Source organism: Salvelinus fontinalis, chromosome 30, assembly GCF_029448725.1.
Source record: "Salvelinus fontinalis isolate EN_2023a chromosome 30, ASM2944872v1, whole genome shotgun sequence".
Taxonomy (NCBI): domain Eukaryota; kingdom Metazoa; phylum Chordata; class Actinopteri; order Salmoniformes; family Salmonidae; genus Salvelinus; species Salvelinus fontinalis.
The window spans coordinates 20,145,565-20,281,855 of record NC_074694.1 but is presented as its reverse complement, the minus strand read 5'-3'; the positions used below and the strand labels follow the sequence as shown (position 1 = coordinate 20,281,855).

Sequence of the window (136,291 nt, the reverse complement as noted above, 5' to 3'; positions counted from 1 at the left end):
TATGACATTTTCTAAAAACAATTTTTCACATGATTTAACATGTGAAATAATGTGTTTTTTCTGTGAGGTAGGTCTCACTGCTAGCAGCGTGTCATTTTCCCTTCACAACGACAGCACAACAGCATCTAGCAGCAACATCTAGCGGCAATATCTAGCAGCAACAGCATCTAGCACCAACAGCATCTAGCACCAACATCTAGCAGCAACAGCATCTAGCACCAACAGCATCTAGCACCAACATCTAGCAGCAACAGCATCTAGCAGCAACATCTAGCAGCAACAGCATCTAGCACCAACAGCATCTAGCAGCAACAGCATCTAGCAGCAACAGCATCTAGCAGCAATATCTAGCACCAACAGCATCTAGCACCAACAGCCACTAGCAGCAACATCTAGCACCAACAGAATCTAGCACCAACAGCATCTAGCAGCAACACCTCGCACCAACAGAATCTAGCACCAACAGCATCTAGCACCAACAGCATCTAGCACCAACAGCATCTAGCACCAACAGCATCTAGCACCAACATCTAGCACCAACAGCATCTAGCACCAACAGCATCTAGCAGCAACATCTAGCACCAACAACATCTAGCACCAACAGCATCTAGCAGCAACATCTAGCACCAACAGAATCTAGCACCAACAGCATCTAGCACCAACAGCATCTAGCATCAACAGCATCCAGCAGGAACACCTAGCACCAACAGCATCTAGCACCAACAGCATCTAGCACCAACAGCATCTAGCACCAACAGCATCTATCACCAACAGCATCTAGCACCAACAGCATCTAGCACCAATAGTATCTAGCAGCAACATCTAGCAGCAACAGCATCTAGCAGCAACAGCATCTAGCACCAACAGCATCTAGCACCAACAACATCTAGCACCAATAGCATCTAGCACCAACAGCATCTAGCAGCAACATCTAGCAGCAACAACTAGCAGCAACAACTAGCACCAATAGCATCTAGCAGCAACATTTAGCAGCAACATCTAGCAGCAACAATATCTAGCACCAACAGCATTTAGCAGCAACATCTGGCACCAGCAGCCTCTAGCACCAATAGTATCTAGCAGAAACATCTAGCAGCAACATCTAGCAGCAACAGCATCTAGCAGCAACATCTAGCACCGATAGTATCTAGCAGCAACATCTAGCAGCAACATCTAGCAGCAATAGCAATTAGCACCAACATTATCTAGCACCAACATCTGACACCAACAGCATCTAGCACCAATAGTATCTAGCAGCAACAGTAACTAGCAGTAGTAGCTCTTTCAGCCCAGCCAATCAACCAAAGATGGAGTTGGTCTCCTCTCCTCTCCTGTGCATACACACACAAACACACACACGCTTGCACGCACACATGTGCGCACTTACACACTCCCATCCGTCTCCAGCAGGTCTCATCCAGGATGCGATGCAGTGAAGGCAATGACCTGTCAAGTATATGAGGAGGGGGAGGGTGGTATATGTGGAGGGGGGATATATGTGGAGGCGGAGGGGGGTATTTGTGGAGGGGGGGGTATAATATGTGGAGGGGGAGGAGGGGTATATGTGGAGCGGGGGGGGTATGTGGAGGGGAAGGGAAGGGGGTATATGTGGAGTGGGGGTATGTGTGGAGGAGGAAGTCAGGGTATATGTGGAGTAGGAGGACAGGGTATATGTGGAGGGGGAGGACAGGTTATATGTGGAGGGGGAGGACAGGGTATATGTGGAGCGGGAGGACAGGGTATATGTGGAGGGGGAGAACAGGGTATATGTGGAGCGGGAGGACAGGGTATATGTGGAGGGGGAGTACAGGTTATACAGTATGTGGAGGGGGAGGACAGGGTATATGTGGAGGGGGAGGACAGGCTATATGTGGAGCGGGAGGACAGGGTATATGTGGAGTGGAAGGACATGGTATATGTGGAGCGGGAGGACAGGGTATATGTGGAGGGGGAGGACAGGGTATATGTGGAGGGGGAGGACAGGGTATATGTGGAGGGGGAGGACAGGGTATATGTGGAGGGGGAGGACAGGGTATATGTGGAGCGGGAGGACATGGTATATGTGGAGCGGGAGGACAAGGTATATGTGGAGGGGGAGGACAGGGTATATGTGGAGGGGGAGGACAGGGTATATGTGGAGCGGGAGGACAGGGTATATGTGGAGCGGGAGGACAGGGTACATGTCGAGGGGGAGGACAGGGTATATGTGGAGAGGGACTACAGGGTATATGTGGAATGGGAGGACAGGGTATATGTGGAGCAGGAGGACAGGGTATATGTGGAGCGGAAGGACAGGGTATATGTGGAGGGGGAGGACAGGTTTTATGTGGAGGGGGAGGACAGGGTATATGTGGAGGGGGAGGACAGGGTATATGTGGAGCGGGAGGACAGGGTATATGTGGAGCGGAAGGACAGGGTATATGTGGAGCGGGAGGACAGGGTACATGTCGAGGGGGAGGACAGGGTATATGTGGAGGGGGAGGACAGGGTATATGTGGAGCGGAAGGACAGGGTATATGTGGAGGGGGAGGACAGGTTTTATGTGGAGGGGGAGGACAGGGTATATGTGGAGGGGGAGGACAGGGTATATGTGGAGCGGGAGGACAGGGTATATGTGGAGCGGGAGGACAGGGTATATGTGGAGCGGGAGGACAGGGTATATATGGAGCGGGAGGACAGGGTATATGTGGAGCGGGAGGACAGGGTATATGTGGAGCGGGAGGACAGGGTATATGTGGAGAAGGACTACAGGCTATATGTGGAGGGGGAGGACAGGGTATATGTGGAGAAGGACTACAGGCTATATGTGGAGGGGGAGGACAGGGTATATGTGGAGGGGGAGGACAGGGTATAAGTGGAGCGGGAAGACAGGGTATATGTGGAGCGGGAGGACAGGGTATATGTGGAGCGGGAGGACATGTATATGTGGAGAGGGACTACAGGGTATATGTGGAACGGGAGGATAGGGTATATGTGGAGCGGGAGGAGAGTGTATATGTGGAGGGGGAGGACAGGGTATATGTGGAGGGGGAGGACAGGGTATATGTGGAGGGGGAGGACAGGGTATATGTGGAGCGGGAGGACAGGGTATATGTGGAGCGGAAGGACAGGGTATATGTGGAGCGGGAGGACAGGGTACATGTCGAGGGGGAGGACAGGGTATATGTGGAGGGGGAGGACAGGGTATATGTGGAGCGGAAGGACAGGGTATATGTGGAGGGGGAGGACAGGTTTTATGTGGAGGGGGAGGACAGGGTATATGTGGAGGGGGAGGACAGGGTATATGTGGAGCGGGAGGACAGGGTATATGTGGAGCGGGAGGACAGGGTATATGTGGAGCGGGAGGACAGGGTATATGTGGAGCGGGAGGACAGGGTATATGTGGAGAAGGACTACGGGGTATATGTGGAACGGGAGGACAGGGTATATGTGGAGCGGGAGGACAGGGTATATGTGGAGCGGGAGGACAGGGTATATGTGGAGAAGGACTACAGGGTATATGTGGAACGGGAGGACAGGGTATATGTGGAGCGGGAGGACAGGGTATATGTGGAGCGGGAGGACATTGTATATGTGGAGCGGGAGGACAGGGTATATGTGGAGCGGGAGGACAGGGTATATGTGGAGCGGGAGGACAGGGTATATGTGGAGAAGGACTACAGGTATATGTGGAACGGGAGGACAGGGTATATATGGAGCGGGAGGACAGGGTATATGTGGAGCGGGAGGACAGGGTATATGTGGAGCGGGAGGACAGGGTATATGTGGAGAAGGACTACAGGCTATATGTGGAGGGGGAGGACAGGGTATATGTGGAGAAGGACTACAGGCTATATGTGGAGGGGGAGGACAGGGTATATGTGGAGGGGGAGGACAGGGTATAAGTGGAGCGGGAAGACAGGGTATATGTGGAGCGGGAGGACAGGGTATATGTGGAGCGGGAGGACATGTATATGTGGAGAGGGACTACAGGGTATATGTGGAACGGGAGGATAGGGTATATGTGGAGCGGGAGGAGAGTGTATATGTGGAGCGGGAGGACAGGGTATATGTGGAGGGGGAGGACAGGGTATATGTGGAGGGGGAGGACAGGGTATATGTGGAGGGGGAGGACAGGGTATAAGTGGAGCGGGAGGACAGGGTACATGTCGAGGGGGAGGACAGGGTATATGTGAAGGGGGAGGACAGGGTATATGTGGAGGTGGAGGACAGGGTATATGTGGAGGTGGAGGACAGGGTATATGTGGAGGGGGAGGGTGGTATATGTGGAGGGGGTATATGTGGAGGGGGAGGGGGTATATGTGGATGGGGAGGACAGGGTATATGTGGAGGGGGAGGGGGTATATGTGGAGGGGGAGGGGGGTATATGTGGAGGGGGAGGGGATATATGTGGAGGGGGAGGGGGTATATGTGGAGGGGGAGGGGGTATATGTGGAGGGAGAGGGGGGTATATGTGGAGGGGGAGGGGGTATATGTGGATGGGGAGGGGGGGTATATGTGGAGGGGGAGGGGGTATATGTGGATGGGGATGGGGTATATGTTGCCAGGGGATACATGTGCTCACACACATGTGGATTTAACTAACAAGGAATACATGTGCCCACACCGCTACACTGAGTGTACAAAACATTAAGAACACCTGCTCTTTCCATGACATAGATTGACCAGGTGAATCCAAGTGAAAGCTATGATCCCTTGATATCACTTAAATCCACTTCAATCAGTGAAGATGAAGGGAGATTGATAAATTAAGGATTTTTAAGCCTTGAGACAACTGAGACATGGATTGTGTATGTGTTCCATTCATAAGGTTACACTGGGTGTGGTAGTAGGTGACAGGCACACTGGTTTGTGTCAAGAACTGCAACGCTGCTGGGTTTTTCACGCTCAACAGTTTCCTGTGTGTATCAAGAATGATCCACCACCCAAAGGACATCCAGCCAGCTTGACACAACTGTGGGAAGCATTGGAGTCAACATGGACCAGCATCCCTGTGGAACGCTTTCTACACCTTGTAGGGTCCATGGCCTGATGAGTTGAGGCTATTCTGAGGGCATACAGAACCTTTTCGTCTGTAAACATACAGTACCCTTTCTTTTCGTAATGCCCTGAGTGCAGTTTCCGGGATGCCTTCATCCATGGTTGCTTGATTAAATTATGTCCCTGGCTTGTTCCCAGAGAAAATTGTCTGTCTAATACTTAGAAATATAAACACTTTTCATTTCAAGCATGTTGGCTGCATTTACACAGGCAGCACAATTCTGATCTTTTGCCCAATTATTGGCAAAAGAGCTGATCTGATTGGTCAAAATAGCAATTAGTGGAAAAAAATCTGAATTGGGTTGCCTGTGACAATTAGGCTACCACATTGCATAATTATGTATACTTTTACAGCAGAGAGAGATATTTTATTTAATGAATCATTGTTCAATGGAGGTGATGAGGCTGACTCATCACTAGGGCCAGTTGTTTTGGTTGTTTTTTCTTTGACTGTGTCACGCCCTGGCCTTAGTATTATTTGTTTTCTTTATTATTTTAGTTAGGTCAGGGTGTGACATGGGGTATGTGTGTGTTTGGGGGTGTTTATATGGTAGAGGTGGTGTTGGTGGTAGTGTATGGGTTTGTGTTGAGTGTATGTATCTAGCTGTGTCTATGGGTGTGTAGTTTTCTAGGAAAGTCTATGGTTGCCTGAATGGGTTCTCAATTAGAGACAGCTGGTTTCGGTTGTCTCTAATTGGGAACCATATTTAAGGCTGCCATAGGCTTTAGCTGTTTGTGGGTCATTGTATATGTATATGTCGACGTAAGTAGTTTGTGTGTGCACTTGCGTTTGAAGTTTCACGATCGTTTGTTGTTTTTGTTAGTGTGGTTTAAGTGTTTCGTGTTCATCTTCGTCGTTGTAATTAAAGAAGATGTATTCATATCATGTTGCGCCTTGGTCCTCTCATTCATGTCAACACGATCGTGACAGACTGATAGTTCCAGCATTATCCACTAGGTTTGCTGCTGGTTGAAAATCCTATTGAAAATGTTATTTAATTGACACAAGCTGTCTCCAATCAATCAATTAACCAATGTCTGCTTGTGCATGAGTGTTTGGTGGGGGGATTGCCTGGGGAGGCGTAGCTTTAGGGGAGGCGTAGCTTTACCAATATTAATTGCACAAAGTCTATCATTCGGCAGGGAAAACTTTTTTCAAGCTGATCCTCTCCAACGGATGAAACCAACCATGGAAGTATGTTGTAGCTAACTCGGGGGTAGCCCTGACCCGGAATCAAACTCTGGTCGAGTGATTTTCAAGCCAACACCTTAAAACCTCTAACGCCTCACAAACCCGGATCCGGGATCCCCCCCCCATCAAAAAAGCTGACTAGCATAGCCTAGCCTAAAGCCACAGGGATATCATATAATAAAATGTTCATGATATCACAAGTCCAAGACACCAAATGAAAGATACACATCTTGTGAATCCAGCCATCATTTCTGATTTTTAAAATGTTTTACAGGGAAGACACAATATGTAAATCTATTAGCTAACCACGTTAGCAAAAGACAGCACTTCTTTACTCCACCATTTTTTTACTCCATCAGTAGCTATCACAAATTCGACCAAATAAAGATATAAATAGCCACTAACCAAGAAACAACTTCATCAGATGACAGTCTGATAACATATTTATTGTATAGCATATGTTTTGTTAGAAAAATGTGCATATTTCAGGTATAAATCAGAGTTTTACATTGCAGCCACCATCACAACTCTCACCAAAGGGACTAGAATAACTACAGAGACCATTGTGTATTATCTAATTACTCATCATAATACATTTCTTAAAAATACACAGCGTACAGCAGATGAAAGACACAGATCTTGTGAATCCAGCCAATATTTCAGATTTTCTAAGTGTTTTACAGCGAAAACACAATATAGCGTTATATTAGCTTACCACAATAGCAAACATCACAACAGCATTGATTCAAGGCAAAAATAGCGATAACGTATAAACCACCAAAATATATTAATTTTTTCACTAACCTTCTCAGAATTCTTCAGATGACAGTCCTATAACATCATATTACACAATGCATATAGAGTTTGTTCGAAAATGTGCATATTTAGCGGCACAATTCGTGGTTATACAATGTGATTAGTGGCCAAAACTTCAAGCAATATGTCCGGCGCCATCTTGGAGAGGCACCTATTCTAATCGAAAACTGTTCATAAACTTGACTAAAAAATACAAGTTGGACAGCAAATGAAAGACAAATTAGTTCTTAATGCAATCGCTGGGTTACATTTTTAAAATTAACGTTACTTCAAGCATACAGCGTGCGCTAAAGCGAGACGCACCGAAATTCATGGCGGAATTATTATTTGACATTTGTCAACATAAATACGAATTAACAACATAAAGATTGCTTACTATTTGCCGAGCTTCCATCAGAATCTTGGGCAAGGTGTCCTTTCTCCAGAACAATCGTCTTTTGGTTGAAAGATGTCCTCTTCTCATGTTGAAAAAGCAGCTAATGATAGCCACCCACTGGAGAGGTGCCCAACTAGTGAAAGCGAGTCACAAAGAAATCCAGGAAAATCGCAATAAACTGATATAAACTGCTATAAGTCGGTTTAAATTAACTACCTTATGATGTCTTTAACACCTATAACGAATAAAAACATGACCGGAGATATAGAACTACTAAAACGAAAGCGTTTGCAGGACGCCATTGTGATGTCTTCTTGCTCCAGATGCCCAGTTGAAAAGAATGGTACGTCCGGGGTAGGGAGGGTTTGGCCGGTAGGGATATCCTTGTCTCATCGCGCTCCAGCGGCTCCTGTGGCGGGCCGGGCGCAGTGCGCGCCAACCAAGGGGGCCAGGTACACGGTGTTTCCTCCGACACATTGGTGCGGCTGGCTTCCGGGTTGGAGGCGCGCTGTGTTAAACTGCCCCTAATTTATCTATTTTTAGCAACAACTTCCGAGTATGTTGGATAGGATTAGCTTGAGAAAAGTGAGGTATAGAATCACTGATCTACAAAAAGTATTCCCTGTCAAACAATAGGCTTGGTGCAATTAAGATTTGTAGAGCTTCACATCCCCTGGCTCAGGCAATCCATCCACCAAACACTCACGCACAACCAGACATTGATTGATTGATTTCAGATAGTTTGTGTCCATTAAATAACATTTTCTAGGATTTTCTACCTGCAGCAAACCTAGTGGATAATGCTGGAAGTCAAAGAAAAAACAACCAAAAAACTGACCCTACTCATCACATACTGTAGGCTGTGTTTACACAAGCAGCCCAAATCTGATCTTTTTACCTCTCATTGGTATTTTGACCAATCACATCAGATCTTTTTCAAAATACCAATTAGTAAAAAAAGAAGAAGATTTGGGCTGCCTGTGTGACGCAGTGCCAGGTGTGTGGAGTTTGAACTTTTGAGGCTTTTCTATTGGTTTCATTGCAACAGGCAAGCTCAATCAAGCTCAAATATTTCAAATAGTATTTGAACCCAGATCTGATATTATGCACTGTGTTTTACAATGTTAATTTGAGATGACACAGATGTGTGAACACTGAACAGCTAACACGGAACCCAAACCGGCTGCGTGCGTACGCCATCGTGCGCTATCGTGCATAAATGTATTTTGTCCCCCTACACCAAACGTGATCACGACACAAAACAAACTGACATTAATTTGGGGACAGGTCGAAAAGCATTAAAAAGCATTTTTCCTATTTAGCTAGCTTGCTGTTGCTAGCTAATTTGTCCTGGGATATAAACATTGAGTTGTTATTTTACTTGAAATGCACAAGGTCCTCTACACCGTCAATTAATCCACACATAAAATGGCCAACTGAATCGTTTCTAGTTTCTAGTCTCTCCTCCTTCCAGGCTTTTTCATCTTTGAATTTATATGGTGATTGGCATCTACACTTTCATAGTATTACCACGACAACCGGCAAAACATTTCGTCTTTCAATCACCAACGTGCGTAAAACCAATGAGGAGATGGCACATGGGTACCTGCTTCTATAAACCAATGAGGAGATGGGGGAGGCAGGACGTGCAGCGCGATCTGCGTCAGAAATAGGAATGACTTCTATTTTAGCCCTTGGCAACGCAGACGCTCATTGGCGCCGCAAGCAGTGTGGGTGCAATAATTGAATAACATGGATTTCTAAAATGATTTTGTGACACTCGCGCACGCGATGTGTCCGGTCTGGTCAGCAGGTTGGCTCCAGGGACAAGGGAGCTGCTATCCATGTGTTCAGGCTTTGGTTGGATCTAAAACAATTAATTACATAATTGGACGAGTTAATAGGTGTAATTTGGTGTAATTATCCAAAATAACTATTAGTTCAGAGTGTTATGAGCAAGGATGCCCTCAAACAGAGATGTTCATTGTTAGAAATAGTGAGCATTATTTTGGTCTGAGGCTGCATCCTAATTGGCACTCAATTCTCTATACAATGCACTAATTTTGATCAAAGTCCTGGTCAAAAGTAGTGCACTGTATAGGGAATAGGGTGCCATTTGGGATGCAGTTTTTGGTCTGAGTGTAAAGATGGATCATGTTCAAGGGGACATCATAATAGTCGTAATAATATAGGAATGGTCTAGACTATGACTTTGACTAGGAGTGTAGAGGGCATTACATAGTAGTAGGCTACTACTACTACAACCCACACGCGCACACACACACACACACACACACACACACACACACACACACACACACACACACACACACGTAACAGTATATATTTACGTCGTCCCCCTCGCCCCGACCCGGGCGCGAACCAGGGACCCTCTGCACACATCAACAACAGTCACCCACGAAGCATCGTTACCTATCGCTCCACAAAAGCCGCGGCCCTTGCAGAGCAAGGGGCAACCCTACTTAAAGTCTCAGAGCAAGTGACGTAACTGATTGAAATGCTACTAGCGCGTACCCGCTAACTAGCTAGCCATTTCACATCCGTTACACTAACCCCCCTTTCAACCTCCTCCTTTTCCGCAGCAACCAGTGATCCGGGTCAACAGCATCAATGTAACAGTATAACTTTACGTCGTCCCCTCGCCCCGACACGGGCGCGAACCAGGGACCCTCTGCACACATCAACAACGGTCGCCCACGAAGCATTGTTACCCATCGCTCCACAAAGGCCACGGCTCTTGCAGAGCAAGGGGCAACCCTACTTAAAGTCTCAGAGCAAGTGACGTAACTGATTGAAATGCTACTAGCGCGTACCCGCTAACTAGCTAGCCATTTCACATCCGTTACACACACACACACACACACACACACACACACACACACACACACACACACACACACACACACACACACACACACACACACACACACACACAGACCACACTCTGCAATGGTGTTCTTCTAACCTCTACCTTCATACTGGATACTCTCAAATCATCAATATTCACCCCAAAGAGGCAACACTTTCTGTGAGGAAAAACCAAAGTACAAGACTATTGCACCATAGTGAGACAGAAATATCAGCAGAGGAGAGTTGAGAGAGAAGGGCTAGAACTGTCACGTTCCTGACCTTATTTCCTTTGTTTAGTCTTTGTTTAGTTGGTCAGGACGTGAGCTGGGTGGGTGTAGTCTATGTTATGTGTTTCGTTGTTTAGGTTTGTCTAATTGGCCTGATAGGGTTCTCAATCAGAGGCAGGTGTTTTACGTTGTCTCTGATTGGGAACCATATTAAGGTAGAATGTTTGCACTGTTGGTTTGTGGGTGATTGTTTCCTGTGTCTGTGTTCATGCCACACGGGACTGTTTCGGTTAGGTTACTTTGTTATTTTGTATTTCTTGTCGTGTTCAGTGGATTATATTAAAACATGGACACTTACCACTCTGCGTCTTGGTCCGATCCCTGCTACACCTCCTCTTCAGACGAAGAGGAGGAAACCTGCCGTTACAGAATCACCCACCAAACTCGGACCAAGCAGCGTGGTAACAGGCAGCAGCGGCAGCAGCAGCAGCGAAGTCAGGAATTATGGACATGGGAGCAGAATCTGGACTACACTACTTGGGAGGAGATAGACAGGTGGGCGATCGACCCAGGGAGAATGCCGGAGCCCGCCTGGGATTCTCTGGGGCAGTGTGAGGAGGGATACCGGCGAATGGAGGCAGCACGGCGACGCGGTAGGAAGCCGGAGAGACAGCCCCAAAAAATTATTGGGGGGGGGGGTAAGGGGAGTGTGGCGAAGTCAGGTAGGAGACCTGCGCCAACTTCCCGGGCTTACCGTGGAGAGCGAGAGTACGAGCAGAAACCGTGGTATGCGGAAGAACGCACGGTGTCTCCTGTACGTGTGCTTAGCCCGGTGCAGTACATCCCAGCTCCACGTATCGGCCGGGCTAGAGTGGGCATCGAGCCAGGTGCCATGAAGCCGCTCAACGCATCTGGTCTCCAGTGCGTCTCCTCGGGCCGGTGTACATGGCACCAGCCTTACGCATGGTGTCCCCGGTTCGTCAGCACAGCCCAGTGCGGGCTATTCCACCTCACCGCACTGGCCTGGCTACAGGGAGCATTCAACCAGGTAAGGTTGGGCAGGCTCGGTGCTTAAGAGCTCCAGTACGCCTTCACGGTCCGGTCTATCCGGTGCCACCTCCTCGCCCCAGTCTAGTAGCACCAGTGCTAACACCACGCACCAGGCTTCCTGTGCGTCTCCAGAGCCCTGTTCCTCCTGCCCGTCTGCCCAGCGCCGCCTGCACTGCCCGTCTGCCCAGCGCCGTCTGAGCTGTCCGTCTGCCCAGCGCCGCCTGCGCTGCCCGTCTGTCCAGCACCGTCTGAGCTGCTCGTCTGTCCTGAGCCTTCAAAGCCGCCCATCTGTCCTGAGCCTTCAAAGCCGCCCGTCTGTCCTGAGCCTTCAGAGCCACCCGTCAGTCAGGAGCCGCTAGAGCTGTCCGTCAGTCAGGAGCCGCCCGCCAGTTAGGAGCCGCCGGAGTCACCCGCCAGTCAGGAGCCGCCAGAGCCGCCCGCCAGTCAGGAGCCGCCAGAGCCGCCCGCGAGTCAGGACCTGCCAGAGCAGTCAGTCTGCCAGGAGCTGTCAGAGCCGTCAGCCAGCCAGGAGCTGCCAGAGCCGTCAGTCAGCCAGGACCGGCCAGAGTCGCCAGCCAGCCAAGACCGGCTAGAGCCGTCAGTTAGCCAGGAGCTGCAAGAGCCGTCAGTCAGCCAGGAGGTGCCAGAGCCGCCAGCCAGCCAGGAGCTGCCAGAGCCGTCAGTCAGTCAGGACCTGTCATAGCCGTCAGTCAGCAAGGAGCTGCCAGAGTCGCCAGCTAGCCAGAGCTGCCTGTCACGCCGGCGATGCCGGAATTGCTCCTCAGTCCGGAGCTGCCCCTCAGTCCGGAGCTGCCCCTCAGTCCGGAACTGCCCCTCAGTCCAGAGGCACCCATCAGTACAGTGGGGTTATTTTGGAGGGTCGCCATTCTGAGGAGGCCACGGAAGCGGGGATTAACTATGGTGGGGTGGGGGCCACGTCCAGCGCCAGAGCCGGTGGGGGGGGGTACTGCCACGTTCCTGATCTTATTTCCTTTGTTTAGTCTTTGTTTAGTTGGTCAGGACGTGAGCTGGGTGGGTGTAGTCTATGTTATGTGTTTCGTTGTTTAGGTTTGTCTAATTGGCCTGATATGGTTCTCAGAGGCAGGTGTTTTACGTTGTCTCTGATTGGGAACCATATGAAGGTAGTCTGTTTGCACTGTTGGTTTGTGGGTGATTGTTTTCTGTATTTGTGTTCTGCACCAGATAGGACTGTTTTCGGTTTTCACATTTATTGTTTTGTAGCTTGTAGTTTCACGTTATTATTCTTTATTAAACATGTTGAACACTAGCCGTGCTGCGTTTTGGTCCTCTCCTTCATCCCAGGAAGAAAGCCGTTACAAGAACGTGTCAAATGTAGATGTTAGGGGAAAAGCTCTCTCTCTCTCTCTGACACCAGATTCTTAGTTTCCAAAGACACCACAGACAGCAAGCATGGGGTTTTGCAAATGAAACCATTTTTATTATAATTAAATTAATAAACACAGTACAGTTCATAGAGTGGGACTTACAGGTTGATACAGGCAATCTAGCAACCTAAGTCCTTTTTCCCCCCACAGAATATCACTACAAACGTGCTCAAATTTTAATCGTTTCAAATTCCACAGCAAACGGTAGCCTATACATCCCTCCCAGGTATAGGGGTTTAAAGCACATCTCAAATACTTTCCACTTAATTATTATGCATGCGTAGCAGAGCTTCAATAATCATGCATTTGGTAGGCGCTTCAAAAAGCATGTAATACACAGTCAAGCTAAACACACATGCTCTATGGAGCAGCCAAAGAAATGAAACAGTGCTACGTGCACTAACTCAAAATACAATATCCCATAAACACAAGTGGGAAAAACAGCTGCTTAAATATGATCCCCAATTAGAGACAACGATTACCAGCTGCCTCAAATTGGGAATCATACAAATCACCAACAGAAAACAAACTAGAACATCACATAGAAATAAACAAACTAGATCACCCCCAGTCACGCCCTGACCCACTTCACCATAGAGAAACAATGGCTCTCTATGGTCAGGGCGTGACAAAGACAGGGTCCTCAAAAGGGATGTTTCTTTTTTGCTGAGTTTATTTACAGAAATAAAATGTGTTTTATGCCTGCATTTTCAGCTGGAAGTCATTCATGTTAGCAGTCAATGTTAACTAGGAATATCATGTCACATTGTCACTTCTCTGGAGTCCAGAGCAAGCAGGATCCTGTGGCTGGGGTGTTGCAGTATCAGATGGAAAGCATGATTTGTCTGTAGACTTTTTTTCTTCCTCACAAATATCCTAGTTAATTCGCCAGAATGTTACATCTTCATCCCATGAGTATTGCAGGTAGTGCGATGTTACAGCTATCTTTAGACATATGCAGTACCACCACTGAGTTATATAATTATAACACACCCAAACTAGGCCTATCTGAAATATGAAAATGGTCAATGAAATCACCAGTTAGCCTATTGTGGAAAAGATGCATCCATAGTGGGTTGCAAAACGTTACTTTATATGGAAAGTATTGACGTAGGTAAACTACTCTCTTTTTGCCATGCAAAGCGCTTTCTGGTCATTAATCTGGATACGACTGCCTTTGCGCGCCAATGGTGATTCGCGTCACTGGTCAACAATCAACTTTTTGGTTTTGAAGCACCGATTTATAGATGTCTTTGAAACAATAATTTGGTGCATTTCCGTAGGCCTATGTTAGTGACCTGATCAAATAAGCAAAGGTATACATATAAAATAGAAATGGTAGGCTATATGTAACCTATTCAAATACATATTTAGTTTCATGCTTGCAAGTCCAAATCAAATTTGTGACTCGAGTGGTTTGACCTGATGATTAAATCACCATGGGAACATACCAGACTTGTGGACGTTCCTTTTTTTTTTTTTACCTGCTTCTGTTCTGCACCTGTTAAATTGGATGTGTACATTTTTATATTTTTTTATATTCTGCCTTAAAAATTCATATGCTCATATATATATAGGGATAGAGAAGAGGGTTGAGATGTTAGATGTCTCTCCTCATCACTTCTAAAACCAAAGTTGTGCCCTGGTAAGATATGAGATGTTTTACAAATCTGTGCTGTTTAGCTTGATGGGAGGGCACTCTCAATAAAACATATCACCAGATATTTTTGGGTGTGTGGTTAGTTTACACCAGTTTGTCTCCAACAACCAGGTAGAAAAATGAGGGTCCCGGTCCTCATATTGGGGAAGAGTAGAGTGAAAGTGTAGTGATGAAAATATTTTTTGGACTGTTCATAATGGTAAATCAAAATATAAGGGAAACTCACAGATTGTGAAATGGGACGAACAATTCACAGGGTGAATTCCAAAGTTATCTATGATAAATGATTTACACACGTCTCCCATAATCTGCAATCAATTATACAAATACCACTACTGCACTCTGCTGGTGATGTGTGGCTATCGCATAACAAAGTCGGTCTGTATCATGATGAAATGTAACTCCTAAATAAATACAAATATGTATTAACTTATTCTTACTCGGGAAGAGAAAATACATGTTTTAATTGTTTGACATGAACCAGTATGAACCCAAAAATATTTGATTAATAAATACCAAGAATAAAGATGGTTTGCCATTGGCTGAATTCCCTTGTAGCCACTCCCACATGACCTTTTACCTTCTGAGAATTTCCCGCGAACAGTGCACGAGCACTGATGCCTGCAGACCAGACAGAGAGTTAGCAGATTCTAAACATTTGATGAACTAAATCACTTTATTATACATTTTTCCATAAACAGGCTTTATGGCGAAGCAAAGCAGCATTTTCAATTTTTTCAATAAGTCTCCACCACCGGTTCTGAAGGCGAAACCGAGTCCCTCACCTGCAGAAGCCGACTTGCCATCCTCAGTTCGAAAAAAGAACAGCTCTCCAAAAGAAAAAGCTAAGCATGCATCTCAAAATCCCACCACCAAAAAGACTCCTGCAAAACCCCTTAATGCAAAAGCGAGCAAAGGCGGGATCGGCGAACTCTTTGGGAATAAGACACTAACAGTAAAGGAGAGGTAAGACAGATGGCTCAAATTAGTTAGCTAGCACAAACAACAACGAGTTGCTTTGTTGTGGCTAGTGGTTTTAGCGGTAGCTAGCTACAGTAGCTAATTATAACTCATGCAGAAATGCTAATTGATTTGTGAAATGTCTCGTCTACACAGGACAGACGTTATGTAATGCAATACGTTTTCGACAGATTAGTGGCTGGATAAAACTGGCTAGCCAGTCAGCTGATTACTTAACTAGTAACGTTAATGTTATTTGTGTGTCTCAACCCTTCAACACACTTCCGTGTGTTTCCGTTGTCTGAGAGTGTTGCTGTTGGAGTAATGATACATTTTGATCAAGCATGTCAAAGTGCACAGTAACATGCATGCGTCCTCATTTGGCGGGAGAACGTGTCATGGAATTCAACACTTTCGTGACTGGCATGATGCGGGTGGACAGGAACCAATTATATTCAAAGGGGCAAGGCATCATACCATAGCTTCAGGTCTATGTGAAACTAGGTTTATTAAGCCTCGATCAGTGTCATTGCATTTTGGAACACCAGAAGTACCAATGATTGTTTTTATAACTGAACCAAGATAGACAACAGCCTGCCGTTTCCAATGGGAACAAATTAGTTATGTGGGCAGAACAAGCAAGGAGGTGGACAGAGCCAAGCACGAGTTAGAGAGCGCCTATTGCCACGTTCTAACATGCATCTGCATATTTCCGTTAGGGAAGGCCTACTCTATCAAGTGCCGTGTGCAATACCTGAATTCGCCTTTGCAATCCTACTAAACAACGCGATTGGCAAAGGGTAGTCTTCAACATGTAGTCCACTCTGTAAATAACATATTTTAGTTTTGGAAACAGAACTGTTGAGATCAACTATTTCATTGATGAGAAAGTCCGTCAAAATCCGTCTTCTCACACTGCCAGCCACTGGGCTTCCTCTCACTACCAGTGAGTGGCAACGCCATGCAGATGCCTCACATTTATACATCCGGTGAAACGTCTGGCTCATTGTTCTGTCTGTGGAAGTACATTCATTTCCAATGGAACGCTGCGTTTTCCCTGCAGGATTGCGTTGGATTTATCGAATGTATTTGTCAAACTGTATGCATAGATGGCTTGACAGAAATGGTAGCGGAAGGTGATTGTTGAACCTTTGCACACACATCCAGATGATGCTGCGTACCATTTTGCGCAAATATGCATTAGCTGAGTTGACAACAACCGGATGCATCCGGTTTTAAGGGATACAGCCAAAGATGGGCAGAAGCTGCTTCAATATAAATCCCCGATCACACTTGTAGGCGATCATTATACACGATGCGCAGAAACACGTCATCATGTCTAATGGTCAACCCGTGGTGAATTGCACCTGTGCAGGCCATCAAATCAAAGGCGCTCCTTTGACAAAGTTGTTTTTGACAAAAATGTAAACGTGTCAGTTTCACAAGGTTGGAGTAATATGTTGAACTACTTAAGACATTTGCTTGACTCTAGGTTGTGCCTTTTTAGATTTCGAGAAAATTAACAAGGAAGGGAGATTTTTTTTTTTTACTTCTCAAACCCCAAAACCCGGCCTGGTCTGTTTCACAAGCATTCTCGTAAGTCTCATGATCTTGCGCCTCTGGGTTTAGAAACTCTGTGATACAGCTTATTCAACCTAGCTTAATTTTCAGCTGAAAACTGGATATGGAAACTCCGCTCATGTGTTTTCTTTTACACCTGCTGCCTTAGGTCAATGTAAAACAAATGAATGGGACGGATCCATATTTCCCTCAACCCCTTTCCTCTTACAGTGTGCACTCGTTCACTGCTCCCCACATGTAAAAAATAATTGGATTGGAGTAGGCATTGGCTAGAGTAGACAAGGGAGTTACTATACTAGTGATTTCCTTTGAAATCCATAAAGGGAAGTGCAACAAGTAGACACTTGGGTAGACAGGAGAGATTGTTACTAGATAACCTGTTGTCTGATATTTTAATTCTCCACCTTATTTTCTTCCAGTCCAGAACCATGTCCATTCAGTGCCGGAGCCTTGGTGTGGGCCAAGCTAGAGGGGCACCCCTGGTGGCCGTGTATGGTAGTTCCCCATCCTATCGGCGGGGAGCAGATGAGGGGCAGGGGTAAAAGCCAGCGCCTGCATGTCCACTTCTTCGACGAGCCACCGACCAGGGGCTGGGTCAGCACCAAATATATCCACGAATATCAAGGTGAGAAAGTTATGATTTACCTGTCCAAAACTCCCTTCCTTTACTATCTACAGCGTGCTGCGTCAGTCACCTAGCCTGTGCAGGTGGACATCTATTGTCTATCTATTCTTGGTTAGCCTGGCCCCAGATCTGTTTGTTCTGTCTTTCCAACTCCAATGTTTGTTGTCATGGAAGACAATGACCATAGGAGTTTGCAAGACGGCACAAGAAAATCTGATATCAGGCTAATTCTAGCTATGCTACGGCTAGTGATGTAAGATGTCAGTTAAGAGGTAAGCTATATTACTACATCAATAGCTTCTCCAAAAAATGGTATTATTGATTCTAAAGCAATGTTTTCGGCAAACTTGAATGTTGTGAAAATTCAGTGCAACTTCTTACTGTGAACACTGAGGCTGTACCTGCTTTCGGTTACAGTGTTAAGTGGCCATGTAGGCTACTGGGGCTATTTGATCATAATGTAGGCCTACCAGAGTGGTCTACCATCAAAAACAATGGCGAAAATGTATCCCATAACATTTTAACATGGAAATCGCTGTTCTATCATTCAGCCTACAGTAGCAGCCAATGTGTGGTGTTCAATGTAGGGCTGCATTCCATGCGACTTGTGAAAAAAAGAATGCAGGTAAAAATTCTGTCGTTCGTCGTTCTGCCCCTGAACAAGGCAGTTAACCCACTGTTCCTAGGCCGTCATTGTAAATAAGAATTTGTTCTTAACTGACTTGCCTAGTTAAATAAAGGTAAAATATATTTATTTTACCTGTTTATCCACTTGTCCTTCAGACAAAGTGACTGAAAATGTTGTCATGTTTGATGCAGAAAACCACTTTACAAAATAAAATGCATTATTATTCCCATACCATTATTACAGAAAATCAGAAAAATTATGTTACCCTCTGCCTATTGGATACCAATCTTATTCAAGCCTGTCAAAATACAACACTGCCCCTTTAAGACAAAAAAAAGCTCTTTACCTGACTTGCATTTCAAAGATATCTAGAAATGTTCATGTTTTGTGCTCTTGTAGGAAGCAATCACTCCCCTATTGCTGACTACAAATGATCTGTAACCTGGCTAATAACTCACTAACTAGCAAAGTATATGACCAAAATGTGCACATGTGGCTACATGCAGCTTTTTCTTTGATCTAAAAACAAGCACATCTACTCAACCGTTTATGCTGTAAACACAGTCCAGTTCAAAGTAAGTGGCACAGTATGTGGCAATGGTCTGTTTGCGTATAGACCTACTGCAGCTCTGATTGTTTATGCCGCACCAGTCTGTGTAGCATGCAGGCTGAGTAGTGCGTGTCAATGCAATAGAATCTTACTCCGTGTTCTGCCTATAACAAAATCTCTTGCATAGTTTGTTTTGGTATGTTGCATTGAAAGTGACTAATATTGCGTTGATTCGATCACAATTGATAGTGTTAACAGGGAAAACTCTAGAAGGGTGGTCGCCAACCTTTTTTGTGAGTAAAAATCCAATCAGCGCATATTATGCGAGAGCTCGCAATTTTGACATATCCCTGCACTTTTAGCGCATAAAAGGGTCCAATCAAAAGCGGGTTTGTAATTTGGACTAATTACTGCACTGTTACTATGGAAAATCATCCAGTCCAAACACACATCAATATTTTTTCCCCTTGGCCTGTCAGTGTATTCACGTGCGAGGGTGATTGTTGATGGCTGACGGGCAGAACAAGGAACAGAAATCAATCTCATTTGCCAACAAACGACCCCTGCGAAACCTTTTCCAAGTGTTTTTGGAAACTAGAGAAATTCAACAAACACTTAGAATCAGCAAAGCATATGAGAATGTCAGAACAGTTCCCACAGCAGCGGCAGATCACCATGACTGAAGTGTTAGCAGGGAAGACTGTGGCAAGCGCTGAAAGAATCAAGGTGAGTGGCGTTTTACTCAAACTTGTACTCCGCTAACCTTGGCTTTAGTAGGGTGGTCGGCACTCTGCTCTCCCCAGTCCGTCTATGGAGAGCGCTGCTCAAAGCACCAAGTGCAATTTGTCAGCTTTGCCGTTTTAAACTCTGTAAAACTTGATACTGATCACTAAAGCACAATCTTTCTGGATTTTTTTAGAAATGGTAACGCTGTTTCAAAAGTATATACCAACCACAATACTCTATTTTTACGTTTTCTGTTCTTTATCTCCCTAACAACCGTTACAGAAAAAAATCACAATCAAGTATTTTGAAGACAACTTGTTAGAAAGAAATATTGATCCTTAAATTGAAAGCGATTGATCAGCTTTGAATCAACTTTTTTTTGAGAGAGAGAGAGCTAGCGTGAGTAGGAATGTGAGATTCATCTCGTGTTGATAGCAAGCCCAAAATCTGATGGAGAGGTGAATGTGTAAGTAGATTATGACAGAGCTGTGTTCTCAGGAAAATAAACAATCGAAAACATCTAAAGTGCTCGTTGTTTTTGTATTATGTATTCTGTTTAAAATTGTCCTGAAACTGAGCACATTACTTTTTATTGCTTTATATGAAATTAATGTGGGCAAAAAAAGGATCATGGCTTTATCGTTGTTTTTTTTTACAGAAATGTTGGTGATCCACTATTAATGACCACTGCTCTAGAAAGTTGAGTGAAGTTCAATCTCGTGCTTCTCTCTGTCGGCTAATATTTCTGCCGGGCAGTCCAGTGGAGCTGCTCGGCAGTCTCGAAGCTACTGCGCGCGCAGCTTAGACGGAACATTGTTTTAGAGCCATATACACTTTGGAGTGTACTAAAAATAATGCCCCTTCTCACTTGTACTCCATCCCAGGCTCGGACAGCAGAGATGCTAAAACAGGAGGGGTGTTCTTCAGTGGTAAGCCTGTGATCTGCAGGGCCAAGGAGCTGGCTGATGCTGTTATGCCAGACAGCCCAGAGACCAGACTGAAGATGCCTGTCTGTATGGCCCCATCTGATGCTGAGGAAGACGAGGAGGAGGATATGGAGGTGAGAACTTTTCCGTTTGTATGTACTGCTGCTAACATTGCATTTCCAGTTGATTGATACTTTATTAATCCACAATCTATTTGTCTATCTAGTAGTGGTGCGACGGATCACAAAACTCACGGTTTTGAGTCATGGATCGGATAATTTTGCAGCTCTGCAAAAAAAGGGAGACAAATAACTTTGCTTTCCATTTATTACTTAAAGAACACTTAAAGCAAGGAACTTTGCAATCTTTAAATAAAATCTTTAAATAAAATATTCAATACTCAATTGTTAAATTAAAGTGCAATATGCAGCATTATACCTTCTTCCTTTGAACAATAGTGAATGAAAAAAAATAGCCTGTGTCAACATAAAAAAAAAAAATGTTAAAAAGAAAGCAAAGCAAACCTGAACTTATAACTTCAACTTCTTTTTCAGAAAGATGAGGATGTCTACATTGTCTGGGGAGAGGGTTGACCTGTTAACTTCTTATGGCTGGGGGGCAGTATTGAGTAGCTTGGATGAATACGGTGCCCAGAGTAAACTGCCTGCTACTCAGGCCCAGAAGCTAAGATATGCATACTATTAGTATTATGCATATTATTTATTATGAGTATTTCTGTAAATTGATGTGACTCTCTGCAAAATCATCGGATGTTTTGGAAGCAAAACATTACTGAACGTAACGCGCCAATGTAAACTGAGATTTTTGGATATAAATATGAACTTATCGAACAAAACATACATGTATTGTGTAACATGAAGTCCAATGAGTGTCATCTGATGAAGATCATCAAAGGTTAGTGATTCATTTTATCTCTATTTCTGGTTTTTGTGACTCCTCTCTTTGGCTGGAAAAATGGCTGTGTTTTTCTGTGACTAGGTACTGACCTAACATAATCAGATGGTGTGCTTTCATCGTAAAGCCTTTTTGAAATCGGACACTGGTGGGATTAACAACAAGTTTACCGCAAAGCAATACAGAGGATAGTGCGTACGGCCCAGTACATCACCGGGGCCAAGCTCCCTGCCATCCAGGACCTCTATACCAGGCGGTGTCAGAGGAAGGCCCTAAAAATTGTCAATGACTCCAGCCATCCTAGTCATAGACTGTTCTCTCTGATACCGCAGGGCAAGCGGTACTGGGGCGCCAAGTCTAGGTCCAAGAGTCTTAACCTGTTAGGGTTGCAGCCCGACACCGGTACACTTATGACAACATCCAGCTCAAAGTGCAGGGCGCGAAATTCAAAAGATGTTTTTTTTTAAATATTTAACTTTCACACATTAACAAGTCCAAGACACCAGATGAAAGGTGCACATCTTGTGAATCAAGCCAACATGTCCGATTTTTAAAATGTTTTACAGGGAAGACACAATATGTAAATCTATTAGCTAATCACGTTAGCAAAAGACACCAATATTCTTACTCCATCAGTTTATGACTCCATCAGTAGCTATCACAAATTCGGCCAAATAAAGATAAAAATAGCCACTAACCAAGAAACAACCTCATCAGATGACAATCTGATAACATATTTATTGTATAGCATATGTTTTTTCCCCAAAATTTGCATATTTCAGGTATAATTCATAGTTTACATTTCAGCTACAATCAGAAATTGCACCGAAAGCAGCCATAATATTTACAGACACCAACGTCAAATACCTAATTACTCATCATAAAACATTTCTGAAAAATACATAGTGTACAGCAATTGAAAGACAGGCATCTTGTGATTCTAGACAATATTTCCGATTTATTAAATGTTTTACAGCGCAAACAAAATGTAGCGTGATATTAGCATAGCAGCAATAGCAAGAAAAACTTGGGCGCCCACGACCAGTCAACATGCACGACAGATATATGAAATAACATCATAAATTGGCTCTTACTTTTGCTGATCTTTCATCAGAATGTTGAACAAGGTGTCCTCTGTCCAGATGAGTCGTTGTTTGGATTCAGAATGGCAAATTTCCCTCTTCGCTTAGCATTGGCACTTGCCAAGTGACACGGATTACTCAAGTCAACAAAGTTAGAAAACGGAACACGGCAAAACTCCCGAAAAAGTTTAAATAATCTGATTAAACTATATTGAAAAAACATACGTTACGATGATATGGTGACATGTATCAAATCTAATACAGAGATGTTCGTCTTTCATAACCACAGCTAAACATAAGCCATATCCGTGTCCTCTTTCGCGCGCTCCAGAAACAGGATATGGATGGTCACGTCAAACAAAGATCTTTTATTCCACCTCAGACCAAGGTAGACGCGAAATTTCTTCTCTCACCGCATCTAGACAACCAGGGGAAGGCGTAGGAAGTGTTTGTAGACTCCTATGTCACACGCCCATGTATAGGCATGAGGTTGAACAGAGGATAGATTTCTGACATTTCACTTCCTGGTCAGGAAAAGTGCTGCAGAAGGATTTCTGTTTCACTCAGAGAAATAATTCAAACATTTTTAGAAACTAGAGTGTTTTCTATCCAATATTAATAATAATATCCATATTGTACGAGCAAGAATTGAGTAGGAGGCCGTTTGAAATGGGCACGATTTCACTGGCTACTCAACACTTTGCCTTGCAGCCATAATAAGTTAACAGCTTCTACCTCCAAGCTATAAGACTCCTGAACAGCTAATCAAATGGCTACCCATACTATTTGCCCCCCACGCTGCTCCTACTCTCTGTTATTATCTATGCATAGCCACTTTAACAACCCTACCTGCATGTACATAGTTATCTCAATTACGTCGACACTGGTGCCCCCGCTCATTGACTCTGTACCGGTACCCTCTGTATATAGCCCCGCTGTTATTTTACTGCTGCTCTTTAAATATTTATTCTTATCTCTTTAGTTTTTTAAAGGTATTTTCTTAAGTGCATCGTTGGTTAAGTGTTGTGACAAATAACATTTGATTTGACTTGAACTTTGGATCCAGTGTAGTAGATCTATGAAGGTAGTCCTGTACATTAGGGGGGTATCTGGGGTTCAGGTCCTCTAATGGCAGCCTTGACATCTAGTGATGGTAATGTCTTCCTATCTTGGGGCCATGGATTGTAGAATCCTTGTTTTCAGAGGTAGGATCATGGACACAGACGGTGCAGTTTCAGTGCTCAATAAGGTTTTGAGGGGTTTGAGCACCTGGAGGACCTCCTCCTGCCACTTACACAGCTGCCTGCTGCTCAAGATCGAGCTCCAACATGTCATAAGTGGAGTTCTATCTTGTTGTGACATGGTGTATGAGCTTGCGGGTCGGTAGCTGTAGCATTTCTTGCTTGTTCTTAAGCACATGAGCGGCTGTTGTGCTCCGGTGGAAAAAGGAAACCTTCCTGATCCTCCCAAGAAGGCGGTCCATCTGGTTCGCTGAGATTCCCGTTTGAGATGCTAAATTGATCACATGTGCAATGCAAGCTATCTGTGTCCCCAGTCCAGCCTCTATCACTGCATTTACTTGGTTCTTGGCATTGTCTGTGGTGGTTGGGATATTGCTATTGGGCCTCTCTAGCTTCCACTCTGCTACTGTTCCTAGCAGTACCTGCGCCAGATTTGTGTTTCTCATAGAGGGCGTGTCTATAGCACCGGACTTCACATCTCCCACTCCTCTGATGTAGTGAACAGTCACATAGCTTTCCGTTACCCTGGAGGTCCACCCGTCTGGGGTGATGGCTTTAGCCCGGTCTGATTCTACAGCAAAGTGCTGCTTTAATGTCACGGTGAGAAGTTGTCTTTTGGCTGAGTTGGCTCCCGTCAGACACACCAGGGTGATGAAGGCCATGCTCAATGTATTTCCATGATCATACGGCTTTCTTGTGGCACAATGCCTACACACCGTAATGGTGTTGTCCACCACCCTTCTTCCGTCATCATATTTGACAGGGAAGCCAAAATTCTCCCATCCATGAGACATAAATGAAGCGGGAGGCTTTCCCAGTTCTTCAGCTCCTCCGCCAGTCATATCTGTCACTGCTCTTTTTTTCTTTGCTTTTTGCAACGCGAGCATCCAGGATTGATTCGTTGGGATTCAACATGTCCCATTCACGTGAACAGTAAACACAACTGCTTTTAAAAAATTATTAAAATCAGACTTCAGAGCAAAACACAGCACGCATCTATCTCGTCTTGTCTTATCATTTCACTGCAACTTTGCGTCGAGATTTAGGGAATTATTACTTTAAAAAGTAACAGCGGCAGTAAAACTGTATTTCACACTGATGGTTAAACTTTGCAATTGATCCTCGGTTCACACGCGTGCCGAACCATGGGGGGTTGATCCGTGAGGATCAACTACTATCCTACTATCTAGACACATTTGCATCAAAATGTAAGCCAGTATCAAAACTTTTATTTTCAACATTGAACTTACCACTCAATAATGATAAATACTGTATCATTTTATATATATACACTGCTCAAAAAAATAAAGGGAACACTTAAACAACACAATGTAACTCCAAGTCAATCACACTTCTGTGAAATCAAACTGTCCACTTAGGAAGCAACACTGATTGAAAATAAATTTCACATGCTGTTGTGCAAATGGAATAGACAAAAGGTGGAAATTATAGGCAATTAGCAAGACACCCCCCAAAACAGGAGTGATTCTGCAGGTGGTGACCACAGACCACTTCTCAGTTCCTATGCTTCCTGGCTGATGTTTTGGTCACCTTTGAATGCTGGCGGTGCTCTCACTCTAGTGGTAGCATGAGACGGAGTCTACAACCCACACAAGTGGCTCAGGTAGTGCAGTTCATCCAGGATGGCACATCAATGCGAACTGTGGCAAAAAGGTTTGCTGTGTCTGTCAGCGTAGCGTCCAGAGCATGCAGGCGCTACCAGGAGACAGGCCAGTACATCAGGAGACGTGGAGGAGGCCGTAGGAGGGCAACAACCCAGCAGCAGGACCGGTACCTCCGCCTTAGTGCAAGGAGGTGCACTGCCAGAGCCCTGCAAAATGACCTCCAGCAGGCCACAAATGTGCATGTGTCAGCATATGGTCTCACAAGGGGTCTGAGGATCTCATCTCGGTACCTAATGGCAGTCAGGCTACCTCTGGCGAGCACATGGAGGGCTGTGCGGCCCCACAAAGAAATGCCACCCCACACCATGACTGACCCATCGCCAAACCGGTCATGCTGGAGGATGTTGCAGGCAGCAGAACGTTCTCCACGGCGTCTCCAGACTCTGTCACGTCTGTCACATGTGCTCAGTGTGAACCTGCTTTCATCTGTGAAGAGCACAGGGCGCCAGTGGCGAATTTGCCAATCTTGGTGTTCTCTGGCAAATGCCAAACGTCCTGCACGGTGTTGGGCTGTAAGCACAACCCCCAACTGTGGACGTCGGGCCCTCATACCACCCTCATTGAGTCTGTTTCTGACCGTTTGAGCAGACACATGCACATTTGTGGCCTGCTGGAGGTCATTTTGCAGGGCGCTGGCAGTGCACCTCCTTGCACTAAGGCGGAGGTAGCGGTCCTGCTGCTGGGTTGTTGCCCTCCTACGGCCTCCTCCACGTCTCCTGATGTACTGGCCTGTCTCCTGGTAGCGCCTGCATGCTCTGGACGCTACGCTGACAGACACAGCAAACCTTTTTGCCACAGTTCGCATTGATGTGCCATCCTGGATGAACTGCACTACCTGAGCCACTTGTGTGGGTTGTAGACTCCGTCTCATGCTACCACTAGAGTGAGAGCACCGCCAGCATTCAAAAGTGACCAAAACATCCGCCAGGAAGAATAGGAACTGAGAAGTGGTCTGTGGTCACCACCAGCAGAACCACTCCTTTATTGGTGGTGTCTTGCTAATTGCCTATAATTTCCACCTTTTGTCTATTCCATTTGCACAACAGCATGTGAAATTTATTGTCAGTGTTGCTTCCTAAGTGGACAGTTTGATTTCACAGAAGTGTGATTGACTTGGAGTTACATTGTGTTTTTTTAAGTGTTCCCTTTATTTTTTTGAGCAGTGTATATTACTCTTTGTCTTGTGTGCAAACGGGCATGTGTAAAGCAAATGTGTTGAATATAAAATTTTTAAATAAAAACTTTTTTTTAAACGGACGACACTGGGCCAAATGTGCGCCACCCTATGGGACTTCCAATCACGGCTGGTTGTGATACAGCCTGGATTTGAACCAGGGTGTCTGTAGTGACGCCTCAAGCAGTGAGATGCAGTGTCTTAAACCACTTCACCACTCGGGAGCCCATATAATTTTTTTCTCCCTTAAAATAATGTATTTTCATTTGCCTTTCCTCCTACAGCTTGATAAGTCAACATTGACCGACGAAGATTTGACTGAAGAGGAAGATGAGACAGTGAAGTCAAAGCCTAGTCGCTGTTCCTCCCGTGCCACAGCAGAACAGAGCAGCAAGTCCAAGCGTCGCCGCATCGTTGTCGCCTGCGACAGTGAAGGCTCGGGTGAGGAATTCAAACCAGAACAGGCCGTATGGAGCAGTGAGGAAGATGAGGAAGAGGTAGTGAACAGTGCATCGGAGGAAGATGTAGAAAGTGAATGTGAGACTGAACCCGACAGCCCAGTTAAACCGGTGAAACGCAAACGACCCGCAGAGAAGCCATCCAGTGCCAAACCAAAACCCAAGACTCCCGCTCTTCCAGAAACCGCCAAGAGAGCCCCCTTATCTAGCACCATCACAGCCGACACCAAGTCTCGACTCTCAGGCTTTTCGGCCCCGGAGAGCTTCGACAGCCAGACGAATGGCTCAGGTGCCGGCGGGCAAGGTGGGGCTACGGTATGGGACCATGAGAAGCTTGATTGGCTACAGGAAGGCCGGAGGAAAGACGCCAAGAGACGGAGACAGTCTGAGGAAGACTACGACCCCACGACTCTGTATGTCCCAGAAGACTTCTTGAACAAAACGACCCCAGGCATGCGGCGCTGGTGGCAGCTCAAGTCGGAGACGTTCGATGCCGTACTCTTCTTCAAGGTACTATAAATCATTAAAATGCTGTATTTTGGTGGAGATGCAATGCTGCTCTGTTTAACATTGACTCCCTGGCCAGTTTATTAGGCACCCCCATCTTGTACAGGGTCGGACCCCCCCCTTGCCTCCAGAACAGCCTGAGATCTTGGAGATTCACCTTTGAACATGCTTTTTAGTATAGGACTAGGCAGAATTTGTGGCTGTGAATCTGGCCTTTAGTGTCATCTATCTTGAAAGGTGCAAATAAAATGTATTATTACTCAGGTGGGTAAGTTCTATGAGCTGTACCACATGGATGCTGTGATTGGTGTCAACGAGCTGGGTCTGACCTTCATGAAGGGGGCCTGGGCCCACTCTGGCTTCCCCGAGATAGGCTTTGGACGCTTCTCAGACGGACTGGTGCAGAGGGGATACAAGGTGGGGAGCCATTTTGTTTTTAAAAGAAAGCTAAGACTCATCCTTTTTAAAAGGCTTAATGTTATCCAAAATAATATTGCGGTATGTAACTATTTCCCCCCCATCACTACTGTTTTGCTGGCAAACCAATTTCTCAGTCATTAATAAAGTATTTCTTATGTTAGGTGGCACGTGTGGAGCAGACGGAGACTCCAGACATGATGGAGGCTCGCTGTAAGACCATGCTGAAGCCCACCAAGTTTGACCGGGTGGTACAGCGTGAGGTGTGCCGAATCATCACACGGGGAACGCAGACCTACAGCGTGTTGGACGGAGCCCCTTCTGAGACACACAGCAAATACCTCCTCAGCATCAAGGAGAAGGTAGGATGTGTTTTGTGATGCGTTGTACAGTATATTCATTTTGTTACCTTACAGCCTTATTCTAAAATGGATTAAATAATTTATACTCCATAATGACAGAGCAAAAACAGGTTTGTAGACATTTTTGCAAATGTATTAAACAAAAATAACTATCACATTTACATAAGTATTCAGACCCTTTACTCAGTACTTTGTTGAAGCACTTTTGGCAGTGATTACAGCATTGAGTCTTCTTGGCTATGACGCTACAAGCTTGGCACACTTGTATTTAGGGAGTTTATTCCATTCTTCTCTGCAGATGCTCTCAAGCTCTGTCAGGTTGGATGGGGAGCGTTGCTGCACAGCTATGCTATTTTCAGGTCTGTCCAGAGATGTTCAATCGGGTTCAAGTCTGGGCTCTGGCTGGGCCACTGAAGGACATTCAGAGACTTGTCCCGAAACCACTCCTGCATTGTCTTGTCTGTGTGCTTAGGGTTGTTGTCTTGTTGGAAGGTGAACCTTCGCCCCAGTCTGAGGTCCTCATCGCTCTGGAGCAGGTTTTCATCAAGGATCTCTCTCTACTTTGCTCCATTCATCTTTGCCTCAATCCTGACTAGTCTCCCAGTCTCTGCTGCTGAAAAAAATCTCAGCTGCATGCTACACCGTCTCATGAAACCAAGAGTCTTTAGATTACTTTTGGCAAACTCCAAGCGGGTTGTCATGTGCTTTTTACTGAGGAGTGGTTTCCGTCTGGCCACTCTACCACAAAGGCCTGATTGGTGGAGTGCTGCAGAGATGGTTGACCTTATGGAAGGTTCTCCCATCTCCACAGATGAACTCTGGAGCGCTGTCAGTGACCATCGGGTTCTTGGTCACCTCCCTGACCAAGGCCCTTCTCCCCCAATTGCTCAGGGCAGCCAGCTCTAGGAAGAGTCTTGGTGGTTTCAAACTTCTTCCATTTAAGACTGATCGAATCAAATTTATGCGCTGAATACAATAGACCTTACTAGAGGTCGACCGATTTATGATTTTTCAATGCCGATACGGATTACTGGAGGACCAAAAAAAGCCGATACCGATTAATCGGCCAATTTTTTAAATATTTTTTTTATATATATATATATATATATATATATATATATACACACTGCTCAAAAAAATAAAGGGAACACTAAAATAACACATCCTAGATCTGAATGAATGAAATATTCTTATTAAATACTTTTTTCTTTACATAGTTGAATGTGCTGACAACAAAATCACACAAAAATGATCAGTGGAAATCAAATTTATCAACCCATGGAGGTCTGGATTTGGAGTCACTCAAAATTAAAGTGAAAAACCACACTACAGGCTGATCCAACTTTGATGTAATGTCCTTAAAACAAGTGAAAATGAGGCTCAGTAGTGTGTGTGGCCTCCACGTGCCTGTATGACCTCCCTACAACGCCTGGGCATGCTCCTAATGAGGTGGCGGATGGTCTCCTGAGGGATCTCCTCCCAGACCTGGACTAAAGCATCCGCCAACTCCTGGACAGTCTGTGGTGCAACGTGGCGTTGGTGGATGGAGCGAGACATGATGTCCCAGATGTGCTCAATTGGATTCAGGTCTGGGGAACGGGCGGGCCAGTCCATAGCATCAATGCCTTCCTCTTGCAAGAACTGCTGACACACTCCAGCCACATGAGGTCTAGCATTGTCTTGCATTAGGAGGTTTAAATAATGCAAAAACAAATTGTTGGGAGAAGAAAGTAAAAGTGCTGTATGTGCCATGTAAAAATTTTTTTGCTAAAGTTTAAGTTCCTTGCTCAAAACATGAGAACATATGAAAGCTGCTGGTTCAATATTCCCAGTTAAGAAGTTTTAGGTTGTAGTTTTTATAGGGATTATGACGCGTCGACTATTTCTCTCTATACCATTTGTATTTAAATACCTTTTGACTATTGGATGTTCTAATAGGCACTTTAGTATTTCCAGCCTAATCTCAGGAGTTGATAGGCTTGAAGTCATAAACAGCGCTGTGAAGCAAGCATTGCTAAGAGCTGCTGGCAAACGCAATAAAGTTTGAATTAATGCTTACGAGCCTGTTGCCACCTACCACCGCTCAGTCAGATAGCGCTATCAAATCACACTTAATTATAATATAATAAACACAGAAATAGAAGCCGTTGATCATTGATATGGTCAAAGCCGGACACTATCATTTTGAAAACAAAACATTTATTCTTTCAGTGAGATAAGGAACCGTTCTGTATTTTATCGATCGGGCGGCAACCCTAAGTCTAAATATTGCTGTTACATTGCCTTCAATGTTATGTCATAATTACGTAAAATAGGTACATTCATTGCAACAATTGTGCTTTTTTTCACGAATGCGCTTTTGTTAAATCATCCCCCGTTTGGCAAAGTAGGCTGTGATTCAACCATGTGTAGTTCACTAGTGATTATGCGAAGATTGATTGTTTTTTATAAGATACGTTTAATGCTAGCTAGCAACTTACCTTGGCTCTTTGTTGCACTCGCCTAACCGGTGGTCAGCTTGCCACGCAGTTTCCTCATGGAATGCAATGTAATCGGCCATAATCGGCGTCCAAAAATGCATATTACCGATTTTATTGAAACTTGAAATCGGCCCTAATTAATCGGCCATGGCGATTTTAGCCGGTCGACTTCTAATTCAGCGTTTTTCTTGGAATGTTTCACACAGGGCGCCATTCCTTTGCCGGGTGGGCCGCTTGGGGAAATTCTGGGTAAAATTAGATTACCCACTTTTCCAGCTACCAACATACCATTGAGTTCAACTACCACCAAGCTACTGCAAAATGTAGTTAAATTACTAGTTGAACTACATGTATTTTACTACTCCCCAACACTGTCCTTTTTACAGGGTTAGTTCATCTAATAATTATGTTTGGGTCAAATTCCTCTAAATTCCTCTGGCGGAATAGGCCACAATCCCAGAATGTTAGCAAAGCTGCATATACAAGCCTGAACTTTGTAATAAAAATAATAATTAAGTAACCCTTTACACTTTTTTATATTGTGTGACATGGAGGTTGTGCAGGAATGTGTTTTGCATCACAAAGTATAACCTCTCATCTCAAGGCAGAGGAGGAGAGTTCAGGGCACTGCAGGACCTATGGGGTCAGCTTCGTGGACACATCTGTAGGGTACTTCCATGTGGGCCAATTCCAGGATGACCGACACTGCTCCCGGCTCCGCACCCTGTTGTCTCACTACGCCCCTGCACAGGTCAGTCACTACTTCTACAGCAAAGGAGGTTGGTGGCACCTTAATTGGGTAGGATGGCTCATGGTAATGGTTGTCGCTGAGTAAGTGGAATGATATCCAATACATCAAACACATGCTTTCCATTCGCTCCGTTCCAGCCATTATGAGCCGTCCTCCCCTCAGCATCCTCCACTGTTCTACAGCCTGAATTGTTCAACACTAACAATTTAAACTTGTTAACTTCATTCACTACCATAAAAATATGTTGGGACAGCTGAAGCAAGTCACACAATTATTATTTATGGAAATGACCCTTTCTAGTTTTCACAACACTTACAGCATATCACAATCACCCAACAACAAGACACACTACATTGATCTGCCCCATCCTAGTCGAAAATGTTTTTTAGACATAAAGGAAAATGTATATAAAATGGTCCTTTATTTTCTTTCTGTTCACACAGGTGCTCTTTGAGAAGGGGAACCCTTCAGCCGAAACACGTAAAATCTTCAAGGCTTCTTTGTCCTCGGCTATGCAGGAGGGGCTGACTGCAGGTTCACAGTTCTTTTTCAATACTTTTTTTATTGTGTTTGTCTGTATACATCAATATTTAACTTGATCCACTTTTTCAGTACTTTATTTACAATGATAATGATTACAGCTTTACTTTACAGCTGTAATCAGTATCATTGTAAATAAAATAAAAAGTGGATGAAGTGACCCCTTCCTCTCCCGTATTTCCAGTCTGTAACGTCCGTCTTTATGTTTATGAAAATTGGTTGGGTGTCTGAACTTTACTTTACCAACGTTGTTGTTGACTTGCTCTCTCTCTCGCTCAACTAGTGCATAATTAAAACATGGAATGGAATATTGTTTATCGGTTATCAATATAATGAAAGCATGGACTGGAATAACAGTAATGTTCACTACATTACACCCTCCTCCCTCTCAACAGGCTCCCAGTTCTGGGATGCACAGAAGACCCTGAAGACCCTAGCTGAAGAAGACTACTTTAAGGAGAGTGTGAGGAAGGATGAGGAGTCTGGGAGCAGTGTTCTCCCCTCTGTCCTCAAATCCATGACGTCTGAGAGCGATTCGTTGGGTCTGACCCCTAAGGAGGGGTATGAGTTGGCCCTGTCGGCCCTGGGAGGCTGTATGTTCTACCTAAAGAAATGTCTGGTAGACCAGGAGCTGCTGTCCATGACCAACTTCCAGGTAGGGATGTCAATGGTTAACCGATTAGCCCACCATAATAATTAAGCCAATTAAGTTATTGGTTTAATGCTTAATTTGTATTATGAACATTTGCTAGCTATAAATTAGTGAATGTTGTAGGAAAATAAGTAGTTTGGTTAGTTTGAGCCTTTCAGGTGAAGCCCGGTCCCAGATCTGTCAATGCTTTTGCCTACTCTTTTGTCACTGTAAAAACAAACATGGCAGGACGATTCCATATGGAGTTGTCAAGAGAGCAGAAACAGCCTGGCACCTAGGCAAGAGGTTCCAGGGGTGCAGTAAGTTATGATTTTATCCCAAATTTTAGGAATATATCCCAGTGGACGTGGAGATGGAGAAGGCAGCCGGGCCGACCAGTTTCTTCTCCCAGACCCGTCAGCGTATGGTCCTGGATGGGGTGACCCTAGCCAACCTAGAGATCCTGCAGAATGTGTCGGGGGGTACAGAGGGGACCTTGTTGGAACGCCTGGATACCTGTAGTACTCCATTTGGTAAAAGGTTGCTGAAGCAGTGGCTCTGTTCCCCGCTCTGTAACCCCACATCCATAGGTGAGGGGAACACGAAAATACACAAATGCAGAAACCTATTGTTTTGAACCCTGTTCTTGTTTTCATTGGTTGGTCTGCTATTGTCTTATTTCTTTTGATTTGCTCGGTCATTGAAATGCGCTATATAAACCCCATGTATTATAATGATTATAGGGGAACGTCTGGATGCTCTGGATGACCTGATGGGAGTGCAGGCCCAGGCTACGGAGGTCTCAGACCTGCTCAAGAAGCTCCCTGATCTGGAGAGGCTCCTTAGTAAGATCCACAGCATCGGTACTCCGAAGGGTCAGGACCACCCGGACAGCAGGGCTGTTCTGTATGAAGAGGTCACCTACAGTAAGAAAAAGATTGCGGACTTCCTCTCTGCTCTGGAGGGCTTCAAGACCATGCAGGAGATTGTGACCATACTAGGACCGGTCGCGGTCGACTTCCGGTCCAGGCTGCTGCGCCAGGTTTGTACACTACACACCACAGCACTACCCGTCACTATAATTGTGCTTTTTACTTGACTAATTCTGTACTTTTTAAATGTTCTGTATTTATTGGTGTTGTCTTGTGATTGTTTTAAATGTTGAGTATTTGTGTTTGTTTTTACTAGGGTTGTAACGAAGTATGACACTGTTTTCTTCTTGGTGATTTAATAAAGTACAATTTCATGTAATCTCATCAGGTGGTCAACCTGAAGGATGACGGTCAGGAGGGCCTCTTCCCTGACCTGTCGGCCGAGCTGAAACGCTGGGACACAGCCTTCGACCACCAGAAGGCCCGCACCACCGGAGTCATCACCCCTAAGGCTGGCTTTGACCCAGAGTTTGACCAGGCTCTCAGTGGCATCAAGGCCTGTGAGAGGGACCTACAGGACTACCTGGACAGGTACCTTCATCTCTTGAGAAACACATTTAGGACACCTTCCCAGGGTCACATTACACCTAGTCCTGAACTAAAAAGCATGCCCAATGGAGAATTGAAGTTAGCTTTTTTGCTATATTTTTCTTGGACAAATGTGTATGTAAAATGCAGTTAACAAACTTGAATGTTGCCAGGCAGAAGAAGAGGCTGGGCTGCAGGAACCTGACCTACTGGGGGACGGGACGGAACCGCTTTCAGATGGAAGTACCAGACAGTGTCTCGGAGAGGAACATTCCTGAGGAGTACAAGGTCAGAGTGGCTGCTAGCAATGCCATTTTCAGGTGTTTGATTCCCGCTGGGGCCAAAAAAGAAGCGTCTGCCAAATTAGAAATACTGAGTGTTACACAATGTGATTTTTAATCTGTAGTATGTCTTGTAAAATATTGTGGAGTGACAGTTTAGCAAACTTTTCTGAACTCTATTATATCAGGTGAAGTCCACTAAGAAGGGCTGGAAACGCTACTGGACCAGGGAGATAGAGCGTCTGTTCTCAGAGCTCCAGAGTCTTGAGGAGAAGAGAGACGCAGCTCTGAAGGACTGCATGAGAAGACTCTTCTACAACTTTGACAAGAACTACAGGGACTGGCAGACTGGGGTGGAGTGCATGGCTGTGCTAGGTAAGCTTTGATTTATTAGGTTTATTTAACTGGCTCAATGAGTCTTCTGAGTATCCTGGGCAATTGTTGGTATATATATGTTGCCTGGTGTAACATTTGTATGTATTTTAAATAGTCAAATCAAATGCACAGTGATCAACATCTTCTCATGATCATGTAGGTCTAGTTGAATTCAAAAGAATCAACGATTCCATAAACCTACAGCTTGCTGTTTTGAGGTGCATTATACTTAATATTGAGTTGCTGCTGGTTGCCATAGATACAGTTCATGCACCTGGTGAGCCACAGACATTGGTTTGTTGACAATGCCTAAACACGTTTGTAAACTGATATTTTACATCCATTATAAACAGTCGGCTTTATAATCATATTTGGCAGGGGTTTGAACCAAACCAAAAACTGGAAAAGGGCAATTTGTTTCTGCATTGGAACGAAAGTGATCTCTACTGTTCTGGAATAGAACTGTTATTTTAAAAGCATGGGAACTGGTTTATAATTGTATTTTATTTTGCTGTTATTTTAAAAAAAAAAAAAAAAAAAAAACACCTATGCAAAGCCCTCGCTCTGTCACTCAAACGTATTCCAGTGTCTGCCTGCCGCTGAAAATCTTTGCTAGTGTGTAAGCTACCTTCCCCCCCCCTGCGAAGCATAGACTACTGTAGCCTACTGACTATACAAGCATGATTCAGAAGATGGGGACAGATTTTACAGTAGAATGGATTAACTTTTTCAATGCTAGTTAACTTCTCTGGGATATGTGGGACGGTAGCGTCCCACTTGGCCAAAAGCCAGAAAAAAATGTATCGAGCCAAATACAAATATATTACTATAAAATCAATCTTTCATGAAATCACACATGAAAGACACCAAATTAAAGCTACACATGTTGTGAATCCAGCCAGCATGTCTGATTTTCAAAAAGGATTTACGGCAAAAGCACACCAAACAATTATGTTAGCTCAGTACATAGCCACAGAAAAACACAGCCATTTTCCCAGCAAAAGATAATAGTCACAAAAAGCAGAAATAGAGATACAATTAATCACTAACCTTTGATGATCTTCATCAGATGACACTTATAGGACATCATGTTACACAATACATTTATGTTTTGTTCGATAATGTGCATATTTATATCCACAAATCTCTGTTTACATTGGCGCCATGTTCAGAAATGCCTCCAAAATATCCGGAGAAATTGCAGAGAGCCACGTCAAATAACAGAAATACTCATCATAAACTTTGATGAAAGATGCATGTTTTACATATAATTAAAGATACACTTGTTCTTAATGCAACCGCTGTGTCAGATTTAAAAAAAAAAACTTTACGTAAAAAGCACACCATGCAATAATCTGAGACAGCGCTCAAAAATAACAATATTTCTCCGCCATGTTGGAGTCAACAGAAATACGAAATTACATCATAAATATTCCCTTTGATCATCTTCATCATAATGCACTCCCAGGAATCCTAGTTCCACAATAAATTGTTTTGTTCGATAATGTCCATTACTTATGTCTAAGTAGCTACTTTTGCTAGCATGTTTAGTACACATGTCCAAACGCTCGCGCAAATGCAGGCGAACTCGGACAAACTTCAAAAGGTTATATAACAGGTAGAATAAACTGGTCAAACTAAGTAGAGAATCAATCTTCAGGATGTTATCATATATCCAATAACGTTCCAACCGGAGCATTCCTTCATGTCTGTAGAAGTTATGGAACGCAAGGCGATATCATGAGGAAAGCGCATTACCAGGAACTGGCATTCTGCCAGACCAATGACTGAAACGCCTCCCATCCGGCCCCACATCACACTAGAGGCTTCATTCCATGTTTTACAGACTGACATCTAGTGGAAGGCGTAGGAAGTGGAAACAGATCCATATCTTTACAGGGAATTGAATCGGCGATGGTCAATGTTCAACTCAGTCTCAGAATTCTCACTTCCTGTTTGTATTGTAGTTGGTGTACTTTGTTTGCTAGCCGGGAAATGGGCCTAGCTCGAGGATAGCTGGTGCATGCTTCTGGACAAGGGCGTTAGCCACAATAGCCTTTCGGTAGCAACTAGCTAGCTGCAAAGATCCGGCGTAATGGTCCAGAGCTTGCGGCAGGAATCCAGTGATGTAGTGGAGAGAAAAAAGCAGTCCGATATGCTCAGGGCTGATATCGTGCTGTGCAGACTGGCAGGTATTTATCTGGGCTATCCGGGCTAAAGCAGCTGGAGTCCGACCTAAAGGTGAAGACCACTAGCAGTGGCTAACAATGACTGAAAAGCTAGTAGCTAATTAGCTGGCTAGCCTCTGATGGAGGTTCCAGTTATAAGGTCTAATAAATAGCAGATCCGTACCACATTGGGTGAGGCAGGTTGCAGGAAGGCATGTTTAATTTGAAAATGTAAAAAAGAGATTGAAATGTATACAAAAGAAAAAGACAATATTTACATGGGACAAAAACAAACATGTCTTACTGCGCCGCTATCTTGGTCTATTGGGTCAAACGTAGTGCACTATGTAGGGAATAGGGTGCCATTTGGGACACTTCCAGTGTGTGTAGGTCACTCCAGAGAGCTACGCTGCTAAAAACAACCCTATAAGATATTGATGAACCTAATGAGGACAGAACACTCTGCCAGTGTTGGTCTAAAGGAGAGGATGGTGTGGATGGGGATTTACTGGGCTTGGATGGTTGCCTTGAAGCCAATGTGGTCAATAAGAGGCTATCACAATTAGGGTTGAAAGCTTTCCAGGAAAATTTCTAAAATTTAAGCCTGGGAATTTTGCTTAAATTCATCAAAAAGTTAGCTTATAACAGTTAACCTTTTTTTTGTGGGATACACAAGGCAATTCTAGGTCTTGTGGCATATTTTGGTTAAACTATCCCCAATTCAATGGAATTGCAACCCTCTGCATACACAGTGCATTCTTCCATCACGTGCAGTGCAGTGCACTCTTCCATCATGTACAGCTGTTTCTCAAGATCTTGCACACTGAGATGCTATTGAACCCACAGTACTACACTGACTGAGCCAAGGACTACATGCTTTCTGGTAAGTTTTGATTACAATACTGGGTGGGGTGAATATATTTTGACACCATTTTTTTTGGTAACTAGTAAATAGTAGCCTACAGCAAAGAAATGATTTAAACACCCTAACTTAACAATTTCTGCTAGTTAGTTTTTGCTGCCATGTGGGTTTTAGCTTGCTTGAGCCTGCTAACTTAGTGTTAATTCACCTGTTTCCATACATGTTTCATATTATAACATTTATCTTACAAAAATAGTTGTTTAATCTAACTGCTTAACTATTTATCTGTACATGAAATTTTATTTTTATTTTTTCAAATCTTTACAGGAAAATGCTATCTGATGTGTGGAGACATTTCACTGCAGCTAATGTAGAAGGAAAAGCTGTGTACATCTGCAAATACTGTGCCAAATCATATGTGAAGAATGCAACAAAGATGCAGAATTATCTGGCCAAGTGCATAAAGTTCCCTCAGAGCTCACAACAAGCAACTTCTGACAAAAGTCCCTATACTTCTATTCGAGGTGAAAATGATGAATCAGACACCTTATCGATAGAAACAGCTCATGGTTCTCCTCAAATCAGTTTTTTTTGACTAAATGGAAGAAACGTAGTCACAGAAATGCTGATGAATGTCTTGCTCGAGCTGTGTATGCAACTGGTTCAGCTCTAATGCTCACAGGCAATGTGTATTGAAGAGATTTCTGAATGTTCTACACCCAGCATACACCCCTCCAACCAGACATGCTTTATCTACTCAATTGCTGGATGCAGAGTTCAACAGAGTTCAAATGAAGGTCAAGCAAATCATAGAGAAAGAAGACTATTGTAATCATCTCTGGTGGGTGGTCGAATGTTCGTGGGCAAGGAAAAATTAACTACATCATCTCCACCCCTCAACCAGTATTCTACAAGAGCACAGACACAAGGGACAACAGACACACCGGTCTCTACATTGCAGATGAGCTGAAGGCAGTCATCATTGACCTTGGGTCACAGAAGGTATTTGCACTGGTGACAGACAATGCTGCGAACATGAAGGCTGCTTGGTCTAAAGTGGAGGAGTCCTACCCTCACATCACACCCATTGGCTTTGCTGCTCATGCATTGAATCTGCTCCTCTAGGACATCATGGCACTGAAAACAATGGATACACTACAAGATTGTCAAGGAAATGGTTAGGTATGTGAAGGGTCATCAAGTTATAGTAGCAATCTACCTCACCAAGCAAAGTGAGAAGAACAAGAGCACCACAATTGAAACTGCCCAGCAACACCCGTTGGGGTGGTGTTGTCATCATGTTTGACAGTCTCCTGGAGGGGAAGGAGTCTCCCCCAAGAAATGGCCATATCACAGTCTGCCGATATGGACAGCCCCGTCAAGAGGATCCTCCTGGATGATGTATTTTGGGAGAGAGCGGTAAGCAGCCTGAAACCTATAGCAGTAGCCGTTGCACGGATTGAGGGAGACAATGCCATTCTGTCTGATGTTCAGACTCTGCTTGCAGATGTAAGAGAATAAATCCGTGCTGCCCTCCCCACTTCACGGTTGCTCCAAGCAGAGGAAACTGCAGTTCTGAAATGCATCAAAAAGCTTGAAGACTTCTGCCTGAAGCCCATACACACCGCAGCGTACATGTTGGACCCCAAGTATGCTGGCAAGAGTATCCTGTCTGGTGCAGAGATCAACAAGGCCTATGGTGTCATCACTACCGTTTCTCGCCACCTTGGCCTGGATGAGGGCAAGGTTCTTGGCAGTCTGCCGAAGTACACTTCCAAGCAAGGGCTTTGGGATGGAGATGCAATATGGCAGTCGTGCCAACATATCAACATATCATCAGCCACCTGGTGGAAGGGACTTTGTGGATTGGAGGCTCTTTCCCCTGTTGCCTCCATCATCCTCTAAATCCCACCAACATCAGCCGCCTCAGAGCGCAACTGGTCCTTGTTTGGGAAGACACACACCAAAGCACGCAACAGGCTGACCAATACAAGGGTTGAAAAATTGGTGGCCATCTGAGCAAATTTTTGACTTTTTGAGCCTGACAACGAGCCATCTTCAACAAGGATGGGAAGTGACAGTGAAGATGAGGCCTCAGTCTGATGTTCAAGAGATGGACATTAAGGAGGTCCAGGTACAGAGAGAAGCCTGAGGAAGACAACCAAAGCTTTAGTTTCTAGACTATCATTTTACAGATGTATGTTGAAAACGTTTTTGGGAGATGCGATGGATCATTCAATATTCACTTTTGTTGTTCAGTGAAATCATCCCATGTGAAGAGTCATCTCATTTAATTACATTTTTTATTTTTTTTCTATTTTAAGGATTTAATCATTTGCAATTGACTACTTATGATAAGATAAAATGTTTGTTTCTGTCTCCATATGTTATGGTAAATATATCCAACGCAAAAAACATCTACATTTAAATGGTATTAAGGTATTAATTTGCATATTTCTGTTAATTCCCGTTAATTCCCACAGAAAGTTTCCATCTCTGAATATTCCCCAAAATGTGCAACCCCAATCACAATATTAGGTGCATTTGACGTTTGGTCTATATTTTATGTCATCGTTATGTGTGTTTTTAAATACTATTTTGTAGGACGTAACTAACTTCAGACATGCATCATTTATACACAAGAAACAACACATCTACATATCTCCAAAAACAAAATGCATGTTTATATACTAAGTTAGGATCTGCTTTTACCTGTGTAGATGTGTTACTGAGTCTGACACGGTACAGCCAGGGAGGAGATGGAGGACCAATGGCACGGCCTCAAGTACTAATTCCTGGTGACATCAGCCAATCAGCAGCCTTCCTGGACCTGAGGGGCTCCCGCCACCCCTGTGTCACCAAAACCTTCTTCGGTGATGACTTCATCCCTAATGACATTGCTATTGGCTGCCCTGGCGGTGAGGAGGAGGGCCAGGAGGATAAAGGACATGCACCCTGCGTGCTGGTCACTGGGCCTAACATGGGAGGAAAGTCGACTCTTATGAGACAGGTATGGGTTTTTCTTTCAACTTCCACTTTCAACTTTATTTGTCCCAGAGAGAAAGTGGTTATGCTGCAAGATCACACATTAAAGACACCAAATAAACAGGAATGGCAGTTGATCTTGAACATCACCTTGGTCCTGTGTGTACTTTTGCTTCCCCCCGTAGTTGTTGGCTAGACGTTGTTAGATTTCCATCTGTGGTGGTTCTGTGTTCCTGGCACAGTCTGGACTAATGATTCTGGATTTCCTTGGTCCTGATGTGTATTTTTTCCTGTGCTTGGTCACTCCTCCCGCAGTGTGGTCTGGTGGTGGTCTTGGCCCAGTTGGGTTGCTATGTTCCTGCTGAGAGCCTGTCCTTTACCCCTGTGGACAGAGTCTTCACACGCTTGGGAGCATCGGACCGTATCATGGCTGGTAAGGACTCATACCCCACTCCGCAAGAAGTGAATGGGTGTGTCCCAATTCTTCTGAAGTGTGGACTTGTGCACTGCTCCCTGTGCATTTTAAAAGTATTTGATTGGTGTAAGCATGGGCAACTGGGAGTTTTGACCATATTTATTCAACCTTTCCTATTAAGTGTGAAGTGAACAAGTGCACAAGGGTTGAGAATTGGGATACATAAGTGTTTTCCCAGAGTCTCAGGAGTTCCTAAAGGTGTCCTCCTGAACTAAGTGAATGTAACCCAGGCATGTGTTCCTTAAGGTGTCCTCCTGAACTAAGTGAATATAACCCAGGCCTGTGTTCCTTAAGGTGTCCTCTTGAACTAAGTGAATATAACCCAGGCCTGTGTTCCTTAAGGTGTCCTCCTGAACTAAGTGAATATAACCCAGGCCTGTGTTCCTTAAGGTGTCCTCCTGAACTAAGTGAATATAACCCAGGCCTGTGTTCCTTAAGGTGTCCTCCTGAACTAAGTGAATATAACCCAGGCATGTGTTCCTTAAGATGTCCTTCTGAACTAAGTGAATGTAACCCTGGCATGTGTTCCTTAAGATGTCCTTCTGAACTAAGTGAATGTAACCCAGGCCTGTGTGTTCCAGGGGAGAGCACCTTCTTTGTAGAGCTCAGTGAGACTGCTAGTATCCTCCACCATGGGACCAAGCACTCCCTGGTGCTGCTGGATGAACTGGGTAAACAACACATCTCTTATCTATTTGTCTGTCTTAAGTCTTTGTGTTGAATTCAACATGGTGTGGGTACTACAAGAAGAAGATGTCGCTTTTGTGTTCATCCTCCACTTCTGAGGCATAGTTCTTTGGCCAGTTTCAGACCCAGAACTAGTTCGGAACTAAAAAGCATGATCAATGAAGATTCTCTTTTGAACATGCTTTTAAGTCAGACTTAATCTGTGTCTGGGAAATCGGCCCATAAAGTTTAAGTGAGAAACAGATCCTTTGTGTTGCAGGAAGGGGCACAGCCACATATGACGGCACAGCGATAGCCAGTGCTGTGGTGAACGAGCTGGCGGAAAGGATATGCTGTCGGACCCTCTTCTCCACACATTACCACTCCTTAGTAGAAGACTACACCAACAACCCTGCTGTACGGCTCGGACACATGGTGAGGAGACAGCACACAAGCAAGCTCAATGATCATCAACACAGTACACGGACATAACAATTCAATGACAAATATTGTGCCTTCGGATTTTATACGCTGGACATGTTATTTTCAGCTCTGTCAATCAATCACAAATTGTAGGCTGTTTTATAGCCATATCAAATATTTCTGGGTAACAATTACGTTATTTTCTAACCAGGTTTCCAGCCAACCTTTTTTATGCGAATAAAGTACATGTGGGATGACTGATGGAAACTTCCCAAATGTCCACAAAACACATAAGCTAGACAATGTGGGATCTTTTTTTGTCGGTAAAATTAATTATGCAAGAATTGTCGGTGGAAATCCTTTTCTTCGCAAATATTGATAATACCCATCATATCGAAGTACGTGATGACATCTTGTGGTCCTCCCACTACGACTTGTCGGGAGAGCATGCAGTTTTTTTAGGCTACAGATTAAATCAGGTATGATGAACTTCATAGGCTGGTGAAAGTGCAAGGTGATGAGCTTGATGCTCCTTTCCAATAAATATCCAGGATCTTATTCTATTCACATGATGATCGATGCTTGGCTGTCGTTTGACAAATAAAAAAAATCTTGCTCGTTTGTCCATAACAATCTCATGAAGGCTGTACGTGTGTTCTAGCCAACAGCACGTAGATAGCGCTATTCATTGGCTAGACTAGAGCGAACCTGCCAGTATCAGAGTGAGCACACTGGCGATATAACGCAAAATAAATTAAGGAAAGCCATCCGAGTTAAAAATGCGATGGAAACCCATTTGACTTATTTGGTACTTACGAATTTAACCGCAATCTATTTTTATGTGCCCTACGTCATCACACACATTATTTTAAATGCAACAAGTCGATTTTGTGGAAACACATCTCTGGAAGGAACATTTTGAATATGGCTTTTATGATTTAAAATATATATATATTTGCATGAAAATCTGTCGCCAATTGGATAACCTGACTACTGTAATAGATTTCAATTTAAAATTGGCAAAAATAGCTTTTTAGCTAAACTTATTCTCAACCAACAATTTTCCTAGTACTGTCTGGGAGGGGAAACTGAAAACTAGCTGTTATTAGCAGAGCAGTTTGGAACTCTTTGCTATTAGTCTATTAAGCAAACAATTGACTGCACTGGGCCTTTAATCAACCAGTCAGTCTTCCCCTATCAGGCTTGTATTGTGGAGAAAGAAGGAGATGAGGACCCTAGTCAGGAGACATCACCTTCCTCTACAAGTTCAAGCAATTAACCCATCACTCTGTCCCCCTCAGGCCTGTATGGTGGAGAATGAGGGAGATGAGGACCCTAGTCAGGAGACCATCACCTTCCTCTACAAGTTTATCGCGGGAGCATGTCCTAAAAGCTACGGTTTCAACGCTGCTCGCCTCGCCAACCTGCCTGAGGATGTTATTCAATCAGGCCACAGGAAGGCCAAGGAGTTTGAGAGGAGCACCATTTCCCTACGAGTCTTCAAGTATGTGTTGAACTGTAGTTACAGTGAAGTCGGAAGTTTACATACACATTTAAACTCAGTTTTTCACAATTCCTGACATTTAATCCTACTAAAAATTCCTTGTCTTAAGATCAGCACTTTATTTTAAGAATGTGAAATGTCAGAATAATAGTATAGAGAATTATTTATTTCAGCTTTTATTATTTTCATCACCTTCCCAACTTTGGAAGTATGCTTAGGGTCATTGTCCATTTGGAAGACCCATTTGCGACAAAGCTTTAACTTCCTGACTGATGTCTTGAGCTGTTGCTTCAATATATCCACATAATTTTCCATCCACATGATGCCATCTAGTTTGTGAAGTGCACCAGTCCCTGCTGCAGCAAAGCACCCCCACAACATGATGCTGCCACCCCCGTGCTTCACGGTTGGGGTGACGTTCTTCAGCTTGCAAGCTTCCCCCTTTTTCCTCCAAAAATAACGATGGTCATTATGGCCAAACAGTTCTATTTTTGTTTCATCAGACCAGGGGACATTTCTCCAAAAAGTACAATCTTTGTCCCCATGTGCAGTTGCAAACCGTAGTCTGGCTTTTTTATGGCAGTTTTGGAGCAGTGGCTTCTTCCTTGCTGAGCAGCATTTCAGGTTATGTCGATATAGGACTCATTTTACTGTGGATATAGATACTTTTTGATTTGCACTTTTCGCACTAAAGTATGTTCATCTCTAGGAGACAGAACACGTCTCCTTCCTGAGCGGTATGACGGCTGCGTGGTCCCATGGTGTTTATACTTGCGTACTATTGTTTGTACAGATGAACGTGGTACCTTCGGGCATTTGGAAATTGCTCCCAAGGATGAACCAGGCTTGTGGAGGTTTACAATTTGTTTTCTGATGTCTTGGCTGATTTCTTTTGATATTCCTGTGATGTCAAGCAAAGAGGCACTGAGTTTGAAGGTAGACCTTGAAATGCATACACAGGTACACCTCCAATTGACTCAAATTTGCCTATCAGAAGCTATGACACAATTTTCTGGAATTTTCCAAGTTGTTTAAAAGCACAGTCAACTTAGTGTATGTAAACTTCTGACCCACTGGAATTGTGATACAGTGAATTATAAGTGTAATAATGTCTAAACAATTGTTGGAAAGGTTACTTGTGTCATGCACAAAGTAGATGTCTTAACCGACTGTAGTTTGTAAACAAGACATTTGAAAAACGAGTTTGACTCCAACCTAAGTGTATGTAAACTTCCGACTTCAACTGTACATGTAGAAGTAAACTGAGTATACCAAACATTAGGAACACCATAATATTGAGTTGCCCACTCTGACTTTTTGCCCTCAGGACAGCTTAAATTCGTTGAGGCATGAACTCTACAAGGTGTAGATAGCGTTCCACAAGGATGCTGGCCCGTGTTGACTCAATGCTTCCCATAGTTGTTAAGTTGGCTGGATGTCCTTTGGTCCACCACCCATTCTTAATACACACAGGAGACTGTTGTGTGTGAAACCCAGCAGCGTTGCAGTTCTTGACAAACTGGTGCGCGTGGCACTGACATTTGTCTTGCCCATTCACTCTCTGAATGGCACACATACACAATCCATGTCTTAATTGTCTCAAGGCTTAAAAATCCTTCTTTAATCTGTCTCCTCCCCTTCATGTACACTGAACAAAAATATAAATGCAACATGTAAAGTGTTGGTCCCAAGTTTCATGAGCTTAAATAAAAGATCCCAGAAATGTTCCATACACACAAAGCTTATTTCTCTCAAATTTTGGGCAAAATGTGTTTACATCCCTGTTTGTGAGCATTTCTCCTTTGCCAAGATAATCCATCCACCTCACATGTGTGGCATATCAAGAAGCTGATTAAATAGCATGATCATGTGCTGGGGACAATTAAAAGGCCACTCTAAAATCTGCAGTTTTGTTACACAACACAATGCCACAGATGTCTCAAGATTTGAAGTGGCATACAATTGGCATGCTGACTGCAGGAATGTCCACCAGAGCTGTTGCCAGAGAATTGATTGTTTTAAACGTTGTTTTAGAGAATGTGGCAGTATGTCCAACCGGTCTCACAACCGCAGACCGTGAAACCACGGCAGCCCAGGATCTCCCCATCCGGCTTCTACTCCTGCGGAATTGTCTGAGACCTGCCACCCTGACAAAACTGGGTTTGCAAACTGTCAGAAACCGTCTCGGGGAAGCTCATCTTTGCTCGTCATTCTCACCAGGGTCTTGACTTGACTGCAGTTTGTCGTAACAGACTTCAGTGTGCAAATGCTCACCTTCGATGGCTGCTGGCATGCTGGAGAAGTGTGCTCTTCACGGATGGATCCCGACAATATGATTGCACAGAGATACAATGAGATCTTGAGGCCCATTGTCGTGCCATTCATCTGCCGCCATCACCTCATGTTTCAGCATGATAATGCATGGCCCAGTGTCGCAATAATTTCTGGAGGCTGAAACTGTCCCAGTTTTTCCATGGGCTTCATACTCATCCGGACAAGTCATCCATTGATCATATTTGGGACGCTCTGGATCGGCATGTACGGCAGCGTGTTCCAGTTCCCGCCAGTGTCCAGCAACTTTGCATAGCCATTAGTGGGACAGCATTATACAGGCCACAATCAACTCTATGCGACAGAGATGTCTCGCTGCCTGAGGCAGTCACACCAGATACTGACTGGTTTTCTGATTCACACCCCTACTTTTCTTAAGGTATCTGTGATACTTTAGATGCATATCTGTATTCCCAATCATGTGGAATTTATTTCAATTGACTGATTTCTTTATGAACTGTAACTCAGTAAAAATATATATTTTTGTTTAGTCTACATTGATTTAAGTGACATCAATAAGGGATCATAGGGTTCACCTGGTCAGTCTGTCAGGGAAAGAGCAGGTGTTCTTAATGTTTTGTATATACGAGTCTTCAAGTAACTCGTTATTTTTCCATCTTTTTTGCTCCACAGGAAGCTGTGCTTGTATGCTGAAGACCCCACAGCAGCCAGCACACAGTTTGCCTTGCTCGTCCGGATGATCAGCAACCTGTGAAGATGAAGGCGGTTTGTTTTTTGGGCCTGTTAAAGAGAACGTTACATTTCTAATTTGAATGTTATATCAAGTAGAAATGATTCTTTCAGAATAGGAAACTGTCTTCAGTCTATTTGCAACATTTAAAACCTTTCACATCTCTGAATCCATGTTTTGTTCTTTGTAGTTTGCTCTTCTCCCCTTTCCATTATCACAAATATTATGATCTAATAAAGTTTATTTTAAAAGAATGACCACTTTCCTCTATCTAGGAAATTAAACCCTTTTAATTCACACTAGCATCTACAAAATGGTTATTGAATACTCCACAATATATTAAGTCTAGATGTTATGGTACATGCATACAATTCTGGCTGTTTGAGAACCCACAGTCACACCATATACTGGTTATATATTTAAGAGCTTTACTTTAGAAAAAGATCTCTGGCAATGCTTTACTCCAATGTGAAAATATTTGCCTTAACCTGGGCTCAGATCGGTTTGTGTGGCATTGCCAACACCTATGGTCATTATAGGAAATGACAACGAGGCATTTGCAAGACAGAACAAACAGATCTGGGACCAGGCTAGAAAAGCGCCATGTTAACCAGGACAGCTGTAAGTTCACAAGACTTAGGGCTGGATTCAATCAGTATCGCAGAGGATCCGCATTATAGCTCAAGTTAAATTTTAAAGGCAATGTTCCTATGTTTGGCAAAGTCATCGGTAAACGCTGCAGGTCAGCTCAGTCAGATGTCCTTTACATTTTAACGCGGAAGATACCGATTGAATCCAGCCCTTAATACAGAGGTTTACCTCCAGTGTGGTCCAAATAATAGGAAATATGTAGCGAAGCATTCATGGGTTCCTTATCTCCATATTGCAGACAAATGTATTTGGGTGTTCAAAGAGTCAAAACCAAAATAGCCACAGTTCTAGATCAATTCTAAAAGTTAACAAGACCAATGTATTTTTCGCAGCTTTTCTTAAGATAGTCAATGTTGCTTTGTTCTCTTTCACAGAAAGAATGTAGATACTGCGACATTACACCAAGTCTGTGGGGGGTAATAACCAAAAAAAAAAGTATATTTAATAAAGACATTCAAGTACAGTAACAATTCTGCATGAAAATACAAAACTACATGAGAAAAGCATTTAAAATCTTTTTTTCTTAAAAAACCCCCGAAGTGCTAGGTCAATTTTTTTCTGTAACCATACATATACCAGCACAACGGTTTGCTGCCGGAGACAGAAGCAGTGTGTGGCGAGGCTCTGCCTCCTCTGCCTGAGGAACTAGTTCCTCGTATGGCTCTGTACAATAACTGCAGTCTGACTTCACTTCGCCAAGAAAGGCAGGGAGGGGCATTAAAATGTCTAGCGTCCATCCACAGCTCCGCTATAAAGCTGAAATGCTTCCCATGAATTCTCCAACCTGAGTCAATATCTGACATGGCACCCTATTCAGTTCATAGGGTACTTTTGACTAGGAACCTAATGCTGGCCCTGGTCAAAAGTAGTGCCCTATGAAAGGAATAAGAATACCCATTCATCACCGACCAAGTCCCATTGCCTCCTCGTCAACATGTTGCTGGGAAGGAAAATAAAAAGAGAAGCGGTGCAGGCAGTCAGTGCATCCACAGCAGAAATGTCATGTCTCCTTTCAGCTTGACATCCATTTTTTCCCATATTTTTTAAAAGTCATTTTTACATTGTGTAATATTTATAAGTTTGTATTTTTCATCCTCCCCATAGGTGGACTAGTTAGCTGAGCTGAACAAACAGGAGTCTCTGTCCAAAATGACACCCTATTCCCTACAGTGCACTAGTTTTGACCAGGGCCAGCATAGGGTTTGAGTCAAAAGTAGTGCACTATATAGGGAAAAGGCCTGGAAGGGTCCAGGGGGGGGGGGGGGGGGGGGGGGGGTCCAGCTCAGTTGTGTTGCAGCGTATTGGACTCTATAGGAGGGGCTGAGTCGTACAGTGTGTCCGTGTCGTGCGTGGGCTCTCCGGCTAGCGTGCAGGGGTTTGACAACGTCCCGGCTCCACAGTCACAGAAAAATCTACAGCGAAGACAAAAGAAAGAATTATGCTGGAAATGACATGGAAGACTACACTAACTGATCAAGTAGCCACTGAAATACTAGCAGATATCCAATTGGATCTGTACACTATTTTTTATAAATTAAAGTCAATTACTGACGAGATACTAACACGTTTGAATGTGACATTTCATTTGGCACAAGAGGAAGAGGTTCTGCAACAAAACCAGATCTAATTTGAATATCTGCAAAGTCATTTAGAATGAAGTATCGCTGTAAAATACAGTGTGTATGGGTCTTATTAACAAGAGAACAGTAACGTACCTATCATGCCTAATGAACTCCACGTCGTGTCCCTGGTGGCACTTCTTGATGCAGTTCACACAGATGGCGTTGCGGTCTGTTGTGTTACAGGTGTGACACCTGACCACACGCAGGGACAGAACAAAGAAACAGGCGATGAGCCAAACGAGTTGTCCAGGTTACACCGATTAAAGTGGACAGCTGGGGCCTGTTGCAGAAAGCTGGATCAATGAGTTAGCCAGCTAACTGTCCAACATTGCTTGATAATGTTATTTTCAGAACATAGCGTTCTCAAATCAACCAGAAAGTGAAGAGTTAAGTGGCTGTTTATCAAAGTTTAAATGGCTAATTTAATAATCCTGCTTTCTGGAAAATCCCACTGGTAGAAGTTAGATATATAGGGTAAGAAATTATTACCTGTAAAAATCGTGCATTGGATAGCTGGTGTAACTTGAAATCTTGTACAGGCACTGACCTCTACTCACAGCTTTTTCAATGGCATCTTGATTGTTCATTATTTTGTTATCTGGAGAGACAGGAGGACAGGTGGAGTTGGATCAGTCCAGGTACAGATGAGAAAAAGTAATGAAGAGGCAATTTAAGATAATTCAATTTTGACAAAGACTAACTGATGTAAGTAGGTCCTACAATGCTAGATTCCAGGAATAAATCATCCACAAATCACATCATGGTGACACATTGTCCTCCCCTTTCCCCCCTCTTACCTTTCATTGTAACGTTGACACCAGATGCGAGAAACAACCCTCCAAAGCGGTTATTGAAGATCTGATTTCCCTCCAGGGTTGCCGTGGCATGATTGGTGATCTCAATACCTGGTGGACAGAGACAGGTCAGGATCAGCGTGGAGGAAGTGGAGATTCAGGCCTGACCCCTAAGCACTTGTGGAGATCCAAGAGGATTTGATTGGTATAAGCAACATGGTTTAACTTCCACATTTTGGATTGGGCCTCACTCTTTGTCTACTATTAATCAAAAGGATACAAATCAAAATACTGGTAGGCTGTGTTCATTAGGGCACACAATGGAAAACAGAACATTTGGATTTCTTATTGGACAAATCCAGGTAGTCCCTCCCTCTCATTTCATTCCACTTTCCACCATATGGTGCCTAATGAACACGACCTGGATTGAACCCTGCTTTCTAGAATTGCATAATGCACCTGCAGCGAAGCCGTCAAATATTCTGTTCTTCCTCAGGACGGGGTGGCTGTTGGTGCTGATGAGGACCCCTGCTTGGGCGTTCCTGAATATATCATTCTCCTCCAGTAAACCTCGTCCTCCGTTGAATATACAGATCCCTCCGTCTCTCCCGTCGTGGATCTTATTCCTTCGGAGAGTGGGGTTGCTGTCAGTCTTTATCCACACCCCTGCCATGGCGTTGTCAAAAATCTCATTGTCCTCGATGAAGCCCAAACCTGAAACAGAGTCAATATATCAGCCAATAAGTCTCCCTTTCATTTATCCTGGTTAGAAGGTTCATGTGGGAGCATCTGAATTACACAGGAATTTGATTGGTCCACTTCACTCAGAACCTGTGAGTCCAGGGTGTCTTCACTGTTCTGCACATGAATTTAAAATGTAGAAAGGTACACTTTCTGAAGAAGACGTGTGCTTGCTTCACCCCTATCCAGACAAGATCAAGCAGTGTGAGAGGAGGATGGATAAAGGCAGAATAATAGATACTGGTTTCTCACCTGAGTTGTAAACTAGAATGCCTCCATTTTGACCTCCCCAGATCTTGTTTCGTCTGATTTTGGGATTGCTGCCAGTTCTGTTACAGTGGGAAACATTAACCATCAATCAATCAATGCATATATGTATGGTTGGCCATTCATTTTGAGTTCCCGCTCTCTCACTGACCTGATTTGAACTCCGGAGTACATGTGGTTGTAGATATCATTGTCCTCCAACACTCCATGGCCGTTGTCGTAGAAGTAGACGCCAACCTGTATGACCCACACAAGGGCAAGTGTTTAGTTTGCAGGTTATTGTCAAATTTCATTCATTCATCTGTAAGAGATGAGTAGCCCATAGAGCCATCTGAACAGACAGACGGGTCTCTCTCCATCTCCGTACCTGTTTCCCACTGTGTATCCTGTTCCTCCTGAGGACAGGTGTGCTTCCTGTAGTCACCCACACTCCTGCCAGCGTGTTGCTGTACACCTCGTTCTCCTCGATCACCCCCTGTCCCTTTTCATGCTACAGGGGAGACGCACAGATTCATGACATTACTAATACCCTTATCCAATGAGAACTGTACCGTCTTTCAGAGTCCATTGACTACAAGATGGCTCTGTATCAATTTACATTTTTGTCATTTAGCAGACAGACACTCTTATCCAGAGCGACTTACAGAAGCAATTAGGTTTAAGTACCTTGCTCAAGGGCACATGGGCTGATTTTTCACCTAGTCGGCTCGGGGATTAAAACCAGCAACCTTCGGTTACCCAACGCTCTTAGCCGCTTGGCTACCTGCCTAGCGTTTTAGAGCATTTTATTTTCAGACACTAATAAGGTGGGCTAGTAGTTAAATATGCTAAAGGCTTGCAAATAAATCACAGCTATAAGTCTCAGAATATTTGCTACACATTTGACTACATGTTTTCTTTAAATACACATTAAAACAAGTTATAAGAAAGCTCTACCACATAGATGCCCCCGTGCTGTCCGTCGTGGATCTTGTTGTGTCGTACGATGGGGCAGCTGTTTGTCCTGATCTGGATCCCTGCCAAGGCGTTACCGTAGATATCGTTCCCCTCGATGAGGCCTCGCCCATCACCGAATATGTAAACTCCGCCCTGGTTACCGTTGAAGATAGCGTTGCCCCTGTGATTGACAACGTGGAAAAATTTCATCAGAGTATCCATTTACACATCAGAATCAATTTAACTTAATATGGGTTGTATAACAGACAACAGCGCGAGCGATATAGAAACAGGGAAAGAGAGGGGGGAGAGAGAGAGAGTGTTTGACTTTAAAACCCCACTGACCTTATTGTAGGATCACTATTGGAGGTGATCCACACTCCAGCAAAGTTGTTTGCATAGATCTTGTTCTCGATGAACTGTCCTCGGCCCTTCTCGTGCACGTAGATCCCTCCCGTCTGTCCGTGGTGGATCTCACAGCGCACCACCGTGGGGTTGGCGTACGCCTTCACCTCGAAGCCAGCTATGCGGTTCCTGTGGATGTTGCAGCTCTCAAAGTAGCCCTGCAGGGGGTGACAGTCACAGTCAGTCAAAATAATCAGAATGCCAAGGCTCTTTCTCAATTCATATTTTCTCGATTCGTTGCATCCTCTCTCCTTGCCTCCTTTTCCAAAAGCATTGGAGAAGATGGTCAGTGGGGAGGAACCTTGGACCTTCTCTAATACGTTTCAGAAGAGCAAGGTGCTGAACGGTTCTTTCCTCTTGAGAAAATTACCTCAATCCAATGTCTTATGTAACTAAGCTACAGTGTGAGTAGGAACACATTTACAGGTTTTTAAAAGGGAAAAGCAGTGGATTAAGGTTTATGTAACTAAAATCAGTGGTGCGTCTCTAAAACCTACACATGGATTAAACTGCAAGCCAACGCTTCTCTTTAAGAAGAAACGGCTGCAGACTGAGGTTCGACAGTACACTAACGTTCTTCCTCAATTCTTCTTTCCTTGTTACCTTGCATCCTCTCCTTCTCAAAACACATTGGAGAAGAAGGTCAGAGGGAAGAGACCTTGGACTTTCTCTTGCAATAGGTGACAGGATGCAAGAGATGGAGGTAAGATGAATTGAGATGGCGCCTTAAGTCACTACAGTAGACAATGAGCTGGCCACAATGGACCAATATGGCGTGTCATCTCAGTGGTAGCCAGACCAGACCAATATGACGTGTCATCTCAGTGGTAGCCAGACCAGACCAATATGACGTGTCATCTCAGTGGTAGCCAGACCAGACCAATATGACGTGTCATCTCAGTGGTAGCCAGACCAGACCAATATGACGTGTCATCTCAGTGGTAGCCAGACCAGACCAATATGACGTGTCATCTCAGTGGTAGCCAGACCAGACCAATATGACGTGTCATCTCAGTGGTAGCCAGACCAGACCAATATGACGTGTCATCTCAGTGGTAGCCAGACCAGACCAATATGACGTGTCATCTCAGTGGTAGCCAGACCAGACCAATAGAGACCAGACCAATATGACGTGTCATCTCAGTGGTAGCCAGACCAGACCAATAGAGACCAGACCAATATGGAGTGTCATCTCAGTGGTAGCCAGACCAGACCAATAGAGACCAGACCAATATGGAGTGTCATCTCACCATGCCGTGGTCGAAAGTGAAGACGCCCACGTCTCTGCCGTGGTGGATGTGGTTCCGTCTGATGATGGGGTTGCCATGGTTTTTCACCCAGATCCCAGCCAGAGCGTTGTTGGAGATCTCGTTGTCCTCATAGATACCCTGGAAACACAGAATGTCAGTTTCACAGCAGAATCTTGGAAATGGGATTATTTGAGTTATCAAGTGCCATAAGGAAAGAGAGGTGTGTGTGTGTGTGTGTTTGCATTACCTACCTGTGCATGGTCGGTAATGTAAAGCCCCACGTTCTCACAGTCGCTGATGTTGCAGTGTTTGATGGTGGGACAAGCTCCCTGGCCGCTCACACAGACCGCTGAGCCCACTGAAACAAACAGGTGTAGAGCCAGCAAGGTCAGCATGCTAGAGCCAAGTGAATCGACTACGTTAGACTTAGACAGATACCCACTGTCTCAATTGAATGTGTTGAAGACACTGAAAATAGCTAGCATAGCTCCAGCATTATTTTAAAGAGTAGAAGCCTATGCGCTATGATAATTATTATGCATTTGGGAGTCAAAATGCAATCCAAAATGAAAAGGCCCTATAAATAACAAAATCAATAAATTTCCCATAATTGGACTGCACTAAGAAGGACAGAGGGTAATACTATGTTTTATGAAAGGCATGTAGTTCTGAGAGGGTAATACTATGATTTATGAAAGGCATGTAGTTCTGAGAGGGTAATACTATGTTTTATGAAAGGCATGTAGGTCTGAGAGGGTAATACTATGATTTATGAAAGGCATGTAGTTCTGAGAGGGTAATACTATGTTTTATGAAAGGCATGTAGTTCTGAGAGGGTAATACTATGATTTATGAAAGGCATGTAGTTCTGAGAGGGTAATACTATGTTTTATGAAAGGCATGTAGGTCTGAGTGGGTAATACTATGTTTTATGAAAGGCATGTAGTTCTGAGAGGGTAATACTATATTTTATGAAAGGCATGTAGGTCTGAGAGGGTAATACTATATTTTATGAAAGGCATGTAGTTCTGAGAGGGTAATACTATATTTTATGAAAGGCATGTAGGTCTGAGAGGGTAATACTATGTTTTATGAAAGGCATGTAGTTCTGAGAGGGTAATACTATATTTTATGAAAGGCATGTAGGTCTGAGAGGGTAATACTATATTTTATGAAAGGCATGTAGTTCTGAGAGGGTAATACTATATTTTATGAAAGGCATGTAGTTCTGAGAGGGTAATACTATATTTTATGAAAGGCATGTAGTTCTGAGAGGGTAATACTATATTTTATGAAAGGCATGTAGGTCTGAGAGGGTAATACTATATTTTATGAACGGCATGTAGGTCTGAGAGGGTAATACTATGTTTTATGAAAGGCATGTAGTACTGAGAGGGTACTACTATCTTTTATGAAAGGCATGTAGTTCTGAGAGGGTAATACTATATTTTATGAAAGGCATGTAGTTCTGAGAGGGTAATACTATGTTTTATGAAAGGCATGTAGTTCTGAGAGGGTACTACTATCTTTTATGAAAGGCATGTAGTTCTGAGAGGGTAATACTATATTTTATGAAAGGCATGTAGTTCTGAGAGGGTACTACTATCTTTTATGAAAGGCATGTAGTTCTGAGAGGGTACTACTATCTTTTATGAAAGGCATGTAGTTCTGAGAGGGTACTACTATCTTTTATGAAAGGCATGTAGTTCTGAGAGGGTACTACTATCTTTTATGAAAGGCATGTAGTTCTGAGAGGGTAATACTATGTTTTATGAAAGGCATGTAGTTCTGAGAGGGTACTACTATCTTTTATGAAAGGCATGTAGTTCTGAGAGGGTACTACTATCTTTTATGAAAGGCATGTAGTTCTGAGAGGGTACTACTATCTTTTATGAAAGGCATGTAGTTCTGAGAGGGTACTACTATCTTTTATGAAAGGCATGTAGTTCTGAGAGGGTACTACTATCTTTTATGAAAGGCATGTAGTTCTGAGAGGGTACTACTATCTTTTATGAAAGGCATGTAGTTCTGAGAGGGTACTACTATCTTTTATGAAAGGCATGTAGGTCTGTAGGGAGATGAAGACATTGTGTTGTAAGGTACCTGTGCAAGTGCTGCGTATGATGCAGTGGTCAATGCTGGGGCTGCAGTTGACTGTAATCTCCAGACAGTGGTGGGCGTTGTGGTGCTGGGCAGACTTATCATCAGGATTAAACTAAAGGACCGCAAACATACAGGAGTTAGACAAGTTAATTACATGACTAAGATATTACTAAGACATGACAAACGTCAGGCTAAAAGTAGATAAAAGCTTCTGCTAAATGGCATATATTATATTACTAAGATATGAGTCATATTCCTAACATATGACTAACAACCACAACTGATATGTCAAGACTGCCCTTTGTTTTAGACCAGCTGTATTTACAATGACATGTGGACCACTAATGTACAGAGTCAGTCAGCTAGGCTAGAGTCATATTACATAAGTCATGGATAATATCCCACCTTGATGGTCATGTAGCCAACGTATGCGTCCTCTGAGCCCTCCATGAAGACAAACGTGGAGTCTCTGGTGTTCTCAATGATCACTTTGTCCGCTACTTTACCAGGTGCTGTTGAAAAATGAACGTCGTTAGGATTAAAAGGGCGAGGTTAGGAAGACAACATCGGGCTAAAAGTGTCCAGCAATGACAATCCATTAACCTAGTTAACAGGTCAAGTGGTATAACTCAGTGGGAGTACTTGGCCTATCCACAGGGGGTACTTGAGAAGACTCCTGCGACCACAGGCCTACAAGCAGAGCAAAATGTATTTGGTGGTACAGTAACCAAAAAAGGTTGGGAACCACTGGTACAGATAGACAACAAACAGACAGTAGGTCAACTCAATAATGAATACGTACCAGCTCCGATCATTGTGATGGGTGACTCTATGTAGATCCACTCGTCAGTGTAGACCCCAGAGTGGACGAATATGAGGCCGTCAAAGTGGGCCTCCTGAACACCCCCCAGTGCATCCTCTATGGTGTCATAGTACTGAGGAAGAACAGAGAAGTGTGTTAAAGCCAAGTCACAGTGAACACATGATGACAAATCACTCAATAACAACCTTAAAACAAACAGAACTCTGGGACAGTTTCCCAGATTAAGAAGCCTAGTCCTAAACTAAAAAGTTAGGCCTATATAAATTGACATTCTTCAATCAGTGTGCATTTTAGTACAGGACTAGGCTCAATCTGTGTCAAGGAAACTGTCCCTTAAACTCTCTGAAACAAACAACTCTTACAAGCATGTTCTCTCTTCCTTTGTATCTGGCAGGATTACTGTAGAAGTGTTCTGCGAAGCCTGTCTTCACGTGCGCTCCTTTATACTGAAAGCAAAAAAAGAATGAATCTAGCCATTGCTATTATTACACAGTAATACTTATGGTGAGATTATCTCTAGAATCACAGCAACCTCAAGTGATATTAGACTCCACTGGGACTACTTGAGCCATAGAATTAGAATAACTGAGACTCTGTTCTTGCATGCATACGTCTGTACAAACTATTGACAGTACGTTTTAGCAGCAGCAGTATCTACAATGCATTCAGAATGAATTTAGACCCCTTCACTTTTTCCACATTTGTTACAGCCTTATTCTAAAATGGATTAAATACACATTTTCCCTCAATCTACACACAATAGTACAAAATGACAAAGTTTAGATTTTTTTTGCAAATGTACTACAAAAAAAACGGAAATACCTTATTTACATAAGTATTCAGACCCTTTCCTATGAGACTCGAAATTGAGCTCTGGTGCTTCCTGTTTCCATTGATCATCCTTGAGATGTTTCTACATCTTGCTTGGAGTCCACCTGTGGTAAATTCAATTGATTTGACATGATTTGGAAAGGCACACACCTGTCTATATAAAGGTTCCACAGTTGATAGTACATGTCAGAGCAAAAACCAAGCCATGAGGTTGAAGGAATTGTCCATAGAACTCCGAAACGGGATTTTGTCGAGACCTCAGATCTAGGGAAGGGTACCAAAATATTTCTGCAACATTGAAGGTCCCCAAGAACACAGTGGCCTCCCATCATTCTGAAATGGAATAAGTTTGGAACCACCAAAACTCTTCCAAGAGCTGGCCGCCCGGCCAAACTGAGCAATCGGAGAAGGGCCTTGATCAGGGAGGTGACCAAGAGCCGATGGTCACTCTGACAGCTCCAGAGTCCCTCTGTGGAGATGGGAGAACCTTCCAGAAGGACAACCATCTATGCAGCACTCCACCAATCAGGCCTTTTAAGTTAGTGACCAGACGGAAGCCACTCCTCAGTAAAAGGCACATGACAGCCCTCTTGGAGTTGGCCAAAAGGCACCTAAAGGACTCCAAGACCATGATAAACGAGGTTTTCTGGTCTGATAAAACCAAGATCGAACTCTTTGGGCTGAATGCCAAGCGTAAATGTCTGGAGGAAACTTGGCACCATCCCTACGGTGAAGCATGGTGGTGGCAGCATCATGCTGTGGGGATGTTTTTCAGCGGCAGGGACTGGGAGACTAGTCAGTACAGAGAGATCCTTGATGAAAACCTGCTCCAGAGCTCTCAGGACCTCAAACTAGGGTGAAGGTTCCCCTTCCAACAGGACAATGACCTTAAGCACACAGCCAAGACAATGCAGGTGTGGCTTTGGGACAAGTCTCTGAATGTCCTTGATTGGCCCAGCCAGAGCCCGACTTGAACATCTCTGGAGAGACCTGAAAATAGCTGTGCAGCTACGCTCCCCATCCAACCTGACAGAGCTTGAGAGGATCTGCAGAGAAGAATGGGAGAAACTCCCCAAATACAGTTGTGCCAAGCTTGTAGCATCAAGCCCAAAAAGACTCGAGGCTGAAGTCACTGCCAAAGGTGCTTACATTTACATTACATTTAAGTCATTTAGCAGACGCTCTTATCCAGAGCGACTTACAAATTGGTGCATTCACCTTATGACATCCAGTGGAACAGCCAACAACAAGGTACTGAGTAAAATGTGATATTTCAGTTTTTTTATTTTGAATAAATCAGCTAATTTAAAAATAAACGTTTTGCTTTGTCATTATGGGGTATTGTGTGTAGATTGATGAGGATTTTAAATTTAAAAATTTTTTTTTTAGAATAAGTCTGTAACAAATCAGTTTGTATGTCACATGCGCCAAATACAACAGGTGTAGATCTTAGAGTGAAATACTTACTTACAAGCCCTTAAGAAAAAAAAAGTGTTAACTGTATTGTTAGTTAAGAAAGTATTTACTAAAATAAACTGAAGTAAAAAATAAATAGATAAAATAAATAATTAAATAATTAAGGAGCAACAACAAAATAACAGTAGCGAGGCGATATACAGGGGATACCGGTACAGAGTCAATGTGCGGGGGCACCGGTTAGTCCAGGTAATTGAGGTAATATGTACATGTAGGTAGAGCTAAAGTGACTATGCGTGGATAATAAACAGAGTAGCATCAGCGTAAAAATGGGGATGGGGACAATGCAAATAGTCCGGGTAGCCATTTGATTAGCTGTTCAGCAGTCTTATGGCTTGGGGGTAGAAGCTGTTAAGAAGCCTTTTGGACCTAGACTTGGCGCTCCGGTACTGCTTGCCGTGAAGTAGCAGAGAGCATTCTATGACTAGGGTGGCTAGAGTCTTTGGCAATTTTTGGGGCCTTCCTCTGACACAGCCTGGTATAGAGGTCCTGGATGGCAGGAAGTTTGGCCCCAGTGATGTACTGGGCCATACGCACTACCCTCTGTAGTGCCTTGCGGTCAGAGGCCGAGCAGTTGCCATACCAGGCGGTGATGCAACCAGTCAGGACGCTGGTGGTGCAGCTATAGAACCTTTTGAGGATCTGAGGACCCATGCCAAATCTTTTCACTCTCCTGCGGGGGAATAGGTTTTGTCGTGCCCTCTTCACAACTGTTTTGGTGTGTTTGGAACATGATAGTATGTTGGTGATGTGGACACCAAGGAACTTGAAACTCTCAATCTGCTCCACTACAGCCCCATCGATGAAAGTGGGGGCGTGCTCGCTCCACTTTTTCTGTAGTCCACAATCATCTCCTTTGTCTTGACCACGTTGAGCGAGAGGATGTTATCCTGGCACCACACTGCCAGGTCTCTGACCTCCTCCCGATAAGCTGTCTCATCGTTGTCGGTGATCAGGCCTACCACCGTTTTGTCGTTGGCAAACTTAATGATGGTGTTGGAGTCGTGCCTGGCCACGCAGTCATGGGTGAACAGATAGTACAGGAGGGGACTGAGCACGCACCCCTGAGGGGCCCCTGTGTTGAGGATCAGTGTGACAGATGTGTTGTTACCTACCCTTAACACCTGGGGGCGGCCCGTCAGGAAGTCCAGGATCCAGTTTCAGAGGGAGGTGTTTAGTTCCAGGGTCCTTAGCTTAGTGATGAGCTTTGAGGGCACTATGGTGTTGAACGTTGACCTGTAGTCAATGAATAGCATTCTCACGTAGATGTTCCTTTTGTCTAGGTGGGAAAGGGCAGTGTGGTGTGCAATAGAGATTGCATCATCTGTTGGGGCGGTATCCAAATTGGAGTGGGTCTAGAGTTTTTGGGATAATGGTGTTGATGTGAGCCATGACCAGCCTTTCAAAGCATTTCATGGCTACAGACGTGGGGTCTGAATACTTTCCGAATTGACTGTATTTGGTTGAGTAACAGTGAAGGTTTAGAGGTCAGAGTACAGTGTGAGTTTACAGAAGTCAGAGGTAAGTGACGACAGTGAGGGTAGAGGTCAGAGGTAATTGTTTGTAAACAATCCCTGTCCTGAGATCAGAGGTGAGAGGTAACAGTGAGGGTAGACGACAGAGGTGAGTAACAATTAGGACAGTTGGGGTAGAGGTCATAGTCCTACCAGCTGCTGAAAGCTCTCTTTCCATGGGTTGGGCTGCTCGTACTCCTCTGGGTTAATCTGGAAGAACTTCCCCGCCTCCGGGTGCATCATGGGACGCGTGTACTCAAACACATCCATGTACAGCCTCTTCCTGTGAAGCAAAGCAAGGCACACAGACAGACACCATCAGACAGGGTTACTTCATGTAATAACACTCGGTGGTGGGGGGGGGGGGTCTCGGAGGGAAAGACATGGTGTGTGTTCCAGATCAGTCCATTGCAGTCAGACTGTGCAGAATCACTGGTCTACAAATCACCTTGCATCCCAAATTGACAACTCACTATGTGATCAGGATTCGACTCTGTGCATCAGCTTGCTGAAACTGCTGATTAACTGAGTTGTGCGGGAGGGAAAGGGATGCGGGAGGGACTTGAATGGGGATGTCCATTCTATTGCTATGGTCTCACCATCCATCCATCCAGTCAGAATGAATGGCAGTGTGTCTCACCATCCAGACACACACAATCAGTCAAACAAGGCTGGTCATGGCTCACTTCAACACCATCATCCCGGAAACCTTAGATCCACTACAAATCGCATACTGCCCCAATAGATCCACAGATGGCATAATCTCAATCCACACTGCCCTTTCCCATCTGGACAAAAAGAACACCTATGTGAGAATGCTATTCATTGACTACAGCTCCGCATTCAACACCATAGTGCCCACAAAGTGCATTACTAAGCTAAGGACCCTGGGACTAAACACCTCCCTCTGCAACTGGATCCTGGACTTCCTGACGGGCTGCCCCCAGGTGGTGAGGGTAGGCAACAACACATCTGCCACGCTGATCCACTAGGGATGCGTGCTCAGTCCCCTCCTGTACTCCCTGTTCACCCACGACTGCGTGGCCAAGCACGACTCCAACACCATAATTTGGTTTGCTGACGACAACAGTGGTAAGCCTGATCACCGACAATGATGAGACAGCCTATAGGGAGGTCATAGACCTGGCAGTGTGGTGCCAAGACAACAACCTCTCCCTCAATGTGAGCAAGACAATGGAGCTGATCGTGGACTACAGGAAAAGGAGGGCCGAACAGGCCCACATTAACATGACAGGGCTGAAGTGGAGCGGGTCGAGAGTTTGAAGCTCCTTGGTGTCCACATCACCACCAAACTACCACAGTCCAAACACACCAAGACAGTCGTGAAAAGGGCACGACAACACCTTTTCCCCCACAGGTAACTGAAGAGATGTGTCATGGGTCCCCAGATCCTCAAAAAGTTCTACAGCGGCACCATCGAGAGATTCCTGAATGGTTGCATCACCGCCTGGTATGGCAACTGTTCAGCATCCGACCATAAGGCTCTACAGAGGGTAGTGCGTATGGCCAAGTATATCACTGGGGCCAAGCGTCCTGCAATCCAGGACCTATATACTAGGCGGTGTCAGAGGAAGGCCCAAATAATTGTCAGACTCCAGTCACCCAAGTCATAGATTGTTCTCTCTGCTACCGCACGCAAGCGGTACCGGAGCGCCAAGTCTAGATCCAAAAGGCTCCTTAAAGATACACTTCTTCTTAATGCAACCTCTGTCAGATTTAAAAAATCTTTACGGCAAAAGCACAATATTCAATAATCTGAGAACAGCGTTCAGCCACAAAAGTAAGCCATACAGTTACCCGCCAAATTGTGCAGTCAACAAAACTCATAAAAAGCATTATAAATCTTCACTTACCTTTGCAGATCTTCGTCGGAATGCACTCCCAGGACTCCCACTTCCACAAGAAATGTTTGTTTTGTTCGGTAATGTCCATCATTTATGTCCAAGTAGCTACTTTTGTTAGCGCGTTTAGTACACATAGCCAAACGCTCGTGCAGGTCCGGGCGAATGTCGGACGAAAACTTCAAAAAGTTATATTACAGGTCGAATAAACTTGTCAAACTAAGTATAGAAGCAATCTTTAGGATGTTGTTATCATAAATATTCAATAACGTTCCAACCGGAGAATTCCTTTGTATCTATAGAAGTAATGGAACGCAAGTCGATATCATGTGGAATGCGCATGACCAGGACCTGGCTCTCTGCCAGACCACTGACTCAAACAGCTCCCACCCGGCTCAACATCACAGTAGAAGCTTCATTCAACGTTCTACAGACTGTTGACATCTAGTGGAAGCCGTAGGAAGTGCAAACAGATCCATATCCTACAGTGTTTTCAATAGGCGATGAGTTGAAAATCGACCAACCTCAGATCTCTCACTTCCTGGGTGGATTTCTTCTCAGGTTTTTGCCTGCCATATGAGTTCTGTTATACTCACAGACATAATTCAAACCGTTTTAGAAACTTCAGAGTGTTTTCTATCCAATACTAATAATAATATGCATATATTAGCAACTATGACTGAGGAGCAGGCCGTTTACTCTGGGCACGTCTGTGCACCTTTCATCCAAGCTACTCAATACTGCCCCTGCAGCCATAAGAAGTTAACAGCTTCTACCCCCAAGCCATAAGACTGGTGAACAATTAATCAAATGGCCACCCGGACTATTTACATTGACACACCCCCCCCGCCCGTTTTTACACTGCTGCTACTCGCTGTTTATTATCTATGCATATATTTTATTCCTACTTACATGTACAAATTATCTCGACTAACCTGTATCCCCACACATTGACTCGGTACCGGTACCCCCTGTATATAGCCTCATTGTTATTTTGTGTTACTTTTGAATTTATTTTTAATTTAGTAAATATTGTCTTAACTATTTCTTGAACTGCAAAGTTGGTTAAGGGCTTGTAAGTAAGCATTTCATGCTAAGGTCTACACCGGTTGTATTCTGTGCATGTGACAAATACAATTTGATTTGAAACAGACAGCCAACCAGACAGAGACACAGCCACTCACCAGAGGATGGGATCATTGGCCAGTTCACTGAAGCGTTTGCAGACACATGCTGCGCGACACAGGTCCTGCTCCAGCAGGTAGGAGAAGATCTTCAGAACCACCTCGTCTGGCAGCTTCTCCTCGAGGTAGTGCTCCGCAGGCGCTGCTAGTGGTGAAAGCAACGAGATGGACACTTTATTAATGGAGGTTTTCACACATCCAAAGTAATAACAGGAGCTGGACAGAAAGGATGTCCAACACAGAGAAGGGACATTTTTAACCTCCAATTCTCATAACATGTTAACCAACATCTTCAACAACTCTCCAAAACCTCTGTCGTTGGTTTTACTCTATTGTGTATGTCATTGTTGTCTTTTAAAGATTTTTGTAAGATTAGCCAGAGGTGAGAAGTGACAGGACAGTGAATATAATAATCTAAATTCAACAAAAAGTCTGTAAGATCAAAGTATTATTTTACCTGGTAAATCTTGAGACTTTCCTGACACTCTGGCACGTTTTGCCCGATGGCCAAAGTCTTCTGTGGCTGAAGTGGAAGCACCCTGCACACATAAAAATAAATAAAAAATGTTATAAGCCTTGATAGCTTTGACACGTTTTGATAGAACAGACAGTGGTCATCTGCTTAAAACGACTATCAATATTTCAGCATTGTTTTTAATAAATCAAATTCTTCAATTAATCACTACCGCTAGTGAAATACTAATCAATTATGCAAAGACGAAAGATTAATTATCAAATTCAGCCCGTGGGTGAAAGGACGACATGCTAAAGACACCATCGTGGGTGGAATGCATTTCCCACTGATATTGCTCAACAGTCTAGGTTATAATGTCTGCAATATGTCTTTATAACCCGAGGCACTCAACAGCCCGAGTTAAGTGAGCTGATTCATTATGGCAGATCCATGTTCAGCAGGCAAAAAGATAGAAATGTCACGAGTAGAGCTAAAATTTGTCATTATTCTACATGTCAGAGGTATCATGTTTGTATTACATAACATATGTCTACCTATATGGTGCACTGCTTTTGACCGGGGCATAGTGCACTTTATAGGGAGCCATTTGGGACACATTCCATTCTAATGACTCACCTCCATGTTAGTCTTTGCTGGACACGCTGCTGTTCTCTTGGGTAGTAGAGACTTTCTTCGAAGTTGGTACGGACTATTCTGAGCTCCTGGACCGGATTCTTCTGCAACCATATCTGCAGGGACGTCCTCATCTGGAGAGGAAGAGAGGACACAGTCAAAACAACCATATCTGCAGGGACGTCCTCATCTGGACGAGGGGAAGACAGTCAAAACCCTCTTAGCTTAAGCTACGACAAGTAGAAATGTTACGGCTGCACAGTAGTGAGCTACATTTCCTTTGCACAGCGCTAAAATCTTTCACAGAGTAGAGTTCTAGAAGTCGGCATGCCTCTCAGATCACTGACTGACAGCAGAATATTCGCCTTCATTCCAGTCAGTATCTTCTAAATAAAAGAGAAATACGTGAAGAATGAACGTTAGCTACATGAAGTAGCTAAGAGAAAACATTTCATGTAGTCCAAGGTCCCCTAGAAAACACTGCTTCGTAGCCTGTCACAATAACTGCTCCCTGGCATTTTAATTAGTTGTCATGTTAAACACTGTATTCAAAGAACTATAGAATTAGAATAATCATTCTATTTCCATGATTCCAACAGTTCACCTAAGTGTTTTGCTCTAAATCACAAGTCAATCGCAATTGCAACATTTGGTAAAAAATAATGCCTAGATTGTTTGCCCATATCGTGTAGCCCTATGTGGCAGTGTGGAAATTACCTCAAATGAAAATTGTTTTATACTATTCAATTCAACCAAAAACTATCAGAATGGAGAAAGACACATTGAAGTCACTTAGAATATGTGTGATGTAGGGCTGGCCCCATTTAGTCGACCAGTCGTAATTATTTGTATTCATTTCTTTATGGTGCACAAGACACCTATCTGATTCGCGCCTGACTGAGTGGACTAACCCATTGCAGAGACCATGTGGATGGTACAGTCCACCACTAAGACGTGATACTGAAATTGTATATGGTTATATTATATTTAAAAAATTAATGGCACAACACTAATAAATCAAATATTATTTTATAACAAATGCACTCTCCCACATTGGATACGGTCGCTGTCCGCGGTTCTGAAATAATCTTCAGTGCGCTGTAGAATTTGCGCCTTTCCCTATGTTGCTATGTGCATAATAGCAAAGTTAACCAGCATATTGGGATTGAGAACAATGCAGCGGAAGCAGCAGCAGAGATGAGTAAACAGCCCTTGCCTTAGCCTAATTGTCTAAGAAAAGTGAGGAGAGAAGAAACCAACTTAATAATGTCTATAATCAATAACCCAACTGTTAAATGTGCCTGGCTTTATAAATCATCCCTATATATCTACATAAATAAGACAGATCCTGCTTCTGTTGCCTGTTTGAGTGTTTGTTTAATAGCCTGCTGATTCCATGAGCACCAAGCCTCATGCAACGGCAAATGTCAGATAAAGCAATCTCACAGATTGAGCTGTTTCTAATCTTTAACATGCTGTAATAAAGGCTTTACACATTTTTTACATTAGAACAGACTAGTATTACTTAACATTTATTCAGTGTTGTTTACACTGTTCCAAACAGGCAGAAAAATAACTAATCTAACATCTGTTTGACACAATATGCACGCAGCTCTCGCTCCCTCTTCTTATTGTTATTATTACAATCATCATTATAATAATGTAATGTTGTTATCAGTAGGCTTAGTATAGCATCCTTGTATAACCACCATCGAGCTGTCGGCCTAAGAGCGCGTCCTGTTTAGTCTTAATTCCGTAACTTACTTAGGCCTATATTTCAATATACAGGCTACAATATCAATCAATCATTCATTCCTTCCATCACACAGCATTCGAGACATTCATGCTTTGAAATGCAATCCAGGATTGTAGTTTTAAAATGAAACAAAAATGGAGCTTTGAATAATTAGCCTAAACAATAAATCAACCGCAATTCACGAATGCATGCAACTGTTGTTATACCTCTGTAATAAAAGGTTGATATATATTTAAAAAAATATATACAAAAAAGTTTTTTACTTTAAAACAGACTCTCTGATACACTTATTTAGTGTTGTTTACACTGTTTAAAAAAAATTACATTGTAATCTAACAGCAACTGTTCGGGCACACAATACTCTCGGCATGCGTGATCCTATACTCTCATTTATCTGGATCTCCAGTAGTTCCCACAACTAAGTCAAATGTCTTCCACAGATCTGACTTCCTCTTTCCCTCCTTGCGAGTTTCTTTTTCACATGCGCCGCATCCATTTTGCTGTCATGTGTTACTGTATTCGGAGTTTGTTATAACCAATTTATTGAGGTGATTATGATAGGCTATAGCTCAGGCCATATTGTTCACATGCATGCAATGCTTACATGTTTTACGTAAAGAGAGCAAGGGTTGAGCGAATAGGGAATGTTTTTCCTAAACAAATTAGGGATTTCAGTAACAGAACTTTTCAGTCAAACAAGTAAGAAACTAAATGGCTGAAATGATGTAGAAGCTTCAGCACAGACAGCGCAATAAACACTTGCTGTGGTGCCTTTACGTTGCAGTAGGGAGGAGAGAAAGAGAACGTGCACCAGTCACACGCTGTCATTTGTTTTTTTTAAACAGTGTGACCATCAGGCTCTTTGAGTAATTTGTGTGTCTTTATTATCTAATCAAACAGTGTGCTTAAAGCATTAGACAAGGTCAGTGGGGCGGCAGGTTGCCTAGTGGTTAGAGCATTGGGCCAGTAAACGAAAAGTTGCTAGATCGAATCCCCGAGCTGACAAGGTAAAAACCTGTCATTCTGCCCCTGAACAAGGCAGTTAACCCACTGTTCCTAGGCTGTCATTGAAAATAAGAATGTGTTAATAATTGACTTGCCTAGTTAAATAAAGGTCAAATAAATAAATAAAAAAGTGCATATGTAGTTGATTTTATTCAAACACATAGGGTGTGTATCTATCTATATATTCAAATAAATTTTTCCATATTTCGACCAATTGATTGGTCAAAAGAACAAGACGACTCTCGGTCAACTAAGATTTTTTTATTTTTTTTATTTTAGTCGGGACAGCCCTAATTGTTGCTACCCTAGGGTCACGCACTATTCAAAGCAAATTTAGAACTTTTATTATTCAAAAACATAAAATACCGTCAATTTAAAAAAAATGTTTGATATTTTGGTCATATTGTCCGGCCCTAGTATATACACACCATATACAGTGGTGTAAAGTTCTTAAGTAAAGTACTACTTAAGTAATTTTTGGGGGGTATCTGTACTTTACTTTTACTTCACTACATTCCTAAAGAAAATGATGTACTTTTTACTCCATACATTTTCCCTGACACCCAAAAGTACTTGTTACATTTTGAATGCTTAGCAGGACAGGAAATGGTCCAATTCGCACACTTATGAAGAGAAAGGGAAAGGGGCATACCTAGTCAGTTGTACAACTGAATGCCTTCAACTGAAATGTGTATTCCGCATTTAACCCAACCCCTCTGAATCAGAGAGGTGCAGGGGACTGCCATAATCGACATCCATGTCGTCGGCACCCGGGGAACAGTGGGTTAACTGCCGTGCTCAGGGGCAGAATGACAGATTTTTACCTTGTCAGCTCGGGGATTCGATCGGTTACTGGCCCAATGCTCTAACCACTAAGCTACCTGCCGCCCCCATCCCTGGTCATCCCTACTGCCTCTTATCTGGCGGACTCACTAAACACAAATGCTTTGTTTTTTAAATTATGTCTTGAGTGTTGGAGTGTGACCCTGGCTATCCGTAAATAAATAAAAACAAGAAAATGGTGCTGTCTGGTTTGCTTAATATAAGGCATTTTAAAGTATTAGTACTTTTACTTTTGATACTTAAGTATATTTAAAACCAAATACTTTTAAACTTTTACTGAAGTATTATTTTACTGGGTGACTCACTTTTACTTGTCATTTTCTATTAAGGTATATTTACTTTTACTTAAGTATGAGAATTTAGTACTTTTTCCACCACTGACCATATACCAGAGTGTTTGGAAATAGCCATGCAATGGTTTTTCAATACCGTTGAAACTATTTCTTAGATGTTTTTCAATAAATGTTAATATTTGAAGCTACTTAAGTGAATACCTGCAGTTAACTTGTGCAATACGTTAGGAGATAAAGCATACACGTTCTTAATTTCACCAGTCACATTATGAAGCTTACCGTAGTTCACCAGAACGGTTGAGCAAGTTATGTGTTTGTAAATAGCACAATAGGAGAAAGCGGGAGCAGGTGAATCCAGCTGTGTATTGACAGGGCTGCGTTTTATATTGAAAGTCAGCTGTGTTTTTTGCTTCAATGGAGTGATTAGGGACGTGCAACTATAGTTTTCCTTCACAGAAAATAAATGAGCGTAACATATTCATCAGAAGACAACAGAAGTGCAACGCTATTTGGCTAGCAGCCACACAAGTAAATGAGCTTACAATGAAAACGCAAGGTCTTTTTAGCAAAAATGACAAACATTAGACATAGGATGGCCATTTATCATAGAAAGAATGTAGCCAGCTACATTTCCTAGTGTTTTGTCTAAAGTTAATCTGGTATTTTACCAGAGAAAAGTAGTCTGGCTACGCCGAGAAAAGTATCTACACATCAGTCAGAGAGATGTCTGCTGATAGAATGTCCATTGGTGAATGCCCGTTGGTGAATTCTCATCCAAGTGACAAAGTGCAACTGAAGCACAGAATGTGTGATGCCGAGCAGAAATTAGAAACAGCAGTTTACAAAACCCCCCTCGTCATGGAGAGCACCTCATATCAACAGCTGTGCTGAACGGAGCAGGTGACAGAACCAAGAGGAACCGGCTAGCATGACTAGTGATGCACAATATCGGTGAACATATCGGAATTGGCTAATATTAGCTAAAAATGCCAACATTGGTATCGGCCCAATGTCTAGTTTAACGCCGATGTGCAAAACCGATGTCAAAGCTGACGTGCATACCTATATAACGTAGGTACATGATGTAATGACGCCACGTAAAATGTTGCACTACACATGCAACACAGCATTCCTGACCTAGCCCACAATGTCTGCTGTGTGGAGCGAGTAGTCAACAAGTCGAGCAGTCATTTGAAAGATTATGAAAATTTCAGCGAGCCAACTAAAATGGCGAAATCAATTAATGCCAAGATAACAGAATTAATTGCCCTTGACAATCAACCGTTCTCTGTCGTGGGTGATGTTGGCTTTTGCGACTGGTCAAGCACCGGTACACACTAAGGTTACCAAGTGAGCTATTTTACAGATGTTGCCCTACCGGAGTTACACTGTAATAGCGTCACTGCTATTAGCTTCACGACATACTATGGAAAACTGTTTGGGTCTTTTGCATGTCAAAAAAGATACACGTCAAATAATAACATTTGACGTGTTAGATAAGCATTTAATTTGATACGTCAAATAACACAGTTCTATTGTAGAAAGTTGTGTGTTCTGAATTTGCAAGTGCAAGCCAAGCACCACCACTACTATCAGTAGCACTGTCAAAGCTGTACAAAAAAGGTCTGCTGACACCGGCCACGAAAGATGTGTTTACAGTACCGCATTGGTAATAAAGCATTATTTGTCCGACCGCATGTAGCTAGCTAGCTTAAGCTAGGTACCAAGCTACCACCAATAAAACCAGCCTGAAAACCATGACCAGTAGAAACTGCAGTCATTTTCATTATTCTTAGCAAAGATTTAGGAATCCTTGAGTAAGTATTAGCTAGGTAGCAACTTGTTGTTCGCCTATGGAAATTGAAATTCAGTTCATGAAAATAAATAGTTAGCCAGCTACTTAACCCTGTTGCCCAAAGCTAACGTTATAAGCAGCCAGCTAGCTTGCTTCATCTGGCTAGTGAGGCTCAGTCGGACCGGATTATGTGTTGTGAAGCAAGCCACAATATGGATTAGGCACAATAGTGGAATTTGCAGTTTGCCTTCAAAATAAAAGGACCTCTTTGAAAGTGATGCAGAAGGTTACAATTTGTGGAATCATGCCATATTTAGACTAGATAATGTTAAACAAGGTTGGAATGTGAAGCAATGAAATGGGGTATCAGTGACACCCACAGAACACAGCTGTGAAGAATTTACGCAAATATTAGCGTTGTAGCTCTTATTGCGGGACTGTGACTGTGTGAAATCACCTCCCCAGTCAGCCTATTGTGTGTATTGACATTCATTTTGCATTGGGGATCAATGAAAGTGGGTATCAGTCTACTCAATACCCAAGATATTCCTCAGGGTTATCAGACTCCAAAACATCCACGGAGTATTGTTTTTCCTCAGGAATAGTGTTCAATACACATAGGTTGACAAATGTGTCTCAATTCACAGTTGTTTCAGAGTCCTGCAATAAGAGCTATGACGTTAATGTTCTCTGGGTGTCACTGAGTAGACTGATACGTATGGATTGTGGATCAATGACATGGGGTAAGGCTGTAAAGTGAAATAAGTATGACCCCAATGCAATTCTAAAGTATAATACATCCAGTGTGATTTCAAAAGATTGTCAAATTGTCTTTTGTTGATTTTATACAATAACATTGCAACCTCATTTAGCATGATCTATTCAATTATGGCATAATTCCACTATTTGTATTCGTTTGCATCACTGTCAATGACATACTTTTATTTTGAAGGCTAACCGCAAAGTCCACTATTGTGGCTAGCTTCACATAGATGGGTCCGACCACCATTAATCAAATAAGAACAGTCTTGTAAATTAGGGTTATTTTAGATGACACCTAGCTATATAGTTAGTTTTGCTATGTTTTTGGGGAAGAACATTATTTGCATCCATGAGCTAGCTAGCTTTTTCTATGAACAGCACTGTAGGTGCGCGAGACAACTTTACCAGGATCATAGCATATGTATCGATTAATCGTTGTGACATATAATATACGAGTGATAGTGTAATCAATGTGTAATAACTAGGTAAAAAGTTTATGAAGGCGTTAAATTATTATGTGACGTCCAGTCATATTCAGCGCCTGATTGGTCAACAAGCTTATTTGTCAAATAGTGCTATTCGACGTACATCTTTTTTGACACTCAAAGACCCAAACGCCGTTCCATAGAAATCCTGGTTGAGAATGAAACGACTCAACGAAACAGGACAGCAAGTAAGTAAAATAAATAGGTTTTGATTATGTTTTACTGGTAATGGGGACATAAGTAAATGCCAACAAAATAACTTTTTGGTCAGTGTGGTGTGTGTGTGTAACCTTTATTTAGTAGGCAAGTCAGTTAAGAACAAATTCTTATTTACAACGACGGCCCGGGCGACGCTGGGCCAATTGTGCGCCGCACTATGGGACTCCCAATCACGGCCAGATGTGATACAGCCTGGATTCGAACCAGGGATTGTAGTGACACCTCTTGCACTGAGATGCAGTGCCTTAGACCGCTGCGTCCATGTGTGTGTTTTAACTATTTAACTGTACTAGAATGCTTAAAATGCTTACAATTCATAAACTAGTTAGGAATATGTGGCGCTGGACATTTCACATTTGAGAAATCTGTAGGACCCACATACACTGGGTGCATAACCTTATTATGGTGTCCATCAACAGTACTCAGAACGGCAGAAATCACATTTAGATTACGGTAATTCATATTAACAGAACAATACAAGTCGAGGATGCAACGATGTGCGTCCTTCTTACCAAACTCTGATGTGCACTTCAAACATGTTAGAACAACTGCCACATTTACTTTCCTCAGACTAGTGCTGTTCGATACTCATCTTGGCTATGTCAATCTACCATCCCCCATAGTAGAAAAGTTTACCTATTATATTGGTCAGCTTGTTGAGAAACAGCCTGTTCCAAACAGACTCTAGAACAGTTATGGGAAGACAGAGCCATAATGAATACAACAACGAGGCCTAGGCTACATAAAAAAAACATTAAAAAGCAATGAGTCTGATGCAACATATCAGAATGTTTAGCTTAAAATGTTGATAAACAAGTATTTCTTCACATTATAAGCAGATAAGGCAATAGGACACGCGTGAATGTTCATTCCATTATGCAATTAGCTGGAAAACACTGTTGTCAAAAGGGCACCGCAGTTTCATGTGACAGTGATGAAAATATCCATTAGAAATGGAGAAAAAGAGGACATTTAATAGCCTACTTTGAAGCAAGGTAAGACATGCCTCATATACAGTTGAAGTCAGAAGTTTACATACACTTAGGTGGGAGTCATTAAAACTCATTTTTCAACCACTCCACAAACTTCTTGTTAATAAAATATAGTTTTGGCAAGTCAGTTAGGACATCTACTTTGTCCATGACAAGTAATTTTTCCAACAATTGTTTACAAACAGATTATTTCACTTATAATTCACTGTGTCACAATTCCAGTGGGTCAGAAGTTTACATACACTAAGTTGACTGTGCCTTTAAACAGCTTGGAAAATTCCAGAAAATGATGTCATGGCTGTAGAAGCTTCTGATAGGTTAATTGACATAATTTGTGTCAATTGGGGGTGTACCTGTGGATCTATTTCAAGGACAACCTTCAAACTCAGTGCCTCTTTGCTTGACATCATGGGAAAATAAAAGAAATCAGCCAAGACCTCAGAAAAAGAATTGTAGACCTCCACAAGTCTGGTTCATCATTGGGAGCAATTCCCAAACGCCTGAAGGTACCACGTTCATCTGTACAAACAATAGTATGCAAGTATACACACCATGGGACCACGCAGCCGTCATACCGCTCAGGAAGGAGATGCGTTGTCTCCTAGAGATGAACGTACTTTTGTGCGAAAAGTACAAATCAATCCCAGGACAGCAAAGGACCTTGTGAAGATGCTGGAGGAAACAGCTACAAAAGTATCTATATCCACAGTAAAACGAGTCCTATATCAACATAACCTGAAAGGCCGCTCAGCAAGGAAGAAGCCACTGCTCCAAAACCACCATAAAAAAGCGAGACTACGGTTTGCAACTGCACATGGGGACAAAGATCGTACTTTTTGGAGAAATGTCCTCTGGTCTGATGAAACAAAAATAGAACTGTTTGGCTATAATGACCATCGTTATGTTTGGAGGAAAAGGGGGGAGCTTGCAAGCCGAAGAACACCATCCCAACTGTGAAGCACGAGGGTGGCAGCATCATGTTGTGGGGGTGCTTTGCTGCAAGAGGGACTGGTGCACTTCACAACCTAGATGGAATCATGAGGTAGGAAAATTATGTGGATATAGTAACATCTCAAGACATCAGTCAGGACGTTAACTTCTTCTGGCTGCAAGCCCGAGGCCGGCCACAATATGACAACAGCCACTTCAAGTGCAGGGCGCGAAATTCAAAATATATTTTTTAGAAATATTTAACTTTCACACATTAACAAGTCCAATACAGCAAATGAAAGGTACCCATCTTGTGAATCCAGCCAACATGTCCAATTTTTAAAATGTTTTACAGCGAAAACACCACGTATATTTATGTTAGCTCACCACCAAATACAAAAAAGGACAGACATTTTTCACAGCACAGGTAGCATACACAAAGCCAACCTAACTAACCAAGAACCAACCAACCGAACCAACAAACAACTTCATCAGATGACAGTCTTATAACATTTTATTCAACAAATTTATGTTTTGTTCGAAAAATTTGCATATTTCAGGTATAAATCATAGTTTACATTGCAGCTACAATCAGAAATTGCACCGGAAGCAGCCAGAATAATTACAGACACCAACGTCAAATACCTAAATACTCATCATAAAACATTTCTGAAAAATACATAGTGTACAGCAAATGAAAGACAGGCATCTTGTGATTCCAGCCAATATTTCCGATTTCTTAAGTGTTTTACAGCGAAAACACAATATAGCGTTATATTAGCTCATCACAATAGACAGAAACACAAGCCATTTCCCAGTAGCAAAAGTTAGCGATCGTAACAAACCAGCAAAAGATATATAATTTGACTAACCTTGATAAGCTTCATCAGATGACAGTCCTATAACATCAGGTTATACATACACTTATGTTTAATTCGAAAATGTGCATATTTAGAGCTGAAATCAGTGGTTATACATTGTGCTAACGTAGCATCTTTTTCCCACAACGTCCGGATATTTTTCTGACACACATATTCTGACCAAATAGCTATTCATAAACATAACTAAAAAATACATGTTGTATAGGAAATGATAGTTACACTAGTTCTTAATGCAATCGCCGTGTTAGAATTCTAAAAATAACTTCATTACGACATCCAGCTTAGGTATAGCGAGAGAGTACCCAAAAGCTGGGCGCAAACGACTATTTCACATGTTCGACAGATATATGAAATAGCATCATAAAATGGGCCCTACTTTTGCTGATCTTTCATCAGAATGTTGTACAAGGGGTCCTTTGTCGGGAACAATCGTTGTTTGGATTTAGAACGGCCTTTTTCCCTCTCGATTTAGCAAGCACACTTGCCAAGTGGCGCGAATCTCTACATGTCAACAAACGGAAGAGAACGGAACACGGAAAAACTCCCGAAAAAAATTCTAAAATCTGATTAAACTATATTGAAAAAACATACTTTACGATGATATTGTCACACGTATCAAATAAAATCAAAGCCGGAGATATTAGTCGTCCATAAAGACAGCTTATCAGAAGGCAAATCCAGGTCCCTTGACGCGCTCTCCAGAAAACAGGAAACTGGTGACACGTCATACAGAGCATTTATACGAGCCCAGATCAAGTTATTCACTCCATTTCTTCTCTCACTCCTTGTCGACATCTAGTGGAAGACGTATGAAGTGCATCTAAACTAATAAATATCAAGGACTTTAATAGGCAGCCCCTAGAAGAGAGCATCGATTTCAGATTTTCCACTTCCTGTCAGGAAGTTTGCTGCAAAAGGAGTTCTGTTTTACTCACAGATATAATTCAAACGGTTTTAGAAACTAGAGTGTTTTCTATCCAATAGTAATAATAATATGCATATTGTACGAGCAAGAATTGAGTATGAGGCCGTTTGAAATGGGCACCTTTTATCCAGGCTACTCAATACTGCCCCTGCAGCCCAAAGAGGTTAACTTCTTATGGCTGGGGGGCAGTATTGAGTAGCTTCGATGAATAAGGTGCCCAGAGTAAACTGCCTGCTACTCATGCCCAGTTGCTAATATATGCATATTATTAGTAGAAAACACTTGGAGGTTTCTAAAACTGTTTGAATGAAGTCTGTGAGTATAACAGAACTCCTATGGCAGGCAAAAACATGATAAAAAATCCAACCAGGAAGTGGGAAATCTGAGGTTTGTAGGTTTTCAACTCATTGCCTATACATGGGATATTGGTAATATTGCACTTCCTAAGGCTTCCACTAGACGTCAACAGTCTTTACAACCTTGTTTGATGCTTCTACTGTGAAGGAGGGGGGAATGAGGGCTCTTTGAGTCATGGGTCTGGCAGAGTGCCATGAGCTGACCAGGCGCGTTCACGTGAGAGGGTTAGCTTGCATTCCATTGTATTTCTGAAGACAAAGAAATTCTCCGGTTGGAACATTATTGAAGATTTATGTTAACCTGATGAGGACAGAGGGCGCTGTTTTCACTTTGGGGGGAAAACGTGCCCAATTTAAACGGCCTCGTACTCAATTCTTGCTCGTACAATATGCATATTATTATTACTATTGGATAGAAAACACTCTAGTTTCTAAAACCGTTTGAATTTTGTCTGAGTAAAACAGAACTCATTTGGCAGCACACTTTCTGACCAGGAAGTGGAAAGTCTGAAAATTATGCTCTGTTCAAGGGCCTGCCTATAAATGGGCATGATACGTATGAGTATACATGCACGTCATACACCTTCCCCTTGATGTCAAGAGGAAGTGAGAGAAGAAATGAAGTGTTTATCTTGGTCTGAGGTGGAATATATCCTCTTGGCACGACGAGTCATCCATTTCCTGTTGTTTTCTGGAGAGCGCGCAGATGGACCTGGAATTGCCTTCTGAAAAGCCGTCGTTATAGGCGACTATCTCCGGCTTTGATTTGATTTGATACATGTCACAATATCATCGTAAAGTATGTTTTTTCAATATAGTTTTATTTGATTTTTGAAATTTATTCGGGACGTTAGGCGTGTTGCGTTGTGTGCCTTTGTTCAGAAAGGAGAGCTTCGCGCCACTTGGCCAGTGTGCTTGCTAATTCAAGAGGGAAAAACGATGTTCTAAATCCAAACAACGACTGTTCTGGACAAAGGACCCCTTGTACAACATTCTGATGGAAAATCACCAAAAGTAAGAAACATTTTGATGCTATTTCATATATCTGTCGAACTGTATACTAGTAGTTTTGCGCCCAGGTTTTGGCAACTCTCTCGCTATAACATAAGCCTTATGTCGTAATGAAGATATTTTTAGAATTCTAACACTGCGATTGCATTAAGAACTAATGGATCTATCATTTCCTATACAACATGTATTTTTTTGTAATGTTTATGAATAGCTATTTGGTTAGAATAGGTGAGAGTCTAATAGAAATATCCGCACATTCTGGGAAAAGGAAGCTACGTTAGCATAATGGATAACCACTGATTTCAGCTCTAAATATGCACATTTTCGAACAAAACATAAGTGTATGTATAACCTGATGTTATAGGACTGTCATCTGAGGAAGGTTTATGAAGGTTAGTGAAAATGAATATCTTGCTGGTTTATTCGCTAAAGCTAACGTGCCTATTGCTATCGCTAACGTGCCTTGATGAATGAATGCGGTTGTGTGGTAGGCTATTGTAGTAAGCTAATATAATGCTATATTGTGTTTGCTGTAAAACACTTAAATCTGAAATATTGGCTGGATTCACAAGATGCTTGTCTTTCATTTGCTGTACACTATGTATTTTTTACACGATTCATTTTTCAGAAATGTTTTATGATGAGTATTTAGGTATTCCACGTTGGTCTCTATAATTACTCTGGCTGCTTCGGTGCTGTTTTTGACGGTAGCTGTGATGGTAGCTGCAATGTAAAACTGATTTATACCTCATATGCACATTTTTCGAACAAAACATAGATTTATTGTATAACATGTTATAAGACTGTCATCTGATGAAGTTGTTTCTTGGTTAGTTTGGTTGGTTCTTGGTTAGTTAGGTTGGCTTTGTGCATGCTACCTGTGCTGTGAAAAATGTCTGTCCTTCTTTGTATTTGGTGGTGAGCTAACATAAATATACGTGCTGTTTTTGCCGTAAAACATTTTAAAAAATCGGACATGTTGGCTGGATTCACAAGATGGGTACCTTTCATTTGCTGTATTGGACTTGTTAATGTGTGAAAGTTAAATATTTCGAAAAAATATATTTTTGAATTTCGCGCTCTGTCTTTTCAGTGGAATGTGGGAGGAGTTCCGCTAGCGGAACGCTGGAGCGGTAAAGGTTAAAAACATCCTAAAGATTGATTCTATACTTCGTTTGACATGTTTCTACGAACTGTAATATGACTTTGTCTGAACTTTCGCATGGACTTGCCCGCGTGTCGTGAGTTTGGATTGTGTACTGAATGCGCGAACAAAAGGGAGGTATTTGGACATAAATGATGGACTTTATGGAACAAATCAAACATTTATTGTCGAACTGGGATTCCTGGGAGTGCATTCTGATGAAGATCATCAAAGGTAAGTGAATATTTATAATGCTATTCTGACATCTGACTCCACAACATGGTGGATATCTTCATGGCTTGTTTGGGCTCTGAGCGCTGTACTCAGATTATAGCATGGTGTGCTTTTCCGTATTTCCCGTATTTTTTTTATCTGACACAGCGGTTGCATTAAGGAGAGGTTTATCTAAAGTTCCATGTGTAATACTTGTATCTTTTATCAATGTTTATTATGAGTATTTCTGTAAATTGATGTGGCTCTCTGCAAAATCACCGGATGTTTTGGAGGCAAAACATAACTGAACATAACACGCCAATGTAAACTGAGATTTTTGGATATAAATATGAACTTTATCGAACAAAACATACATGTATTGTGTAACATGAAGTCCTATGAGTGTCATCTGATGAAGATCATCAAAGGTTAGTGATTCATTTTATCTCTTTCTGCTTTTTGTGACTCCTCTCTGGCTGGAAAAATGGCTGTGTTTTTCTGTGAATAGGTGTGGAAATAACATAATGATATGTTGTGCTTTCATGTGCCTTTTTGAAATCGGACACTGTGGTGGGATTAACAACAAGTTTATCTTTAAAATGGTGTAAAATACTTGTATGTCTGAGAAATTTTAATTATGAGATTTCTGTTGTTTTGAATTTGGCGCCCTGCACTTTCACTGGCTGTTGTCATATCGATCCCGTTAACTTCTCTAGGGTAGGGGGTAGCATTCGGAATTTTGGATGAAATGCATGCCCAAATTAAACTGCCTGCTTCTCGGGCCCAGAAGATATGATATGCATATAACTGGTAGATTTGGATAGAAAACACTCTAAAGTTTCCAAAACTGTTAAAATAGTGTCTGAGTATAACAGAACTGATTTGGCAGGAGAAAACCTGAGAAAATTCCATTCAGGGAGTAGTTTATTTTTTTGTTGTAGTTTTCTATTCAATGCCATTACAGTATCCATAGACTTAGGACTCAATTGCAGTTTCTATGCCTTCCACTAGATGTCAACAGTCTTTAGAAATTGTTACAGGCCTGTATTCTGAAAAATGACGAAGTAAGAGCAGTCTGAATGAGTGGATCCTAAAGTGTCACAGAGCTTTTTCATGCGGGAGAACGAGAGTGCCTTTCTTGTTTACCTTTTAAATTGACAACGTTATTGTCCGGTTGAAATATTATCGATTATTTAGGCTAAAAACAACCTGAGGATTGAATATAAACATCGTTTGACATGTATCCGTAAAGTTCATAGAAACAAGGTGGATTTTTTTTGTCTTCCTGTTTTAAATGCGTTTGAGCCTGTGGATTACTGAAGAAAACGCACAAACAAAACTGAGGTTTTTGGATATAAAGAGACTTTATCGAACAAAAGGAACATTTATTGAGTAAATGAATGTCTGCTGAGTGCAACCATATGAAGATCAAAGGTAAGGGATTAATTTTATCTCTATTTCTGACTTGTGTAACTATTCTACTTGGCTGGTTACTGTTTGTAATGATTTGTCTAGTGGACTATGTTCTCAAATAATCGTAGGGTATGCTTTCGCTGTAAAGCATTTTTTAAATCTGACACAGTGGTTGGATTCACAAGAAGTTAATCTTTAAACCTATGTAAAATAGGTTTTGTTTTCTGAATTTTTATGAGTATTTCTGTATTTGAATTTGGCGCTCAGCAGTTTCACTGGCTGTTGAAGAGGTGGGACGCTTGGGTATGTCATCAGGCGGAAATTGAAAGAAGGGGGGGTAGCTGTAAGAGGATTATTAAAGGTCAGGAATTGTGAAAAACTGAGTTTAAATGTATTTGGCTAAGGTGTATGTAAACTTCCGACTTCAACTGTATGTATTAAAACATTCAGGTTTCAAACAATGAAGTATGTTTTCAAAATGAATAGCCTACTTTTATTTTTATTTTTTATTTCACCTTTATTTTACTGCCTCCAGCTCATTGCAAAGTGGTGTGTGACATGCTGATGAAGCCCGTCTTCTGTTGCCGTTTGAGATGCTGCAGCAGCAGCTCTCGCACTGTGACAGATTCTCTGTATCTATCTGTATGCTGTACGGGTGTGATAAGATAAATATTTTCGTTATGTACGCACGCGCCAATTTAATTCCACTAAACTAAGTAAATTAACCAGCATGTATTTCGATCAATTAATAGGCTAAAAAGCATTATTTCACAATAACAGTTTTTTATCCTCCTTGACAATTGGCCGGGCCCAATTTTATTAAATCGGCTTCACCATTTATTTTTTATAGCCTTAAAACCAGCAATTACCGCCTAACCAAAACCTGGTTAGAGAGAATAAATACAAGGATATTGGCCAGCGACGCTAGCTGCTGGATGAGAACTCCTCCTGACAGAAAGAAAATGAGCAGTGAATTAAGTAACCCCACAACAGCTTGCTCACATCTGGGCACAGCCCCTTTGCCCACAAGGAGGAGGCTTAAACACATTTAGATGGGTTACAAAGATCTCCCTAGAGGGTAGCAACAACAACAGAGCCAGCCTCGATCCTATCATGTCTCTGTGCTTGCAGCAGCTTTATGACTATTTAACTCTTCTGATGAGAGGTCAGAGTCTAGGCCTCGATCAGGAGCAACAAAAAGTTAAGGGCCTTTTGGGAAAGTAGGCTAATTGTTACACAAACAATAAAGAACATCAATCCCAGACCTGTCCTCCCACTACTAAACTTGTAATTCGTGAACTCCACTAGGTCTAAAAGACCATAAAAAGAAAACCACATCGTAGTTTCAAAAGCAGCAGGTCAGAACGTTCCACTGGAAAAGCCAAAAGGGTTCTGCCTGGAAGACATAGGACAAATTATTTAAATCAACATGACATTAATAGGAGCCTAAACGTCCTGTTGTACAAACAAGATATGTCAAATCAACTGGCTTGGTGAACTAGGCTACCTCTCAGGTAATCAGGGGCAGAAGAACATCCATGTATGTGTACATTGTGTAATTGGGTCACACAGACAGACCCCCTAAAACCTTCCCTGTCAGATTGTATCAAGCCTAACCATAGGCACACACAATGGCTACATCATATGATAGGCCAATAAACAGCCATATATATATATATATATATATATATATATATATATATACACTGCTAAAAAAAATAAAGGGAACACTTAAACAACACAATGTAACTCCAAGTCAATCACACTTCTGTGAAATCAAACTGTCCACTTAGGAAGCAACACTGATTGACAATACATTTCACATGCAGTTGTGCAAATGGAATAGACAAAAGGTGGAAATTATAGGCAATTAGCAAGACACCCCCAAAAAAGGAGTGATTCTGCAGGTGGTGACCACAGACCACTTCTCAGTTCCTATGCTTCCTGGCTGATGTTTTGGTCACTTTTGAATGCTGGCGGTGCTCTCACTCTAGTGGTAGCATGAGACGGAGTCTACAACCCACACAAGTGGCTCAGGTAGTGCAGTTCATCCAGGATGGCACATCAATGCGAACTGTGGTCATTTTGCAGGGCGCTGGCAGTGCACCTCCTTGCACAAAGGCGGAGGTAGCGGTCCTGCTGCTGGGTTGTTGCCCTCCTACGGCCTCCTCCATGTCTCCTGATGTACTGGCCTGTCTCCTGGTAGCGCCTCCATGCTCTGGACACTACGCTGACAGACACAGCAAACCTTCTTGCCACAGCTCGCATTGATGTGCCATCCTGGATGAACTACACTACCTGAGCCACCTGTGTGGGTTGTAGACTCCGTCTCATGCTACCACTAGAGTGAGAGCACCGCCAGCATTCAAAAGTGACCAAAACATCAGCCAGGAAGCATAGGAACTGAGAAGTGGTCTGTGGTCACCACCTGCAGAATCACTCCTTTTTTGGGGGTGTCTTGCTAATTGCCTATAATTTCCACCTTTTGTCTATTCCATTTGCACAACGGCATGTGAAATTTATTGTCAATCAGTGTTGCTTCCTAAGTGGACAGTTTGATTTCATAGAAGTGTGATTGACTTGGAGTTACATTGTGTTGTTTAAGTGTTCCCTTTATTTTTTTGAGCAGTATATATATATATATATATATAATGCCAGTCAAAAGTTTGGACACACCTACTCATTCAAGGGTTTTTCTTTATTTTTACTACAGGTCATCTGATGCAGCACTCCGTCACTCTCTTTCATGGTAATATAGCCCTTACAGAGCCTATAAGTGTGTTAGGTCATTGTCCTGTTGAAAAAAATTATCATCCCATCTTGCGCTTAATGGGACTGCGAATCACTGCAGAGTGCTGTGGTAGCCATGCTGGTTAAGTGTACTTTGCTTTTTAAATAAAATCACTGAGTGTCACCAGCAAAGCACCCCCACACCACCTCCTCCATGCTTCATGGTGGGAACCACACATGCGGAGATCACCCATTCACCTGCTCTGCATCTCACAAAGACACGGCGGTTGGAACCAAAAATCCCAAATTTGGATACAGACCAAAGGAAAGATTTACACCAGTCTAATGTCCATTGCTTGTGTTTCTTGCCCAAGCAAGTCTCTTCTCATTATAGGTGTCCTGCAGCAATTTGACCTTGAAGGCCTGATTCACAGTCATCAGCTCTGAACAGTTGATGTTGAGATGTGTCTGCTACTTGAACTCTGAAGTATTTATTTGGGCTGCAATTTGAGGCTGGTAACTAATGAACTTATCCTCGACAGCAGAGGTAACTCTGGGTCTTCCTTTCCTGTGGAATTCCTCATGAGAGCCAGTTTCTAGATGGTGGTTCATGAATGGCACTTGATGGTTTTTGCGACTGCACTTGAAGAAACTTTAAAAGTTCTTAAAATGTTCTGGATTGACTGACCTTCACGTCCTAAAGTAATGATGGACTGTTGTTTCTCTTTGCTTATTTGAGCTGTTCTTGTCATAATATGGACTTGGTCTTATACAGAAGATGGCACTGTTTGGTAAACCACCCCTACCTTGTCACAGCACAACTGATTGGCTCAAACGTATTAAGGAAAGAAATTCCACAAATGAACTTTTAACAAGGCACACCTGTTAATTGAAATGCATTTCAGGTGACTACCTCCTCATGAAGCTGGTTGAGAGAATGCCAAGAGTGTGCAAAGCTGTCATCAATGCAAAGGGTGGCTAGTTTGAAGAATATCAAATATATTTTTGGTTTGTGTAACACTTTTTTGGTTACTACATGAATCCATGTGTTATTTCATAATTTTGATGGTTTCACTATTATTCCACAATGTAGAAAATAGTTTTAAAAAATAAAGAAAAACCCTGGAATGAGAAGGTGTGTCCAAACTTTTGACTGGTACCATATATAAAATTGAGACAGTCTGCTGTCCCTGAGGAGGGAATGAATCCTATGACAACATTTGGGAGGGATGCAACAGATGAAAAAAAGTTCAGTCCCTTGTAGAAATGTTGCAGCCTTCTGGCAATTTTGCACAGAGCCTGCTAACAAGGCAGAGGAGGATATTTTCATTGGCTAAAACTTTCAAACAGCTGTGTGGTGCTACTGAACTTTCCCTTTGATTAGATTGTGTCACATGTAAAGCGCAAAGCAGTCCATTGGGAGAACCATTCAAACTACATAGTAGGCCTATACATGAAACACAGAATAAAATGAATGTCCCATAAAAAAAAGCTGACAGACCATATATTAAAAATTGTGAAGATCAATTTCTGAAACGTATTGACCACTGTCTGCACAATCTAATGTGTTTGTTTATGACAAAAGATTGTTAACCTTTGACCATATTTGTAGACAATACACTTTTTACATCTCCTGCTAGCACCCAGATGACAGAGGATTGAAATAATTTGCAATGACTGCAGACCGTTTACCTTCACCAGGTGAATAACAAAAAGTCCATTCTGCCTGGAGGATCCATAACGTATGAATCCATAGGCTAACTGTTGCCAATCAAAACCACCCAAGCTGGGAGCTCCTAGCTCCAGCAAACTGTCTGTTGCTCTGGTAGCAAGGCTGCTCTCCCAGGCCACTAGTCCAGTAACCACTACAAACACTGTCTCTGCTTAGCTCACTACAACATCATTTCTAGTCTTCTACAACAAGTGCATCCCAAGCACAAGTGGCACTAAAGCAACTAACTCATTAGGCCTAAAAGCCGTACATATAGTCTATTCAAAACACAGTACACAGAAAAGCCAACCGATTCCCTGCTGTTGACAAACAACCATTACAAAGGACATATAGTGTGCCGCGTTGTGCTCCACATTTGTTTTAGCACAAAAAATGCATCCTTACTGGAAAAAAACAAGACCAGAGTTCAGATCATGGAGATGGTGGGGAGGAGACAGTAAAGACCTCACCAGGAAGAAGCAGGGTTCACTTAATTAAGACAGCCTAACGAAAGAGTATAGCGGCATTGTTCCTGTCATGGTTCCTGTGCCCCACTAGTTAGTAATCGAACTGATCAATGGATATGGGCAGTAGGGCCAGGACAATACCAGTATTGTAATATTTGTTCCATGGCAAAAATGAAAACGTGGAGCACACTAAACTCTTCGGTCCTTTAAAAACCTGCTGTATGTAAAATAGTGTGTTATAGCTTGGAAAATAAATACATGTTGCTCTAGATGACAACATAATGTTTGTTTCCAACATTAAGGCTGTTTTCCTAAACAAGTTTAGTCTGCGTCTTGTTTTGTTTCCTTGCCATGATACTAACGAGTATCGCAATACTGGTATTGTCCCGGCCCTCTTTTAAAGACTTTGCCAAATTCTGCTAAATAACATTTCAGGTTTTTAGGGTACAAAAACAAAGCCGGCTCTAATTTAATAGGATACCGTGTATTGGGGACAGTTTAAGAGGTGGCAGAATGACCAAAAACAAAACAGTGTTCCTCTCTTCCAGGCCGATGAAGAATGCAAATGTCTATATGTAAGCCTGTAATCTATAGTATTGAGAGCTCAGATTACAAGTGACAGCATCAAACACTCTTATTGCACTTCATAGCTATGCTTCCCTAAGGCTGCTTTTAGACAGGGAGACCAATTGTGAGATTTTTTTCACTCATTGTTCAAAAGACCAATCAGATCAGCTCTGAAAAGATCTGATGCGATTGGTCAAAACACCAATTAGCAGGAAAAAATAGAATTGGCTGCCTGTCTAAACACCCTAAATACTTAATTAGGAAAATACACATTAGTACCGAGTGCCCTCTTTTCTAACAATTGGAGGTAGTCATATTCAAAAAGGATGTGGTAGTACCTCTCTGCTTGGTCATGATGTCACATGATGAGTACCCCATAACTTATACCCAATTTATTTTAGATGTCAATGGCTGCATGTACACAGGCAGCCCAAAACTGATATTTTCCCAACTGATTGGTCTTTCGACCAATCAGATCAGCGCCTTTGCCAATAATTGGGCAACGCAGCCAATATAGCCTAGCTAGCTAACATTACATGTACCTCTTCACTTCGGAGGCCTCAGACCATCATTTGAACAGCTGCCTTGACTATTTTGAAGCCTCCTCAACTACCGTGACTTGTATGGCTTATCCTATAACTGGTCATACTTACACGCTAATGTTCACAATAACGTAGCTGGAAAATTGACTAAAATCTAGTCAGATTAGACAAATGAGAATCACCTAGCTAACGTTAGCACCAAAATAGAGAAAGGAGTTTGTTTGCGCTCAAAAAGCTCTGACGGTCAGTTCCAAGTGAATTTCCCCTGCTTTTATAAATTAGCTCGCTTTGTCTAACCATCAGCTGTTAACGTACCGGTAACTAGACGGTTGTCGGAAATTGTCGCGCATAGAACCTAAACGTTGTTTACATTTGAAAGGTTCGTTTTCGTAAAATTGCCTGGTTACCCCATTGTGTGCCTCGGTATAACGCCGGTGGGTGTCCTCAGTCATAGATACAAATGTAATCCTAACATAGCCAGGCCTTGGTTAAGGTGGTGTGAGACGCCGCACAGACAAATGTGTTAGCTACTTTAGATGCGTCAAGTGAATTTAGCAAGCTACTAACGTTAGCTGTCTACGCCAACGACAGTGGCTAGCCTTAGCCACAGCTAAAACGTGATTTATTCACCTAGTTATTTTCTCTACAATTTGTGACTAGCAACAGTAGCTAGCTGCATTGGCTAGATGGTTAATGTTAGCTAACCAGACAACACAAATACCAACTCTAGAGATCTCAACTTTCGTTAAACTAGTAACGGGGAAGGCGTAATGACAGGAAACTAAAATTGTCCTCTACATAATGTGCAAATAACAATTAAGTTATGTTCACTTCGATAATTTCCTAATTGTTATTAAACAAAGGCGTAGCTAGTTGGCTAGCTAGCCGTCTACAGAACGTCCGTCATGTGTTGCCAATTTGCTCGTTACGTTAACGTACTACTAGTTCACTTAGCTGGCTAACTTTATACCAGTAAAAACTAACGTTAGCAAGACTAGAAATACTAAGGCATCCACAAGAGACTGACTAATCGTTATTTACAATGTACAATAGTCGTTTGAGTATTCTCTTCTACGATCTGTAGCTAGTCAAGATCAGCAAGGATTAGTTTAGGTCTAGGAACAAACCAAGCCAAACAAAGCGCGGCCTTAAGGATTGTGGACAGAGCAAGATGCCTCGGCGTTTCCTACCGTCTCAACCAAAAGGGAAATATTTTCAACCCTAATTTTGAAAATCAACCTGACAACACGCAAACGTTTAACTTGAGTCAACAAGTCACGTAATTAACGTATGTCTGTAAAGGTTTGAAATGGGCCCAATTAGCTTAGCGACTACATTAAACGCATTACCTCTTTCCTGGTTGTTCCTTTCCGGCTGTACCGGGCGCGGCCTCGACACTCGCCTGGGTCTTCTGCTGGTTGCTCTGACGGAGTTCATTTGGGGTATTTAGAATTTAAAAGAAAAACCGAACCCTTCGCTACAGTTGGAACGACGTCTAAGCACGCAATCTAAAATGTTTTTTTCTTAAACATTGCTCAATAAGTCACCCCTTTCCTGCGGCTAGAGATTTTTTTTATATTTATTTGCGTTGCCCCTGCAACCCTTGCTCAGCTGCGTTTTGCTATTGCAGGAGGAGACATTAGCGCAGAGACCGTCCGACAACAAGAAAATTGAACATCAATCACATGGGAAGAACTTCCACCAATAGCACATCGTAGTTCGACGTTTTTTCTTGCCACTGCAAACATGAATGTGCGTCTGAAAATGGCTGAGAATGAAACAATAAAGCATATTATGGGCTCCCGTTACCTCTGAACTATTATTAGCCTACTGTAGCCTAATCATCACTATGTGTGTTAGTACTAGGCTGGAACCAAACCCTACACACCCTGTGAGTCCTGTTCAGAACAGTCTTTCGAGATATATAGACATTCAGTACAGGGGGCTAGTAGCCCACAATAGGGACTGAAGAACAAAGGTATATATGGCTAAAGAAGCCCACTCCATTTTAAAGTATTATTTGCCAATTCATCTATCGGAAAATATAATTGGTCAATGTGGTTTCCTTCTGTTGTCTGAAGTAGAAGCCAGTATAGGTTTATTATTAGTCCTGACATATCTGACACAATGCCTTGCATAACTATGTCTAAACAAGCACCTGATTGACTCCTGTAGGATAGACTGGACTACCCCCCCCCCCCCCCCCCCCCCCCCCCCACAACACAACACAGGATTGTGCACAGGGTTTGGATAACAGGTGGGCTAGAGGGGTCATCAAATCAGGGCCCCTCAGAAGAATTCTCATACCAATATGGCGCCCCCAAAATGTTCAAAGATATCGATGTCTGGGACCCATAAGACACCTCGTCGGGCACCCCAAGAGTCAATGTGTAATTCAAACCCTGAGTTTGTGTGCCACTGCCAGTCATTGACTCAGTGCTTAGAAGGAACAAATAAGCCTACAGACAGACATCACTACTCCTGTACATGGTCTTTCTCACAGTTCAGCTGTCTATGTAAATCAGTGTAATAAAAACATACTTTATCAATCACCAGTGTTGAACTTTACCTCACAGCTGAGGTCTTCTCCTTTGTGGTCAGCTGTCATTACTTTAAGTTCCTGACTGACAGCTGTATAGACCACATGTTGTGTGGTTGGTGGCTGGCTGATTGTGACCCAAATGGCACTCTATTCCCTATTTAGTGCACTACTTTTGAACAGGGACCATAGGTCATGTGGGATGTAGACACTGATGCCCATTGCAAATAGTGTCTGTAAGTAATTGGCATCTCTTGAACTACAACAAGAGGTGGCCACATTTTATGCATAGGGATTGATGGGTCGCTCTGACTGAGCATATCCAGCAGTAGGCCGTCCTGCTGCTAATTCTAATGAAAGCTCTAGTGTTAATTATTGAGCGAATGCTCAGGCCTCATTGAATGCTCTTCGTACTTGTGTATTTGTCATAGTATGGTAAACATTCTGTGAGTTAGATATTGAGCTTCAATGCCTTTATTCAATGGGCAGTTTATTTGTGAAATTTCTGAACAAAGCTCATTCATGATTCAATATTTCAGTGAAATAGTGATCATTCAAGTGTTACTGTATGGGACCTTGAATGCAGTGTTTCTCTTATATTCATTTAGCGGTGGCGGGCCGCAAAATGTTGTCTCTGAGACCAAGAGGTGAGCCTCTAAAATCTTTGGTCAGAGGCCGCGCAATTGGCCATGCCCGCTCTACGCTAACTTTGCCACCGCTGCTGAAAAAAGTCATATGGGAAACACTGGAATGGCATCATGAATAATATACATTTGACTGAGAGGAGGTAGCCTATCTATTCATGCATTCCAGTCTAGTGAATGTTCACTCACAGATGGAGCCATATTGAGGCATCATGCTCTGATTTCCTCATTGCGAAGGGTTAGTAATGTCACATAGGAAATAACGCCATCTGTTGGGAGGTAATGATGATGCCACGTAAACCTCTAACCTAGGACTGCCCCCTGTGGTGTATTCATTAGTCAGACAATGTGACAATGCTAACAGTTGCAATGGAAGCTGTTTACTCCAAACCGAAAGATCAGGGGCGTATTCATTATGGAAACCGTATACCATTTAAGAAGCAAACGAAACGGGGAGGAACCTACCTGAATTTGTTCAATAGAAACTCTCGTTTACATTTTCCGTTGGAGTAAACTGTTTCTGTTGAAAAACTTTTTGCAACAGACTAATCATTTTGCAACAGACCCTGTGTAATGATTACACCTCAGATGTCATATAATGAAAAGAGGGACATCACAGATGGATGCAAATCTTCTACTGATTTGTTTTTTCTAATTGTTCAATAATTTATGGGCTGTGGGAAGAGACTACTAATTGTTCCAGTCTCAGTCAGCTCCCTCTTTGACAACAGCACCATCAACAGCACCATCAACAAACTACAGCAGCAGTGAGATTCCCACTCTGCTTAAAGGCCCAGTGCAGTCAAAACCATGATTACCTGGGTTTTATATTTCCATACTATGAGGTTGGAATCATACTGTGAAATTGTGAAAATGATGATAATGCCCTTGTAGTGTGCGAGCTGTTTGAAAAGACCGCCTGAAATGTCAGCCTGTTTTGGTGGGAGGGAGTTTTGGCCTTCCATGGTGACATCACCATGCAGTAAATTAGTTAATAGACCAATAAGGAAGAGTTCCAAATTTCTCAGCTAATTTTCTGTTTTCTCCTCCCCACTCAAACCACTCCCAGACAGTCTAGCAAAATTCTTGCTTGAGAAATTGCTCTTAGCTTAGAAACTATTTTTGTTTGTTTTTGACCATTTTAATGGAAAACAATCACAGTAAGGTACTTAATTGTTACCCAGCAATGATTTGATATTAAAATAAAACGACTGCATTGGACCTTTAATCACTATCAAATGCACATCACACTATTGCTCTCGAGTGGCACAGCGGTCTAAGGCTCTTGAGGCGTCACTACAAACACCCTGGTTTGATTCCAGGCTGTATCACAACCAGCCGTGATTGGGAGTCCCATAGGGGGGTGCACAATTGGCACGGATTTGGCCGGTGTAGGCCGTCATTGTAAATAACAATGTGTTCTTAACTGCCTTGCATAGTTAAAAAAAAGGTTCAATAAAAAATTGCTGTATATTCCTTACATAATCGTATCTCTTTGCTGTAGTGTATAGCCATGAAAGAATATTTTGTAAGAGATGGCATTCCTTCATTCCTTGCATGTTCCCTGTGTGTGTGTGTGTGTGTGTTTGTGTGTTGTCCTGTCACACACACAATACACAACCTTAGAACACAATGTCAGTCTGTATTGCAATACCGTTTTACACCGGGGCCCAATGCTGGACATAATAACTTAAAACCCCCTAGGGTTGATGTCCGCGCCCCCACGGAAATGTAATTAGCGTAATAACAAAATCCCCATTAAAATCTGTCAGTTTAAACTAGAGATAAGCTAGAGAAGCCAGCAGAACATCCCACCTCAGATCCTGACCATAGCCTCGACATCACAGCAGGACAGATAAATGAAGAACCCCAAGCCCAGGGGTTCCCACGCCCTCCTAGCACCCCCCTGTCAAACAAGCCACAGATTGTAATCCTTATGGACTCAAACGAGAAATATATACAAGAAAATACACTTTTTCCCAAACACAGTGTCTAAACTCTAGTGTCCAAACACCCAGCGTGCCCTAGACCTTCTGTAAGAGGACCAATTAGGGTCACCCAGCCAGATAATGATAAACACAGGCACAGCACTCAAGGGAGTGATTTAAAAGGCTTCTTCTACTTTCCTAAACGCACAAGTGGTTATCTCCACCCTGCTACCACAAAAAGACCTCTACCCTGCTACCATAAAGCGGGTAAACGCAAGTATTTCCTGTGACTGTGCCTCAAAATCGAATGTTTACCTGGCCCACCACTCCACCCTGGACTTGAACAGCCTTTACAACCAGGTCCACCTATACAAGGCAGCAGTGCCCACTTTCGCCAGGACCCTAAAGGACATCGCCCTCAACCGCAGCCCCAACACCTCACAGGAGCAACAGATCAACGGACACCCCGCCCAGACCAGCGAGACACTCTCCCAGACATGCGGGACCCCCCAGGACGTACACCTAGAGGATCCACGCTGAGAGGACCTACATCCAGACCACAGCACCACCAGCCACATCCACACCCCCATCCTAACCAATCAATACTCCCCCAAACCAACCATGCCCACACCCCATGCCACACCTCACCTCAGGCCCACTCAGATCAGACCTATGCCCCTCCTGCCCCCAACCCTGCAAAGAGGGCCTCAACATGAAAATCACACATACGCCCAGGCCGTGAGCAGGCAAACAGAAGCAACCCCACTCTTACTCTAGCCCAAGCAAATGGCATGTATCAGATGCTCAGCAGGCTCTGCTCACACTTACTGGTCTGAGGCCAAACCACAGGACTAACAACATTGGACACTTTATGGAACACAAAGCCTTCACTATCTCATCCTGGAATATCCAAGACCTGAGGTCATTTGCCTTTGGCCTAAAGAGCAGGAACCTGGAATTCACCAAAGAAATTTGAAATACAGACATTGTCATCCTACAAGAAACATGGTATAGAGGAGACGGACCCACTGGTTGCCCTCTAGGTTACAGAGAGCTGGTAGTTCCATCTACCAAACTACCAGGTGTGAAACAGGGAAGGTACTCAGGGGGGTATGCTAATCTGGTATAGAACAGACCTAACCCATCTATTATTTATTTATTTATTTATTGTATTTCACCTTAATTTAACCAGGTAGGCCAGTTGAGAACAAGTTCTCATTTAAAACTGTGGCCTGGCCAAGATAAAGCAAAGCAGTGCGACAAAAATAACTACACGAAGTTACACATAAACAAACGTACAGTCAATAATACAAAAGAAAATACAAAAAATTACAATTATTACATGAACTATTACATTAATCAAAACATAAACATTTGGCTTGAAATTCAAAAGGACATTTAATTTTTTAAACTAGGAAAGTCAGTTAACAACAAATTCGTATTTACAATGACGGCCTACCCCGGCCTACCCTATTCCCTCTCACATATGCCCCCCCCCCCCCCCTTAGACACAACTACGACAACATAACCAGCAAAAACACGTCACAACTCTTGCAGCTATGTTGCATGCTGGGTAAGTGCATAGTCAATCGTAGGCTTCGAGGGGACTCCTACGGTAGGTACACCTATAGCTCATCTCTTTGCAGTAGTATTGTAGACTACGTTATCACCAACCTCAACCCAGAGTCTCTCAGAGCGTTTACAGTCAGCCCACTGACACTCTTATCAGATCACAGTAAAATCACAATCTACTTGAACGGAGTAAGAATCAAGCCTGAGGCATCAAAGCCGAACAAACTACATACTATTAAGACATTGTATAGATGGAAGGAGGGTAGTATATTAACCTATCAACAAACAATTGGCCAACAACATAACTTAGAAGTAGAAAGCCTGAACAATATATTTGACCTTTCAGCAGACATATCAAATGTTCTGGCAGAAAACCTAAGACAAATAACAATGAGAAATGGTTTGATGAAAAATGTAAAAACCTAAGAAAGAAATTGATTAAACCTATCCAACCAAAAACACAGAGAACCAGAAAACCTTAGCTTACGCCTTCACTAACAGAATGACAGAAAACAGCTCATTGTGACTGAGGAATCCATAGAATCAAATCACTTCTGGGAAAATTGGAACACACTAAACAAACAACAACACAAAGAGCTATCTATCCAAAATTGAGATGTATGAATAAACCCCTTCTCCAACCTTTTCGGGCATTTAACAAAGAACCAAGGGCAAAAAACATATAGCAGTCCATTCAGAAAGTATTCAGACCTCTTGACGTTTTCCACATTTGGTTACTTTACAGCCTTATTCTAAAATGGATCAAATCAAATACATTCCTCATCAATCTATACACAATACCCCATAATGACAAAGTGAAAAGTTTTTTTGAAATGTTTGCTAATTTGTTAAATGTAAAAACAGAAATACCTTATTTACATAAGTATTTTGACCCTTTGCTATGAGATTCGAAATTGAGCTCAGATGCATCCTGTTTCCACTGATCATCCTTGAGATGTTTCTACAACTTGATTGGAGTCCACCTGTGGTAAATTCAATTGATTGGACATGATTTGGAAAGACACACACCTGTCTATATAAACTCCCACAGCTGACAGCGTACGTCAGAGAAGAAACCAAGCCATGAGGTCAAAGGATTTGTCCGTAGAACTCAGAGATACGATTGTGTCGAGGCACAGACCTGGGGAAGGGTACCAAAAAATGTCTGCAGCATTGAAGGTCCCCAATAACATAGTGGCCTCCATCATTCTTAAATGGAAGAAGTTAGGAACCACCAAGACTCTTCCTAAAGCTGGCCGCCAGGCCAAACTGAGCAATCGAGGGAGAAGGACCTTGGTCAGAGAGGTGACCAAGAACCCGATGGTCACTCTGACAGAGCTCCAGAGTTTCTATGTGGAGATGGGAGAACATTCCAGAAGGACAACCATCTCTGCAGCACTCCACCAAATCAGGCCTTTATGGTAGAGTGGCCAGACGGAAGCCACTCCTCAGTAAAACGCACATGACAGCCCACTTGTAGTTTGCCAAAAGGCACCTAAAGACTCTCAGACCCTGATAAACAAGATTCTCTGCTCTGATGAAACCAAGATTGAACTCTATGGCCTGAATGCCAAGCGTCACGTCTGGAGTAAACCTGGCACCATCCCTACGGTGAAGCATGGTGATGGCAGCATCCTGTTGTGTGGAAGTTTTTCAGCAGCAGGGACTGGGAGATTGGTCAGGACCAAAGGAAAGATGAACGGAGCAAAGTACTGAGAGATTCTTGATGAAAACCTGCTCCAGAGCGCTCAGGACCTCATTCTGGGGTGAAGGTTGATCTTCCAATAGGACAACGACCCTAAGCACACAGCCAAGACAATGCAGGAGTGGCTTCGGGACAAGTCTCTGAATGTCCTCGAGTGGCCCAGCCAGAGCCCGGACTTGAACCCAATCGAACATCTCTGGAGAGACCTGAAAATAGCTGTGCAGCGACACTCCCCATCCAACCTGACAGAGCTTGAAAGGATCTGCAGAGAAGAATGGGGGAAACTCCCCAAATACAGGTGTGCCAAGCTTGTAGCGTCATACCCAAGAAGGCTCGAGGCTGGAATCACTGTCTAAGGTGCTTCAACAAAGTACTGAGTACTGAATACTTATGTAATTGTGATATTTCAGTTTTGTATTTTTAATGAATTTGTTCAAATTTCTTAAAACCTGTTTTTGCTTTGTCATTATGGGGTATTGTGTGTAAATTGGTGAGGGGGGAAAAAACTATTTAATCCGTTTAAGAATAAGGCGTAACGTAACAAAATGTGGAAAAAAGGCCAGGGGTCTGAATACTTTCCGAATACACTGTACATGATAATTTACAAAACTTAGAATCAGCTATTAAAAGACTACCAGAACCCACTGGACTCTCCAATTACATTGGTTGAGCTACAGGATAAAATGCAAACCCTCCAACTCAGAAAGGCCTGTGGTGTTGATGGTATACTAAATGAAATTATAAAAGTATAGACCACACATTCAAATGGGCTATTCCTAAACTCTTCAACATCATCCTCAGCTCTGGCATATTCTCTAATATTTAGAACCAAGGCCGGATCACCCCAATCCACAAAACTGGAGACAAATTTTACCCCAATAATTACCTTGAACTATGCGTCAGCACCAATCTCAGAAACAATCCTCTACAGTATCATTAAATCAAATCAATGTTTATTTGTCACGTGCGCCGAATACAACAGGTGTAGACCTTACAGTTAAATGCTTACTTACAGGCTCTAACCAATAGTGCAAAAAAGGTGTTAGGTGAACAATAGGTACATAAATAAAGAAGTAAAAACAACAGTAAAAAGACAGTGAAAAACAGTAGCGAGGCTATAAAAGTAGCGAGGCTACATACAGACACCGGTTAGTCAGGCTGATTGAGGTAGTATGTACATGTAGATATGATTACAGTGACTATGCATATATGATGAACAGAGAGTAGCAGTAGCGTAAAGAGGGGTTTGCGGGTGGCAGGTGGCGGGACACAATGCAGATAGCCCGGTTAGCCAATGTGCGGGAGCACTGGTTGGTCAGGCCAATTGAGGTAGTATGTACATATGTACATCAACAGCAGACTCCAACATTTTCTCAGTGAAAACAATGTCCTGAGCAAATGTCAAATTGGCTTCTTATCAAAATACCGTACAATAGACCATGTGTACACCCTGCATACCCTTATTAACAAACAAACAAAACAAAAGCAAAGTCTTCTCATGCTTTATTGATTTCAAAAAAGCTTTTTGCTCAATTTGGCAAGAGGGTATGCTATACAAAATGATGGAAAGCGGTGTTGGGGGGAAAGCATATGACATTATAAAATGAATGTACACAAACAACAAGTGTGCAGTTGAAATGGGCAATAAACACACAGATGTCTTTCCTCGGGGCAGTGGGGTAAGACAGGGATGCAGCTTGAGCCCCACCCTCTTCAACATGTATATCAATGAATTGGCGAGGGCACTAGAACAGTCTGCAGCACCTGGCCTCACCCTACTGGATTCATAAATCAAATGTCTACTGTTTGCAGATGATCTGGTGCTTCTGTCCCCAACCAAGGAGGGCCTACAGCAGCACCTAGATCTTCTGCACAGATTCTGATAGACTTGGGCCCTGACAGTGAATCTCAGCAAGACAAAAATAATTGTGTTCCAAAAAAGGTCCAGTAACCAGGAAACACATACACATTCTACCTAGACACTGTTGCCCTAGAGCACACACCTACCTCAGCTTATACATCAACACCACAGGTAACTTCCACAAGGCTGTGAACGATCTAGGAGACAAGGCAAGAAGGGCCTTCTATGCCATCAAAAAGGAACATAAAACATAACATCCCAATCAGGATCTGGCTAAAAGTACTTCAGTTATCAAACCCATTGCCTTCTATGGTGGTGAGGTCTGGGATCCACTCACCAACCAATAATTCTCGAAATGGGACAAACACCCAATTGAAAAAATATACTTAGTGTACAACGCAAAACCCCAAACAATCCATGCAGAGCATAATTAACAGAATATCCACTAGTTATCAAAATCCAGAAAAGAGCTGTTAAATTCTACAACCACCTAAAAGGAAGTGATGCCCACACATTCCATCATAATGCCCTCAGCTACAGAGAGATGAACCGAGAGAAGTGTCCCCTCAGCCAGCTGGTTCAAGGGCTCTGTTCACAAATGCAAATAGACCCCACAGAGCCGCAGGACAGAAACACATTTGGACCAACCAAATTATAAGAAAGCAAAAACATAACTATTTGACACAAATGGAAAAAAAATCAATCAAATAACAGAGCAAATTGGAATACTATCTGACCCTAAACAGAGTACACAGTGACAGAATACCTGACCACTGTGACTGACCCCAAATTTAAGAAAATTCTTGACTATGTATAGACTGAGTGAGCATAGCCTTGCTATTGAGAGGCCACCATAGGCAGAAGACAGGCGGTGCACACTGCCCACAAAATGAGGTGGAAACTTAGCTGCACTTCCTAAACTCCTGCCAAATGTATAACCACAGTAGATGTAAATTCCCACAGATCACACAGACCCACAAAGAATTTCAAAACAAGTCAAACATTGATAAACTCCCATATTTGTTAGGCAAAATACCACCGTGTGCATTCACAGCAACATGATTTGTGGCCCATTGCCATGAGAAAAGGGCAACCATTGAAGCACTAAGAACATTGTAAATACAACCTATATTTATCTGTTTATTTATTTTCCCTTTCAAACTTCAACTACTTTCACATTGTTACAACACTGTACATATCCAATAATATAACATTTGAAATGTCGATATTCTTTTAAAACTTGTGTGTGTAATGTTTCCCTTTTGTTTACTGTCTATTCCATTTGCTTTGGCAATGTAAACATGTTTCCCATGCCAAAAAAGCCCTTTGAATTGAATTGTTTTTTTGCTTTGGATGCGTCTCAATCCACTGCATTCGCCGATGTCGCTCATCCCCACCTGTGGTGAAAGTTGACAGAGCGAGAGCAATGTTTGTCAAACCATGAGACATCCCCAAAAAATCATCCTTCTCACAAAATTGTCTGTAGCGTCTGAACGGTTTGTCTATAATGAACCCTCTATGGAAAGTTGAGACTCTCACGAACACCATGGTGTTGCTCAATGACCCCAACAAGCATCTTGGGACTCAAGTCGATACAGCCGATCTGTCAACTTCTGTCTGTAGCGTCCGAACAGTTGGGGGTACACACTAATATAATCCCTCAGTGTGAAGGTGAGACTCTCACGAACAGGGCTTAGACTGTAATGGGAGTAGACAGTATTTTCCTGGTTAATAACCCATTACTATCTAGACATGAATAAAACAGATGTATCTGTGTTACATCACCAAGTTTAGAAGTAAACTCATTGATAAAAGAATGTTTCACTACTAGAGGATACTACTGTATTATCTAGGTCTAAGACTATATTTATATATCAGCTAAGAGTTGTTAAAATCCCCTAAAGTCAATGTCTGTGCCCCAGCGAAAACCTAATTAGCATAATAATCTATCTCACATAGCCGCATGCGGTGGTTTAACACTTTTAACCTTTAACGAGGCAAGTCAGTTAAGAACAAATTCTTATTTCTAATGGCGGCCTACACCGACCAAACCCAGACAACACTGGGCCAATTGTGCGCCGCCTTATGGGACTCCCAATCACTTCCGGTTGTGATACAGCCTGGATTCAAACCAGGGTATCTGTAGTGCCGCCACTAGCACTGAAATGCAGTGCCTTAGACCGCTGCGCCACTTGAGAGCCCTTAAAACAATTCCATATAGGTTAGTAGAACCCCCCGGCTTAGACAGGGTTGACTGTTTAGTGTATCGCTCAGATATAGGACAGACACTTTTTTTGTGGGGACTATAGTTGTTCCATCTATTGAATCTGTTATTCAGTGCATTTGTATGGGCTAATAGCAGTAAGGCCAAAAATAATTCCTCATCAAATATTATTTTTGATACTTCAAGGGGTCTTAAAATTAGAACCATCACAACAAAGTGCTTACCTCCTTAGTTTAGAAATAAATTATTTTGACCATTTTAACCACATTAGCACTCTGTTTTGAAGTAAGAAATAAAATGTGTTCCACATTTTAAAGGAAAATGACACAAAAAAATACTTTTGGGACAATGGGACCTATAATTATTTGCATTTCAAAAGTCACTTCTGACCTCCATTACATTTTAGTGATTGCCTCCTCTAAACACCAGGTGGCGATGTTGATCACCATTTTATTACTAAAGCATGATCCCTTGACTTTCGGGTTTCATTTCCAATCCCTGAGTTTACACAGGCAGCCCATTCAGACATTTTTTACACTAATTGGGCTTTGACCAAATCCCAGATCTTTTCACATCAGAACTTTTGGGTACTGATCAAATTTGTAAAATAACAAACAAATGGGGCTGCCTGAGTCACACATTTTTGGTTGTTCAAATGTGTAGTTTATGGAATGCATAATTATTTTTCAAATGCACCAGATGTCAATGTCATTTTGGATTTGTGATCAGTGCCTCAGATGAAAAAGTCCATTTATCCTGATATATCCTTTGATTAGACAGAAGTTTCTCTATAATAGTCCATTCATCAAAGTAAACAATTACATGAAAAAACTAAAAATGATAAAACAATATTTTTTTTATTTTGTAATACCATATATAATGCAATTGCATATCTTTGGCGAAAATAAACTTTATAAACATTTTATTAACAGAGGTTAGCATACAAAAACCAAAAGGTGTCTGTCTAACAGACATGGCAGACGACTGACTGATACTGGGTTGGCAGCTTTAGTTAGTTCAACACAAAACGCTTTATCAGAATCAATAAATTGCAACTGCATTTTTGAAAAAAATACAAATATTTTTTTTTTTTACATCGCATAATCAATATCCAATAACAAGTTTTCAAACAATGAAGCAATCCTATGTATGCAGCTTTGAGTCTAACATAATGTATCACTGTGTAAAGTGAATAATATAGACCCCTGGGGTACCCCACGGTGTGTCTTAGAGCCCCATGTCATGCAGGTATTCCTAAAGATCCATCTCAAAAACATTCACTTACTAAGAGACTCAGGATAAAGTTCACTTTGAATCTGATAACATCTTCCTTCTAGCTACAAGCACTACAGCATGAACAAGTTACTGGAAACTGTCCTCAACTATCTAAGTTTCAACATAAGTCCATGGGGGTACCAAGACTAACACCAGGGCAACCCTCGGGAACATGTAGATGACTTCTATGGTGGCAGGATCCTAACATGTAAGAAGGAGCGCCAACTAATATCTATGGTGCGACTACTTCTGGCAGTCAGAATATTATATAAACTTAAACAATACTAATTCAGATAAAGGCTGTGAAGTTTGATGATTAAAATCAACTTTCAGAGAAGTTCTTAATAGTTAGGGAATATCTATTCATCTGAAATGTCTACGTCGGCTTTCTCTGTACAACACCACTGTTGGCAAAAAAGGGTTCAGGATCAATTTGCTCATAAATTTTCTTCTATCCAGTTCAACAACAAAACAAATCGGTACACTTGGCAGTCGTGGAAAGACAAAATATATTGGCAAAATACTTTCTCAGCACAGATATCTTTATCACTATATCACATAGTGAAAGTATTGGTCTATGGCAGTAAAATGAAGAAAATAAAACAAAATTAATCAAAATAATTTTCCAGAGGAAGTAACCTTTCCACTCGCTTCAAACGACCATTATTTGATAGAAGTTCCATTCAATCGTCCCATTATAAATTAATTATAATAAATACATTGATGATTTAATGGACAACATTAATTTGTTCTTTGTTTATTCACAGACAGTAAATGTCCATCTGTCCATCATATTTAGGAGAACCGCGGCTTAGTTCTAAGAACAAAGTGATTCCCATTCCTGAACACCAAAATAAACTGCATGTCAGACTACAGTCAGTCCACAAGGTCAGAGTACTACATTTCCTGTTAGTTGGCTTCTAGAGCACCAATGTTACTGTCAGTCACACAAAAACTGTGAGAAGAGGAACATGGTCGCAATGGCACAAATTAATGTTTGGCACTGCATGCAATCTATATTTATGGAAGTGAATTAACTTTCCACTTCTGTTGTATAATGTTACATTAAGTGGGCTCATGACAGAGGGCAGTATACGGTCATACAGTGAACCAACTAAAAGCAATTCTATCATATAGGCATGCTGTGGGCTTTTGGCATTTTGCTTACTAATGCAGGTTAATGCATGCAAGCGCCGAAAGAAAACCAGTCTAGCCTCTTCTCTTCACAAGTTCTGTTGCAACATCCTGTACTTCCCGTCACTGAACTCTATGCAATCAACTGGCAGTAAACACATTACTGTACAGCGGAGCTAAGAGGGTGGTGTGCTTCCTGATTTTGCCCTCCCTCCTCCCTTCGTGTTTTCTTTTTGTGGAGCAAGACAAACCAAAGCCTCTTTCTGTCAACACAGTCTAAACTTTGCCACAGCCAACAACAGGCAGTAAGTAGTACAATATTGTCAATCTAACCTCACTACAACGTTTTTATAACTAAATCCTTGTCTTAACTTCCCTTTGGCCTGAATACTAAGCGTCAGTAGGTGTGACTAATATTACATGATTGAAAACTGAGCAGCACATCTGCCAGTGAGTGCTCTCATGCAAGCGCATCGTCTCGGGATCACGATGGTTACAACCATAGCTGTGTTTCAGCCAGATACACCTTGCATAGGACAGGGTAGGACAGGGTAGGGTTAGGGTAGGATAGGGTAGGACAGGGTAGTACAGGATAGGACAGGGTAGGACAGGGTAGGACAGGGTAGGACAGGGTAGGACAGGGTAGGACATGATAGGACAGGGTAGGACAGGGTAGGACAGGGTAGGACAGGACAAGAACAGGATAGATCAAGAGAAGAATCACAAATACAGGGGCCTGTGTCAAATGTGTCATTTCTCAGTTTACACACTAAACACAAATAATGTATGTATAACAGAATAAGAGGGGCCACAGAGGAAAAGCCATGAAGAGGAGTGGGTTCTGATGGTACGACGACGTAATGACGTTTTCCTCTCAGTGGAGGAAACCAGAGTGGACTCTTGCCAATCTAGCAGTCGGTCATCGTTGTTTTATTCCTTTTCTTAACACGGCAGTAGCAGAGTTCCAACATTTCCTTTGTTGCGTTTCCCCACCATGCTATTAAACCCTGACATGGAACCAGTCCAGTGTTCTGCTCTGGGATCAGGTTGTTCCGATCACACTCTAAACGGCCAGTGCCATGAATCATCTCACTACTTCAATACATTCCCTATACTGTATTGTTTTTAGACACCAGTGTTGTCATCAACCCAAGAGAAATACCAACATTGAACTAATTAAATAATATAAAGAGCAGTTTAAGGTTACAAATCAATTATTGCATATCTTTGTATGTTATTTCCAGACCAAGGTTATCGCCTATCAAAAAACAGTGGCATGTTTTTATTTGATTTTTGCACGGAGAAGGGAGAAACTGACGAGGAGATGAGAGGTTAGTTGTTTGTTACAGACATGCACTCATTCTCTTATAAATAGGTTCACTTGGAAGAGGATACAGGTTGAGGAGGAAGCATGCAATGCTTTGAGTTTTAAAAACTTTAAGCTTTTTCTGGTCTTGTCTTTCTTTTATCCAGAAGAAAATCCTTTGAATTGCGAGGATCTGTGGCGAAGCCATCTGAAACAGGCAGTTCGTTTGGATAGATGGGTATTGTGATGGTTCTTCACAGTAGTCCCCAAGCACCCCACTTAACCCCACCCACCTGACATGCCCGAGTTACAAAAGTCTCAATATGGCTTTATTCTCCTGTGTGAATGATACTATTGCCATTTGTTGTGTTGGGGTAGGGAGGGATTTCCCATCCCATCATGTGTCAAACCAAAAAACTGGCTCAAAAATCAGCAATCAGAAAAGCAGGAGGCGGCACAACCTGGACCTATCAGTAGGACACACAATCAGATCAGGGTTACAGGGGCGGGAGTCTGAGGGCGAGGCAGTACGACCACCTCATTTCCTGTTCAGTTTTTTGCTCTTGGCACTGCGTTTGTTGAGCTCCATGGAGGTACGGATCCCAGCCAGGTGAAGCAGAGACCCAGCCGCCTCCTTCAGCTCCTCATCCAGCTCCGGCTTGGCTGTCACCTCCCTACGTGCCCTCTTACCCGCCGGGCACTTCACCGAGGAGGAAGAGGGGGAGGGGCGACGAGGAGCAGGACGGGAGTGGCTGCCCCTCTCGTCCCGGTCCCCGAGGTCGGAGTCCTCCTCGTCGCTATGGAAACCCTCGCTGCCGGCACGGCGTGGGCGGGGTCTGGCGTGGCCTGGGCCTCCTTCATCCAGGGAGGAGAGGGAGGAGGAGGAGGAGCGGGAGGAGCAGCGCTGCAGGGCCATGCTACTGTAGTTGTGGTCCTGCTTAGGATCGCTGCTCACCAGGACCAAGTCTGGCCGGGACAGGTCCAGGGGACTGTCTGGATCACCTGGGAGAGGGAGGGAAAGAAGAGAGATGAGGAAGTAAGGAGAGGAGAGGGAGAGAGATTGAGGAAGAAACAATCTTCACACTAAAGAAACTGTGTTTCTGAATGCAACAGGGCAGTAGGATTAGTTTGTGATCAAGAGAGTCAAGTGTTTTTAATCCAATAAGCGGCGGGCTAGGGAGTGTCCGTGTGTCCAGCAGGCTAGGGAGTGTCCGTGTGTCCAGCGGGCTAGGCAGTGTCCATGTGTCCAGCAGGCTAGGGAGTGTCCGTGTGTCCAGCAGGCTAGGGAGTGTCCGTGTGTCCAGCGGGCTAGGCAGTGTCCATGTGTCCAGCAGGCTAGGGAGTGTCCGTATGTTCAGCAGATAACAGCAATTAAGATTCATAACAACAGCAGAGGCAGTAATGTCTCGTGGAATGAACACTATTAAGACACATGGGGGGGGGGGGGGGGGGCATGAAATACAACACCACTTATTCACAGGAAGATAATTCTATATGCAACCTTGTCTGGCTTGGAACGGGAATATGCAGGACTTCACTGTGCTGTTGAGTGTACATAGTAAGCAATAGAGAGACACAGGAAGATGTTTTACAAGGGGTGGATAGATGCTGGGCGAGTGATGCTGGGCGAGTGATGTAAAAGCATTAAAAGAGGAAAGCATGAAACGGGCGGGTGACTGAGAGAGAAAGTGGAAGAGAGACAAAGAGAAAGGGAGGAGAGTTGTGATGAAAAGGTCACAGAGAGAAGCAAAGAAGAAGAAGAGGCATGGTGTGGGGTGGCGTCTCTTACATGGGTTGGCGTGGTGATGACCAGGGGCAGAGTTTAAGAGCATCATGGCAGTGGCAGCATCTATGTCAGACTCTGGAAGAGGAGAGAACATGCATGGTGGTCAGTGGAATAGCCTGAGCGCGCGTGTGTGTGTGTGTGTTTGTGTGTGTGTGTGTGTGTGTGTGTGTGTGTGTGTGTGTGTGTGTGTGTGTGTGTGTGTGTGTGGCCGGCAAGGGGGCTGTAGAGGGGTAAAGGAAGATTCCTAGCTCTCTCCATACCACACTTCAGGGGCTCTAAATTATTTATAATCAACTAGAGTGGAGACTGAGTGCTCTGCTCTACACTCTATCAGCATCACCAGGGCCTCTGTAGTCAAGGTTACCAAACAAGAGGGTAGGGGAGAGAGAGAGCGTTAAAGTGAGAGACACCGAGACAGAGACACACACACACACACACACACACACACACACACACACACACACACACACACACACACACACACACACACACACACACACACACACACACACACACACACAGAGAGAGACAGAGAATAAGAGAGACAGAAGTGGAGGATACAGATGAGAAGAATCTACCTTGAGGCATCTATGATTAGAAATCAAATAATGACTAAAATGACAGTTGAAGATGAGAGGATGGTGATGCTGAATGTTTTGCCGGCCAATGTTGCATGACAAAAATGTGTAGAGGCAACAACCATGTGAATTTGAAATCACATGCACTGGATCAAATCTAATACCAATCATATTTCTAGATCAGGGATGGGCAACATGCGGCGGGCCCTCTTGTGAAGACCCACAAATCAATCCCACCCTCCCCATTCTTTTTTGTAGAATTGCAAAATTAGTTTTAAAATTGCTAAATCTTCTCTCAGCCCAATGGCAAAATGTGTAGAATTGCAGCAAACTTGCTTTAAAAACATTTTCTTTACACCTCTTGGCAAAATGTGTAGCATTGTACAAAATGAGCAAAAAAAGGCAGGAATCACCTTTGAGGGAGCAGTCCTGCAGGAAGTGGTGTCTGGGTGGTGGGGAGGCACTGGGTGGGGAGGCGGGCGGTGTGCAGAAGGTATGTGCTGCAGGGAAGTGCTGCTTCTTCAGGGCCTGGATCAGGTTGGGTCTGTACTCTGGGTCCACACACCACAGAGAACCCTTACCATTCACCTGAAAAAAACATCACATACTACATCACAAAGTACAGGAAGACTGACCCTGAGAGGTGTTCATTGGGGTACATCGTAGCAAAATGTTTCAAAACTGAACATTTCTTATTGGATAAATTCATATAGCATCTCACGGGTAGTATCAACAGATACTTTGGTAAAGTACTCATCATGACTAGACTTACTAGATTTTCCACGGCAAACACCTAGAACTTTTTTGCCTGCGTGGCTGACTCTCACGGTAGTCTCCCTGTAGTCTGACTAGCGCTGGGCGATATGGCCAAAACAATATATCATGATACTCTCATTTTTGATGGTATGGCGTCATGTTTCTGAATAATAAAAAGTTCTAAATATGTTTTATGAGTATTGCATGACCCTAGGATATCAACAAATGAATTCTAAGTGGTTTTAACAGGCTTTCTCCATTCAGATTGTTTTATACTCTGCTAAACTAGGACAAACTTTTCATTTGTTTAGCACTGTATCAAAACATTGTTGTAGACGATATTGTAAAAATCCATACCGGTATGTTGATCCATACCGTTATACCTTAAAATACAATCAAAATCACCCAGCCCTAAGTCTCACTGAGTCTCACTGTAGTCTTACAGGATTTTAGTGGCTTTAGCTGCCATAATGACTCATAATGCAGTCACCTGAGCATGTGATAAACAATCCAGACCCTGCTGGGTGAACTGCATGATGGGAGGAAAACAGTCGATAAACAATCCACACTGTCCTTAAATGATTTATTACAGGGTGGGACTGAGTTTAGCTTTTTATAGTGCTGTCCATGTGATTTGCCTTTGTAGAACCTCTCACTACAGTAGCCAGAGACATGTGAAGGCATTGTCATAACCAATGCAAGTTCATGAACTACCACTGAGACAACACGTCTCCATGGTGTTCTCACAAAAAAAACAAATGTTTACGTGTGTGGGGGGGGGGGGCGAGAACGAGTGTGTAAATGGTTCTCTCATTATGTGTCTGTGGGGTTCTGTCCAGGAGGAGGAGGAAGGAGAGAGGAGGGATATAACCTTGACTCAGATTACCAGCCGGCTCGCAGGCAGGAAGGAGGAAATGTCACCACGGCAACGCAAACCACCAGGCAGCGTGTGTCATCTGAAACCAGTGCTGCGCTCTCTCAGCAGACGGGTGGGCTCACACTGAGCCCCCAGCACACTGAACCCAGAGAGACTGTCTACATTGTGATGCACTGGGCAACAGTCCTGCTGCCGCTAAGCTAATTTCTACTTCTAACTGGTCTTCAGCCCCTCCTAGCAAACTAGTTTTTATCTAGCCACTGAGCCCATTGTAACAGTATAGTTATATTCTCTTTTTTCCCCCGAGCTGAGCTTGAACCAGTGTCCAACACAACTACAGAAACAGTGTCTCTTTCCTATATATGCTCTACTTTCTCCTCACTTCGTCCTTTCGTTTCCCTTCTCTACCCTTTCTTTCACAGACACTTGTCTCTCTCCCTCTCTCTTTGTTTGTACAGGTCAGGTCTTCAGTCCTGGGCTTGTCCTCTGCCTGGCGCTACAGTTGCAGTGTGTGTCCACTGCCTGGTCGTGGCACTACAGTTGCAGTGTGTGTGTGTGTGTGTGTGTGTGTGTGTGCGCGTGCCTGGTCGTTGAGAGATAACTCCCCATCTTACTGCTGCGTTTGCATTTACTCTGAAGGAGAGAGAGGAGGGTCTATGACCTTGACTGCTATACACCGGCTCTCCCAGCCTTATCACAGCGAGGGGAGGCACACAGGGGGCCGCAGGCAGGGGGCCGCACTACACTGGCCCTGACACACATACACGTCAGGGTGGGTTAAAACCCTGGCCCTGCCCATCAGCCATACAGAGAGCTGCAAATCCTATACAGGCACACAGAGTGGAGGTGTACAGTTAACACTGTTAGTCAAACACTTTGAGCACATTGTCAATGTCACACTACTGCCACTACAGAATATCAGTGAAGAGCTCTAATGACTCTTCGTGGCACCTTTACACAACAAATCATCTCAATGGGGAAGGATGCTTTGAGTTAATTTCAACCCCATAAGAAGACCACTTCAAACCCACAATGTCAACATATCAATCTCACCCTGCAGTGTCAGCATGACAACTTTTAAATGGTTAAATAACATGTTAGTGTGACCCTTGTGAGAATCAAACCCAGGCACTGCCAGCTCCTTGCAAGGTAAACAAACAGTGTGTGTGTGTGTGTGTTCACTCACCTTTCCCAGGCTCCTCTCCACCTTGCGGAAGCACTTGTTGAGTGACAGGTTGTGTCTGACGCTGTTCTTCCAGCCGGTGGGGGCGGAGGAGAAGTAGGGGAAGTGCTGTAGGATCCAACCATAGATGTCCTTCACCGGCAGCCTCTTACTGGGGCTCTGCTCTATGGCCATGTAGATCAACAGAGAGAATGAGAAGGGAGGCTTGGACTTCAAAGAGTCCCTCTGCGACGAGGAGTAAGAGGATGAAGACGATGGGTTCTGAGGGGCCCCGGGGTCACCCTCGATGTCAAAGAGGGGGCTGGCGCTGGGTTGGGCCCCACCGGGCCCCCCTAGGGTAAAGTTCTGGAGCAGGTTCTCATGGAGCCAGTTGAGGTTGGTGAGCTCCTCATCCTCGGAGCCACCGGATCCCCGGTCCAGGCTGGTGGCCAATGGGCTGGCTGCGCCGCACTCCGCCTCCGGGAGAGTCCCCGCCCCCCCGCATAAGCCCCTAAGCCCCGCCCTCTCCTCCTGCATCCCCGGCGTTTCAGCTTTCTTATCCGGCGACATCCCGATGATTGGACCCATTAAACCAGGCAGGTCTGGAGAGGGGAGAAATGGTTAGAAAACAACTGCAGGATAGGACGCACTAGTGGGGGGGGCTACAGCACACAGAGACGGGATGCCACAGCACACAGAGAAAGTGGCTACACAGAGACGGTGGTTACATAGGCTAGAACCAGTGGCTTTAAGTGGCTACATAAAAATGGTGGAAACATAGAACTTTCCTTCACACAGCGACACAGTAGTTATGCTGGGGAATGAGGAGGGAGCTGCTTTCCCAACACCACTGGAAACGTGAAATAAATTGATGTGACACATTGAAATGATGTGCTCTTCCAAGCACTCAACGTGTTTGTCTAAGGTTGGCCTGAGGGCAAGCATGGTCAGGGTACAACCCCATCTGTCTGTCCCGCTCTCCCGCTCCTCTCCCACCAAATGGAGAGACTATCCCCTCTACTCCTCCTTTCTGACCCCTCTCCCACGCGGCTGATGGTAGAGGCTATCCCCTGTCCTCCTCCTTTCTGACCCCTCTCCCGCGCGGCTGATGGTAGAGGCTATCCCCTGTCCTCCTCCTTTCTGACCCCTCTCCCACGCGGCTGATGGTAGAGACTATCCCCTCTACTCCTCCTTTCTGACCCCTCTCCCACGCGGCTGATGGTAGAGGCTATCCCCTGTCCTCCTCCTTTCTGACCCCTCTCCCACGCGGCTGATGGTAGAGGCTATCCCCTGTCCTCCTCCTTTCTGACCCCTCTCCCACGCGGCTGATGGTAGAGACTATCCCCTCTACTCCTCCTTTCTGACCCCTCTCCCACGCGGCTGATGGTAGAGGCTATCCCCTGTCCTCCTCCTTTCTGACCCCTCTCCCACGCAGGCTGATGGTGGAGAGACTATCCTCCCCTCCTCTCTCCCTCTCCAGCCGAGAGCCTTTGAGGAGGACCTCTAAAGTGTGGGAGACGAATCCAGTCTCTCCAGACTGCTCACGTCTCCGCCCACCTCATCTCAGACCAGACCACCTGCTTGTTAGATGCCAATGAGCATGAAAACATCTGCATAATCCTGTCCCGGCTAAAGGAGGGAGAGAGAGGAGGGCATCCTTCCTTCTTACACTGCCTTGAGTGGACAGCTCTCAAATAAAGAGCCACCTGCCCTGCAATCATCTAGCAGTCAAGACCATTACTTAGCTTAACTCAACCCACCTGATACCACCTGATAGCAGAGGGATTCAACTGCCTGTCCTCCTTCCACTATTCAAAAGCACTGAGGAATTCAGCCAAGTCAATATGAATATTGTTGATTAGCCTGGATAGCGATCATCTGGTCTCCCAAAAAACAGCTAAGTGAAGCTAGGCTACATAATGTTCTGTAGGCCTGTCCTGAAAGACTCAGACCCTCTCCACAGGAAATAGTCTCACATACTTTGGGCAGTCCTCCTCTGGAATGTTTGCACACATTTAGTAGCTACTTCTACTTCATAAAACCAGCGAAGAAATATAGGCTATATAGTCCAATTATGTCAATGCAGCTGCAGTAAATACTAACACAGATATGCTAGTGTGTAGAGCACTGCATGATGGTCAATGAGGCCAACCAAGAGCACAGCAGGCAGCCAGCAAGAGATATCACCCCTCTCCTCCCCCCTCCCTCTCATCCTCTCCCTGCTCACAACAAGCTTTAATCTATGTCCCCAGTGTCACCATGACAACCCTGCTGCTGTCACTTCAATTAAGAGCAGAAATCCTCCCAACGAGAGAAAGAGAGTAAATGGGAAAATAAGTTATCCATCTAGGCTGGCCGTGTCTTGACTGTAGCCAACAACCAAATCAGCATTCAGCTTGTGGGAACCTTACAGTCTGTAGGCCACCACCAAACGTCCCAGTAGAGGCAGATTGTGGCTTGGGTTGTGCTGAGCTGATGCTGCTTGGGCTTGAGGTGGGGCTGGGAATGGGGTGGGTTGTGACTAGACTGGTGCTGGGCTCAGTGGTCTGGGTTATGTCTGGGCTGAGGCGGATGCTTGGGGTGGAGGTTGAGGTACACTGAGAAACAGAGGGCTGGAGGGCAGCTGGGGCCCATCCTTTCACTGTTGTTGTTTAAGAGGAATTGGGTCAAGCTCTGCTCTGGACAGAGAAAGCAGGAGAAAGAGGGGGAGACGGGAGAGGGAGGGCATAGAGTGGAAGAGGAGAGAGGAGGGAGCAGCCTCAGAGCGTAGCGATGGAGGGATGATAGGAGCAGAAAAGAGGTCAGGGATGTGATGTGCACCAGAAACCCCCTGCCACTCATCCCACCTCTAGGTCTAGGGTTGGCTAGTCAATGGAGAAAGAGAGAGAGGAGTAGAAGAGAGAGGGGGGAGGAGAGAGGAGTAGAAGAGGGGGGAGGAGAGAGGAGTAGAAGAGAGAGGGGGAAGGAGAGAGGGGGAAGGAGAGAGGAGAGAGGAGTAGAAGAGAGAGGAGTAGAAGAGAGAGGGGGAAGGAGAGAGGGGGAAGGAGAGAAGAGAGAGGGGGAAGGAGAGAGGGGTAAGGAGAGAGGAGAGGGGGGGAAGGAGAGAGGAGAGAGGGGGAAGGAGAGAGGGGTAAGGAGAGAGGAGAGAGGGGTAAGGAGAGAGGGGTAAGGAGAGAGGAGAGGGGTAAGGAGAGAGGAGAGAGGAGTAGAAGAGGGGGGAGGAGAGAGGAGTAGAAGAGAGAGGGGGAAGGAAAGAGGGGGAAGGAGAGAGGAGAGAGGAGTAGAAGAGAGAGGAGTAGAAGAGAGGGGGAAGGAGAGAAGAGAGAGGGGGAAGGAGAGAAGAGAGAGGGGGAAGGAGAGAGGAGAGAGGGGGAAGGAGAGAGGGGGAAGGAGAGAGGAGAGAGGGGGAAGGAGAGAGGGGTAAGGAGAGAGGAGAGGGGGGGAAGGAGAGAGGAGAGAGGGGGAAGGAGAGAGGGGTAAGGAGAGAGGAGAGAGGGGGAAGGAGAGAGGGGTAAGGAGAGAGGAGAGAGGGGTAAGGAGAGAGGAGAGAGGGGAGAGGAGTAGAAGAGAGAGGGGGAAGGAGAGAGGAGTAGAAGAGAGATGGGGAAGGAGAGAGGAGTAGAAGAGAGAGGGGGAAGGAGAGAGGAGTAGAAGAGAGAGGAGGAAGGAGTAGAAGAGAGAGGAGGAAGGAGAGAGGAGTAGAAGAGAGAGGGGAAGGAGAGAGGAGAGAGGAGTAGAAGAGAGAGAAGGAGAGAGGAGAGAGGAGTAGAAGAGAGAGGAGGAAGGAGAAAAGAGGGGAAAACAAGCAGCAAAGAGGCATAGAAACAGTAAATAAATAAATAAGTCAGATCTCCAGTAGCAGGCTAGCGGAGGATGAAGATGAATCATAACTCAGAGTAAAGTAGAGCAATCAGACATGTCAGACAGCGAGAGAACTGCCCGTTTGTGTTAAAGAGAATGAGCTCCACATACAGAACCACAACACAAATACATCCCCCGTATTTCCACATGGGAGGCTGGGTGCAACCTCTGGTCTGAATGAGAGGGGAAATACACTGCTCAAAAAAATAAAGGGAACACTTAAACAACACAATGTAACTCCAAGTCAATCACACTTCTGTGAAATCAAACTGTCCAATTAGGAAGCAACACTGATTGACAATACATTTCACATGCAGTTGTGCAAATGGAATAGACAAAAGGTGGAAATTATAGGCAATTAGTAAGACACCCCCAAAAACGGAATGGTTCTGCAGGTGGTGACCACACACCACTTCTCAGTTCCTATGCTTCCTGGCTGATGTTTTGGTCACTTTTGAATGCTGGCGGTGCTCTCACTCTAGTGGTAGCATGAGACGGAGTCTACAACCCACACAAGTGGCTCAGGTAGTGCAGTTCATCCAGGATGGCACATCAATGCGAGCTGTGGCAAAAAGGTTTGCTGTGTCTGTCAGCGTAATGTCCATAGCATGGAGGCGCTACCAGGAGACAGGCCAGTACATCAGGAGACGTGGAGGAGGCCGTAGGAGGGCAACAACCCAGCAGCAGGACCGTTACCTCCGCCTTTGTGCAAGGAGGTGCACTGCCAGAGCCCTGCAAAATGACCTCCAGCAGGCCACAAATGTGCATATTTCTGCTCAAACGGTCAGAAACAGACTCCATGAGGGTGGTCTGAGGGCCCGACATCCTCAGGTGAGGGTTGTGCTTACAGCCCAACACCGTGCAGGATGTTTGGCATTTGCCAGAGAACACCAAGATTGGCAAATTCGCCACTGGCGCCCTGTGCTCTTCACACATGAAAGCAGGTTCACACTGAGCACATGAGCACATGTGACAGACGTGACAGAGTCTGGAGACGCCGTGGAGAACGTTCTGCTGCCTGCAACATCCTCCAGCATGACCGGTTTGGCGGTGGGTCAGTCATGGTGTGGGGTGGCATTTCTTTGAGGTGCCGCACAGCCCTCCATGTGCTCGCCAGAGGTAGCCTGACTGCCATTAGGTACCGAGATGAGATCCTCAGACCCCTTGTGAGACAATATGCTGACACATGCACATTTGTGGCCTGCTGGAGGTCATTTTGCAGGGCTCTGGCAGTGCACCTTCTTGCACAAAGGCGGAGGTAGCGGTCCTGCTGCTGGGTTGTTGACCTCCTACGGCCTCCTCCACGTCTCCTGATGTACTGCCCTGTCTCCTGGTAGCGCCTCCATGCTCTGGACACTACGCTGACAGACACAACAAACCTTTTTGCCACAGCTCGCATTGATGTGCCATCCTGGATGAACTGCACTACCTGAGCCACTTGTGTGGGTTGTAGACTCCGTCTCATGCTAGCACTAGAGTGAGAGCACCGCCAGCATTCAAAAGTGACCAAAACATCAGCCAGGAAGCATAGGAACTGAGAAGTGGTGTGTGGTCACCACCTGCAGAACCATTCCTTTTTTGGGGGTGTCTTACTAATTGCCTATAATTTCCACCTTTTGTCTATTCCATTTGCACAACAGCATGTGAAATGTATTGTCAATCAGTGTTGCTTCCTAAGTGGACAGTTTGATTTCACAGAAGTGTGATTGACTTGAAGTTACATTGTGTTGTTTAAGTGTTCCCTTTATTTTTTTGAGCAGTGTATATAAAACCAGACAGACAGGTCTGTAGCCTCTGGAGTGGTGCCACACCTCTTAAAGTGATGCTCCAAAACTTTTGTATTATTTTAGTCAGTAGTTTTGAAGGTAGTGCTCACGAGCCAAAACAGGTTCCTGAAAATTTGGTCCCCAATTTCTTCTCTCTATAAATATGTTACAAATGTATAAGTGCTTAAGATACCGGACTGCATCTTTAATACAACACAAACATACCTGTAGTAACAGGCAGCACTTTATACTAGAGGACAAACTGCTCTAGCCTGTGTTCTGCCGATATGTATTGTATAGGGCTTGTAGGAACCAATCACAATTGTCTGCATTGATGCCACTTGTTATATTCGTCTACAACTATCCTATAATGTTGATCCAAGCTCAATAACCACTGTGTAGGTGCGTGTTGGTCTGGTTTCTAACTGCGTATGAGACATTGGCATCACATAATAATGATAATTATTTGGCGGGTGCTTATATTTGTCCTATTTCACACACGTACATTTTTTATGTCACATTTATTTAACTAGGCGAGGCAGTTAAGAACAACTTCTTATTTTCAATGACGGCCTGGGAACAGTGGGTTAACTTTCTTGTTCAGGGGCAGAATGACAGATTTTTACCTTGTCAGCTCGGGGATTCGATCTTGCAACCTTTTCGTTTACATAGGGCTGGGCGATATGGCCAAACTATCATATCACGGTATTAACATTTTGAGACAGTATTTGATGTTTTTGAATAATATAAGTTCTCAATATGCTTCATGAGTAGTGCATGACCCTAGGGTGGCAACACATACATTCAAAATTATTTCAAATGGGTCTTTCTTCATTCTGAATGTTTTACACTATTAAATTCAACCCAAAATATTTTTGGGTATTTTCAGCAATGTCTGCATTTCCTGCACTCATTTGAGGTAATTTCCACACTGCCACATTGGTTGCCCATATTGTGCAGCCCTAACAATCTAGGCATTATTTTTTACCAAATGTTTCAATTGCGATTGACATGCGATTTAGAGCAAAACACTTGGGTGAACTGTTGGAATCATGGAAATAGAATGATTATTCTAATTCTATAGTTATATAATACATAAGCATGTGTGAATTGGAAATATGTTTTTTTGCATATCTCAACTCCCCCTTAGACACCTTTAGAGAGTGGGTTCACGGCCAGGGTCAGACATGATCAATGGCGACCCTGGAGCAATTATGGTTAAGACCTCAAGGGCACACAGATTTTTCACGTTTTGGTTAATGGTCCAACTCCTAACCGCTAGGCTACCTTCCGCCCTACATGGGCTTCTTAAAGCACACGTTAAAGTGTAGCAAAGAAAGCTTTGTGTGAAGGCTAGTTTGTGTTCAAACAGGTATGGCAGAGAGGTAATGTTTGGTGTAGAAACAGTGTGGGTGTGTCCTAGTGCAGGCAACCAGGTAGCTTCCCTTCCTTCCTTCCCTCTCTGACCAACAAACTTAGCTTATCTATTGCACTTCTTACAGTACACTTGGCTGGCATAAACAGTGCATTCAGAAAGTATTCAGACCCCTTGACTTTTCCACATTTTGTTATGTTACAGCCTTATTCTAAAATGGATTATTTGTTTTGCCTCAATCTACACACAATACCCCATAATAACAAAGCAAAAACAGGTTTTTTATTATTTCTTTGCCAAAAAATAACAGAAATAACTTATTTACATAAGTATTCAGGCCCTTTGCTATGACATTCGAAATTGAGCTCAGATGCATCCTGTTTCCACTGATCATCCTTGAGATGTTTCTACATCTTGATTTTAGTCCAGCTGTGATCAATTCATTTGATTGAACATGATTTGGAAAGACACACACCTGTCTATATAAGGTACCACAGTTGACATTGGATGTCAGAGCAAAAACAAGGCCATGAGGTCGAAGGAATTGTCCTTAGAGCCCCAAGACAGGATTGTTTAGAGGCACAGATCTGAGGAAGGGTACCAAAACATTTCTGCAGCATTGAAGGTCCCCAAATAACACAGTGGACCAGTCCATCATTTTTAAATTGAAGAAGTTTGGAACCACCAAGACTCTTCCTAGAGCTTGCCCCCCAGGACAAACTGAGCAATCAGGGGAGAAAGGCCTTGGTCAGGGAGGTGAACAAGAACCCGTTGGTCACTCTGACAGAGCTCTAGAGTTCCTCTGTGGAGATGGTAGAACCTTCCAGAAGAACAACCATCTTTGCAGCACTCCACCAATCAGGCCTTTATGGTAGAGTGGCCAGACAGAAGCCACTCCTCAGTAAAACACACATGGACAGCCTGCTTGGAGTTTTCCAAAAGGAAAATAAAAGACTCTCAGACCATGAGAAACAAGATGATCTGGTCTTATGAAACCAAGATTGTACTATTTGGCACAATCCCTACGGTGAAGCATGGTGGTGGCAGCATCATGCTGTGGGGAAGTTTTCAGCAGCAGGGACTGGGAGACTAGTCAATATCGAGGGAAAGATGAACAGAGCACAGTACAGAGAGATCTTTTATGAAAACGGGGCAAAGGTTCACCTTCCAAAAGGACAACGACCCTAAGCACACAGCCAAGACAACGCAGGAGTGGCTTCATGACAAGTGTCTGAATGTCCTCGAGTGGTCCAGCCAGAGCCCGAATTTGAACCCGATCAAACATCTCTGGAGAGACCTGAAAATATCTGTGCAGCGACACTCCCCATCCAACCTGACAGAGCTTGAGAGGATCTGCAGAGAAGAATGTGAGAAACTCCCCAAATACAGGTGTGCTCTATGGGGTATTGTGTAGATTGATGATGAAAAAGTAAAAATGTAATACGTTTTAGAATAAGTCTGTAACGTAACAAAATGTCAAGGGGTCTGAATACTCAAGGGGTCTGAATGCACTGTATCTCCAGCTACTATTTAACCATTAAAACCATCTTCTGCTCTGTTTATTGTTGTGCAGGTCTGGGGCAACAAACATGCTGGTCGAGGTTAATCACCAACCGACACACACAAAGACTCTCCTTCCCTCAACACCAACCCCCCCCGCCACCTCTCTGCAGCACCACCACCGGCCCAGCATCCTTTAGATCACACACTCCACCAGCCACGCACATTTAAATATCAACAGTGTGTGTGTGTGTGTGTGTGTGTGTGTGTGTGTGTGTTAAAATGTGTGTTAAAAAAAAAAAAAAAAAAAAAAAAAAGGCAGAAGAGCATCCATCTGAGGAGCACACAGGAAGTGCTTTTAGGCGATTAGCACGTTGCCGCTGAGCTGGATAGTGAATTATCATCGCTGTTATGATTATCGTCATTATCCTTGCTCTTATCAAAAAGGCATCAAAGCGAGAGGCGGCAAGGCGAGCGAGGGATGTGCTAGCTGGTTAATGGGCCACTTGTGTTTGTGAGTTGAGGGGTGGAGGAGTGGAGAGAGAGCTAATGAGAGAGATTAGCCTGTTGACTGTTAGCGCAATGCTAAGCAAATCACTACTGGAGCAGCACCGGCCCGGGTGGTGGCCCATCGGCTCATCTGCAAGTTAAAACAACCCGCCTCTCCGTCCGCCCAGCCCCTGCCATCCATTCAAATTCATGACATGATTGTGGTAACAGACAGACAAAACACGACAGGTACCGAAGCACACATTAGGCTATTTTCCCTTGCAAACTGATCTCTTTTATCCTTCTAATGCACTGATTTGAAGACACAAAACAACATATGGAGGCATTAGGTTAGTGGTGACTTAATCAATCTCTTCGGGCAGTTCTCCCTGTGTACAGAAGGATTGCAATAGTGGGTAGAGATGACAGACTACACCAGCTCAGGGTGAAGTTCATTAGGTCAGGCACACAGTAACAAAATGCTTGAAGCTTGTCCCAAAGGAAAAAACTAAAAACAAACAGTTCTTATTAGACAAGTCCATATAGTCTGTCACTGTTTCAGTGCAACTTCAATGCCTTATTAAAACAGAGCAGGTCATGAAGAACAGAAGAGGAGAGAGAGACCACATACCAGATGCCTATCTCCTGATCTGCAGTGTGGTTGCCGTGGCAGCAGGGCCTAGCTGTAAAGGGAAGTGATTGTATTCTAGGTGGTGATGGTGGCAGAGCGAGGCATGAGAAGAGAGGCTGATGTGGAGGGATCAATACACGCGTCGCTTAAAGTGCTGAGGCCAGCAGTCTAGCCCCATTCTCCTCAAACCTCCATCACAAAGAGGTGGCTAGGCTACAGTGACTGACTGGGAGAGAGAGAGAGATCAGCCCAGATGTCATTCTTTGAGAGTGCAGTAAAAGCATGAGACCCTACCTTACGAACAACAATTTAATGGCTCCACACCACAATTCAAATATTGCATTGATATCTAAACAACATGGCATTTTGAAGTTAAAAGAGGTGGATAAAGGCACACACACACACACACCATCCCTCCCTCGCTCCTGCACCGAAACCACTGACTCAAACCTGTAACACCTCTGTAATAGATACACAAAAGGTGTGTCACGATGCTTACGCATATATAACCACTAAGGTTGGTTAGATTTCAACTGATACTTGTTACAGAGGGGGTTACTTTACAACCTGGTCTGTCTGATATTGGAACAAGGAGTAAGATATGTTTCAACAAGTTTGTGTCTTACTTTATTGGTGAAACTGGTATATATGTGTTTTTATTAAGTGTGTGTGGGTGCCTTGTCTGTCTGTCTGTAGTAAACACAGGTATCTCCACTGATGAGAAAGGACAGAAAGACAATAACCTAATGAGATAATTTTTTCAGAGGCCTCTGATAGACCTTTCAATGAGGTTTTAAACTCCTCTGACACCGAGATATACATGTAGGTCTAATCTGTGCTAGAGGTCAAAGCAAACAAGAGTTGAGTTGAGAAAAATAAAGTTAGATTCGGCTTGGCATTCTCATATAAAGGAGCAGTTGTTTTTGCTCTGGCGACATTTGGCAACCCCCACAGTATTCTAAACAGAGAACTGAGCAAGGGGGAAACCCTTCGGGCCTGGTGAGGAAGTTAATTTACAGAGACACACCAACTCACAGACAGACACCTCTATGGGACTGTGTGCTTGACCAGTGTAAGGAGTGGAGTTCCCTACTTGAGGGAGATTAGCTCTCTCACAGAAGGGTTATCTGGCTGTGTGTGTGGCTGCATGCGTCAGCTGAATGTACCCATTGCCACAACATGCACTGTCAGACAAAACAATACCCACATAGCAGACATATGGGGAAATACAAAACCGTTGAAACCAAACAGAGTTGAGGATGAAAACAAAAAGATGTCAAAGAACAGCGATGAGTGATGAGTACCACAACACACACAGCAGCTGCAATGTTTCCTGTTTTCATTTAACTAGGCAAGTCAGTTAAGAACAAATTCTTATTTACAATGACGGCCTACCCCAGCCAAACCCTCCCCTAACCCGGACGACTCTGGGCCAATTGTGCGCCGCCCTATGGGACTCTCGATCACGGCCGGTTGTAATACAGCCCGGGATCAAACCAGAGTCTGTAGTGACGCCTCTAGCACTGAGATGCAGTGCCTTACACCACTGCGCCACTCGGGAGGCCAAGTCACCTAATTACCAGTCATATGAGTCCGACAGCTAGTATCAGGTTGTGACGATAAACAGTGTCCTTTAGCTCAGTGGAGGGAGTGACACAGCCTAACATAGGCCTATATAGAGGAAGACCAGGAAAGAGGACAAAGCGAGAGAGACAGACAGGACAGAGGGAGAGACAAAGAGATAATCAGACAGAGACAGATAGAGACACAGAGAGCTGAAATTCAGCTTGGCCCTTAAGACCCTGACAAATTTTTACAAATGCACAATTGAGAGCATCCTGTCGGGCTGTATCACCGCCTGGCACGGCAACTGGACCGCCCGCAACTGCAGGGCTCTCCAGAGGGTGGTGCGGTCTGCCCAACACATTACCGGTAATAAAGCAAATAACGAAGGAAGAGTCGGACAAGTGAGGACATTTCGCCAGTCCCCACAAGGAAAAAGGCGATTTTAGGCATAGGGGTTATAATTAGGGGTTAGGTTGAAGGTTATAATTAGGGGTTAAGTTGGAGGTTATAATTAGGGGTTAAAATTGGGGGTTAGGGGATGGTATTTTGAATGGAAATACAGGGTTAGGTCTCCACAAGGATAGTAAAACATGAGCTGTGTGTGTGAGGGGAGGTAGGTGTGAATGCCTTCCATCTATCTCTTAGGGGTCATGTGGTTTAGACTTCAGCCAGCTAACACAGATTTGTGGCAGAGGAGAGATGTTGCAGAATCATGTCGAAAAGAGCAGCACTAGGCAACTATTGAAACAAATGTAAATGCTTGTGCTCTTTTAAGACAGAAAAAAGTATTAAATTTGTGTGAAGAATGTCTGCAATGATTGATTGAATAGACAAATATTGACAATGACAATACTTTTTTCATAACCATCGTCTCATCAGCTTTTCTTGACATTACAATGTAATAACTTGACACCAATGTGTTGTTGTGCATTCTTTGAACATAGGACTAAGAGCATTATGAATTCTGTTACTGTACCATACAAAAGCCTTAAAACCACAGTAGCACTGCCCCAGTGGTCACCCCCCCCTCCGCCCAAACCCTGATCAATGTCAGCCAAGCCGCTCTATGTTCTGCATCGTCACACTACGATCTCCTTTAAACCCAGACGGTTTATTCAAGCAGGAGTCTCTCTCCCACCCTCCAACGGTCACACTTTACCATCATTTCAACAGAGCTCGCCAGCTTGTAGTCCTAAAATCCAGAAATAAGTTACCTCTGGCTCATTCAGAAATCCCTATGGAAAAAAATGAATGGTGAAAGAACAGGGTTTTTGGAATAAATACCAAAAATATGGTCAGGGGTTAAAACAGGCTTAGGAGATCTTATACATGTTGTTCTATGAGATAATAGCAGTCAGTTAACAATACCTTTATTATGACATAAATGCTTCAAAATTCACAAAAAAGTGACATTAGCTGCTCTCTTAAGCCTGTGTTTACCACAGACCTTATTTTCGGTGTTCATCCAAAAACGCTTTTCCCCATAGGCGTTTGTCCAATGAACCATGGCGGAGTTAGTGCCTACAAAAAGACGCCATTACTCGCCCTCTATATGGGGCCTAAAGTCCCACACATCTTCCCGCCTCCGACCTCCCCACTCTCAGAAATCAGACATGCAAAACTACAAACATGCTTAATTAAACACACTCCTAAAGTCTGAACACACAGTAAAGTCACACTCGTCTTAATTAGACCGGATCAGAGAGTAACGCTTTCAGAAAAGTGCACATACCCAACCTCCTGTTTTACAACTCCCCGTTGGGATAGGGGCACCAACTGTTGTTTTGTGATTGGGGGCCTAAAGAGTGGAGGGGCACACTTCTGCCTGAAGAGAAGAGAGCGGTAATACATTTGCAACCCAAATTCAGAGCAGCCACGTTTATTTGATTACTGCACTCTGATGTCATGTAACCAAGACAACGGAAGCATTGCTCAGGGTGTGTGTGTGTACGGCTACCGCCTCCTGTGTGTCAGGAGATGAAAAATGTGTGCAGCTGCAGTCATTAAAAGCAGTCACCTCCAAACAAAGGCCAGATCATATCAGCAGACAGACACAAGCTTTGATGGGTTGATAGGGGGCAGCAGAAACAGCCAAGGCGGCTGGTTCAGTTGGAGAAATCAGAAGCCACCAGAGATGGACAGAGACGACGCACCTTACTAACCCCACAGGGACAATGCACAGAGAGGACAAGATAAAGGATAGACGGTCATGATGAATATAACTGAATTAGGGCGACTTCAAAAAGAAAGAACCACAGCAAGAAGGCAAATGTTTTTTGCCCACATTTCACTTCCTTTAAAATCATACAGCCTGGGTTGAATGACAGGAATTCATTGTTGAACTTTTTAATGCAACACCGTTAGCAAAGTTCAAAGTGTTGCTTCTGTCCGTCTGTCCATCAAAACCAGACATCTGTGACTTAATGCGATTGTATTTGTAATCCTCCCACTGGCATCTTTTTCTTCCATTGTGCTATAAACATGGGAAAACAAATTATCCAACCAACCACACAGAGGACAACAGCACATTTAAGGTCATTGTCAAATCACACAGACCTTTTCTAGACTGACTAATGTCAGGCCACAACCAGAGGTCACTGGTACTGTAGTTTGCAAGAAACTCGTCAGTTTTTGTTCCTACAGTGTTTTCCAATTGTAAAGCCATTTGCCTATCTCAAACCCCACAAACTAGGACAGTCCAGATGGTTCAGATAGGCCTAGTTGCTGCACACATCGGTAATGTTGGACCACCAGTAGATTGTCTTCGCAACTTCAGTGTTAATTGGGTATAAAGGGTGTTGACTGCAGCACCTTAGCACACTGGCGCCAATAGAAGAATAGGAGTGAGAGAAGTTAGTTTACGGCGTGGTCCTTTGTAGCTCAGTTGGTAGAGCATGGCGTTTGTAATGCCAGGGTAGTGGGTTATATCAGGACCACCCATATGTAAAATGTACGTACGCATGCCTACAGTTGAAGAAGTTTACATACACTTAGGTGGGAGTCATTAAAACTCATTTTTCAACCACTCCACACATTTTTTGTTAACAAAATATAGTTTTGGCAAGTCAGTTAGGACATCTACTTTGTGCATGACACAAGTCCTTTTTTCAACAATTGTTTTTATTTCACTGTATCACAATTCCAGTGGGTCAAAAGTTTACATAAACTAAGTTGACTGTGCCTTTAACCAGCTTGGAAATTTCAGAAAATTATGTCATGGCTTCTGATAGGCTAATAGACATCATTTGAGTCAATTGGAGGTGTACCTGTGGATGTATTTAAAGGCCTACCTTCAAACTCGGTGCCTCCTTGCTTGACACCCTGGGAAAATCAAAAGAAATCACCCAAGATCTCAGAAAAAAAATTGTTGACCTCCACAAGTCTGGTTCATCCTTGGGAGCAGTTTCCAAATGCCTGAGGTACCACGTTCACCGGTACAAACAATAGTACGCAAGTATAAACACCATGGGACCAAGAAGCCGCCATACCGCTCAGGAATGAGACGAGTTCTGTCTCGTAGAGTTGAACGTACCTTTGTGCGAAAAGTGCAAATCAATCCCAGAACAGCAAAGGACCTTGTGAAGATGCTGGAGGAAACAGGTACCAAAGTATCTATATCCACAGTAAAACAAGTCCTATATCGACATTACCTGAAAGGCCGCTCAGCAAGGAAGAAGCCACTGCTCCAAAACTGCCATAAAAAAGCCAGACTACGGTTTGCAACTGCACATGGGGACAAAGATTGTACTTTTTGGAGAAATGTCCTCTGGTCTGATGAAACAAGAATAGAACTGTTTGGCCATAATGACCATCGTTATGTTTGGAGGAAAAAGGGGGAGGCTTGCAAGCCGAAGAACACCATCCCAACTGTGAAGCACGGGGGTGGCAGCATCATGTTGTGGGGGTGCTTTGCTGCAGCAGGGCCTGGTGCACTTCACAAAATAGATGGCATCATGGGGAAGGAAAAGTGTGGATATATTGAAGCAACATCTCAAGACATCAGTCAGGAAGTTAATGCTTGGTCGCAAATGGGTCTTCCAAACGGACAATGACCCCAAGTATACTTCCAAATTTGTAGCAAAATGGCTTAAGGACAACAAAGTCAAGGTTTTGGAGTGGCCATCACAAAGCCCTGACCTCATCCTATAGAAAATATGTGGGCAAAACTGAAAAAGCATGTGCGAGCAAGGAGGCCTATAAACCTGACTCAGTTACACCAGCTCTGTCAGGAGGAATGGGCCAAAATTCACCCAACTTATTGTGTGAAGCTTGTGGAAGGCTACCTGAAACGTTTGAACCAAGATAAACAATTTAAAAGGCAATGCTACCAAATATTGTGCATGTAAAATTCTGACCCACTGGGAATGTGATGAAAGAAATAAAAAGCTGAAATAAAAATCACTCTACCATTATTCTGACATTTCATTCTTAAAATAAAAAGTGGTGATCCTAACTGACCTAAAACAGGGAATATTTACTTGGATTAAATGTCAGGGATTGTGAAAAACTGAATTTAAATGTATTTGGCTAAGGTGTATGTAAACTTCCAACTTCAACTTTAACCCCTTTGTTATGGCAAGACTTAGCTTAACAAATTTAGTATTAACCTCTTGGCGCACGGATCCCTTTAGCAGGATAATTTATATCAACAACCGCTGAATTGCAGAGCGCCAAATAAAAAAATAAAATGCTACAAATATTTATATTCATGAAATCACAAGTGCAATATAGCAAAACACAGTTTAGCTTGTTGTTAATCCACCTGTCGTGTCAGATTTTGAAAATTTGCTTTACAGCGAAAGCAATCCAAGCGTTTGTGTGAGTTTATCAATCACTAGACAAAACATTACGAACAGCTAGCAACAATGTAGCTTGGTCACGAAAGTCAGAAAAGCAATAAAAAAATGAATCGCTTACCTTTGATGATCTTCAGATGTTTGCATTCACGAGACTCCCAGTTACACAATAAATGTTCCTTTTGTTTGATAAAGATTATTTTTATATCCAAAAACCTCCACTTGGTTTGCGCGTTATGTTTAGTAATCCACAGGCTCGTGCCGGTCATGAAGGGCAGACAAATTCCAAATAGTAGCTATAAAGTTCGTAGAAACATGTCAAATGTTTTTTATAATCAATCCTCAGGTTGTTTTTATCATAAATAATCGATAATATTTCAACCGGAGGGTAAACTATTCAATACAAGACAGAAATAAAATGTCGAGCTACCACTTTCGCGCGCTTGAACTAATCAAGGTCCCTGACGCGATTTGATAAATCTCACTCATTTTTCAGAATTAAAGCTTGAAACTATGTCTAAAGACTGTTCACGCCCAGAGGAAGGTTGATATCCCTTTAAATGAAGGAAAGGCAGGCAATGGAACAGGGGTTTTTCAAAATAAGAGGCACTTCCGGATTGGATTTCCTCAGGTTTTCTCCTGCAAAATCAGTTCTGTTATACTCACAGACAATATTTTGACAGTTTTGGAAACGTTAGAGTGTTTTCTATCCTAATCTGTCAATTATATGCATATTCTAGCATCTGGGCCTAAGAAATAGGCCGTTCACATTGGGAACGTTATTTTTTCCAAACAAAACAATTCTGCCTCCTAGCGTCAAGAAGTTAATGAATACAAGCATACCCATAACATGATGCAGCCACCACCATGCTGAAAATAGGAAGAGTGGTACTCGGTGATGTGTTGGATTTGCCACAAACAAAGCACTTTGAACTCAGGACATTAAATTAATTTCCTAGACAAATCTTTTGCAGTTTTACTTTAGTGCCTTTTTGCAAACAGGATGCATGTTTTGGAATATTTTTTATTCTGTACAAGCTTCCTTTTAACTCTGTCAGTTAGGTTAGTATTGTGGAGTAACTACAATGTTGAGCCATCCTCAGTTTTCTCCTATCACAGCCATTATATTCTGTAACTGTTTCAAAATTCCCATTGGCCTCATGGTGAAATCCCTTAGCAGTTTCCTTCTTCTCCTGCAACTGAGTTAGGCAGGACACCTGTATCTTTGCAGTTACTGGGTGCATTGATACCACATTTTCTGCAGTTTTACTTTAGTGCCTTCACTCTTTCATTTAGATTATTATTGTGGAGTAACTTCACTGAAAAATAATAAACACAACATGTAGTGTTGGTCCCATGCTTCAGGAGCTAAAAAACAAATCCCTGAAATGTTCCATACGCACAATCTTATTTTGCTCAAATTTTGTGCACAAGAGTGTTTAAATCCCTGTTAGTGAGCATTTCTCCTTTGCCAAGATAATCCATCTCCACACAACAACTGTGGCATATCAAGAAGCTGATTAAACAGCATGATCATTACACAGGTGCACCTTGTGCTGGGGAGAATAAAAGACCACTTTAAAATTGTGCAGTTTTGTCACAAAACAATGCCACAGATGTCTCAAGTTGAGGGAGCGTGTAATTGGCATGATGACTGCAGGAATGTCCACCAGAGCTGTTGCCAGAGAATGTAATGTTAATTTCTCTACCATAAGCTGCTTCCAACATCGTTTTAGAGAATTTGGCAGTACTTGTAACCATGCCAGCCCGGACCTCCACATCCGGCCTCTTCACCTGCTGGATCATCTGTGGGTGATGAGTATTGCTGTCTGTAATAAAGCACTTATGGGGAAAAACTTATTCTGATTGGCTGGGCCTGGCTCTCCAGTGGGTGGGCTTGGCAGCTATGTGGGTGGGCCTATGCCTTCCCAGGCCCACCCATAGCTGGACCCCTGCCCAGTCATGTGAAATCCATAGATTAGGGCCTAATTCATTCATTTTAATTGACTGAATTCCTTATATGAACTGTAACTCAGTAACATTTTGAAATTGTTGCTTGTTGTGTTTGTTTTTTTGTTCAGTAAACAATGTTGATCCATCCTCAGTTTTCTACTACCACAGCCATTAAACTATGTATGTTTTACACCATTGGCATCAGGGTGAAATCCCTGAGCAGTTTTCTTCCTCTCCAGCAACTGAGTTTGGAAGGACACCTGTATCTTTCTAGTAACTGGGTGTATTGACACACCATCCAAAGCATAATGAATAACATCACTATGCTCAAAGGGATATTCAATGTCTGCTTTTTTTTTACCCATCTACCAATAGGTGTCCTTTTTTTTGAGGCATTGAAAACCTCCTGGGTCTTTGTGGTTGAACGGGTTTGAAATTCACTGCTCGACTGAGGGACCTTACAGATAATTGTATGTGTGGGTTACAGAGATGAGGTAGTGATTCAAAAATCATGTTAAACACTATTATTGCACACAGTTCATGCAACTTATGTGACTTGATTTTAAAAAATTACTAAATTACTTAGGCTTGCCATAACAAAGGGGTTAAATACGTATTGACTTAGCTTTTCATTCACTAGTAAACATTTCTAAAAACATAATTCCACTTTGACATTATGGGGTTGTGTGTGTAGGCCAGTGACACAAAATCTCAATCTAATCCAATTTAAATTCAGGCTGTCAATGGGTAAGAATACTTTCTGAAGGCACTGAATAGCCTCCTACATGTTTCAGAAACATGTGTTTCATTCCCTTTGTCTGCAGAGTGAGATGTATAATGTCAGTCAGTCTGGTACACTTTAACATGTCCCAGAGGACAAGGAGAAAATTTTCGCTAAGATTGAACCAGCTGCTCTTTCTATTCCACTTCTTGATTAAATGGCATGGCTCCTTCCACTCTGTGGAATAGGCTGTGTGTGTGTGTGTGTGTGTCTCTCAACTAGTGTTGAGCGCAAATAAATACATAAAAAACAGGGAGGAAATGTAGATTCCAGAATCTCATGCCCGCAATCTAAATAACCGTATTATGTGGAGCAGCGAAGATGACCGACGCACAGCACCGCCCCCCCCACACACACACATTTGTGACAATTGTTCAGCTCCATGTGCCTGTGCTGCCCTGAGTGGAGAGAGATAGCCATTCCATAGCGAGGTTAGCAGCGGAGTTAGCAGCAGCGTTATTAGGGTTATGGGCAGGGCATATTTATAGTCATGAATGCCATGAAAGAGAGCAGGTCTCGGGCTATTTCAGGCAGCTAAAATACTTACCCTTCTGACTGCAGCCCTCTGCCAGTATACATACTTGTACACACAATGCCAATGGTATAAAAAACATATTTACAAAAACACACAGGGTATTAAAAGAGCAAAAAAAACAGCAGATGGTTCCAAGAAAACCAATCATGATGTACACTGTGTTCACACACACACAAACACACTATTGGCATGAATTCCTGGCAGTAAACAAATGACAGGTTGATCACTTCTGTTTCTCTCCTTTTATCGCAGGCCTGCTTTGTTTTACTGTTTATCTGAGGCACATTAGTCAGCAAACTGTTTGTCAAAAAAAGGAACATTGCCCCTCTCCACCCTCATGTCAAACACACACACCACATACACCAAACAAACCGTTGCCTGCATAACAAGACAACTACAGTAGGCAACACTTTTCAATCCAAATTTATTTATTTATTTATTTTACCGTTATTTTACCAGGTAAGTTGACTGAGAACACGTTCTCATTTGCAGCAACGACCTGGGGAATAGTTACAGGGGAGAGGAGGGGGATGAATGAGCCAATTGTAAACTGGGGATTGTTAGGTGACCATGATGGTTTGAGGGCCAGATTGGGAATTTAGCCAGGACACCGGGGTTAACACCCCTACTCTTACGATAAGTGCCATGGGATCTTTAATGACCTCAGAGAGTCAGGACACCCATTTAACGTCCCATCCGAAAGACGGCACCCTACACAGGGCAGTGTCCCCAATCACTGCCCTGGGGCATTGGGATATTTTTTTAGACCAGAGGAAAGAGTGCCTCCTACTGGCCCTCCAACACCACTTCCAGCAGCATTTGGTCTCCCATCCAGGGACTGACCAGGACCAACCCTGCTTAGCTTCAGAAGCAAGCCAGCAGCAATTGATATAGGTTATTTATTTATTTTTTACAATCAGAAATCCCAAATGTGTAACTTTTGTAAGATAGGAGAAAGGGGGTAATATGATCACACAGACACACGAGAGGGGAAACGATCATTGTATGTTATCACACCAACTGACATACCTCGTTCGAGAAAAATAATGAATTGGCCGCCAACAGTCACTCACTGTTTGGAGATAGCTAGTAATTTGTATCTGGGACAATCTTGTGATAATCCATTACATCATGAACAGCGTAGCAGCCTAGCTGTAGCCTCTGGTGCCAATTTCAATGTCCAAAATCACAGTTGCAGTTCTTTAGTTAAATAAGCAATAAACATCCCATAATGGTTAGGGTCATGTCTAAAATAAATGCCCAGTTGCCCATTATTAGCCTAGTGGTTAAGAGCATTGGGAAAGTAACCGAAAGGTCAGCGGTTTGAATCCCCGAGCCAACTAGGTGACAAATCTGTTGAATATGCCCTTGAGCAAGGCACTTAGCCCAAATTGCTCCTGTAAGTCACACTGGATAAGAGCGTCTGCTAAATGACTAAAAATGTCAAAGTAAATTATTTTGTCTAGAAGAGATCTCAGTGACTTTGAAAGAGGGGTCTCAAATGACCATGGGGGTTTAAAGGGTGTGCATGTCTCAGTCACCAGATCTCAACCCAATTGAAAACGTATGGGAAATTCTGGAGCGGCACCTGAGACAGCAATTTCATCCACCATCAACACACTCGTGGAGGAATGGTGTTGCATCTCTCCAATTATGTTCCAGAAACTTGTAGAATCTATGCCAAGGTGAATTGCAGCTGTTCTGGCGGCACGTGGTAGCCCAAAGCCCTATTAAGACACTGTTGGAGTGTCCTTTATTTTCGGCAGTTATCTGTAGCTACATCAAAGGCAACTTGACACTAAACTCATTGCATGTCCGGTGATGTGCTGATATGCTCCAATATGTGAATAAGCCTTTCGGAGTTGCTGTTGTGACTTCTATCAACAGCGAGCTGTGTCGCTGTCCAATAATGCGTTATGACAAAGGCCACGCTCCTGCCTCACTAGCGCCATATATGCGCGTGGATGGGTTTGGAACTGTGTGTGGGACATTTGAACTGACAAAATTGTAACACCACAACAATCTGGGCATGTGAGTGATTTTGAGGAATTGACTCAACGTCCATCCAGACATATTGCATTGCGTACAGGCCAACTCATGGGACAGAGGAGCTTTAGCGGAATAACATAAATGTTAGCAAGCTGCTAGCAAGCTACATTTTGCTTGCTCAGCTCTTCGATAACCCCTAAAACACTTTCCACTGGCAATGTCACTAAACGAGTTATCAATAACAGTAAAATAACTCACTGAATGATATCATCTCCAAGAAATGAATCACAGAGGACACACGGCAAATGAGCTACATAGTCACAAACACGGAACCCCCCCCTTGCTCCTGTCGCCCAACAAAGTTGCCCTACATTTTTTATATTAAAAAAAACCATAATACAAATAAACAGATAAAGAGTCCTTGTATGAACGACTCACCGACAAACGTTTGAAATTGGATTCAAGAATACTCATATCAAACTGTTAAAATGATCCACAGTCCAAATTACAACAAATTGACACGACCTCGTTGCTCAATATGAAATAAGTTCAAGCCGTTATCGATATGGTGTCTGACAGAAATAGTCGAACTCACTGCCAGACTCGTGACATGGCAATCGAATGTCAACTAAAACGGGCAGCAAGCCAACACTTTACAGAATCTAGAACTATACATTTTCAACGTATGACTGCATGCGCAAACGAGCCATTTGTTATCTGACCAATTAAATTTGGTGTAAAAGTGGCGAAGCCATCCAAGCTGGATACAAAATATCCACGGTCGGTACACATTGTTGCAATTGATATTTAAGTTAATAGTGTTTCATGCAAGCTCAAACGAAAATGAAAACACATTGGACGGTCAAATTTCTCGTTGTTGGCTAACTACTTACTACTCGACCGTAAAATAAGTTTGCTACATCTAGCTAACTCGATAGCTAAAGAGCCACATGGAAGACAAGAGACGCCAAAAACAACGTATTAGCACAACTGGAAAAAAATGAACAAAGTCTAAAGAATTGTAAAGTTTCGATATAGCATTGTTTCTATTATAGCTTACCATTCCATAACGCAACGCTAGAGCTCAGATAACAAATGGGGGAAGTACAGTACATGTTGTTCGCTATTGAACTGCCATGCTGGTTGCTCGAGTTATCAGTCACTTCTCCCATTAATTTTGCGCTACCTTTCACCGGCCACGAAAAACACATTAAAGCATTCCGTAATATCACACCATTAAATAAATTAAAGACGCCTTTTCAAGTACTTACATTCATGCAAGCGTTGCCTGCAAAGTAGCAGTATGGCAGGAATTGTGTGTTCAGATGTCTGTCTCAGTGTCAGAGATCACATCGGCAGCTGCTTCCTCCATCCACGCAGCGCGCAGATCACGCCGCACAGCAACGCTACTGAACCCCTCGCCGTCGCCAAGGCAACAAACCCACTTCAACCAATCATAACCCCTCCCATTCCATATCCCCTGGCAACTGCCGCAGCGCAGAAGCACATGGTTATTTTGTGGCGCTGCGGACGCCGACGCCACTCCATTTTCTTTTTTACTTTTTTTCACACGAGTTCATTGTGTAGCCTACATAGAATATGACATATTGTAAACTTAATTAAAATACCACACAGTACATTTTTTTGGGGTGTCTCCAAATAACACAGTTTATTTCAGCGGTTAGAATAAACTACACAGCATGTGGTGATGAAAGTGGGGATTAAAGTAATAGAAGCACCTGCGTCATTTTGGCGGGGGACTAGAAGGCATCTACGTCATTTTGGCGGGGGACTCCAGCCAGCCAGCGGTCATGATGATGATACAATGTAGCCTACTTTATCTGGACTAAGCAGTCTCTTCCGCTAGCAGATTAATTTGTAGTATAACTCTGCCTAAGGGCTCCAGCGGGTCATCATTAAAGGGATATGTTAAGCTTTGTAATGCCTCAATATGCAGCCAACACTAAAGAGACCCCTGATATCAGTACATATGTGACTGATAGGCACAGTATTAGTCATGTAGACCTACAGTATAATGGAAAGGGCTGCATTATTTGTATTCTGGAGTCGACCCTATTACTCATTTGGTATGGGCCACTGTGCAACTCTCTTAGTATCAGTGAGTTTACACCAAACTGTAACTCTCACATCAATGTGATACCTGACCCCCTTTAGAGCTCCTCCTCCCACCCCTCTGTTCTCCTTTTATTCATTTTTATTTCACCTTTATTTAACCAGGTAAGCCAGTTGAGAACAAGTTCTTATATACAACTGCGACCTGGCCAAGATAAAGCAAAGCAGTGTGACAAAAACAACAACACAGTTACACATGGGATAAACAAACGTACAGTCAATAACACAATAGAAAAAGTATATGTACAGTGTGTGCAAATGTAGTAAGATTGGGGAGGTAAGGCAATAAATAGGCCATAGAGGCGAAATAATTACAATTTAGCATTAACACTGGACTGATAGATGTGCAGATGATGATGTGCAAGGAGAGATACTGGGGTGCAAAAGAGCAACAACAACAAAAAATAACATTATGGGGATGAAGTAGTTGGGTGTGCTATATACAGATGGGCTGTGTACAGGTAAGCTGCTCTGACAGCTGATGCTTAAAGTTAGAGTGGGAGATATAAGTCTCCAGCGTCAGTGATTTTTGCAATTCGTTCCAGTCATTGGCAGCAGAGAACTGGAAGGAAAGGCGGCCAAAGGAGGTGTTGGCTTTGGGGATCACCAGTGAAATATACCTGATGGAGCGTGTGCTACGGGTGGGTGTTGCTATGGTGACCAATGAGCTGAGATAAGGCTGGGCTTTACCTCCTCCTCTGTCCACTTCGATCCTGTTTTTAGATGCTCTCTCAGTGAGATAACTCTGAAAGCTACCAAAGTAGCCTGACCCATTAGATTTTATTTTCCTGCCAAAGTTCTTCTTTCAATATGTTGAGTTCAAGGCTTATCATTTCTCTATTACCTTGTAATTAATGACCTACCTTTTTGTTCACTTTGAAATGTCTTTCTACGCCATTGTTCTGTTTGGGATGTTGTAGTATTTACAATGCTTTTGCATCCTTCTTCTAGTGGAAACACAGAAACACACCCTGTTTCACGTCATGCCCTTCAGTTAGTTCAACTGGACAAACAGGATCTTCTGTGAATCATAGGGTGGTGGTATGCTACAGCCACACTGGATTCGAGTAAACCAGCCATTAGAGGGTTGAACAGGACCTGTAGTGTTTGTTTACCCAGGTGCAGTGTTGTTCTAACCCATTTAACTCCTTTTCATGTTGATGTTTTCTTTTCTGGGTTTTGAGGCTTGAAAGAAATAATACAATCCCACATGTGGTGCTCTATCAAGTCTTTGATTTGAAGTCTCAGTTTTGAGTTGTCCTCATTCACTCGTTTTCTTTCTGAAGTTGCTGTTTCTGTTTTTCCCCCAGCACATTTCACCATGGCTACTGTTGGTGACTGGGTCACATGGCCTATCTCGTGCTTGGAGAAGAGGAAAGGATGGACAAATGATGCAGGAAGCTGTTTGTCTGTTTCTGGTTTACTGGTTAAAACTCCCTTGTGGGAGTGGAATGAATCATCCCCCAAAAATGCCCCTTTGAATAATCAAACACTTTAAGGTCATATATTTGACCTATATGCCACATTCTGTTTATAGATATATTTGGAGAACTAAGGACCATTATATTTCTCTTGAATAAATCCTTTGTGTGTATGTAGCTTGTGTCGCCACCGACGTAGGTCTGACGGTCATGATTTACATTTATTATTCACATGTTACATTGTTTATGTAATCCTCTCTGAATGTACAGGTATGTTTCGGGTTTGTGAGTGTATGTACGTGGTGTTTGTCTACTCTCACACAGACCTAGCTGAGATAAAGAGGAATAATAATACATTTAGAATGGTATTCATGGTATCTTCCATAGCCAATCTCCCTGCTATTCTGATATAGTAGATAGATGTGCCATACTCTACGAGAGTGTATGAGAAGGAAAGCGTTAGGATTTATGACCAAAGTCAAAATATAATCCTTGAGTTCATCTTCTTCATTCACTTACTGTACTGTCTGTACTTTGCTTTAGCTCAGGTTGCCGTGTCATCATTTCAATACTGTACATGCTAAGAGCTATTCATAGGGCCATACAGCCAGCAGCAGCAGCGGACAGCCTATAGCACAGAATCACTCTGCCTCATTTTTATTCTCCTCCCTTCCCTGTATCACTCCTTCCTCTCTTTCCCTAGCTGGATGATGAAGTTGCAAAGACAGCAAATGGGAGAGGAGAACAAGATATAGCAATCACCAGGGCAACGGAGCTGATTGAGGATGCCTTGAAAAGACAGAGCCATTAGTCTGTGCGCCTGGAACTGTGCTAATCTGATTTTAAATCTGTTACTACAATCTAAAGCATTATGCCCAAGAGACCACTGACAGGGATAGGTCCAGATACCTGATTCAGGGAGGAGGGAATGGCACAGACCAGATCACTCACAAACAGTCTGCCTTGGATTTCATTTTGGAGAATATTTATGAAAAATAGAGAGGCAATAGTAGAGCATTATGTAATGTAGTTAGATGGGATGCATAGGTAAGAGGAGGTTATGTGTTGATGGTGGGGTTATGTTGGCTAAATGGAAGGAAGGTAAAACATGAAGTAGATGGAATGAAGAGTGTGAGAAGATTGAGGAGAGATGAAGGAAGAAATTAAATGTGGAGAGGTACCTATGAGAAGGAGGAGCTAATTTATGTTTTATGGTTACATACACCAGATAGGTGCAGTGAAATGTGTTGTTTTACAAGGTCAGCCATAGTAGTACAGCACCCCTGGATCAAATTAGTGTTAAGTGCCTTGCTCAAGGACACATTGACAGATTCAAACCAGCAACCTTTTGGTTAGTCTACCTGCCTAGCCTACCTGCCTAGCCGTTGAACTGAGTGTGTGAGATGAACTATGTATGTGAGGTGGTAGTGGAGGGATGAAACATGAGGATGGATGAAATCTGTAGATACGGTGTATTTTCTGTGTGTGAGAGTGTGTGTATGTGTGTGTATGTGTGTGTGAGAGAGTGTGTGTGTGTGTGTGAGAGAGAGAGAGAGAGAGAGAGAGAGAGAGAGAGAGAGAGAATGAGAGAGAGAGAGAGAGAGAGAGAGATCATGTGTGTGTGTGTGTATGAGAGTGTGCAGTATATCAGGACTGGTGTCTAAGAGTGTGTGTGTGCGTGCTTGGTTGCATTTTGTTCATGCTCTTGGGCATGCATGCGACTATGTGTGTGTGTATGTTTCAATGTGTGTGTGTGTGTGTGTGTGTGTGTGTGTGTGTGTGTGTGGGGGGGGGGGGGGTGCGCAGTGTGTCAGATTAACAGGCTGTAGTGTGTTAGTAGTGGTGGTGGCATTGTGGTCAGGAGGAACAGGAGTCCTGCTGCTTTAATGGTCTATAAATCTGTGCGGCCTGGCTAGCCTGACACTGCCCCACTGAGACCCACTCATGCGGAAATGAATCAGGCCCTTTATACGGACCGCAAGTTTCCAAGCTCCCACACACACACTCGTACGTACACACACAAGCACGCACGCACGCACGCACACACACACACACTCCCCTGCCAGGCGGCTAGCCGATAAGAAAGGCTGCACACACACACGCACTCACAGACACACAGACACAAACAGACAAACACAGACACGCCCCTGCCGGCCGCTATCCGATAAGAGAGGCTACACATGCACGCACACACACGCACATGCACACACATACACACACAGCAATACTCCATTCCAACCCTGTCGGAGCTCCTAAAACACTCCATTAATGACAAGTCCTCTTCACTGGCTTGCTATTTCTCCCCCTGATACTCTCTTCACACCGTAGTTAGCTTTCCAGAGGGTGAGCAACCACACACACACACGCATGCACACGCGCACAAACACACACACACACACACACACACACACACACACACACACACACACACACACACACACACACACACACACACTACACAGTCATATTTTGGCCTATGAGGATCTGTGATTGTGGTAACACTCAACATCAAATCAAATCAAATTTTATTGGTCACATACGCATTGTTAGCAGATGTTATTGCGAGTGTAGCGAAATTCTTGTGCTTCTAATTCCGCAAATGCAGCAATATCTAACAAGTAATCTAACAATTCCCGAACAACTACCTAATACACACAAATCTAAGTGAAAGAATGGAATAAGAATATATACATATAAATATATGGATGAGCAATGACTGAGCGGCATAGGCAAGATGCAATCGACAGTATAAAATACAGTATATACATATGAGATGAGTAATGCAAGATATGTAAACATCATTATTAAAGTGGCAAATTCAAAAATTCAATAACAACTCTCAGTCACTGTGCTGGAGTTGTTATTGAATTTAAGCAGCTCTTAACATAGACGTGTCTGTAATGCATCTCTACAGAAGATTAGGTTATGGCTGCTACAAGCCTGGTAATGTCATTAATATACACATGCACCCACGTGCTCCTGACTGGGCACAGACGTCAGTTTAACGTCTAGTTTTGATTTACATTTTGTTGAACTACACACACCCACAAGTATGCAGGCACATACACACGCCTGAACACACATCTATGTAGACAGGCTTGCATACACAGACACGTGCGTATGCACGCATGCAGGGGGGCATGCATGCACACACACACACACAGACACACATGAAAGGTGTTTAACCTGTGGCCCGCTGGAGGAAACAGGAAGCCAGTGGTGCTCTCATCACTCTGTGCCTTCAGCAGTGGCGATATGGATCTAATTATTTTGTTGAATTAAATTGCTAATTGGGATTCCACCAGGGTGTGTTTCTGTAAAGAGAATGTGTAATTGCAATGCAAGGTGGGAGGCCAAATTGTGTCTTGTGTGACTGGTCTCTGATGAGGGTTCCATTGGGGACAAGGGTCATACGGTGGAACTGCCTTCTTCTGTCACCTGTTCTTTATTGTATGGCTCCCGTCAAATGATATTCTTACAGGGAGTAGAGGCCGATGACAGCACTGGTGAGAATGAGGCTGAATCATCATGCTAAAGACACACCGATTGGGATTGCCATATGGGCCAAATCCTAATGATCCTACCTGTGCAATGTTTTCATTTGCAGAATGATTGTGATATGAGACACACCACTCACGCAAACCATTCAAATGCACACACCATCACCTGAAGTTCCCAGGGGATCACTACGCTCAGGCCAACTTGTGCTAATTAGTTGAAACTGAAGTTGTTAAACAGTATAAAACTCATGAGCACACACACACGCACGCACGCATGCACGCACACACACACACACACACACACACACACACACACACACATACACACACACACACACACACACACACACACACACACACACACACACACACACACACACACACACACACACACACACACACACACACACACACACACACACACACACACACACACACACACACAGCCTACTCTGCTCAGCTATTTAGCTGTATTTCCATAGATAAGGATCTCAAGGCCAGCGGACAGGGTAAACATGCAGTATTTGCATTCGCCCAAGGACAGGTACTGCCTGTCTGTCTGTGGAGCCGTCACTGCACACGTCACCTGAGTAATGAAATGCAGTAAGTAAGTGAGTAAGTAAGTGTTACTTACTGCATTTCATTACACCAGGTGACGTGTACAGTGACGGCTCCACAGACAAACAGGCAGTACCTGCCCTTGGGCGAATGCAAATACTGCTTGTTTACCCTGTCAATGAGCCCAGCCCTAACTCAAGCTTATTACTCCATTACATGACGATCAAAGTTCACTATAAAAGTGTGGGGGAGGCAATCAAAAACAAAATGGTTTGACAGAACACAAGAAATCTTTGGACATCCTGATTTTCAAGGAAAACCCCTTTACCTTTGCTGAGCTACACCCGTAGATAAAAAAAATGTATACAAAATAATAATAATATATACAGTATTCATTTTATTAAGT

The 136,291-nt window shown here is 43.3% G+C and overlaps 3 protein-coding genes across 8 annotated transcripts; 1 reads left to right on the top strand and 2 right to left on the bottom strand.

Moving 5' to 3' along the window:
- Positions 1-15,229: 15,229 nt before the first annotated feature.
- msh6 (mutS homolog 6 (E. coli)) lies at positions 15,230-47,352 on the top strand. The gene is made up of 20 exons (XM_055889977.1): positions 15,230-15,604; positions 17,599-17,804; positions 20,593-20,768; positions 27,016-27,699; positions 27,961-28,113; positions 28,278-28,475; positions 31,560-31,706; positions 32,150-32,240; positions 32,642-32,901; positions 33,227-33,467; positions 33,621-33,919; positions 34,138-34,340; positions 34,511-34,625; positions 34,807-34,993; positions 40,744-41,033; positions 41,324-41,441; positions 42,065-42,154; positions 42,430-42,584; positions 43,874-44,076; positions 47,041-47,352. Exons 1-20 carry the CDS (start codon positions 15,345-15,347, stop codon positions 47,120-47,122), a joined length of 4,158 nt encoding a protein of 1,385 aa, XP_055745952.1. The 5' UTR covers positions 15,230-15,344; the 3' UTR covers positions 47,123-47,352.
- An 18-nt stretch (positions 47,353-47,370) lies between these two features.
- LOC129828778 (F-box only protein 11-like) lies at positions 47,371-87,485 on the bottom strand. 3 transcript variants are annotated; one of them, XM_055889978.1, is made up of 21 exons: positions 87,034-87,484; positions 64,648-64,778; positions 64,015-64,096; positions 63,558-63,702; positions 60,665-60,794; positions 57,053-57,136; positions 56,670-56,802; positions 56,273-56,379; positions 55,868-55,979; positions 54,016-54,122; positions 53,765-53,902; positions 52,455-52,672; positions 52,110-52,290; positions 51,541-51,663; positions 51,325-51,410; positions 51,159-51,235; positions 50,625-50,879; positions 50,169-50,276; positions 49,861-49,969; positions 49,465-49,563; positions 47,371-49,161 (listed from the first exon to the last, which is right to left on the bottom strand). In XM_055889978.1, exons 1-21 carry the CDS (start codon positions 87,119-87,121, stop codon positions 49,032-49,034), a joined length of 2,643 nt encoding a protein of 880 aa, XP_055745953.1. In that variant the 5' UTR covers positions 87,122-87,484; the 3' UTR covers positions 47,371-49,031. The 3 variants fall into 3 exon arrangements, 2 of the variants coding, with proteins under 2 accessions (XP_055745953.1, XP_055745954.1); XM_055889979.1 differs by having other exon boundaries at positions 63,558-63,699; positions 87,034-87,483; XR_008755293.1 differs by having other exon boundaries at positions 49,073-49,161; positions 49,919-49,969; positions 87,034-87,485.
- An 11,510-nt stretch (positions 87,486-98,995) lies between these two features.
- Positions 98,996-129,723, bottom strand: foxn2a (forkhead box N2a). Of its 4 annotated transcripts, none has more exons than XM_055889972.1 (5): positions 129,545-129,720; positions 107,056-107,633; positions 104,650-104,824; positions 103,662-103,733; positions 98,996-102,874 (listed from the first exon to the last, which is right to left on the bottom strand). In XM_055889972.1, exons 2-5 carry the CDS (start codon positions 107,617-107,619, stop codon positions 102,411-102,413), a joined length of 1,275 nt encoding a protein of 424 aa, XP_055745947.1. In that variant the 5' UTR covers positions 107,620-107,633; positions 129,545-129,720; the 3' UTR covers positions 98,996-102,410. The 4 variants fall into 4 exon arrangements, with proteins under 4 accessions (XP_055745947.1, XP_055745949.1, XP_055745950.1 ...); XM_055889974.1 differs by lacking the exon at positions 129,545-129,720 and adding an exon at positions 128,712-129,510; XM_055889976.1 differs by having other exon boundaries at positions 102,783-103,207; positions 129,545-129,723.
- Positions 129,724-136,291: the final 6,568 nt, after the last annotated feature.

What these genes read in the sequence shown, in the direction of transcription:
- LOC129828778 (XM_055889978.1), bottom strand. Translation starts at nt 87,121, where the DNA reads ATGAACTCCGTCAGAGCAACCAGCAGAAGACCCAGGCGAGTGTCGAGG. An exon ending in AAAGTCTCAAGATTTACCAG is followed by an intron (nt 63,703 to 64,014) that starts GTAAAATAATAC and finishes TTTCACCACTAG; the next exon opens with CAGCGCCTGCGGAGCACTAC. An exon ending in CCAATGCACGATTTTTACAG is followed by an intron (nt 49,564 to 49,860) that starts GTAATAATTTCT and finishes GCGTGTGGTCAG; the next exon opens with GTGTCACACCTGTAACACAA.
- msh6 (XM_055889977.1), top strand. Translation starts at nt 15,345, where the DNA reads ATGGCGAAGCAAAGCAGCATTTTCAATTTTTTCAATAAGTCTCCACCA. An exon ending in ACGAGGAGGAGGATATGGAG is followed by an intron (nt 20,769 to 27,015) that starts GTGAGAACTTTT and finishes TTCCTCCTACAG; the next exon opens with CTTGATAAGTCAACATTGAC. An exon ending in CTGTACGGCTCGGACACATG is followed by an intron (nt 42,585 to 43,873) that starts GTGAGGAGACAG and finishes TGTCCCCCTCAG; the next exon opens with GCCTGTATGGTGGAGAATGA.
- foxn2a (XM_055889972.1), bottom strand. Translation starts at nt 107,619, where the DNA reads ATGGGTCCAATCATCGGGATGTCGCCGGATAAGAAAGCTGAAACGCCG. An exon ending in TGGAGAGGAGCCTGGGAAAG is followed by an intron (nt 104,825 to 107,055) that starts GTGAGTGAACAC and finishes TGTTTTTTTCAG; the next exon opens with GTGAATGGTAAGGGTTCTCT. An exon ending in TCATCACCACGCCAACCCAT is followed by an intron (nt 102,875 to 103,661) that starts GTAAGAGACGCC and finishes TCCCTCTCCCAG; the next exon opens with GTGATCCAGACAGTCCCCTG.